Below are 144,179 nucleotides of genomic sequence, written 5' to 3'. Positions count from 1 at the left end.
TGTACTAAAGAACAGTTGACAACAGATACTCAAAACAGACAATACAAAACATTTGTACAATTTGAAAATCCTCAACAAAAACACCATTCTATCAGAACTTTCAGCACTCTGACAGTGTTTCACCAATCTGACTTGATGTTTTAAACAAAGTAGCAAGACAGTTGCTTTTTGACTCTCAAACCTACATAAAATAAACATATTTGAACCTAAATAAATGTTCTGTCTTAATCAATCAAGGATATGGAGTTCACATGTTACATTTTTATTTTTTTATTATAAAAGCTTTTTTTGGAGAGTTTGATGTTTATCTCGTGGTGTTGGTACAGGACCCTGGTCATTGTAGACACTTCATTCCTTTTTGCATTTGAAATCCTCTTCCACTATATCTTGTACTATGATATTTCCGGGCATCAAGCAGACATGGAAATAAATAATATAGAAAGAAATGGAAAATTCCAAAAACATTTTTTTCCCTGATAAGATGTCAACAAAAAACAGTCTGTGAGCCACAAAATTACCTTAAAAGGTAAGATTTTTATACAATATTGGGAGCAGTACACTTAAGGTATTCTAAGTATTCCATCATGACAGGTAAACTAAATACACAATCTCAATAAAATCACTTTGAGGACATGCATTTATAGCACACTGCAATGTCTACTCACTCTTATCCCTTCTGGACATTGTTTTTTACAGTATTCCAATTCAGGTTGAGGTGTTAAGTATGCTTATGCTTAATGGCACCCTATTCACTATATAGTGCACTACTTCTGACCAGAAGCCCTGGTCAAAAGTTGCACACTTTAAAGGAAATAGTGTGCTATTTGGAAAGCATACAGACCCCTTCCTTTTTCCACATCTTGTTACTTTACAGCCGTATTCTAAAATGGATGAAAAAAATGTTTTCCTCATCAATCTACACACAATACTCCAAAATGGCAAAGCGAAAACAGGTTTTTAGAAATGTTTGCAAGTAAAAAAATTAAATAAAACAGATATACCTTATTTACATAAGTATCTAAGGAATTGTCCGTATAGCTCCGAGACAGGATTGTGTGGAATATCTGTGGAAAGATACCAAAACATTTTGGCAGTTTAGAACCACAAAGACAATCCTTATGTAAATTTCATATTTTATTTTTTACTTTTTAAAATTCCTTTTCTAGATGTTCTAAAAACCTGTTTTTGCTTTGTCATTATAGGGTATTGTATTTTGTAATTATAATTTTTTGTATTGTATTGTGTGTAGATTGATGAGGGGGAAAGACAATTTAATCCATTTTAGAATTAAGCTGTAACGTAACAAAATGTGGAAAAAGTCAAAGGGTCTGAATATTTTCAGAATGCACTGTACAGTGTAACTGCAGAGAGATAGGGCCTGATGGGAGTATGTGGAGCTGGCCTGGCAACGTGCCCAACTGTTACCAGGACATGGGGCTGGCCTGGCAACGTGCCCAACTGTTACCAGGACATGGGGCTGGCCTGGCAACGTGCCCAACTGTTACCAGGACATGGGGCTGGCCTGGCAACGTGCCCAACTGTTACCAGGACATGGGGCTGGCCTGGCAACGTGCCCAACTGTTACCAGGACATGGGGCTGGCCTGGCAACGTGCCCAACTGTTACCAGGACATGGGGCTGGCCTGGCAACGTGCCCAACTGTTACCAGGACATGGGGCAACGTGCCCAACTGTTACCAGGACATGGGGCTGGCCTGGCAACGTGCCCAACTGTTACCAGGACATGGGGCTGCCCAACTGTTACCAGGACATGGGGCTGGCCTGGCAACGTGCCCAACTGTTACCAGGACAGGACACTGTTACCAGGACATGGGACTGGCCTGGCAACATGCCCAACTGTTACCAGGACATGGGGCTGGCCTGGCAACGTGCCCAACTGTTACCAGGACATGGGGCTGGCCTGGCAACGTGCCCAACTGTTACCAGGACATGGGGCTGGCCTGGCAACTTGCCCAACTGTTACCAGGACATGGGGCTGGCGTGCCCAACTGTTACCAGGACATGGGGCTGGCCCAACTGTTACTGTTACCAGGACATGGGCTGGTTCACAACTGTTCTGGGGCTGGCCTGGCAAGCCCAACTGTTTGTTTCACAAGTACCAGGACATGGGGCTAATAAATTGGAATGTGGACCTCGGAAAATAACTTGGCACTGAGATCTACCCTCCCATTGTGGCTCCTACTCAATGCTCAGAGAATACTACAGGTCATTTACCCTCCCATTGTGGCTCCTACTCAATGCTCAGAGAATACTACAGGTCATTTATGTTGCTTTCATATTTTCCTCAACTATAAGCAGGAAGGAAATTAAACAAAGTGTATATTATTGTACTGCACTGTGACGGCCCACTAGTGAAAGTAGTGCTCCTTTTTTTGTGGTGGGGAGGGGTCTACAGTGCAGAGTGTGTGTGCATATGGTCGTTTGCTTGAGTGCTTTGCCTGGTGTGTGCCCTATTGTGTTTAGCTGACAAGCAGTGTTAATGAAATCACAGGCGACAGGCCGGTGAATAAAGGGGACCTGTGAGATCCTGTGAAAACACTCCCCATGTGGATGAGCTCTGGAAACTGCACTTATTTCGAATTCACTTCAGACAGCGTTGAGTGGGATCCCGGCGAAAGCCACACAATCATTAGTCCTCTTGGAACACTATCGGCTGGAGGATGCAAATTGCTGATTCTTCTCACAATGGCAGACAGCAACAAACATGAGATAAAGGACCCGGCTGGAACAAGAAGACTGATAGGCCATCACCTCGACAACAAGCGAGTGCATCAGCCTCTGTCTGCATGTTGGCATGTAGTCCCAGACAAATTAAGGGCAGCTTGCCTCTCACCGTTTCTGTCTTAGCCTGCCAAAAGCTTCATCACAGCCTGGGTTAAACAGGAATAAAAACACATTAGTGTCATGTTAGGCTGATAAAGAAAGCTGCCTCAATTGCCCGTCCACAATGGTCAACGTTTGTCCGGGGTATTGATTTGTGTTACATAAATCTTGTTCCCTGTCTGCAGTAGTGAATCAGGGATAACCCTGAGGGCTAACAAACATTGTAGAGCCTTGCCTTTCAGCTGGCGTGTGAGCCAACAGCCTCCTTGCATTGCAATAGCCATGTCCCATCTTGTCATTTCTCTGCCTCCATAGCTTTACTAATTGCAGGCAATCCACACACAATGCGACTGGGGCAAAAAGAGAGGAGTTGGTGCCATCAGTTTTGGCACTAGCAAGGACTTTGAGCTCCCGGGGCCAAAAACAATCAACAATGGATGTGAATGAATCAGCAGGAGTCTCTCCTAGTTACAACCTGGATTAATTGGCATCAACGTTTCCAGCATGGCAAGCTCCAGATCCCATTAAAGCTGATGTGAATTTGACTCGGTAAACTTCTGCAATAGCAAGCCACACCTTTACTCATGAAAAAGACACTGTAGCACATTAACGTGGCTACTTCTTTTTTGGCCATTACTCTGACATGCAAAGTACATTTCACTGTAATTGAATTGTGTCCCGACATCTTAACAAAACACAACTCTGGGGCGTAGTACCAGCAGCAAAGAGCTTACAGCAGTCCATTAGTAGAGGAGGAGGTGGAACTGTGGCAGTGCTGAGCTGGATCCGAGGTGTGTGGATACTTAGGGACCTCCCTTATGGTCACGTAATGTTTATAATCATTCAGAAAGGACATTAAATGTTAAATTAAATTGTTTAATCTTTTTGCAGTATATGAAATCCATTTGTTTGTGGCTTGGGAGATTACAACGGTCGAAAGTAATGACAATATCTGCAGGTGTCATCATCGTTATTTATCTTTATGACATTCTGTCTGTACTAAATACCACAGGATTCCTTTGAGGACAATGCTTGATTACATGCAGTGTTTAGATGCTTAAACTGCTGGTTTTGAAATAGCTAACTATAGTTAACGTCCATGTACAGGCTTACCATAAGATATGACTGAGTGACTTGATAACATTCTAAAACAAGCAGATGACGTTCAGTTAATGCTACTGAAAGTTATGCATGGCATATAACGACGCTACCATCCTATCATTGAGAATATTGTTCGGACATATTGAGAAAAACAGCATTGTAAAACTGTCCCAAGTGTCTTGAGGTAGATAAGTACTGTTGACATGGAAATGATGGACATTTGAATGCAATGCAGATATTAAAAGGTATTTTCCTGTGTCGTATTGGATAAATCTGTCCGTACGGCCATAAATATATGAACAAATCAATTCCATAGCTGCGTGTGTTGTTACAGAGCACACTTGGGCATCTATTATTAGTGCTTTGGAAGCCGTAAAAGATCTTGAATAAAAGTGGTTAACATTAATCAGCTAGCTTGCTGAGGTGTGTGTGTGTATTTATACACTATCGTGCAAAAGTTTGCGGTCACTTAGAATGTGTCCTTGTTTGTGAAAGAAAAGCACATTTTTTTGTACCTTAAAATAACATCAAACTGATATAGAAATACAGTGTAGACATTGTTAATGTTGTATATGACTATTGTAGCTGGAAATGGCAGATTTGTTTTATGGAGTATCTACATAGGTGTACAGAGACCCATTATCAGGAACCATCACTCCTGTGTTCCAATGGCACGTTGTGTTAGCTAATCCAAGTTTATAATTTTAAAAGGCTAATTGATCATTAGAAAACCCTTTTTGCAGTTATGTTAGCACAGCTGAAAACTGTTGTCCTGATTAAAAAAAGCAATATAATTGGCCTTCTTTAGACTAGTTGAGTATCTGGAGCATCAGCATTAGTGGGTTCGATTACAGGCTCCAAGAGGGCAGAAACAAAGACCTTTCTTCTGAAACTCGTCAGTCTTTTCTTGTTTTGAGAAATTAAGGCTATTTCATGCGAGAAATTTCCAAGAAACTGAAGATCTCGTGTGCTGCAGATACTCAGCTAGTCTAAAGAAGGCAAGTTGTCTTGCTTCTTTAATCAGGACAACAGTTTTCAGCTATGCTAATATAATTGCAAAAGGGTTTTCTAATGATCAATTAGCCTTTTAAATGATCAACTTGGATTAGCTAACACAACGTGCCATTGGAACACAGAAGTGATGGTTAACAATGTCTACACTGTATTTCTGATCAATTTGATGTTATTGTAATGGGCAAAAAATGTGTTTCTCTTTCAAAAATAAGGACATTTCTAAGTGACCCCACACTTTTGAATGGTAGTATATATATATATATATGCGTGTGTATGCGGTTATGTATGTCTGCATGTGCATGTGTGTGTGTGTGTGTGTGTGTGTGTGTGTGTGTGTGTGTGTGTGTGTGTGTGTGTGTGTGTGTGTGTGTGTGTGTGTGTGTGTGTGTGTGTGTGTGTGTGTGTGTGTGTGTGTGTGTGTGTGTGTGTGTGTGTGTGTGACCCCCCCTAGTGGGGTATGGGAGCACAAGGTTTAAATAAATGATGGTTATTGTAGTTTTTTACACGTCATTCAGTTCTGGGATTATCCCTCAGATTTTCCTACAAATGTTTATACATGAAAGACATAGATAGGTGATACGGTCAACATGAAAAATAAAATATGATGTATTATTACTACATACGAGACTCTACATCACATTAACAAACAGTTCTGTGAGAGAATACAGTACTGAAGGCAATGCTGATATCTCCTCATGAAGAGCAGACTATCATTGGAGTGTGTACAGTATGAGTATATTGCTCTTTTGTTTCCATGAGTGAGAGAGTAAGAGAGAGAAAGAGAGAGAGAGGGAGAATTAAAGAGCTAGATAGAAAAATAGGGGGTGGAGGGCCTCTGGAGGCCCCTGGACCAGCATTCACCCTGCTGCCAGGCACGCTACGCACACCAGAGACCTTGTTTACTCAGCAGCCCTGGAGAGGACTGGGCCTGAGATCTTATTTACTCAGAGCCTGGCCAGCCATCAGGTGCTGAGGGGATCTGGCCAGCAGCAAAAGCAAATACCACAGATCAAAACCAACCATGGAGGAAGAGTGGAGCGCACAGCCAAAGTCATGGTCAAGCGCTAATGTTTACTCTTTGGTTTGGAGGGCTTTTGGATGGACTCCATTTTGAAGAGCTCACATCAAATTGACTCAAGCCCTTCCGCTGCTAAGCTAGCTACCACCGCTAGCCACTCTTTATTGTTCATCTACCTGCAGTAATGTGGCCCTCTCCTGTCTCTTAAACCTGCCACTGCCACTGGTCTCCGGGATCAGACGTGGTGTCGGGGGAGAGAGATGAAGACGGGAAAAAAAGGCTCAGCTAATGACTAGCTCTTATGCATCAGTGCACTTACTAATGAGCTTCCAGGGAGAGGCTGAAGGAGCTGGAGCGAAGGCTGAGTCGGGATGTGAGAGGCCTGGACCATCACTTCCCCGCTGTGATCCCTGCCTTTCCACTCACAGGGAGCCCGGGCTCCCAGCCACTAATGAGTGTTAGAGGGAAAGTCCAAGCCCGCGTCCACCTGCCAGCCTTCAGAGCCCAGCCCGGTGCAAGACAGTGGGGGTCAGACGCATTCCTGAGCTCTTAATAATTTACATCATATTGATTTCCTTACTGTCAGACACTCTCACCTGGATGGGCTCGCTCTTTCACAAAGAAGCACATTCCAACCAGAGAGAGGAATTATAACGATACAAAAGAAACCATGTCTCTCTGCCCAGGTTCCAAGTGAGTTAAATGTAACATTCAATTCAACCGTCTGTGATGTAGTCAGACTACTGTACTCTGTACATGTCAACTACGGGTCATATACAGGTACACAGTTGATGTCATTTTGCTTCTCTAAAGCCCTTACAGCTAAATATTAAATGTACTAATAACAGCGGTTCAATTGGTATGTTTAAAATGTGTGCACGGTAAAGATGTGAGTATGCCTTCTATGTAATGTCAAAACACAGACATCACCTATGTACTCTCATTTGCATGCACCGTCTTCCCACACATTCATTTTTTTTTTCACTGAAAATATTTCTCTTTTTTTTGACAGGAAATAAAAAACAGAGAAGTTATTCAACCACCCCCAAAAAATCTATCAAAGGTAAGAAAATGCAAAAACGAAACTGAATTATGCAGTTAGCATTCTGTTTAACCTCTCATCAGAAACAGAGATGAGAAAATTAGTATTCTCCCATTGTCAATATGCTGATATGTATGCTCAATCCTTTAAATATTAATCCACTCAGAACATAGACTTTTCCTCGTTCTGATTTATAATTCAAATGATATGAATGTTACATAGGTATGGTGGCATTTTGCCCCTCAATGGTGCCACTTCCTTTACAATATTATCAGAGTCAGGCTTCTGAATAACTCTCTCCATCTTCCTGCTAACTACATGGGGGAGAGAGAGAACTTAAACGTTGAGTCTGTCGGCCTCTTGGTTAAAATACCCAGACAGTGAGCGTCACACAGCCATTATTGATGTAGTTATTTCCACTAATAACATGTCTATTTGGCTGTACCCTTCAGTGCCACCCTGTGGTCAGCTGCAACAGCCATAAAGCCATTGGGGCCACAATGTGTTCAGGAGGGATGCTATGCTATGCTAACGTGTTCAGGGGAAATTCTATGATATGCTATGCTCTCCTCTCCTCTCGTCTCCTCTCCTCTCCCTGGCTCAATTACAAGAGCCCATATGGCAGGCTTTTACCCCAGCTCCGCTTGTCTGACTGCAGTGTGGTAATCTGACACTGTCACGCATGGCCAGAGCACCACTGTTTCATATCGCCAGTCACACAGGTATGTCTGCCTGTCCCAGAGAGGTCACCATAGGAACATTGGTCTGAAAATATCAAGTTGTTTTCCTCTGCTTGAGAACGGATAATTAACACAGGTTGGGACAAGTACAGTACGACAGTATACCGGTGATCAGTAACGTCTCAAGTTTAGTTCATACACTGAGTGTACAAAACATTAGGAACGCCTTCCTAATATTGAGTTGCACCACCCTTTTGCCCTCCGAACAGCCTCAATTCGTCAGGAGCATGGACTCTACAAGGTGTCGAAAGCATTCCACAGGGATGCTGGCCATATTGACTCCAATGTTTTAAATTTAAAAAAAACAGCAGCGTTGTAGTTCTTGACACAAAACGGTGCGCCTGTCACCTACTACCATATTCCGTTCAAAGGCACTTAAATGACCCTCTGAATGGCATATATTCAGATGTAGGATCTTAATTTGGGCCGGTTTGCTACAACCAGAAAAGAATCCAGCAGCAACAGGAAATAGGAATTATTATTTTTTGTAGGGGTTGATACATTTTGCATCAGAGCAAATCAAGTCTGACATTTTAAAGTGGAAATGGCAAACTTCAGAAGCATTTTTAAACCTTGACTATACTATACATTTGCATTTCCTGCTGTAGAGGAGAAATGATCAGCAACAAAAGAGTGATCAAACTTAGATCCTATATCTGTACACAATCCATGTCTCAAGGCTTAAAAATCCTTCTTTAACCTGTCTCCTCGCCTTCATCTGCACTGATTGAAGTGGATTTAACAAGTGACATCAATAAGGGATCAATGTTTTACCTGGATTCACCTGGTCAGTCTATGTCACGGAAAGAGAAGGTGTCCCCACTGTTTTGTACAATCAGTGTGCAATTTAGTGTTCGAGTTGGGAAGCGACCACACATTTAATGCACAGAACAAGGCCCTCCCACAGGTGTTGAGTTTTGACAACTACCTGTAAGTACCTTTTTGCCGACCATTGATGCTATGAGAAAACGGTCATGTAATTTGCTTTATAAATGACCATTTCAAAACGACTCTAATAATAACATTGTCAATGTTCAATATTTTGGATCACCATTAATTATACGTCTTCTTTGGAGGGTAATATAAACGGTTCTGCGCTTGAGACACATGTAATGGTCAACCCTGCCCTCTACTGGCAAGACAACTGTTATGTGTCCTACTGGCACAGGTCAAAGAGCAAGTTTATAATGACATTGTGAATATAGGGGTGCAGTTCTAAAACATTGTGTACAAGGAAATAAACATATAGGATGCTGTACTACTGCATTATCCCAAACAGACAAAAGTCTGATGTTTGGTGTAAGAAAGTGAAATCGTTCTCCAGCTGTGGCTGCATCATAAATGCAGAGTAAAGCTGACCAAAACACCCTTAACTGATGTGGACGGCGGATGATTGAGTAGAACATGAGACACGTCACCATCAGGAAAAGTGACAGTGTGATACTTCTGTAGCTCAGTTGGTAGAGCATGGCGCTTGTAACGCCAGGGTAGTGGGTTCGATTCCCGGGACCACCCATACATAGAATGTATGCACACATGACTGTAAGTCGCTTTGGATAAAAGCGTCTGCTAAATGGCATATATTATTTATTATTATTACTTACTCTAAGTGCATAGCGCTTCAACTCATTCCACTATAAGGTTTCAAAATGTCTTTGACTTTGACGTACCTCGATATTTGATGTCGGTCAACGTTTCCGTTGCTGTTAACCAATCTATTCTAATGTAAAAGTACGTGGAAGTTCACAATAACGCCGCTATCTACTGTGCCGCTTTATTAAGCATTTACCGTATAACAAAACAATCCTTCTCTCAGAAACATAAGCCTGATAAAGTGTGTCTCGAGTGATGTGAAGCATTTAGTAAGGAGTGCAAACATGAACCCATTGTTAAACAATGGGGTTTCCAGACAGCTTTTACCCCCAAGAGCCCAAACCTCCTTCTGCTGAAGTAATGACCTTGCATCTGCTTTCTGCCTCATTGGGTCTCCATTTTAATTCTGGATGCACAATGTCCTTAGAACAACCTGGTAATTTGCCCAGGCATGACTGTAATTGTTTATGAGGCTGTAAATGGCTTTGCAGCGCCTGACACTAATAGCCAGTGCAAATGGAAATTCATCATGTGGGCTATTTTTCTTACAACTACAATGTGTCCTATTTAAAGTGAACTAGTTCTATTTCCCGTGTAACTACTTTCTACTCACACAGTGGTGATATCGCCTGCCTCCTTCCATTGCAGTTCCTCAGAGCATTTACAGAAAGTCTGCCTGTAAGACATTAGACCCGGTGGCCTTTAGCGGTGGGGGAAAGACAGTGTGGTTACAGTGTGAGACCCAGATGGGTTGTGTTCACTTCGCAAGTCAGTGAGTAATCGATAATGTGAAGGGCGTTGCCTACGCTTCTGCAAAGTCACATTTCCCCAAATAACATTGTTTACAAACCACTTTTCCAGATACCCCATGGCATTGCACATCATGAAATCAGATGACGTACTTCTTATTCATGATTCTGACAACAGAGGATAAGAGCACCTACACGGTCCGCCACTAGTTAGAAATGTTGTCATTCGAATACTGCACCAAAGCACCTGCAGAAACACATGAGCAACTACGACATGGTCTTGACAGCTTGACGAGGACCTGTGAGAAGAGATTCTGGTATTTTGTTACATACGGACAAGCCACTTTAGAAGAGTTAGTTAAGGACCTAAGGCAGTGGAGAAGGTGTCCACTTGCTGGTGAGTGTGATTGATTGAAGTGTTCCTTGCCGCTGACTTAATTTACCCCAGCTCAATTACTTACTTTTCCATTGCCTTATTGCTTTCTCCAATCAACAATTAGAAGCAAGTTAGTAAACCCATGGCTAAAGTATAAATCTAGGTCCCATATGGACTTTAACCTTTCTACAACTGAACTCTGAACTAATCAAGCTTATGTATCTTTTTTTTTTAATGATCAGCTGGTCAATGTCCTAATTTCCAACAACTAATATGTCAATCACAATAATCTTTGTATTTGGATATACAAGTTATAAAAGTTAAAAGTAAAAGTTAAAAGTAAAAGATATACAAGTTATAAAAGTTAAAAGTAAAAGTTAAAAGTAAAAGATATACAAGTTATATTCTACTTGAAACATACATATTGTTATCAATCCACCACACAACAAAAAATAAACAGATTTATCAGATTCAATGTAAAGCATTGTTTTGTTGTTGCTAGTGTCTAGAGTTCATTGTCACAGGTCAGGAGGTGTGTCTGAGGCTAGATTTGTCCTTTACGAATAGTTTACCTGATTGATTCTTACATTTTGAGAAGTGTAGTCTGTGTAATTAATTACAATTAAGTTTGAATGACTCCTTTAAGATTAACGGACAATAGACAGGTTTCATGCCCCTTAGAGCCGATGCCCACGCCCCTACCGACTTCGAATTAGAGGGGGGGTTGCATCCGGGGGGGTTGCATGGGCTGCGTCTTTCAATCCACCACATCTGCCTACAGAATGTCGGCCTCCTGCGGTGAAAAAAACGTCTGAAAAAACGCCCGAAAAACGTCTGTCGCCGAACGGTTTGGCCTACAAATGAATACCGTCTACATACCACTCTATGGAAAGAGGAGGCTCTCATGGACACCATGGTGTTCTCTCCATTTGCTCTAGGATGCCCATCAGCCTCACCAGACTCGTCTGAAGGTTGATTTAAAAAATGCATGTAAGTATATGGAAGTAGTTCACCCCCCCAAAAATAAGTTAAACATAGGTCAAATAAATCCTGTTCTTTCTTATATCTCTCAGATATAGGACCGACACTTTAAACACTTTAAAACAAACTTCATTTTGATTTATTTTCGTTATCTGTTTTTCCATGTAAGAATCTGTTATTCAATGTAAGAATCTGTTATTCAATGTAAGAATCTGCTACTCAATGTAATAATATGCTATTCAATGTAAGAATATGCTATTCAATGTGTTTCTTTGGGCTAATAGCAGCAAAGCCAAATTCATCAAATACGTGTCTTTATTTTTATACCAAAAGGGGTCCTAAAATTCCAAATCAAATAGCTAAATAATCCTTGCTTTGACCATCTTCAAACAATTCCATATGTTGGCTTGGACTCTTAATGGGGATTACGCTCGTTTTAGAAAGATATCCGGTGGTGAACCAGTCAGGATTCAGTGCCGGTTCAAGGAATATACTCTGAACAACATCAAATGTCTTATAGAGCTCACATCTCAAAGTTATTTCTGTTCTGTGTCAATTTAGTCTGGATTTTAAATAGTCGCTGTCCTGATGTGAATAAGGTTAATGAACCTGATCTACAGTGAATAATTCTAAGTGTACATGATCATAATTTCCACAAGAGGGCGGCATAAAGCTTTTCATAAATTCAATACATTCAACAGTGATAGCCTACAGTCCGTTCTCCAAGAGTATGACTTGTTAGGTGAAAGAATAGAACATTTTAACATTTTAGCTTCCTAATCCATTCTAACCTCAGTGTTCAGAAATGCAGAAGACATTGTTATAGATGAAGGTTATTGAACAAAGCAACCCAAATAATTACGTTAAGATTAGGCATTATCGAGCAACTAGATATAAATAAACTGAATTGCAAAAAAAAAGAAAAAAAAAAGGAATTGCAACACACACTTCCTATCCAGGGAATAAACGTGTACCGTACATAATGCTGCCTCATGCTACAGAAACAGGAGATATGTTCATGCCCTTTTGGGCCATTCTGGCTCGGATACGGCTTACTTAATAACTTGCGTTTATCAAGTCACTAGATCTAAATAAACTAAATGAAACAAAAACAAGCATGTATTTACATATTATAGGAACATGTGACTTGCACAAATGATGCATTTGGGCTATTCAAAGGGATGAGGAGCACATTGAAGGAGCATGAGGCAACATTCTGTTGAAGATCATTCTAATCGGTTCTCTAAGGCAAGAGCTATTATTTTTTTTACAACATGAAGGAAAGTTTCATTACAATTTCATCACTGTGCTGGGAGTGATAGGATATGAGGTAGCTCAAATTAAAACAATAACTGAGTTTCAGATGAGCTGTTCCAAACAAATTACGTCTGGGAAGGGGCTGTATAGATTTAATAAACTGATCTTTTGTCTGGTTTTGGAATATTTGTCATTCATTAATTCCGCAGCTCATTTTCACGTAATAAAAGGTAACTAGTGAATTAGATCGCATCAAATGAGAGGTCCTCGTTATTTCTGGAAAACCTTGAATGACGCATCTTGAATTTCCAATCTGTTTGGATGACCTTTCCGTAACTGATGCCATGCTGAGGTCTGATATGTCAAGGGACAATTTACAGTAGTGGAAAACTGAAAGTGAATCCAGGTTTCAAGGGAACTCTTGATTAAAGACGCTTACTGTAGGAAAGCCATACTACTGTATAATATTTTTTACCCCTTGTAATGGAATGTCCTTCACTGGGATATATTTTCACACAAATTCTCAATTACTGTTATTTGGGGTATTTTATCGCAGGTTATCTCACTCGGGTATAGCGGTACCTTCAGGCATTTAGAAATTGCTCCCAAGGATGAACCAGACTTGTGGAGGTCTACCATTTTTTTCTGAGGTCCTGGCTGATTTCTTTTGATTTTCCCATGATATCAAGCAAAGAGGCACTGCGTTTGAAGGTAGGCCTTTAAATACATCCACAGGTACACCTCCAATTGACTCAAATGATGTCAATTAGCCTATCAGAAGCTTCTAAAGCCATGACATAATTTTCTGGAATTTTACAAGCTGTTTACAAACGCCTGAAGGTACCACGTTCCACTGTGCAAACAATAGTACGCAAGTATAAACACCATTTGACCACACAGCCGTCATTCCGTTCAGGAAAGAGACGCGTTCTGTCTCCTAGAGATGAACGTACTTTGCTGTGAAAACTGCAAATCAATCACAGAAAAACAGCAAAGGACCTTGTGAAGATGCTGGAGGAAACAGGTACAAAAGTATCTATATCCACAGTAAAAACGAGTTCTACATCGACATAACCTGAAAGGTCGTTCAGCAAGGAAGAAGCCACTGCTCCAAAACCGCCATCAAAAAGCCAGACTACGGTTTGCAACTGCACATGAGGACAAATATCGTACTTTTTGGAGAAATGTCCTCTGCTCTGATGAAACAAAAATAGAGCTGGTTGACCATAATGACCATCGTTATGTTTGGAGGAAAAAGGGGGAGGCCTGCAAACCGAAGAACACCATCCCAACTGTGAAGCAAGGGGGTGGCAACATCATGTTGTGGGGTGCTTTGCTGCAGGAGGGACTGGTGCACTTCACAAAATAGATGGCATCATGAGAAAGAAAAGTTAAAATTTGGTCGTAATGGGTCTTCCAAATGAACAATGGCCCCAAGCATACTTCCAAAGTTGTGGCAAAATGGCTTAAGGACAACAAAGTCAAGGTATTGGAGTGGCCATCACAAAGCCCTGACCTCAATCCTATAGAAAATTTGTGAAAAAGCGTGTGCGAGCAAGGAGGCCTAGAAACCTGACTCAGTTACACCAGCTCTGTCAGGAGGAATGGGCCAAAATTCCCCCACGTTATTGTGGGAAGCTTGTTGGAAGGCTACCCAAAATGTTTGACTCAAGTTAAATCATTTAAAGGCAATGCTACCAAATACTAATTGAGTGTATGTGAACTTCTGACCCACTGGGAATGTGATTAAAGAAATTAAAGCTGAAATAAATCATTCTCTCTACTATTATTGTGACATTTCACATTCTTAAACAAAGTGGTGATCCTAACTGACCTAAGACAGGGAATTTTTACTCGGATTAAATGTCAGGAATTGTGAAAAACTGAGTTTAAATGTATTTGGCTAAGGTGTATGTAAACGTCTGACTTCAACTGTAAGTCGTTTCTCCTTAACATATTCTACTCAAGTGCAAGATAATGTCAGTATAACGACAGGTTTCACATAATATATTTTGGGCTGAATGTGAATGTGGAAATATAGCCGTAGGAAAGAGTCTGAAGGAAATGTGGCTGCTTATTTGAAGCGTAGCATCATTTGAGAGTGTAGATTTAGGTGTGGAGAAGGGGTTTTCTGTTGGCAGTCCTCCAGAGGACCTTTGCTGTGCAGACAGACTACCCACAAAGAGAGTCCCTGGTGTGGGATGTGCCAAGCAGGCAGAGCTGAAAGAGAGGTGCTTGTCTGTGCCTGCAGAATTCAATGTAATGCACTTCCATGTGGTAAAGACACAAAGAGAGAGCTCTACGATGTAAGGGGATACGCTTTTGCCAGGTTGTTTCTTTTTATTGTAAGAAACTGCATTAGCAAGCTACATTTGAATGCTGCCAGCAGCTGAGTTTACAAACAGTCCATATGACTAGAAAATGTTTCACATTACAGTGGTTTAGTACTGATTCTAAGCCATCAAGATAAAAATGTGAAGCTTGCCGATGGGAAGCTGGCCGATGGGTTATGAAGAGATCACAGCCTTAGAACTATGGGAAGTCAATTTACATTAAGAAAAAGCAGGCGGGATCCATTGGGGCACAGCAGTTTCCATGGAAACGTCTAATCAAGCAGACCAATGGATCTGGCAGCAATGAGGAAATCACTCCATTGAGACCTGCCAGCAGTTTGACAACAGTAGTAATGAACTGGCTCCTTTCTAAACTACCCAAGAGGACACTAATAGTTTTGAGCTATTCTATTTCCTGTAACAGCCCTATCAAGAAATCTCCCTAAGAGAAAAAGACAGAAAACTCTATCATCCTCAATGAATATTTCCAGCTGGTTTGATAACGGCTGTTAGGTTTTGTGAATGGCATAATTAAATAATAATCAGAAAGTGTCTGTGTATCAATACATTACATTATATTCCCCATGGATATGCAAATAATCAATCCGTTTTATCTGCTGTGTTCTAATGCTCCTGCAGATACAGTAAATGCATGTCCCTTGACTGTATAGAGCAGATGTGGGCAACATGTGTGCCAGATCCGGCCCAAGAGCCTTTTCAATCTGGGGGGGATTCTTTTTTCTTTTTTTTAACACTACAGACCACACTTGAACACCTAAAACTAGATAGAAAGTATGTAGAAAATATAAAGGACCTATATGTTTTCAAATAACTTCCTGTTTTCTAGACCACAAATTGCTTTTCACCAAAAAATAGTTCTTGATTTTAATTTTTAAATCCAAAGTGGCCCTAGAGACAGTTATTGCCCACCCCTGGGGCCTCAGTAATAGAGAGTGGACGATGTCATGCAAATGTACTGTAATTAGTGATGAAATTAGCTGACTCATCAGCTTCCTATATAGAGCCCCACAGTGGAGGTGTCATAAGACTTATAAAACCTAGGGGTCAAACAAGGAAATGATTCCAATCATTTTTCCACCATTCATTTTTCCCATTGGGGATTTTTAAAATCCTTCAAATACGGGCTGTTTTTCATGTAGGCTTACCCTGGCGTGACGTTTTGATAACCAAAAATCTATTTCGGACACAGTGACTTTTATCAATATATTCAGCTCTATTTACTTCAGCATATTTTCCATATGAAACACTTCCTGCTCCGCCTCTCTTTCTCTCTGATCATGTGCCCTTTTATCTTTTCTTTGTCTGCTGCGTAATGGTTTTGAGGCAATATTTTATTGTGTAAAACAAATCAATTATTTATGATGGAAAATTGGTACTTTGGAAAAGAGCTCAAGGATGCTACCTTTAGCATGCCGTTGACAATGGCAGGGCTATGTCCCTGGGTAAACGATCAACACTCAGGTGTTGTTGGAGACTTGGAAAGCCATTTCCATTGGAGAAATAAGGGCACTTATAGCTCAGCTCAGTGGGAAATGATTACGAGACCATTTGGAAATTATGAAAGGTTTTAAAGTGAATTCTCAAACTATATGGTTTTATATCTGTGCCCTGATTATTTGATAGACGCCCAGTAAGCCAGTAATGCTGACTCCAATGTGATATCCTACTTAGGTACAGTGGGGTCCATAATTATTGGCACGCTTGATAAAGATGAGCAAGAAATACTGTATAGAATAAATAATACAAATATGCTATGTTGTATGCTAAATTTGGAAATTATATTATTTTCAACTAATACAATTGCTCAGAGAAATAAATATTGTTTAATGAGTAATATATAAAAAAAATTAAAAGACATGGGTCAAAATGATTGGCAACCCTATTTTCAATACTCAAGCACCCTCGCCTTGCAAGGATAACGACACTGAGCCTTTTAAGTCCAGAGACTGAAACGGCCATTGCAAAATGTTGATTTTGTGGTCAATTAAGCATTTTTTTTGTCGATTTTGATTAGTGCTGGGGCTTATTGTCTTTCTGGAAGATTCACTTGCAGTGTTATCCTCCTAGCAGAGACAACCAGGGTTTTGGCTAAAATGTCCTGGCCCTTGGTAAAGTTCATGATGCTGTTGACCCTAACAGGTGCCCCGGGATCAGTGGAAATAAAATCGCCCAATCACACCAAAGATCCACCACCATATTTTGCCATAGGTATGTGGTACTTTTCTGCATATGGTTGTGTTTTTCAACACCAAACCCACTGTTGGTGTGAGTGGCTAAAGAGCTCTATTTTCATCTTATCTGACCATATCACCAGTTCTAATCCAAGTGCCAATGCCTTTTTATCAAACTCCAGGCGGTGCTATGGTCAGGCGGTGCTATGGTCAAATATTACAAAGATGAATAGTGGGCACCACCAGCCCACTAGTACTGTTACCCAGCATTACACTGAAGATAATAGGAGGAGCTGAGGACGACACATAGATTAGAGATGAGCCTACAGTCTCATCTCAGACAGTAACTGTAACAGTAGACAATGCAAGCGGTTCACCGTGGGGCACTGCCCGATTTGTGGGTGACATCAGGGTGAACGATCCGTCCTTGGCTACAATGTGCTGTGCCTGCCTGTCTACTGCTGTATTTTCACAGGACTAGTGCTGAGTGATTAACCAAATTTGACATTGTTTTATTATTATTTAGCAACTAATTGACCAATGTCGGTTCAATTGCATTAATTCTATTCAGTTTGTTTTTCTTATGAGCTCAACGCACCGTTTCTAGAGAGAAATCATATCACACATGAGAGGCATCAAATCAATAATGAACTGAGGGACGCTGTAAGGAGTTGTAGTTTTCAATAGGCAAATATTAAACCTAGATTCAGCACAGAAAACGTGACAATTGAAAACAATGTCCAGAACCCAGTGCGCCTATTCTATTTCATTGCACCCACACATAGACCTCAGGAGAGAGGAATGTGCATGACACAGCAACGAGAGTGAGAGAGACTACTAAAATAGTGATTGTGTCAGACAGCTGTACAGCATAGCCAGCTGTAGCAACCCAATGATCACTGGCGCTACCCTTTCGCTAGCCAAGAGGAGCACAGAAATAACTCTAGATGGCTGGCTGGCTGCTACAGCCTAAGCAGAGATGAGATGATGACCGTAAGAAATTAAATTGTCAAGTCATCAAAATAATAATAATCTATACACAACTGAAATATTTCATTTAGGTAAAGTAATGTGAATAAATGATAGTCAGTGATGAGCAGTAATGGGCAGTCATTCTGTGTTGTTGAGACAATGTAATATTTTGTATGTTTTACAATTGAATGTTCTCAATTTGCGGCTTTAGAGTTTAAGTTAAAAGGCTCTAAAATCATTTCAAGGTGATATTTCATCATGCATTTCATGTAAACAAAAGAAGGGAAAAAAATTTAAACCGACCAAAACCGAACCGACACCCAAGTGCACTAATTGCTCAGCCCTACATGGGACTCAGCAGCACCTCCCTATAGATAGAGACACTGGAGACACATGGTTCCGCACTGCAAATGAACGGAAAAATATGAGGTAAGGAGAGGTATCGAAGGAAGCTGTGGACTGAGCAGGATAATTGGGAGTTTTTCAACACAGCATGCATTATCATTATGCCTTAGTGATGATCAACTCAACAGAACCTCCTCTAACTCTATTAGGCTGTGACAATCAATGAGCTCATTGTTTTCTTTTTGCAACCAGACAACAGCCTGTCCTTAAAACTCAGTTCACACAGTGTGCAGGCTTTCAAATCTCAACTGATAAGTCTACAACTTTGAAAAGATTGCCGACAACCCTAAACCTCAACCTCTAGTAGATTAGACTTGCAGGGGTTCTCAAACATCTCCTTGGGGAACCCCAGCCGTTTCCTGTATTTGATATGTTCTAGAGCTAGCACACCTGATTCATCTAATCATCAAAGCCCAGGTGAGCTACTTCAGAGCACCAACATTGTGAAAGGTCTGGGGCTCTCCGAGGAGAGGATTGACAACCACTGGATTAGTTAAAGCCACATGAAGTGGCCAGAGGTTCAAGTCAGCATTTGTTGTTCATTCAGTTGTTCCTTTTGTCTCATTCATGGCAGATGGTTTTGACTGCGTGTGGGATGTGGGGTATAAGCGCAGCACTCTATTTTATGTGGTGGATTATTCTCTGAGATGGGACAGTAATAGTTTATATGGACAATGAGTAAGCCCTCTGTTGTGCTGTGTTACCAGGGTGGACCTAATCAATGGCAATGTGTGTGGGAGAGAGGGAGGGAGGGAGAGAAAAGAGAGAGGTGCGAGAGATAGGCGAGGGGAGCGAGGCAGAGAGAGAGGCAGAGAGAGTGCAGGGGTGGGCACTGTAGAGGACAGAGAGATGGAGTTCCTGCCTGCCTCCATGTATGCCTGGCCTACTGTGAGACCTGGATTAGGCACTGTACTGCTGTTTTCAAATTGCTCTAAATTCCCAGAGATTAAGGGGGAAATGAATGAACAGTGACAATCTGTCATGAGGGGAATGCTTAATGTCCAAACAGCCATGCAATATCGAAAAAACATCCTTAAAAAGCAATATGCAGTGTGCAGAGAGTCATGTTTGAAGATCTATTACTGCTCATTATACCTGGCTAAAAAGTCGGAAATATATTTTCTACAACAAGCATGAACAGTACTGGGTATGTTAACTGTTTTATAAGGAGGTTAACATTGCTTTGCTCATTTTCAAGGTTTAAAGAGCACCCTTTGGGCTAACGATCAATGTCCTTAGCTGAATAATGCTGGCAATCTGAATTATATGAAGCTCTCCACTGTTAGTGGGGCTTTTAACGCCAGTCCTTAAGAGATACACCAGTACTTTTGTATACTTTTTAGCCGGTAGTTCTGAAAGTAGCCCTCGCAATTGAGAACCATATGAGCAGATATGTGCGTTATTGCTCTCTCTCTATATCTCTCCGCTGTGTATCCATGTGCATGGGGTTTTCCACTGAGCCGGTGGGTCCGCCCTACATGCTATGTGACCCACACTGTGCAGGCCTGAGCCAGCCTTATTTTTTTCCCCACACACAAACTCATTTGACTTGAACACAAGATTGCGCCCCCCCCATTCTTAAAACAAACAAAAGAAAAGTTCATGCTTGTGGCCCTCTCACTCAAATCAGCCATAGAGAAAAGTTGCTCCGGCAATAACTATGCTACAAATGTGGAAATGATGCAATTGATACTTGGTGTCAGGCCAAGAAGATAAAACTAGATTGAGATATCAATGGAGGAGCCGTTCATGAAAGACAAAAGGCAGACAAATAATAGATATCGGATGCTTTTCCGAGATGGCCTCAAGGAAGAGAAACACTAGTGCCTCAACCAGTGTTGGACATCCATAAAAGTCATATTTGGTAAAAAGGTAAGAGACTAAACTTATTCTGTTCAGTGAGAAGCTTATTTTGAGTGTTTGTGTAAAGTGGATTGAGTCGGTGTCGCCATTAGCTAGGCTAGCCAACATTCTGTCTGTCATCATAGCTAGCTAGCAATCATTGTATTTTTTATTTGCATTTAGGATCCCTATTCCAAGGCAGCAGCTACTCTTCCTGGGGTCCAAACAAGATTAAGGCAATTACATCACCCACCCATCACCCACCTACATCATACAACATGTTATTACATCACTACTGTACCACTACTGTCAGGACCCGGTTACGAACCCGGGTCTCCGGAGTGAGAAACAGTCACTTAACCAACTGAGCCACGAATAGTCGGCAGAACCCAGAAGATGAGGCAGACACAGCAGTACTTGAGACGGTGTATTTAATGAAGTAAAAAAATGAAGTTCTTCAGGAAAACATGTAACTCCACAACCTCAAAAGGAATCCTACAAGAACAAAGGTAATCCTCCAAGACAAAAAAGGTAAATCCACAAGGTGGAAGGTAAAGCACAAAAAGCCTCAAAAGATACTCAAAAACAAAAAACAAACAAGAACAAAAAAACAGAATTCCACAAGAGAGTCCACCGGGATCAACAAGAGTTCTCAGAGTACTAGGGCTGGGTGCTAACATACAAACACAAAGCAAAGAACAGAGGAAAACAAAGGGTTTAAATACAATCAGGGGAAACGAGGCACAGGTGCAAATAATAATGGGGATCAAGGGAAAACAAAAGGTCAAAAGGCACAATGGGGGCATCTAGTGACCAAAAACCGGAACAACCCTGGCCAAATTCTGACAGAATCCCCCCCCTAGGAACGGCTCCTGACGTTCCTACCAGCTCTCTCAGGGTGGAGGGCCCTGAACTGACGAATGAGGTCAGGGTCCAGTATGTCTTTGGCAGGAACCCAGGAGCGCTCCTCGGGACCGTAGCCTTCCCAGTCCACCAGATACTGCCAGGACCGCTGCACCCGGCGGGAATCCAGTATCCGATGGACGGTATAAGCCGGCTGGCCTCCAATGACACGAGGCGGAGGGGGAGGTCTGTCTGCCAGGACAAGGGGAGAAAAAACAACAGGTTTTAATAAGGAAATGTGAAATGTGGGATTAATCTTGAGGGATCTGGGTAAGTGTAGGCAATAAGAAACTGGGTTAACTCTCCTGGCAACCTTAAAGGGACCGATGTATTTTTGGGACAGCTTGCGAGACTCCACCCGTAGTGGTAATTCTCTTGTGGAGAGCCAGACTCTCTGGCCGGGCGCAGGGTAGGCCCGGGACGGCGACGTCTGTTGGCTTGTTGTTGGTACCTCTGTGAGGAACACATAAGATTAAGACGGGTCTTCCTCCACATAAGCCGACAGCGTCTGACGAACTTCAAGGCTGAAGGCACTCTGACTTCTGCCTCCTGGTCCGGGAACAATGGAGGGGCATAGCCAAACTGACACTCGTGCGGGGACATACCAGTGGAGGAGGAGCGCAAGGTGTTGTGCGCGTATTCGGCCCAAACAATGAAGGACGACCACGTAGACGGGTTGTTACGAGTCATACATCGGAGGGTGGTTTCCAGCTCTTGATTCATCCTCTCAGTTTGGCCGTTGGACTCCGGATGGTACCCTGAAGATAGACTGGCAGAAGCCCCCATGAGTTGGCAGAAGGCCTTCCAAAACCTAGAGGCGAACTGGGGACCTCTGTCAGAAACCATATCTTGAGGAATGCCGAAGACTCGGAACACATGATTAATTACCAACTCAGCCGTTTCCTTGGCAGAAGGTAACTTAGTCAGAGGGACGAACCTGGCCGCCTTTGAAAACCTGTCGATAATGACTAGGATAGTAGTATTGCCATGGGATGGAGGAAGGCCAGTAATGAAGTCCAACGAGATATGGGACCAGGGTCTGTGGGGAACAGGTAAAGGGTGAAGGAGTCCTTGCGGGCGGAGGTGAGAAGAGTTGCCCTGGCAGCACACGGGGCAGGCATTGACGAAAGTGGCAACGTCTTCTCTTATGGTAGGCCACCAGAACTTACGCTGGATGAACTCCAAGGTGCGACCTACGCCCGGGTGACAGATGAGGCGAGAGGAGTGCCCCCACAGAAGGACCTGAGTCCTCACTGCCTTGGGGACAAACAACCGATTGGCAGGACCTCCTTTCGGGTCCGGTTCAATAGCTTGAGCTCGTCTCACGGTATCCTCAACTTGCCACGAGATCGGAGCCACGATCTTAGCAGCAGGAAGGACAGGCATGTCCGTGTCATCTCGAATGGCAGGAGCGTAGACTCGGGACAGGGCATCCGGTTTGAGATTCTTCGACCCGGGCCGATAGGTGAGGATAAACTGGAATTGATTGAAGAAAAGAGACCATCTAGCTTGTCTAGAGTTCAACCGCTTCATCCTGCTGGATATACTCCAGATTTTTGTGGTCCGTAAGCACTTGAAACGGGTGAGAAGCCCCCTCGAGCCAGTGTCTCCATTCCTTCAATGCCATCTTAACCGCTAGGAGTTCACGATCCCCCACATCGTAGTTCCTCTCAGCCGGGGTTAAGCAGGTGTGAGAAGAAAGCGCACGGATGAAGCTTCTTGTCTTCACCCCTCTGAGACAGGACAGCTCCAACACCAACCTCTGAGGCGTCTACCTCCACCACAAACGGTTCATCCGTAGTCGGTAGTATCAGGATGGGAGCAGAGAGGACGCGCTGCTTGAGTCCTTGGAAGGCCGTCTCAGCTTCTCTTCCCCACAAAAACCTTGCATTGCCACCCTTGGTTAAAGCTGAGAGAGGGGCTGCCACCAAGCTGAAGTTCTTGATGAACTTGCGGTAAAAGTTAGTGAAGCCCAGGAAACGCTGAACTTCCTTAACGGATTTGGGGGTGGGCCAATCCGCTACCGCCCCTACCTTCCTGGGGTCCATTTGGACTCGACCGGGTTCCACTACAAATCCCAGGAATTGTACTCGGGATGAATGGAATTCACATTTTTCCGACTTAACGTACAGATGGCTGTCTAGGAGGCGTTTGAGTACTTGTCTGACATGCTTAGTGTGTTCTTGAAGAGAGCTCGAAAAGATGTGGATGTCATCCAAGTAAACGAACACAAATATGTTAAGCATATCCCTAAGCACATCGTTTATGAGCGCTTGGAACACCGCTGGGGCGTTGGTCAGGCCGAAGGGCATCACCAAGTATTCATAGTGACCAGTAGGCGTGTTGAAAGCGGTCTTCCACTCGTCACCAGGTCTGATCCGCACAAGATCGTATGCGTTCCGCAGGTCAAGCTTAGTGAAGACAACTGCTTCCTGGAGCAGCTCGAAGGCTGTGGCCATAAGGGGTAGCGGGTAACGGTTACGGACGGTTATGGCATTGAGTCCCCGGTAGTCGATGCAAGGACGTAATCCACCGTCTTTTTTGGCCACAAAGAAAAACCCTGCTCCCGCCGGGGAGGTGGATGGATGCATGAGGCCTGCTTCCAGAGCGTCCTTGATGTAGGTATCCATAGCAGCTCGTTCGGGTGGAGATAGGGAAAAGATCCGACCCCTGGGAGGGCAAGTGCCCGGAAACAGTTTGATGGGGCAATCATAAGGTCTATGGGGTGGTAGCATGGTGGCCCTCTGTTTGCTAAATACCAGTTTGAGGTCATGGTAACACTCGGGAACTCGGGTCACGTCGATGGATTCTAAAGACTCAGGAGTAGAACTCGGGGAATTCGGGAAAATACAATTAGCTTGGCACGTAGGACCGCACTGCTTGATAGTGCCCACAGACCAGTCGATGTGAGGGTTATGGCTGTGAAGCCAGGGGTATCCAAGGACGAGAGGGAACTCGGAACAGGAGATCAAATGAAAGTTCATCAATTCCTGGTGTTGTGAAACTGAAAGTCGCAAGGAGGTAGTGACATGAGTGACAAGTCCAGATCCCAAAGGGCTTCCATCCAATGTAGTAACCCTCATGGGGTCACTTAGAGGTTCAGAGGGAACGCCATTCTCCTTCGCCCAGACACCATCCATGAAGTTACCTGCGGCTCCAGAGTCTACCAAGGCTTGAAGGTGAAGCTTGTGGTTGTCCCAGGAAAGGGTGACTGGAATGACTAGACGGGAGTTGGACGGATGGGAGGAGGTTATGTTTCCCGTTACAGTTCCCCCCGGTCTGTACGGGACAGAGCGTTTCCCTGGAGCCCGGGACACGTGGAACGGAAATGGCCCAGTTTGCAGCAATATAGACAGCGTCGCTCCCTCATCCGGCGGTCTCTCTCAGCCTGGGAGATGCGTCCAATCTGCATGGGTTCCGGTGGAGCCAGCGAGGATAAAGGTGGGGACTCGGAGCTGGGACTGATAGGGGCTAGAGGTCTACGGTTGAGTTCTCTCTCTCTCAGACGCTGGTCAATGCGTGAGGCCAACTTGATCAGGGACTCAAGATTGTCCGGTGGTTCCCCAGTGGCCAGTTCATCTTGGATAGTGTCGGAAAGGCCTTTCAGAAAGCACACCGTGAGCGCCTCGTTGTTCCAGCCACTCGCTGCTGCCACCGTGCGGAACTGGATGGCATAGTCCGTCACGCTGCGCCGACCTTGGTGGAGAGTCAGGAGCTGTTTGGCTGAGTCAGGACCACTGCTTGGGCCTTGAAACACTCGTTTGAATTCCTCAGCAAAGGCAGAGTAGCTGGCACAGCAGGAACTATGGGCATCCCACACAGCAGTAGCCCAGGCCAGGGCTTTTTCCGACAGCAGGGTGATGATATATGCGATCTTAGACCGGTCGGTGGGGAACAACAAGGGTTGCAGCTCGAAGGAGAGAGAACATTGGGTGAGAAACCCTTTACAAGCACTTGGATCACCTGAGAACCGTTGGGGAGGTGGAAGACAAGGTTCAGCCAAAGGGTTAACTGCCATGGGTACGTGAATCTGAGGTACTGGGACGGGAACTGTTGCCGGGGTAAGTTGATCAGATATCTGCTTTATGGAAGTCAGCATCTCCGACAGAAGATGAGAATGTCTAGCCATTAAGGCCTCTTGCTGAACCAGGGCGGCTTCATGGCGTTGGACAGTCTCCTGGTGGTGGGACAGCATGGCAACAAGGTCCTGGGAACTGGCTGCCTCTGGGTTCATTTTTGGCTCTGTGTTTCTGTCAGGACCCGGTTACGAACCCAGGTCTCCGGAGTGAGAAACAGTCACTTAACCAACTGAGCCACGAATAGTCGGCAGAACCCAGAAGATGAGGCAGACACAGCAGTACTTGAGACGGTGTATTTAATGAAGTAAAAAATGAAGTTCTTCAGGAAAACATGTAACTCCACAACCTCAAAAGGAATCCTACAATAACAAAGGTAATCCTCCAAGACAAAAAAGGTAAATCCACAAGGTGGAAGGTAAAGCACAAAAAGCCTCAAAAGATACTCAAAAAAAAAAAAACAAACAAGAACAAAAAAACAGAATTCCACAAGAGTTCTCAGAGAACTAGGGCTGGGTGCTAACATACAAACACAGAGCAAAGAACAGAGGAAAACAAAGGGTTTAAATACAATCAGTGGAAATGAGGCACAGGTGCAAATAATAATGGGGATCAAGGGAAAACAAAAGGTCAAAAGGCACAATGGGGGCATCTAGTGACCAAAAACTGGAACAACCCTGGCCAAATCCTGACAACTACATACTGTATCTACAATACAAACGGTAGAATACTGAAATAAAAACAATTACAACATTACAATGTATAGTGCCTTCAGAAAGTATTCATACCCCTTGAATTGTTCCACATTTTGTGGTGGCAGAGCCTGATACACACAATAACCCATGATAACGAAGTAAAAACATGTTTTTGGAAAAATATATACTTTAAAAAAAATGAAAACGAAATATAGAAATATCTCATTTACATAAGTCTTCACACCCCCGAGTCAATACTTCGTAGAACCACCATTGTTATTGATTATTAGTCTTCATGACTTTTTAGCCAGGCATACAATGAGCAGTAATAGATCTTCAAACATGACCCTCTGTGCGGTCTCCGCTATGCTGACCGTACTCACTGCACTGACACATGGACTGACTTTTGGGGCAACCACAGCTACAACTAATTTCCCACTTTGACACACGTGTTCAGTCAGCGCAGAAGAAGCATGTTACGCCCGAGGACTGCGCAACTCAACCAACTGGCATTTGAAGGGGAACTTACAAGCAGATTTTGGGGGAGAATGGAATGCAACTCCTTTGAAATGATACAACTAAAACAATCTAGCTGGTTGATTTTATACAAATCTTGCTTTAGCGTGTATTGCGCTGTCCAAGGTGCTGACAAAAGCGCAGCAGGATATCATGCCATTGAACCTGTCACTTCTTGGCGAAATGCATTTTTTATTTTATTTCATGTCCATTGTGGTAGTGCATGATTTCATGTCCATTGTGGTAGTGCATGATACCAGATACGTTATAATATGGTTTTCTTGGTAACCTGTTGGTTTTCGTTCCTGTAATGGAAGTGTACGTATTGGAAACATGTTTATAGTAGGCTGGCATTGCTTAATTGATTATGTGGGTCGAATTTGATTCACAGAAGTGTATTGTGCCATATCACAATGTGTTGCTGAACTCATGAGGGAGCGACATGATTCTCCATGTTGGAAGCGGGCCTATAGGCCTATTTATTTTGCAAGACAGCTGTGCACGGCTGCATCTCACTGTAGTAGACTGTAGGCTATGTTTTGGTTACCGTATATAGACAGGTGTGTGCCTTTCCAAATCATGTCCAATCAATTGAATGTACCACAGGTGGACTCCAATCAAGTTGTAGAATTTCGAGTCGCATAGCAAAGGGTCTGAATAATCACGTAAATAAGGTATTACTGTTTTTAAAAAAGCTGTTTCTGCTTTGTCATTATGGGGTATTGTGTGTAGATTGATGAGGGGGAAAAAAACTATTTAATCCATTTTAGAATATGGCAGTAATGTAGCAAAATGTGGAAAAATTCAATGGGTCTGAATAGTTTCCGAATGCACTGTATATGGCTCTGGCTATAGCTAGCCTAGCTCGACTAACAAACACCCATGTTTTTATTTATTTTGTAAATATTTTTTTAGGGGGATAGATCAGCTACCAAATTAGCAGATATATTTGGAGTCTATCAAATAACATTACTTGCATAATTTCTATTCCCCTTTTTAATATATATTTTTGATTATGCCCCTACCCCCCAGTTGTATAAAACACATCAGTTCATAAATCAGTGTTCATACAAACACGATGCATAGCTTATATACCTTACCTCTTTGGATGACATTTTGAAAATAATAGCAATTGTTTACCCAATCCATGCAACGACTCTGTTAGATAGCTGCAGTCTCGTCAGTCTTGTGCGAACTCATGCTTCTAGCTAGCTGGAACTCAAATTGCTAGTGGGCAGGTCCATGTGGGCCAAGCTTGCCGTGCGTCACTAAAATGTGTGTAGATTCCCTATATAGGGAAAATGCCACCGCGCAGCTTCCATAAAACTGTTGCTTTCAAACTAGGGATTTCATGGCGAATTGAGGTAAAACAGTAATTCTGCTCAGAGATGATGCATGTATGAACTACACATGGACACATCCAGCCCAAAGGGAGGTTTAAACAATAACGACGAGGTTTAGCCCAATTCGCCAAAGTCCCGGAGAATGTCTTTAATGTCAGACTACTCCAGACTCTGCATATGGAACAATCGATCAGAGTAACTGCTCCCTTCAATGTAATAGAGGAGGACCTACTGGTACCTTCTGGCACTATCTGTTTGCCAATGTTATAAAGCCTCATAACTTCTACTTCTACAGTTCTGCGAGTCTCTGACATCTCCCAGGAGTACAGATACAGTAGTACAACCAGAATATTCCCAGTATATTGTATTCTACAATGCATCATATGCTTTTAATAGCTTTTAGTTAAAGGGATAGCTCACCCAAATAACAACATGCTACATTGGTTTCTTTACCCTGTAAGAAGTGTATGAACAAGGTCAGACAGCAATCCATGCTTTGGTTTCTGTTTACCTGGCCAGTCTCCAAATTATAACATTTTATTATTTTTGTCTTAACAAACCAATGTCAATATCCCTATATAAGCATTTTGTGGTTAGGATTCGGCGCTCTCACCGCCGCGGCCCGGGTTCGATTCCCGGTCAGGGAACTACTCTTTAAGGTTCCCGAGTGGTACAGTGGTCTAAAGCACTGCATCTCAGCAAGAGTCGTCACTACAGTCCCTGGTTCAAATCCAGGCTGTATCACATCTGGCCGTGATTGGGATTCCCATAGCGCACAATTGCAGCCCACAATTGGCCCAGCATCGTCCGGGTTTGGCTGGGGTAGGCCGTCATTGCAAATAAGAATTTGTTTAACTGACTTGCCTAGTTAAATAAAGGTTCAATGAAAATAGTATATTTCAAAATATTCAATATGCGTGTAATTAGGACACCAGTAACCAGCAGCCATTAGAGAGATCAAACCACTGCTGGTAAGTAGGTGCCCTCACAATGTCATGGTTTGCAATCAAAGTGAGCGCCAGCCATCATAGTTCCAGCTGTGCCAGCTAGTTCTATTTCCAGTCTTTCACACCCAGGATGCTGGCTGCTGAGAGATGAGGGACCAGTGTCATGTTTGTCATTTATTATCATGTCTTGTCCCTGTGCTCCCCATGCTATTCGTTTCCCTCTGCTGGTCTTATTTGGTTCTTTCCCTCCTTCTATCCCTCTCTCTCCCCCTCCCTCTCTCACTCTCTCGCTCTCTCTTCTCTCTATCGTTCCGTTCCTGCTCCCAGCTGTTCCTATTCCCCTAATCATCATTTAGTCTTCCCACACCTGTTCCCGATCCTTTCCCCTGATTAGAGTCCCTATTTATTCCTTTGTGATCCGTTCCTGTCCCGTCGGTTCCTTGTATTGTATTCACCATGCTGTGATGGTGTATCGCCCTGTCCTGTCGTGTTTTTTGCCTTCATCAGATGCTGCGTGTGAGCAGGTGTCTCTGTCGACTACGGCCTGCGCCTACCCGAAGCGACCTGCAGTCTGTGGCCGCTTCTCCAGTTGTTTCCCCTCTACAAGTCTAGAGGATTTCTGTTATTCCGTTTTGGACTTAAATAAACTCTGTTTCTGTTAAGTCGCTTTTGGGTCCTCTTTCACCTGCATGACAGAAGGAACCGACCAAGGAATGGACCCAGCGACTTCAGACGCTCGTTACACTGCCGTCGAGATCCAAGGAGCCATGCTCGGCAGACACGAGCAGGAATTGTCCGCTGCTCGCCATGCCGTGGAGAACCTGGCCGCTCAGGTTTCCGACCTCTCTGGACAGTTCCAGAGTCTACGTCTCGTGCCACCTGTTACTTCCTGGCCTGCCGAGCCTCCAGAACCTAGGGTTAATAACCCACCTTGCTACTCCGGGCAGCCCACTGAGTGCCGCTCCTTTCTCACGCAGTGTGAGATTGTGTTCTCTCTCCAACCCCACACATACTCTAGAGAGAGAGCTCGGGTTGCTTGCGTCATTTCACTCCTTACTGGCCGGGCTCGAGAATGGGGCACAGCTATCTGGGAGGCAAGGGCTGATTGCTCTAACAAATTCCAGAACTTTAAAGAGGAGATGATTCGGGTTTTTGACCGTTCAGTTTTTGGTGGGGAGGCTTCTAGGGCCCTGGCTTCCTTATGCCAAGGTGAACGGTCCATAACGGATTATTCCATTGAGTTTCGCACTCTTGCTGCCTCTAGTGAGTGGAACGAGCCGGCGCTGCTCGCTCGTTTTCTGGAGGGACTCCACGCAGTGGTTAAGGATGAGATTCTCTCCCGGGAGGTTCCTTCAGATGTGGACTCTTTGATTGCTCTCGCCATCCGCATAGAACGACGGGTAGATCTTCGTCACCGGGCTCGTGGAAGAGAGCTCGCATCAACGGTGTTTCCCTGCTCCGCATCGCAACCATCTCCCTCCTCTGGCTTTGAGACTGAGCCCATGCAGCTGGGAGGGATTCGCATCTCGAATAAGGAGAGGGAACGGAGGATCACCAACCGCCTGTGCCTCTATTGCGGAGTTGCTGGACATTTTGTTAATTCATGTCCAGTAAAAGCCAGAGCTCATCTGTAAGCGGAGGGCTACAGGTGAGCGCAACTACTCAAGTCTCTCCATCAAGGTCCTGTACTACTTTGTCGGTCCACCTACGCTGGACCGGTTCGGGTGCTACATGTAGTGCCTTGATAGACTCTGGGGCTGAGGGTTGTTTCATGGACGAAGCATGGGTTCGGAAACATGACATTCCTTTCAGAGAGTTAGATAAGCCTACGCCCATGTTCGCCTTAGATGGTAGTCATCTTCCCAGTATCAGATTTGAGACACTACCTTTAACCCTCACAGTATCTGGTAACCACAGTGAGACTATTTCTTTTTTGATTTTCCGTTCACCGTTTACACCTGTTGTTTTGGGTCATCCCTGGCTAGTATGTCATAATCCTTCTATTAATTGGTCTAGTAATTCTATCCTATCCTGGAACGTTTCTTGTCATGTGAAGTGTTTAATGTCTGCCATCCCTCCCGTTTCTTCTGTCCCTACTTCTCAGGAGGAACCTGGCGATTTGACAGGAGTGCCGGAGGAATATCATGATCTGCGCACGGTCTTCAGTCGGTCCCGAGCCAACTCCCTTCCTCCTCACCGGTCGTATGATTGTAGTATTGATCTCCTTCCGGGGGACCACTCCTCCTCGAGGTAGACTATACTCTCTGTCGGCTCCCGAACGTAGGGCTCTCGAGGATTATTTGTCTGTGTCTCTTGACGCCGGTACCATAGTGCCTTCTTCTTCTCCGGCCGGGGCGGGGTTCTTTTTGTTAAGAAGAAGGACGGTACTCTGCGCCCCTGCGTGGATTATCGAGGGCTGAATGACATAACGGTTAAGAATCGTTATCCGCTTCCCCTTATGTCATCAGCCTTCGAGATTCTGCAGGGAGCCAGGTGCTTTACTAAGTTGGACCTTCGTAACGCTTACCATCTCGTGCGCATCAGAGAGGGGGACGAGTGGAAAACGGCGTTTAACACTCCGTTAGGGCATTTTGAGTACCGGGTTCTGCCGTTCGGTCTCGCCAATGCGCCAGCTGTTTTTCAGGCATTAGTTAATGATGTTCTGAGAGACATGCTGAACATTTTTGTTTTTGTCTATCTTGACGATATCCTGATTTTTCTCCGTCACTCGAGATTCATGTTCAGCACGTTCGACGTGTTCTACAGCGCCTTTTAGAGAATTGTCTCTACGTAAAGGCTGAGAAGTGCTCTTTTCATGTCTCCTCCGTTACTTTTCTCGGTTCCGTTATTTCCGCTGAAGGCATTCAGATGGATTCCGCTAAGGTCCAAGCTGTCAGTGATTGGCCCGTTCCAAGGTCACGTGTCGAGTTGCAGCGCTTTTTAGGTTTCGCTAATTTCTATCGGCGTTTCATTCGTAATTTCGGTCAAGTTGCTGCCCCTCTCACAGCTCTTACTTCTGTCAAGACGTGTTTTAAGTGGTCCGGTTCCGCCCAGGGAGCTTTTGATCTTCTTAAAGAACGTTTTACGTCCGCTCCTATCCTCGTTACTCCTGACGTCACTAGACAATTCATTGTCGAGGTTGACGCTTCAGAGGTAGGCGTGGGAGCCATTCTATCCCAGCGCTTCCAGTCTGACGATAAGGTTCATCCTTGCGCTTATTTTTCTCATCGCCTGTCGCCATCTGAGCGCAACTATGATGTGGGTAACCGTGAACTGCTCGCCATCCGCTTAGCCCTAGGCGAATGGCGACAGTGGTTGGAGGGGGCGACCGTTCCTTTTGTCGTTTGGACAGACCATAAGAACCTTGAGTACATCCGTTCTGCCAAACGACTTAATGCCCGTCAAGCTCGTTGGGCGTTGTTTTTCGCTCGTTTCGAGTTTGTGATTTCTTACCGTCCGGGTAGCAAGAACACCAAGCCTGATGCCTTATCCCGTCTGTTTAGTTCTTCTGTGGCTTCTACTGATCCCGAGGGGATTCTTCCTTATGGGCGTGTTGTCGGGTTAACAGTCTGGGGAATTGAAAGACAGGTTAAGCAAGCACTCACGCACACTGCGTCGCCGCGCGCTTGTCCTAGTAACCTCCTTTTCGTTCCTGTTTCCACTCGTCTGGCTGTTCTTCAGTGGGCTCACTCTGCCAAGTTAGCTGGTCATCCCGGTGTTCGAGGCACTCTTGCGTCTATTCGCCAGCGCTTTTGGTGGCCGACTCAGGAGCGTGACACGCGCCGTTTCGTGGCTGCTTGTTCGGACTGCGCGCAGACTAAGTCGGGTAACTCTCCTCCTGCCGGTCGTCTCAGACCGCTCCCCATTCCTTCTCGACCATGGTCTCACATTGCCTTAGACTTCATTACCGGTCTGCCTTTGTCTGCGGGGAAGACTGTGATTCTGACGGTTGTCGATAGGTTCTCTAAGGCGGCACATTTCATTCCCCTCGCTAAACTTCCTTCCGCTAAGGAGACGGCACAAATCATTATTGAGAATGTATTCAGAATTCATGGCCTCCCGTTAGACGCCGTTTCAGACAGAGGCCCGCAATTCACGTCACAGTTTTGGAGGGAGTTCTGTCGTTTGATTGGTGCGTCCGTCAGTCTCTCTTCCGGGTTTCATCCCCAGTCTAACGGTCAAGCAGAGAGGGCCAATCAGACGATTGGTCGCATACTACGCAGCCTTTCTTTCAGAAACCCTGCGTCTTGGGCAGAACAGCTCCCTGGGCAGAATACGCTCACAATTCGCTTCCTTCGTCTGCTACCGGGTTATCTCCGTTTCAGAGTAGTCTGGGTTACCAGCCTCCTCTGTTCTCATCCCAGCTTGCCGAGTCCAGCGTTCCCTCCGCTCAAGCGTTTGTCCAACGTTGTGAGCGCACCTGGAGGAGGGTGAGGTCTGCACTTTGCCGTTACAGGGCACAGACGGTGAGAGCCGCCAATAAACGCAGGATTAAGAGTCCAAGGTATTGTTGCGGCCAGAGAGTGTGGCTTTCCACTCGCAACCTTCCTCTTACGACAGCTTCTCGTAAGTTGACTCCGCGGTTCATTGGTCCGTTCCGTGTCTCCCAGGTCGTCAATCCTGTCGCTGTGCGACTGCTTCTTCCGCGACATCTTCGTCGCGTCCATCCTGTCTTCCATGTCTCCTGTGTTAAGCCCTTTCTTCGCACCCCGTTCGTCTTCCCCCCTCCCGTCCTTGTCGAGAGCGCACCTATTTACAAGGTACATAAGATCATGGACATGCGTTCTCGGGGACGGGGTCACCAATACCTAGTGGATTGGGAGGGTTACGGTCCTGAGGAGAGGAGTTGGGTTCCGTCTCGGGACGTGCTGGACCGTTCACTCATCGATGATTTCCTCCGTTGCCGCCAGGATTCCTCCTCGAGTGCGCCAGGAGGCGCTCGGTGAGTGGGGGGTACTGTCATGTTTGTCATTTATTATCATGTCTTGTCCCTGTGCTCCCCATGCTATTCGTTTCCCTCTGCTGGTCTTATTTGGTTCTTTCCCTCCTTCTATCCCTCTCTCTCCCCCTCCCTCTCTCACTCTCTCGCTCTCTCTTCTCTCTATCGTTCCGTTCCTGCTCCCAGCTGTTCCTATTCCCCTAATCATCATTTAGTCTTCCCACACCTGTTCCCGATCCTTTCCCCTGATTAGAGTCCCTATTTATTCCTTTGTGATCCGTTCCTGTCCCGTCGGTTCCTTGTATTGTATTCACCATGCTGTGATGGTGTATCGCCCTGTCCTGTCGTGTTTTTTGCCTTCATCAGATGCTGCGTGTGAGCAGGTGTCTCTGTCGACTACGGCCTGCGCCTACCCGAAGCGACCTGCAGTCTGTGGCCGCTTCTCCAGTTGTTTCCCCTCTACAAGTCTAGAGGATTTCTGTTATTCCGTTTTGGACTTAAATAAACTCTGTTTCTGTTAAGTCGCTTTTGGGTCCTCTTTCACCTGCATGACAACCAGATTGGAGCATCTGTAATGTCCATACCCAAGGGCACTAAGGGCTCGGTGGGGGACTATTTGCCTTGTGTGGAACACTCAATCGAGGTCAGTAGATATATCCCCTCACCCACCCGAAGCTTCTCCTCTGCCGTAAACACTCAGCATATTTTATCACATAAATCAAACACACTCATGTGACTATGGTGCATTAGTCAAGTCTTGCACTCTTCCTAGCTCAGATCCATTTCCACATAAGAAATTCAGCTTTAATTGTACTGTATGGATGAAATGAAAAAGCATGCCAAGATTTTACCCATAACCCATAACTTGATTTTGGGTGAATGATGACCGCCCTGGTACATATCTGCAAGGTCCCAGTGTAACTGCTATAACTGTAGAATGAGTAACGAGGGAGGCCTGCTGATTCCCTTAATGCAACTGTGATTGAATAAAAGCCCACAGATAAAGCTCTGAGGCCAGAGGAGGGCTGTGTTTTCCTGTAAGCCACACCAACAGCACGGCTAATACACAGTGGCACCACCACGCCTTGCCGAGATCACGACACACCAGCTGAGGGCTAAAATACACTCACATTCACTCTGGGTCTATAAATACACTACATGACCAAAATTATGCGGACACCTGCTCGTTTGAACATTTCATTCCAAATCATGGGCATTAATATGGAGTGGGCCTCCCCCCTTTTCGATATAACAGCCTTTTGGGAAAGCTTTAGATGTTGGAACATTCCTGCGGGGCCTTGCTTCCATTCAGCTACAAGAGCAGTGATGTCGGACATTGATGTTGAGCGATTAGGCCTGGTTCACTGTCGGCGTTCCAATTCATCCTAAAGGTGTTCGATGGGGTGAGGTTAGGCCTTTGTGCAGGCCAGTCAAGTTCTTCCATACCGATCTCGACAAACCATTTCTGTATGGACCTCACATTGTGCACGTGGGCATTGTCATGCTGAAACAGGAAAGACCCTTTCCCAAACTGTTGCCACAAAGTTGGAAGCACAGAATCGTCTAGAATGTCATTGTATGCTGTAGCGTTAAGATTTCCATTCACTGGAAGTAAGGGTCCTAGCCCGAACAATGAAAAACAATTAATTTAAAAAAAAATCTTCCTCCACCAAACTTTACATTTGGCACTATGCATTGGGGCATGTAGCATTCTCCTGGCATCCACCAAACCCAGATTAATCCATTGGACAGGTGAAGCGTGATTCACCACCGTAGAGAACACACTTCCACTGCTCCAAAGTCCAATGGTGGCAAGCTTTACACCAATCCAGCCAACACTTAGGATTGCGCATAGTGATCTTAGGCTTCTGTGCGTCTGCTTGGCCATGGAAACCCATTTCATGATGCTCCCAATAAACATTTATTGTGCTGTCTTTGTTTGGAAATTGGTATTGAGTGTTGCAACCAAGGACAGAGGATTTTTACGCGCTACGCGCTTCAGTACTAGGCGGTCCCGTTCTGTGAGCTTGTGTGACCTACCACTTCGTGGCTGAGCTGTTGTTGCTCCTATACATTTCCACTTCACAATAACGGCACTTACAGTTGACCGGGGCAGCTCTAGTAGGACAGACATTTTAATTAACTGACTTGTTGGAAAGGTGGCATCTATGACGGTGCCATGTTGAAAGCCACTGAGTTCTGCAGTAAGGCCATTCTACTGCCAATGTTTGTCTATGGAGATTGCATGGCTACAGTTGAAGTCAAAAGTTTACATACACCTAAGTTGAAGTCATTAAAACTCATTTTTCAACCACTCCACATATTTCTTGTTAACAAACTATAATTTTGCAAGTCGGTCTGGACATCTACTTTGTGCATGACACCAGTCATTTTTCCAACAATTGTTTACAGACAGATTATTTCACTTATAATTCATTGTATCACAATTCCAGTGGGTCAGAAGTTTACATACACTAGGTTGACTGTGCCTTCAAACAGCTTGGAAAATTTCAGGAAATGATGTCATGGCTTTAGGAGTTTCTGATATGTTAATTGGTATCATTTGAGTCAATTGGAGGTGTACCTGTGGATGTATTTCAAGGCCTACCTTCAAACTCAGGGCCTCTTTGCTTGACATCATAGGAAAATCAAAAGAAATCAACCAAGACCTCAGAAAAAATTGTAGACCTCCACAAGTCTGGTTCATCCTTATTAGCAATTTCCAAACACCTGAAGGCACCACGTTCATCTGTACAAACAATAGTAAGTATAAACACCATGGTACCACGGAGCCGTCAGACCGCCCAGGAAGGAGATGCATTCTGTCTCCTAGAGATGAATGTACTTTGGTGTAGATGCTGGAGGAAACAGGTACAAAATATCTATAACCACAGTAAAATTAGTCTTATATCGGCATAACCTGAGAGGCCGCTCAGCAAGGAAGAAGCCACTGCTCCAAATCCGCCATAAAAAAGCCAGACTACCGTTTGCAACTGCACATGTGGACAAAGATTGTACTTTTTGGAGAAATGTCCTCTGGTCTGATGAAACAAAAAATATAACTTGTTGGCCATAATGACTATCATTATGTTTGGAGGAAAAAGGGGGAGGCCTGCAAGCTGAAGAACACCATCATGAACTGGTGCACTTCACAAAATAGATGGCATCATGAGTCAGGAAGTTAAAGCTTGGTCACAAATGGGTCTTCCAAGCATACTTCCAACGTTGTGGCGAAATGGCTTAAGGACAACAAAGTCCAGTTATTGGAGTGGCCATCACAAAGCCCTGACCTCAATCCAAAAGAAAATATGTGGGCAGAACTGAAAAAGCGTGTGCGAGCAAGGAGGCCTACAAACCTGACTCCGTTACACCAGCTCTGTCAGGAGGAATGGGCCAAAATTCACCCAACTTATTGTGGGAAGCTTGTGGAAGGCTACCCGAAGTGTTTGACACAAGTTAAACCATTTAAAAGCAATGCTACCAAATACTAATTGAATTTATGTACACTTCTGACCCACTGGGAATGTGATGAAGAAATAAAAGCTGAAATAAATAATTCTCTCTACAATTATTCTGACATTTCACATTCTTGATCCTAACTGACGTAAAACAGGGAATGTTTTACTAGGATTACATGTCAGGAATTGTGGAAACTGAGTTTAAATGTATTTGGCTAAGGTGTATGTAAACTTCCGACTTCAACTGTAGGCCCTTTTCAAAGAGATTCGTTGGTTGTTAGGGGCAGTCGAAACAAGCAGAACTTCAGAAGTCTTCCCTCTTCCGCCTACTTCCCTCAGGCATCTAATATGATTGTAAATGGAGACACCTACAATATAGACACTGAGTCATGTATCACTATGTAAATTGCAGACCTCCTGCCATTAGAGGCTATTTCAGAGGCCTGTCCAGGAGCCCTGTTGAGTATGATGGCTTTATTGTGTGTTAGGGTTGTTGTAACATCAGCACATGTGGCCCTGAAACAGATGGCAAAACGTTGTGTAAGGAGGTTGCTGAATGAAGCAGGTGTGGCTGAAATAGTGAATCCACTCATTTTAAGGGGTGTCCACATACTTTTGCACATATAGTGTATGTATCGCCAGATGCCAAAATATGGCTAAATTGAGATTAGAGTATATATTTATTCTGTTGTATATTTGCTTGCAGTTCAATGGTGCTGATATAAATATCAGACAGATTAAAATAGCAGTGCTGGAAAAAAAAGAATGCTGGAAGACAAAATATTATGTAAGACTTTGTAATAGCTGACAGTGAAATGAGAAGAGAAGCGGACACGTGCAGAACACATGCTAAGGCTCTCTATTATACACATGGCTGTGTTTGTCAGTCATGCCTTCATTCAACCCGTTTTCTTAATGGAGCAGATAGGCGATGAGCTCCTATACTGAAATACATGGACAAATGTTGCAGGACAGTATGAAGGGCTTTTCATTCTGCACACATTTGCATGTCTTTACGGAGATTATCTGAGCTGTGTATTAGACAGGTATGGGTTTCACATAAATTGGAATGCAACACCTACTGAATCAATTTAAACTATGTTTTGCTACACAACAAGGTAGAACTATACAATCAATTAAAAACGGTCAATAGGCTATATAATCAATGCTAAACAATATTTGATAGGAAATCAAGAGGTCTCAATTGCGCCCATGTGTCCTCGCTGAAACTTCAGCACCATGGACAAGTCCTCGTGCGCTATTACTAGGCTACAGCATACAGTAAGTAGGCTACTCACACTTTGTTACAGAACGCTTTCATGTTATCATTTTGAAATGATAACGCTCAAGATGTATATTAATGACATAACAAATGCGATGGATAAAGTACATACTTCATTCATCGTGTACTTTGTACTTTATTTGTACTATGAACTCAAAGCTTTTTTTTTCATGAATATTCTGTCCATGGATGCTATATTGTACGTAAATTATAAAAAAAAAACACGTGGCTCCAACTCAAAGATGCAACTCGTTGAGCACGTATTACATGCGCACTGAAGAGGACCTACTGTACAGGTTTTCGAGATTGCTTGACTGATGTATGCTTTCTCAGCACAAAGAATGAACCTTACCCGAGGTGGCAGCGCTGTGCACTAAGCCCCTAGGGGTAACGTCACTCCCCTGGCATATCAGCCCCTGTCCTCTAGTCGTCCACCACATCACCACAGAGAACATCAAGATCGCATCCATCTTCAACTAGAAATGGTTTACAAACTACATCTGACCCAGGCAATCCTCCCCGATTCCGTGCGTATCGGTAAGGAGTCATTCAAATGCTCCTGTATGCATGCAGGCTAAAGCGTATTCTTGTGAATTTGGGAAAGGTCATTTAAAGTGGAAAGTGCGTCTGCGTCGAGTAGGCTATGATTTGTGACAAAGGATAGATAAAGAAGAGGAAGCTACAACAGTAACTTCAGGTCTCATTGCGAAAGCGCTTTTATACAACACCACGGAATAATCATGCCTGTTCGGAGAGGTCACGTTGCGCCACAAAATACATTTCTTGGAATAATAATACGGAAATTCGAAGGACAGAGTAAGTATACCATCCCAAGTATCATCATTTTAATCTAAAGCGTTATTCTTGGCATTGTGGCAGTCGTGTATATGTCTGTTTGGAAATTAAGTTACGTTTTAAAAACAGTTCTAACTTGTCCAATTGAGAATGGGGTTTGTTAATTGAAATCAATTTGTTAGTGACAAATCAGTGTCAATAATGTACTTTGTTGAGCTTTACTATATCGTCATGATCTATTACTATCTATTTACTATCTATTTAGTATCATTAGTGGTGGATGAGTTGAGCCTCCCCCTTTGGGTGTCTAGAAAATAAATATATTAGTCCAATCAATTATTATTTTATTTTTTATTCTCCTATGCTCCTGTATGCTTCAAGTCAATAGTTTTACTCAGGAATCAAGAGTTGTTTCAAAAAGTCTAAAAAATTATTTAAAAATATATATCACTATTGTAATAATTACAATCAAGGATTGGACTGTCTTCAGTTTACAAATACAGCAATGTTCAAAAACTCTCAAATTGTAATGTATTACCTCGAGACTACTGTACATAAAGATTGGTTTGATAGCATTGTGTATCGTTTTTGTTTTCTTACAGATAGGAAATTTGTTATAGCCAATGCCCGGGTACAGAACTGTGCGATCATCTACTGTAATGACGGCTTCTGTGAGATGACCGGCTATTCCAGACCGGATGTCATGCAGAAGCCGTGCACCTGTGACTTCCTCCACGGCGAGCACACTGACACACATGCCATCAGCCAGGTGGCCCAGGCTCTGATGGGCTCAGAGGAGCGCAAGGTGGAAATCACATATCACCGCAAAGATGGTGAGTCAGTGAACCAGGCCAGCGACAGACAGGAGAGGTGGTGGTATGCACTAGGTGCGACAGGCTGCCTCTGAGAAACCATAAACTACAGTCCCACCACAAGACAGCCCCCTTAATCATTTCAAATGTGTCCCAAATGGCATACTATTCTCTATGTAGTGCACTACTGTTGTACTTTTAACCAGAGACCTGTGGATTCTAGTGCACCATATAGGAAATAGGCTGCCATTTGGGATGCTGCCTTGTTTTGGTTAGCTGAGCTCTTAAATGTGGCGCTATGCTATTAGAGACACAGTCAGTGAACACAGTAGAGATGAGGTGACCCAGTCTTGACAGGGCACTTGACAACAAGAGGTAATGAGAGCCTTTCTTTCCATCAAGTGTTTGTCTCCATTGACCTGTGTTATAAAAAACGTCGCTGTTGGTGTAGATACTACTTTTCTGATCTTCTGTACAGTGGACTACTGTGCAGTAAACTGTGGCTGTTATGTGAGTATTTTGTCTATGACAAGATAATTATAATGATCCACAAGCCAATTCAAGGGTTTTGGGTATTTTCTTTCTTGGAAAACAACATCTACAGGAAAGGACTAAAAAATCTATCCATAACAAATTGTGGAAAAACATTTCCGACCCATGTATGATGTGGATCTTCCCTTGCATTTACTGGAATATGCTATGTCTGGAAAATATTATAGGTAGCTACCATCAATTACAATTCCTGTCTTAATCCATAACTGATATCATCGTTCTGGTTATGAGGCACGATGTCACGAGAGAGTTCCAGGGAATGTTATTATACTCTAAGCGAGGAAGCAAGCTAACCTATGACAATGATCTCTGGCTTGATAAAAAAACAAACATTTGCCATTGCATAATGGAGGTGTAATCAGTGGCTTGGCAGACAATACCAGAAGCCCGAACATGACATTGTATTAAGACCATGGCATATGAGAGGTATTAAAGTGACATTCAGCATCTAGCAGTATGAACCAGCAGATCATATCAATTTCAGATGTGTTTTATGTATGGCAGGGGTAAAATGGTAGTTTACTTTATCTTAGTCCTAGTTGTGACCAAGATACACGCAAGCAGAGAGAGAGTGAATCTTGACACTGACAAGGTTAACAGGGCTTGGTCAGCTGCCATGACACAATAGGGAGTAGTGTGTTATTTCTGACAGAGGAATGGAAAATGCTGTCTCAGTTCCCTCTGGTCTAGCGCACAGTTTGCTTCGACTCACCTTCCAGTCTCCAAGGCTGTTCTAGACTATTTTAATGAGGATACAAATAGCTCATAGCGATTCAATGCACAGTCTTGTTTCACAGTGAAAATAAATCAATGAATGTCTGCAGTATGTGAATGCCATCCCGCAAAATCTCTCAACAGTGGAGAGACAGCCAAGCCCAGCCACAATCCTTAAAAAGAAAGCTATGAGAGTATGAACAAAACAATTAATTTAGTACTCAATGTACCATCATCAGACTGGAACTGTAAACATGTCACAGACCAGTGCTGTTTCCAAATAGTACCCTATTCCCTACACAGTGCACAAAATGTATGCACTATATTTCCAAAAGTGTGGCATTTGGAATGCACACCAGCTTCACAGGTGAATTGGATTTAACTGTCGGTTCAGAGTTTTTCCCACAGAGATCCTATTAAATTACTATTCTATTTCCTAATTCTATGTTTTTTCCTGACCACATGAACTGACCTGAAAAAACTCTGGGCCTTACTCATTACCACACAAATACAAGGACAAGGAGCTGCCGTAACTGTACAGTATGTCTATGAGCCATTGTTATTCCGTCATATGTTCCAGGTCCTTGACTCCTCTGGCAAAACAAAACCAAAATACATCTCATTTTTCACTCCAAAAGCAGATGTTGTTTTCCTCTTCTAGCCCTGTTTGACCGTTCTCGTGAGGACCTTGAGTCCTCTTTGGCTTCCATTTCCTTGGGCCACTGTGTTCCACATGGGTGGAGTGCTTTTTTAGCTAAACCCTAGACATGATATGAACTGTTTTCAGTGCAGGCAGCAGTACTGCCGCCCTCTGTGAAGTCACAGTGAATTAAAATGAAGTTGATGCTCAATGACACATCTACACATGTAATGCCACTAATATCATCTTCAGGCAGAGTGCTTTTTGGCCAGTATAATACCCCCTCCAAGTCATTGTGATGTCGCACCCCTTTTCGGGGTATAGTATATGACGACAGGAAGTCAGGTTGAATTTTGTTTGTGCCTTGGCTCACGGCAGGTAGTCTAGCAGTTGAGTGTTGGGCCAGTAAACAAAAAATTGCTGGTTCCAATCCCCGAGCCGTCTAGGTGAATAAATTATCGATGTGCCCTTGAGCAAGGCACTTAACCCTAATTGCTACTGTAAGTCGCTCTGGATAAGAGCATCTGCTAAATGACTAAAATGTGAATTTCATTTTCTTCTCTTATGTGGTTAACTATACTGTGTACATAATGAAACACTTGCCTTGGCGCTTTGCAGCTCCCTAAACGGACTGGAAATGTACAGGAAGATCCAGATAGTTCCATTTTTTATCTTCCTGAAGCAGCAGTCATCAGCCTAGGCAGATTTCTGCTAATAATGTGAAAATCAGCGCCAGATGCTCCTCTAGTAAGTTGAAAATGTATTTTTTGAATCCTGGAGAAAGATAATTACACAAAATACTCCAGGGGGGCTCTTTGAAAATGTACCACTGCGGAGAGCTGGGTTTTAAAGGCACTTCAGTCGCTGTGCAGTTCTGTATCAACTCAACGTGTCGATCATGGTTAATAAGGAATGGGAGCAGAGTAAAAGGCATAAGACACATTCAAATGGAATCATTACACTTGCTCTCCCGCCCTCCCTCCTGTGCCTCGAGACATGACTCTCAATGCTCCTCTGAGGAGTCGAGAGTGAGCCGCGGAGCTCATGAATAAACATGTCGAGGATGGCACTGCTGTGAACAGGAGTGAGCAGTTTACAGTGTCAATGCATTATTGCGCTATGGAAGGACACAATCCACAGGCTCCTGTAGATGGGAACGCATATTGCAAGCGTCATGACATCCTTGAGAGCAATGGCCCTATCGACACAAGTTCACTTCCTATGAATGAAAGCTGATGGACTGTAAAGTGGCTGTGTTTGGCGTCTCCTTGTTTGACCCCATTCTGAGCTATCTGAACCCCTGCAAACCAATGGTATTTTTTTGAGTGGGTCATTTTGTAAAAGCTTATCCCATTTCACCTCGTGTAAATTACATTAGACACAAGAAGGGGCGAGACAGTGTTGACAGCATACAAAAATAGTTGAGCATAAGGATGAATAGGCGGTAGGTCCCGGCAGAGGAAATAGAGGATGTGTGTGTCTAATCAATATTAAATCACATGACTCACAACTCGGTGGTGTTAGACCTCAGGTGCTCTCTCCCTCGCTCTTACTCACCCTTACTGTCTAACGGGAAGCACTATCAAATGAATCATAGGCATGCAGAATTGTTAAGATAAAACTGTGGATGGGAATAGTCACGTTTGTAAGCATCTCTTTTGGTTGTCCTACTGTCATGGTCCCACTGTGGCGGATCTTGAAATGCACCGTCAAGTGGTTAAGAAAGCCCAGTGACATCGTCATCAGCCACACATCTCCAGCTCTTTGACCTGAAGGAAGCAGAACAGTTCAGCTGCTTATGTTTGTGCTTAGAAATGAAGGCAGAAGGACAATGAAGACCACAGTGAGGTACATGGCCAAAAACTTCGCCATGGGGCAATTGGTTCTATTATCTAGGTGTTGAATAGTAAATGATTGTGAGAGGAGATACATCCACAATCACAATGTCTTCGCTCTCATTGAAGATTCCTAATCAATAAGGTAAATGCCTTCCTTTGCGGCGGCTTTGCAAAAACGATCCTATTCCCGAGGGGTGTAATAATACTTAGTAACTGAATGAGTGTGAACAAAGGGAAGCTGACACTGAGCAGTGTGGTGGAGTTAAATGGATAATGGGAACAGTCCCAGCTTAGCTAGCCGTGCTGCTGAGGTACGTGTGTGGGTGCCTGATTTCAAAGGAGACTCCCCTTTGAGGAGCTAAAGGGACGTCTCCCCCCCCCAGGGACGGACTGGGACAAGAATTCGCCACCGGCATTTTATCCACATCAGCCCACATCCTGACCCTACACACCCTACTTAGACACTGCTGTCACTGTGCTTCTTTTGGTTTCTGTCTGCCTGTCTGCTTAAGCCTTATACGTTATAAAAGCCAAGCTAACGACTTAGCCTATCGTGCAAATGAGTTCTTGGCATATGTGTTCCCCTGAATCAACACCTAACCTAAGTGTTAATGACTATTTCAGGGCTCCAGATTAACATTTCCCCTTGGTATCCTTGCTGCCACTAACTTTTACAGTTGGTGGCACCAGCCCATGATTTGGTCAGACTCCACATCCTCCACAACCACATTCGGCTGCTGCAGGAGACCAGGATGGCTGCTGCAGGAGACCAGGATGGCTGCTGCAGGAGACCAGGATGGCTGCTGCAGGAGACCAGGATGGCTGCTGCAGGAGACCAGGATGGCTGCGGTCAAAAGGAGGCGCATGCATTTTTTATTGATCTTTGCCTCTTTGGTTTCTCCCAGTATGTCTCAAAATGCATTGAGTGTTTTCCCCTCGTCAGAGTCAGGCGTTTAGCAGATGGAAGCCAGTCTATCAGAGTAATGATTAAAACATGAAATGAAAACAGATCAGGTTTTAATTTGAGATCAGGTAACAGTAGTGCAGCTTCCTCCAGTCTGTTGTATTAGCATCTCCAGGCAACTACATAAAGACTTCTCTGTGAGAACAAACTAGAAATGGAGATTGAAAATAGAATGTAAAAAAAAAAACATAGAATTCATTTTGTGGTAGATTTCTTCAATAAATCAACCTTGGTTTATTCTCCAAAGATATAAATCCTGTTCTAGACCGGCTTGATGTAATTGTCATCTGACAAAAAGCTGATCAACACTAAATTTGTGGCAGATGGAGTATTGGACAGCATATCAAGGACAAAATCCTTGCCTAGTCACCCTACATATCCACATATGAATTCCTATCTCTATCTCAAGGGGACATTGTTGAATCCAATCCAATGGTCACCAAATCATCTGTTTTAGCTTCCAATGAGCTTTTGCCAGCTGATTAGCCATTCCAGCCCACTGGATAACAAATATCAGCTATCTAGCTTCCAGAGTATTGGAAGACACTGATGAAAGATTAAAGTAAGCTACGATGACTAGCTTGGAGCAGTCTCACTGAGGCGAGATATGGCCACATGGCCAAGAGACTCTAAACAAAAGTTTAGCACGCCTTAACCTCCCCTCCCCTTACATTTTCCCCTCTTAATTGGCTATGCGTCAGTGCAGTTGTGTATGGCCTCAGCAACACAGCCATGTAACAACCACGTCACAGTGTATTAGCAAGATAACCATGGAGAGTGTCACGCATAGCTTACACCATCTAGAACGGTTGTTTCTATGTCTTAATGTTGTGATTCATAACATTTTTGTTTTTGAAGATCAGTGTTAAAAATATGTAATATGAGAATGCTTCTCCCTCATTGGACAAGCTACCATGTCAATTTAACCTTAAGAAGAGTCTGCTGAACAAAATGACAAAACGTGTACGCCTGCATCCATTTTGTTTTCATTATAACGTAGCATAAACACCCTATCTAGTGGGAGCACTAAAGATAAATTATTTAAGAGATGGACATGAAGTTCTACATATAACACTGTCCTAATGTCACTCTTCTGGACGCTTTCAGACTTTTCTTGCTCATAAAAATGCTTCTTTACAGAGATATACTTCAAGGCTGCCTGGCGTTTTGTTGACCACTTCCATGAGCAACAGCACATAAGAAGAGCTCCTCCTTAAATGTCAACTGTTTGTCAAATGATTTTATTGTACGTGAACAGTTTAGTTTTTTGCTGTTGATTGCTGTGTGCTGCACATCGAGAGGAATTGGAAGACGCTTTTCTTTTGTGGAAATAGTTTTGAGAGATTGATCGGCTTGGTTCTTGCAAAGGTCATCTGCTGAATCGTCAGGCAACGCAAGGAAGGAATGGTAACGGGGTGGACTATAAACCCAACAAAGACAACAAGAAGAGTTAGGACATAGACAAACAAACACAAAACCAACACAGGGCGAAAGAGTAAGGATTTCTGAGGGAATTCTGGAGGACATTTCAGGCCTTGATAAGAAAACAAGCATTCAGACGAGCAAACAAACAAGCAAAAGAACACTTGAAAATGAGGTGGGAAGATCCTAAACATGGAGAGGGTATCTTCATTTATGTGTTACGTGTTTTTCATTGAAAAACACATTTAACATCTTTATTTGTATTATTCATACAAGTGCATTGTTTAAACAGTGCATTTATCTCTATAGGTGCGTTATTTAAATAAGTGCTATCATCAAGAGGCACAAGCACATCATTCTAGACCTTAGTGCATTGTTTAAAGAGGTCACAAGGGGGATGAAGATTGACTCATTCTCCAAGCATTGTTTCAGAGGCCTTGCCATCACGTGTCCTGAAAATGGGTCATGGACATTCTAATCAATAATGAGGAGAGACAAGGTCAATCACCAATCAGGATATTACTTTTGTTCAAAATGTATTAATATGGAAGGGATAGAGTAATAACGATGGCCAGTTGAACCAACATGGTGACTGTTGGGTTGAGAGCCCCGACAGAAAGGATACAAAGATCTTTTATAGAAAAGATACACCCCTTAGTCCACATGACAAACAACAGATGTGTGGAATTGGTCACAAGATTAGGAATCGCATTAAATAAATTAATAATTCACAACAGACACCGTATCTGCTGTAAAGACTGTTCTCATTGTGTGGAAACCACAGTCTGGACCCCAAAACAAGGTTTCCCTCATCATTATCCATACTCAAGTCACCTCCACCCTGGTACCTCCCAGTACACAAACACCAACTCATTCTCTGGAATGCTGGCTCCGAGAGACAACAAGACCATTATCAATCAGTTGCTAGAGTTAAATCTAAGAAGCTCCTCTCAGTTCACACAGACACAATAGAGTTCTAAGAACCCGATTCTGTTTCATAAAACAACCCTTCGATGCATAAAACAACAGTATTATAACATAATCTTGTAATTTCTACACAAAAATGTTACAAGTGGGTCATGAAAGAAAAAAATGAAAAAAATGATTTTCTAAGAGAATCCCCAGAGTCTCAGAGGAACTCAGAGGGAAGAAAATAGAAGGAGACCTTCTGTTCACCAGTACACAGATGATCCTAATGCTTGGCACACAGCTCTCCAAAATACCAATAATGAACTTAAAATGTCAGAAAACAGAACAATAAACAACTCTACATTGATTCCACCGCCAAATATAACATTAATATTTATTATAACGGCACTGTGATGTTCAAGGTTCAGAGGCCAGTCTAGATCAATTTGTCCCCTAATTCGACCAAATAAAACGTCTTGTTGCTGAACTTAAAACCTCTTCACTGTCACTACCTACAACATGCTCCACTCCATCTGTGCCCCAGTATGTAGTCCCTAGGGTCCCTCTCCATCCCTTGCCTGCAGCAGACACAGCCCCGAGTATGCCTCTCACACGTGACACCTGCAGTACCACAGCATCTATTAGAGGAGATCAGCCTGGTGCGTCAGCATAGGGAGGAGATCCGGGAACTGCAGTGTGCAGTGAAGAATGTTGAGGACAACCCGACTCTCAGGATGGAAGTGGGCAGACTTAGAGAGGAACTGTCCAGTACAGTCAACACCAGCTACATGCAGGACCTGCAGAAGGAGCTACATGAGCTAAGGCAGGAATTTCCCAGCCACCACCATACACTCTACAAAGTCCCACAAAAACCTAGAACCAAGCCAAAAGCTGAATCGGAATCCACCAACCAACCCAACCAACCAATGCACCAACCCAGTTGACCTCCTCCATCCCCATCTCATTTGTAATTACTCCCATCACTCCTGCCGTCCTCCACAGACCTGATGAGAAACCAGACATTATATTAATGATGGACTCCAATAGAGTTAATTAGAGAGAGAGCTTTGGAGCTCTTGACTGTGGCCCAGCTTGGCTCCCCCAGCCATATCATCATTGACACAGGGACCAATGACATGCGTGCCCAACAAGAGAGGGTGGCAACACCCAGGGGACTGATAGAGAGGGCCATCTTCCCCCTTGCGGAGATTGTAATATATCCCCGCTCCAGATGAAAGATTTCCATCCTGCCATCCTCCAGAAGGTAAATGCCAGCCTCTGTTAGGAATGTGTGCTATGGCCCAACGTACACCTGGTCCACCATCCCACCCTCAGCCTAGACTGTCTTTATGACAATGCACACCTGTTCCCATCTTTCGCAAGGACGTTAAAGGATTCTGCTCTGGGTGGCCAGTCCACCTCACCCACAGAAGACACAGACCAGCCACCAACTCCCTGAGACAAATCAGACATCCTTTAGACCTGGATCCGGTGATGCCATACAGAATGGAGAACAGCCAGCAACACTGTCCCCCACACCACCCTCCACCTCTTCTCCCCAGGAGACGCAGTCAAAGAGGCCATATGCAGAGTTAGGAACATCACCGGCCACACTACCCTCCACACTGCCCTCCACACCACCCTCTTCAATTCCCCCTACAACCTCCCTCTCATACTACTAGACCAGGCTTGCCTCGGCACAGCTCTACCAGACCAGGCCCGCCTCAACACAGCTCTACCAGACACAGCCCATCACACCAGAGCTCTACCAGACCAGGCTTGCCTCATCACAGATTTACCACACCCGGCCCACCTCAGTACAGCTCTACCAGAACAGGCCCGCCCAGAACAGCTCAACTAGTCCCGGCCTGCCTCAGCACAAATCTACAGGACCAGGCTGCCTCAGCACAGCTCAACCAGAACAGGCCCGCCTCAGCACAGCTCAACAGAACAGGCCCTCCTCAGCACAGCTCAACCAGAACAGACCCGCCTCAGCACAGCTTCACCACACCCGGCCCACCTCAGCACAGCTCAACAGAACAGGCCAGCTTCAGCACAGCTCAACAGAACAGGCCAGCCTCAGCACAGCTCAACAGAACAGGCCAGCCTCAGCACAGCTCAACCAGAACAGGCCCGCCTCAGCACAGCTCAACCATACCAGGCCCGCCTCAGCACAGCTCAACCAGACCCAGCCCATGTATCATTCACATCGTCAGCCTACATATACTGAGAGTTTGCCATACTGCGTTCCACCCCCTTCAATTCACCCCACAGCCTCCCTCCTAGGCTAGTTTTGGTTACTCTCCCTACTCCCATTCTCAGTACAAGGCTGGAACACTCTTATCCCCAATGGCAGCCCCAACTCTGCAATAGGAGCCACACCAAGGTTTCCTGTCCACACCCAGAACAGGGTATTGGCAGCCCCACCGGTCCCCTGCAGAAGCTCCACTCCTTTGGATGGAGCTTCATCCGGGTGGTCTGCTCTGCTCTCCCAGTTCCCACCCCAGCCCCTGCATCCAGCGACTTGAGGGATGTCTGTCAAATGCTCAGTCTGCTCTGCTCTCACGTGGTTGGCCAGGGACCTTGGCAAAGTCTCAGCTCACTGAACAAGTAGCTGCAGATGACCCTATGCCTGTTAGGTCTTATGGGAATGAGCTAAATACCCCCTCTGACTTTAAATATTGTAGGAGGCTTGGCCTAATGCACCTAAATGTGTGAAGTATGATAAAAAGAATGGACACAATTGACATTTGGGTACAGGACTCGTGTACTGACATCATGGCTCTCTCAGAAACGTGGTTAAATGGTTATATCTCTGATAAAGACATTGAAGGAAATTATTATAATGTATTTAGATGTGACAGGTTACAAAAATAGGGAGGAGGGGCCATATACAGTACCAGTCATAGGTTAGGACATACCTACTCATTCAAGGGTTTTTCTTTATTTGTAATATTTTATACATAGTAGAATAATAGTGAAGACATCAAAACTATGAAATAACACATATGGAATCATGTAACCGGAAGGTTGCAAGTTCAAATCCCCGACCTGACAAGGTACAAATCTGTCGTTCTGCCCCTGAACAGGCAGTTAACCCACTGTTCCTAGGCTGTCATTGAAAATAAGAATTTGTTCTTAACTGACTTGCCTAGTTAAATAAAGGTGAAAACATACATATATATATATATATATATATATATATATATATATATATATATATATATATATATTCTTCACTGTAGCCACTTTTTTGCCTTGATGACAGCTTTGCATATGCTTGGCATTCTCTCAATCAGCTTCACCTGTAATTATTTTCCAACAGTCTTGAAGGAGTTCCCACATATGCTGGGCACTTTTTTGACTGCTTTTCCTTCACTCTGCGCTCCAACTCATCCAAAACCATCTCAATTGGGTTGAGGTGGGGTGATTGTGGAGGCCAGGTCATCTGTATTCTTGACTGTTTACATACAAAATATTGACTTGTCTGTAAAGACTTGCAACATGCACTTGTATGCCGATGATGCTGTTTTATATGCTATTGCCCCCACAGTTGACAAGGCTCTATCTGAACTAGTCTGCCTTCATTGTATTGCAGAAAAACTTTATTTACCTGAAATGAGTATTGAACGCAGGTAAAACTAAGCATATGTTGTTCTCTAGAGCGCATAAAAATAATTCTGATGATTTAACCTTATGTACTTTGGATGGTGTCCATATTGACCGTGTCCCTGCTTCGAAGTATCAGGGCATCTGAATAGATGAAAACTGTTTTTTTAAGTATATTGATGAGTTAGCAGAGAAGCTGAGAATAAAAATGGTCTTCTTCTATAGAAATAGGTCCTGCCTCTCGCTAAATAGTAGAAAGCAGATTATTCGGTCGACGTTCCTATCAGTCCTAGACTTTGACGACATCATCTATATGAACGTAGCTGCCACTTCATTAAATCTGTTAAATGCAGTTTATCATAGTGCACCCCGCTTTGTTACGGGCGACCAAGTACTCATCACTGCATTCTCTATCATTCTCTATCATTCTCTATCATTCTCTATCAGAAAGATGGTTGGCCCTCTTGGATGTCACATAGGTTGATACATTGTTATTTTTTTCATTTATAAAGAAAGCTCTTTTGCAAAAAGTCAGACTGTATCTAACATCATTACTAAACTTTAGACATTTGAGTTACCACACCCGGTCTCAGGGATGGCTAACTCTGGAAATTCCTTTTTCTCTAGGTCTCTATCTTTCATTTTCTTGCACCTTCTTTGTGGAACAATCTTCAAAATGTTCTTAAATGTAATGTTTTGGTGCCTCTATGCCAATTTACAAAGCTGATTGAAGATCTTTTTACTGAAGAATGCGTTTTTTAAATGATTTTTATGACCGTGACTTTCTGCTTGCATTTTGTATTTTCTGTCATTTATGTAATTCAGGGCTCATCTGTAAAAGAGACCTTGGTCTCAGTATGACTCCCTGGTAAAATAAAGGTCAAATTAATGAATGAAATAAAAGACGAGGAGCACCACCACACAGCGGCAGAACTTTGGCAATAATGGCTCAATTAGCATATATGTTTTGAATTATTGATGGTGGAAATATCATCTAGTTAAAATACCTATTTAATCTGTTCCATCTGACTGCGCAATCCACTGTCTCATCAGCCGAGCCAGGCACTTTATAAACTTGATCTCCACTATAAAAAGCATCGAGACATTATCTCACATTTCTTTTTGACTAACATTTTGTTTTCAACAGCAGAGATAAAATGGTTATGTAATTCAGATAGTTCTAGCCTCTATCAATTTAAACTTCACTTATTATTGTCAACAAGATGAATATAAAGAAAATGAAGCCGTGATATCCCTTCTCAACTTGTCCCTTTGCTGACTATTGGGGAAATTAGAAATGATAAGACTGTCAAATCTTTCAATTACAAAGTACATCCTCTTAATTACACAATTGCTTTGCCCGCTGAACTTATGCATTCATAGTCAGCTTGATAAAAGCTTTTTCCATGATGGATACATTATCCTGAAAGGTCACGGCATCACTAAGATTTGCATTCCTCTGTGGCCTGGTATCTGACATCCAATAGGACCAAGGTAAAGAGATGGAAATCTCAATTTGACTATCTGTGAGTGTGGGGTCTGAAGACGAGGATCATGTTGGGGTGCTGAGAGAGCACCTTAGGCGGTGAGGGCGATCCTAGATCTCGTAGAGTGACACTTGAAGGGAAACTTGAACCCTCCGACTGGAATTGATAGACATCCAATCACTGGTAGAGACACTAATGTACACTATCAACACTTTGTATTATCCTGGACCTGCCAGTTTCAATGACCCAACCTACCTGTGAATGATCTACAACTCAGAGGTGGTAACTCGGTCATATTCAGTAGTGCACACAATAGCAAAACGTTTCACAATGGAAAAGGAAAACCACAGTTTCTTTATTCGACAAGTTCACTTAGTCCCTCCTTGTTTTTTTTAATTAAATTGTTTTATTTCACCTTTAGGTAGGCCAGTTGAGAACAAGTTCTCATTTACAACTGTGACCTGGCCTCGATAGAGCAAAGAAGTGCGACACAAACAACACAGAGTTACACATGGAATAAACAAACATACAGCCAATAACACAATAGAAAAGTATATATACAGTGTGTGCAAATGTAGTAAGATTAGGGAGGTAAGGCAAATAAATAGGCCATAGTGGCGAAATAATTACAATTTTGCAATTGAACACTGGAGTGATAGATGTGCAGAAGATGAATGTGCAAGTCGAGATACTGGGGTGCAAAGGAGAAAAAAGTAATAACAACATGGGGATGAAGTATTTGGGTGGGCTATTTACAGATGGGTTATGTACAGGTGCAATGATCGGTAAGCTGCTCTGACAGCTGATGCTTAAAGTTAGTGAGGGAGATATAAGACTCCAGCTTAAGTGATTTTTGCAATTCGTTCCAGTCATTGGCAGCAGAGAACCAGAAGGAAAGGTGGCCAAAGGAGGAGTTGGCTTTGGGGGTGACCAGTGAAATATACCTACTGGAGCACGTGCTATGGCTGGGTGCTGCTATGGTGACCAGTGAACTGAGATAAGGCGGGGCTTTACCTAGCAAAGACTTATAGATGACCTGGAGCCAGTTGTTTTGGCGATGAATATGAAGTGAGGGCCAGCCAACGAGAGCATACAGGTCGCAGTGGTGGGTAGTATATGGGGCTTTGGTGACAAAGTGGATGGCACTGTGATAGACTACATCCAATTTGCTGAGTAGAGTGTTGGAGGATATTTTGTAAATGACATCGCCGAAGTCAAGGATCGGTAGGATAGTCAGTTTTACGAGGGTGTGTTTGGCAACATGAGTGAAGGAGGCTTTGTTTGCAAAATAGGAAGCTGATTCTAGATTTAGTTTTGGATTAGAGATGCTTAAAATTAATGTGAGTCTGAAAGGAGAGTTTACAGTCTAACCAGACACCTAGGTATTTGTAGTTGTCCACATATTCTATGTCAGAACCGTCCAGAGTAGTGATGCTAGACGTGCGGGTGGGTGCAGGCAGCGATCAGTTGAAGAGCATGCATTTAGTTTTGTTTGCATTTAAGCACAGTTGGAGGCCACAGAAGGAGTGTTGTATTGCATTGAAGCTCCTCTGGAAGTTTGTTAACACAATGTCGAAAGATGGGACAGACGTATACAGAATGGTGTCGTCTGTGTAGAGGTGGATTAGAGAATCACCAGCAGCAAGAGCGAAATCATTCATGTATACAGAGAAAAGAGTCTGCCCGATAATTAAACCCTGTGGCACCCCCATAGAGACTGCCAGAAGTCCGAACAACAGGCCCTTCGATTTGACACACTGTACTCTATCAGAGAAGTAGTTGGTGAACCAGGCGAGGCAGTCATTTTAGAAACCAATGCTGTTGAGTCTGCCGATAAGAATGCAGTGATTGACAGAGTCAAAAGCCTTTGCCAGGTCGATAAATACGGCTGCACAGTATTGTCTTTTATCGATGGCGGTTATGATATCATTCAGGACTTTAAGCGTGGCTGAGGTGCACTCGTGACCAGCTTCGAAACCAGATTGCATAGAGAGAAGGTAAGGTGGGATTCGAAATGGTCAGTGATCTGTTTGTTAACTTGGCTTTCGAAGACTATAGAAAGGCAGGGTAAGATAGATTTAGGTCTGTAACAGTTTGGGTCTGGAGTGTCACCCCCTTTGAAAAGGGAGGAGTGGGCTCTTATTCTCCATGGACTTTACAGTGTTCCAGAACGTTTTGGAGTTTGCACAACAGGATTCAAATTTCTGTTTGAAAAAGTTAGCTTTATCTTTCCTAACTGCCTGTTTATATTTGTTCCGAACTTCCCTGAAAAGTTGCATATCGTGGGGGCGAATGAGGTCATTGGAATGAGGTCAATATCGTTCCAGGATACCTGGGCCAGGTCGCTTAGAAAGGCCTGCTCGCTGAAGTGCTTTAGGGAGCGTATGACAGTGATGAGTGGTGGTTGTTTGACCACGGACCCATTACAGACGCAGGCAATGAGGTAGTGATCGCTGAGATCCTGGTTGAAGACAGCGGAGGTGCATTTAGAGGGCAGGTTGGTCAGGATTATATCTATGAGGGTGCCCGTGTTTACTGATTGAGGGTTGTACCTGGTGGGTTCCATGATAATTTGTGTGAGATTGAGGGCATCTAGCTTAGATTGTAGGACGGCTGTGGTGTTAAGCATATCCCAGTGTAGGTCACCTAACAGTACAAACTCTGAAGATAAATGGGGGGCAGGATTCAGACACGGCTAAGCCATCAGGGTTGGCAGAGTGTGCTAAAGCAGTGAATAAAACAAACTTAGGGAGAAGGCTTCTGATGTTAAACATGCATGAAACCGAGGCTTTTGTGGTTACAGAAGTCAACAAATGATAGCGCCTAGGGAATAGGAGTGGAGGTTAACCTAGGTGTTGGGTGACGATGAGAGAGGTTTCGTCGCCGGAGGGACAAGTTAAGCCGGGTGAGGTCTCCGCATGTGTGTGGGGTGGGACGAAAGGGGCATGTTGAGCGGGCTCTACAGCGAAGTAAAACAGTGAAAACTAGCCAAGGCAGCAGTAGACAAAGCATATTGACATTAGAGAGGCCTAAAGCAATCACCGGTGTTGATCAGGAGAGCTAAGACAGCAACGGAAAAATGGTGGTGAATGGGCAGGGCGGGTCAGTTAGGTACATGCAGGACCTGAGTTCGAGGCTGGGGCCGACAGGTAAACACAATTAGGTACCGTGTTATTGAAACAGTCCAGGGGGCATCAACTGTGTAGCCGAGTGATCATAGGGTCAGAAGAGCAGCAACAGGTGAGTCAGGGTGCTGTTCGGTAGTCACTACAACGCTAGGCAAGCAGGGGACACAGCGTTCTGAAAAGCTAGCGGGCCGGGGCTAGTAGCTGGTTTTTCGGCGACATCGTAACAGAATAGCCTGTTGAGACCACATCGGGCGATCACATTGGCAGTCCAGTCGTGATGGATCGGCGGGGCACCGTGTCGACAGTAAAGGGTCCAGGCCAATTGGCAAAGCAGGTATTGTAGCCCTAGAATTAGCTGGTACATGGGCCTAGCTCAAGGCTAGCTGGTGATTGCTTCGGGACAGAGGCATTAGCTAACAGTAGCCACTCGTTTGCAGCTAGCTAGCTGCGATGATCTGGAGTAATGATCAGGTGTAATGATCCGGATTCAGCAGGAATCTGGTGATATGGTAGAGAGAAGCAGTCCGATATGCTCTGGGTTTCAGTCCATTCTCTTCCATTTAGTGGCTAGTGAATATAACCGTGTACACACCTAATGACACAATTATTTAGGAATATGTATAGCACTGAATAACACCTCTCAAACCGTAAGCCAAATGTTCCTGTACTTTTTAGAGGGATTTACCACCAACCCGAGAGGCACACATACATACTACTCTATATCCTGGCCACTATCCACAATAATTCATGTAGTCTGATTTGATCGGTGTACTGGCAGCGGGAATTAACTGGAGAATTCGCTATTTAATCAACACACCAGAGTCTGTCTGCCTTCCTAATGACTATGAAAAGGTGTGAATAGTTTCCTGACCGAAAGTAGGAAATGATTGGCCTTATTTACTTTATTTTCCCCCAGTGGAAATCATTATTATCCACCTGACTTTCAGCGGGTGACAGGATGAGGAGGGAACCCCATAGCTCACCCTTTTAGCCAGGTATTTTTTTCCCATCTCGTAAATCAATTCCCAAACATATTTCCGCTGAATTTGCCATTCTGGCCCCCTCTTGGGTCCGCATGGGTCTCCTCTCTCCTGCAGCATATTCTGTACTCACACACAGTAGCTAGTTTCTTTGCGCAGATTTCAAATGTGACGCAATGTGCAACATTAATGTATGCCAACTGACAGACACAAGATCCGTGTATACACTGAATAATGTATTGCTGAGAAAGATGAAGATGAATAGGTGTTGTTGTCGTCATGTAATTGCGGGTAATCATAAATGCTGTTAACTAAAAGCGATGAATGTTTAATACCTGCAAATTTTCCCTTTGGCATCTTCCTTTGTAATGAGAATCTTAAAGCGCTGACAATGAACAGTATGATATCAGAGGAGGGGAGTGAGGCTTATACACTGGATTTTTGCTTTTACTTATTACTAATTCACCACAATTACAATGATTGCCTTACCTACAGTAGCTACCTGAAGCTGAATACCCTGGCCGTCAGATGCTGTGGATAAGTGTCAGCTATCCAATAAAAAGATTCATGTAATTCACAGTTTAGGAAATAAAATGTTGTTCCAGAAGGGTTGTTCCATGGGGGGCTGCTGATGCACGGAGGCATCCTATTGAAGCCTGACATATGAAGGCAGTCCAACAAAAGATTGATATATTTAGTCAGACAGACAGCTACTGCTAATGAATGCGACTGGCAGCGTGGTGTGAGATCCAGCTCCGAGACGCCTCCTGTGAACGCGCAATGTGTGTTCTTTGTGAGCCTGGCTGGTAGACAGAGGGAGACAGAGACATTTGCATATGGAAGGATGGGCATTTTTTTATTGCTTATTATTGCACATCAGGTGTTCTTCCTAGAAGGGCAGTGGATATGTGGCTTGTTTTATGAGGGCAGCGAGACTTTCGGGACAAATGGAGTCCCACTGAGGAAAGGATTTATTTATGTCTACTGTGAATGACATTGAATGAATCTGAACCTGCTTTTTACACTTCAGTGGTAACGCTGATAGCATTATATTTGTAGTGGAGGATATAGGGTTATGGTCCTCGGAGATTAGGGAGGGTAAATTATGAGTTGAACATAATCTAATGAGTGGATAGATTTAGCAGCCAGATAACTCTGCATCATCAGTGACAGTGCATATCTACCTCTACCACTCCAGTATCCCTGCACATTGTAAATATGGTATTGGATCTGACCCTGTATATAACTTACTTATTTATTTATTTTCTTGTTTGTTTTTGTTCCACTTTATGTTGTTTTTAGGACTGAATTGATATGGATTCCTGTATTGTTGGGTTTCGAGCTTGCAAGAAAGGAATTTCAGGTACTTGTGCATGTGAAATACAAGCTTGAAACAGGGCTGGATACATTTTTAAACCATGCATATAGGCACCAGGAGACCACCCTCTCAACGTCCTGGCCTTCCATTCTCTAACAACAATGTGAACTTATGAACAAAAACATGTTTTGATAAGGAATGCCTCCTATTCCAATTATATGGCCGTACAAATGAATATAATAGTGTATACTTGTCTATATGGAAGGATCCTTAACATTTCAGTATGTATTTTTGTTTACGATGCCATTCTGATAAGCGTGTTTGGTGTCCTTTGAAGCAAGTAATAACATTTTCCTAACATTTATGCCCTGCCAAGGCCCCGGGATGCTCCTCCTCACATTGTACTGGCTCTAAATAGATTGGAGGACCCCAAGGAACCAACTCAAAATGTTCCTGTATCATCATTTTTGTTGGTGGTAATTAGGTAACAGTGCAGCTTTAGCATATGCGTTATAACTAAACACAGTAGAATTCAGTTGAGTTTTGAGGTAACTGGAAGAGCACAGTCAATCTCTCGAAAACAGCCTATGTGGATCGAGTCAGAAATGTTTATTCTAGTGATATAAATGTACTATAAAGTGTGCATATGATAATCTTTGTAAAAAAAATATGTATTGTCCAAAGTGTTACGGAATGAATAGTACCGTAACAGTTTTTCTTGGGTTGTGTACTGTTGGCTGGCAGAAGGAATGTACAAACGCTTGCCACGTGCGAACACACACACATTAACCCCCCCCCGAGACAACTCTCGTTTGGTTTCAGTCATGGCTGCTGCATTTCTTTGAGACTAAGTCGAAGAACGAGGCCAAATCATGGAGTTCAGCGCCCCTTTAAAAGGTCTTGATGGTGTTGTCAACCTTTTCCTCCTCTATTATTACAGCATGGCTCAGCTACAGCATGCATGTGAAGCATTCAGACTTGCAAATCATTGTTGTTTTGTTGTAGTGTCTCCAGTAGCGCTGAAATAATTAGCAATCTGTTAACACTCTCTTGACTGATTAAGTTCTGGTAAGGATATTCTGAGCGCTGTTAGCGGTTTGTGTGACATTTCAAAGATTTAAACAATCACAGCCATGCACAAAATATTAGTAACTATCACCTAATGTAATGCTGATTTAGTGCTGAGACTATTAAACTTGAATTAAATGTTGCATTCAATGTTTTGCATATACTACATTGTATTGTAGCCTAACTGATTCAGTTTCCGTAAAACACACATTTACTGGCTTGTGGTCAGTTGTTATTCTTCTCCATTCTGCCTGGAGAAAGTCAACCCCTGTCTGAAATGAAATGACATCACAGGAGGTTGGTGGCACCATCCAGCCTGATGGGCACATGGTAATGGCTGGAGCAGAACAGGTGGAACTCTATCAACATCACACATACAGTATGGTTTCCATGTGTTTGATGCCATTATATTCGCTGCATTCTAGCCATTATTACGAGCTGTCCTCCCATCAGCAGCCTCCACTGAATTGCACAATATTCCACCGGATTGAACACCTCCCTCTGCAACTGGCTACTGAACTTCCTGATGGGCCGACCCCAGGTGGTGATGGTAGGCAACATCACTTCCGTCATGCTGACCCTCAACACGGGGGTCCCAAAGGAGTGTGTGCTTAGTCCCCTCCTGTACTCCCTGTTCAGAGTCCAAATCACTAAGGACTTAAAATTGTCCACATGCGCACAGTCGTGAAGAAGGCGCAACAGCTTCTCTTCCCCCTGAGGAAGTTGAAAAGGTTTGGCATGGGCCCTGAAATCCTCAAAAGGTTCTACAGCTGCACTACTGAGAACTTTTGGCTGCGTCACTGCTTGGTACGGGAACAGTACCACCCTCAATCACATAGCTATACGGAGGGAGGTGCTTGCTTCTTCTTCTTATTTCTTAATTTTATGTTTTTGTTCTACCCTACATTATTTTGAGTAGTACATTGATATAGCTAAATGCATTGTTGGGTTTGGTGCTTGCAAGAAAGGTATTTCACTGTATTTGTGCACGTAACATTAAAACTTTAAACTATTCCCTATATAGTGCAATGCTTTGACCAGGGCCCTGACTCTTGTGAAGGAGGGATTATTATAGGGCTCTGGTCAAAAGTAGCACATTATTTAGGGAATTAGGTGCAATTCAGTACCCAGATGAGATGTCGGTAATGGATTCTTTGTCACGACTTCCAACGAAGTCGGTCCCTCTCCTTGTTCGGGCGGTGTTCAGCCGTCGACGTCACCGGCCTTCTAGCCACCGCCGATCCACTTTTCATTTTCCATTTGTTTTGTCTTAGTCTTACACACCTGGATTCACTCACCTAATTACCTGTTTATTATTTAACCCTCTGTTCCCCATGTTTGTTTGTGAGTGATTGTTCTTTGTAAATCTGTTATTTGTGGGCTCGTATATTTGCCTTGTATTTTTGTATTTTGAGTAAAGTACGTTGATGAATCATTTCTGCTGTCCTGCGCCTGACTCTCTACACCAGCTTCACACAGGACCCCATTACAGAATCACTCACCAACCCATTGGAGCCAGCAGGAGCAGACGCCCTCCCTATGGCAGTAGAGGAGAGCGTCCAGCAGCACGCGACCATGTTGCAAGGTCTGGGCACCACCACGGATCACATGATGCAGACGATGTGATAGTTGGGAGAGAGGAGGAGGATTTCCAGCACCTCCACCAGCCCCACTACCGCCGACCCCACTGTCCACCTCTCCTTCACCCGGTCCCAGGGGGATTCCGCTCGCGCTCCCGAGGGAGTATGATGGGACGGCTGCCGGATGCCAGGGGTTCCTACTACAGCTGGAGCTCTACCTGGCGACCGTCCACCCGGCTCATTCGTGAAGTGAGATTGTGTCCGCCCTAGTCTCCTGCCTCTCAGGCAAAGCCGTATGGAGTGAAGGTGACACGGCGTTGGACCATTACGCAGAGTTCACCCACCGCGGAGTTCACCTGAGTTCACCCACCGGTGAACAACTGTTCCACCTGAGGCAGGGGACAAGGAGCGTGCAGGATTTTGCATTGGACTTCCGGACCCTGGCCGGCCAGCGCAGTATGGAACGACAGGGCCCTGATCGATCACTACCGGTGCAGTCTGCACGAGGACGTCCGTTGGGAGTTGGCCTGCGAGACACCACCCTCACATTGGACCAGCTGGTGAACCTGTCCATTCGGCTGGATAACCTGCTGACTACCCGTGGATGCAGCACTTAGGGCGACCGGAGGAGGGGCCATTCCCTGCACCATCTGTGGCCGCAGAGGGCAACACTGCTGGTCGGTGCTGGGGGGGTTCCTCAGGGAGTCAAGGCAGCAGGCAGGGCACTATCGTGTCACCCCAGGTGAGTCGGCACCAGGCTCACCCAGGGCCCCGTTGCTCACATGTATGTGTTTATTTAATTTCCTGAGTTTTCCCCGCATTCCCAGCATAAGGCGCTCCTAGATTCAGGCGCAGCTGGGAATTTTATTGATCGTTCATTTGCCCGTAGTTTAAGGATCCCCCTTGTTCCTGTGGATATTTTTTTAACCTTTATTTAACTAGGCAAGTCAGTTAAGAACAAATTCTTAGGGCTGATTATGGTTGCCACCGCTCCACTAGACATGGTTACGCAGGAAGGTCACAAAGAGAGAATCAGTCTCTTCCTTTTTGATTCTTCTGCATTTCCCGTGGTGCTGGGCCTACCCTGGTTGGCCTGTCATAACCCCACTATTTCGTGGCAACAGAGGGCTCTCAAGGGGTGGTCACGAGAGTGCGCAGGGAGGTGTGTGGGGGTTTCCATCAGTGCGACTATGGTGGAAAGTCCAGACCAGGTCTCCACCATGCGCATCCCCTCGGAATATACCGATTTGGCTCTCGCGATAAATCTCCTGGTAAACGCAGCACTTCCCAGGAGTCACGTGTATCCTCTGTCACAGAAGGAGACGGCAGCTATGGAAAGATATGTCTCCGAATCACTGGGGCAGGGATACATTCGGCCCTCCACTCCAGCTGCCTCCTTGAGTTTATTTTTTGTGAAGAAGAAGGATGGGGGTCTGTGCCGTGTATTGACTATCAGGGTATCAATCAGATCACAGTGAGGTATAGCTACCCGCTGCCTCTCATCGCCAGTGTGATTGAGTCAATGCACGGGGTGCGCTTCTTCACAAAATTGGATCTCAGGAGTGCTTACAACCTGGTGCTGGCGCTTACAACCTCGTGCGAGGGGGACGAGTGGAAGACGGCATTTAGTACCACCTCAGGGCACTATGAGTACCTCGTCATGCCGTACGGGTTGATGAAAGCTCCATCAGCCATCCAGGCCTTTGTTGATGAGATTTTACAGGACCTGCACGAGCATGTGTCCCTGGTGTGCAGGGTGCTTGGTCGACTGTTGGAGCATGACCTGTACGTCAAGGCTGAGAAATGTCTGTTCTTCCAACAGTCCGTCTCCTTCCTAGGGTACCACATTTATACTTCAGGGGTGGAGATGGAGAGAGACCGCATTTCAGCCGTGCGTAATTGCCCGATTCCCACCACGGTAAAGGAAGTGCAGCGGTTTCTAGGGTTTGCCAACGACCGCCGGAGGTTTATCCTGGGTTTTGGTCAGATAGCAGCTCCCATTACCTCACTGCTGAAGGGAGAACCGGTGCGGCTGCAGTGGCCGGCTGAGGCAGACAGGGCGTTTGGTCACCTGAAGGCTCTGTTTACCTCGGCTCCCGTGCTGGCTCATCCGGATTCCTCTTTGGTGTTCATAGTGGAGGTGGACGAGTCCGAGGCTGGCATAGGAGCCGTGCTCTCTCAGCGCTCAGGCACACCACCAAAGCTCCGCCCATGTGCTTTCGTTTCAAAGAAGCTTAGCCCGGCGGAGAAAAACTATGATGTGGGGGACCGAGAGCTGTTGGCAGTTGTCAAGGCTCTGAAGGCATGGAGACATTGGCTTGAGGGGGCTAAACACCCTTTTCTCATCTGGACTGACCACCGCAATCTGGAGTATATCCGGGAGGCGAGGAGACTGAACCCTCGCCAGGCAAGGTGTGCCATGTTTTTTTACACGTTTTCACTCGGTCCTACAGACCAGGTTCCCAGAACGCTAAGGCAGACGCACTGTCCCGGATTTATGACACAGAGGAGCGGTCCATGGATCACACTCCCATACTTCCAGCCTCTTGCCTGGTGGTGTGGGAGCTGGACGCGGACATTGAGCGGGCGTTATGCACAGAGCCCACTCCCCCCCCCAATGTCCAGCTGGGCCCCTGTACGTTCCGTCTGCTGTCCGCAACCGATTGATCTATTGGGCCCACAAGTAACGGGCAGGTGGAGAGAGTAAACCAGGATGCGGGTAGGTTTCTGCGGTCATATTGTCAGGACCGGCCGGGGGAGTGGTAGGCGTTCATCCCCTGGGCAGAGATGTCCCAAAACTCACTCCGCCACTCCTCCACTAACCTCTCTTCTTTCCAGTGCGTACTGGGGTATCAGCCGGTTCTGGCACATTGGCATCAGAGCCAGATGAAGCTCCTGCAGTGGACGAATGGTTTAAGTGCTGGGAGGAGGCCTGGGACGCCTAAAACGGTCCGTGAGGCGGAAAAAGGCGAGTGCCGACCGTCACCGCAGCGAGGCTCTCGACCCGAAACCTGCCCCTCCGTCTGCCCTGCCGGAAGCTGGGCCCGCGGTTTGTGGGGCCATTCAAAGTCCTGTGGAGACTGAACGAGGTATGCTACAGGTTAAAGCTTCCCCCAGATTACCGTATTAATCCCTCGTTCCATGTGTCTCTCCTCAGGCCGGTGGTGGCTGGTCCACTCCAGGAGTCTGAGGTGCGGGAGGTTCCTCCGCCCCCTCTGGACATCGAGGGGGCCCCGGCATATGCTGTTCGAGCCATCCTGGACTCGAGGCATCGGACCAGGGGCCTTCAGTACCTCGTGGAGTGAGAGGGGTACGGTCCGGATGAGAGATGCTGGGTGCCGGTGGAGGATATTTTGGACCCTTCGTTGCTGCAGGAGTTCCATCGTCTCCATCCGGATCGCCATGCACCTGGTCCTCCGGGTCATCCCCGAGGTCGATGTCGGTGCACTGCTGGAGCCGCGCGTCAAGGGGGGATACTGTCACGACTTCCACCGAAGTCGGTCCCTCTCCTTGTTCGGCGGTGTTTGGCGGTCGACATCACCGGCTTTCTAGCTACTTTTCATTTTTCATTTGCTTTGTCTTAATCTTACACACCTGGTTTCACTCACCCAATTACCTGTTTATTATTTAACCCTCTGTTCCTTATGTTTGTTTGTGAGTGATTGTTCTTTGTAAATCGCTCCGTTATTTGTGGGCTCGTATATTTGCCTTGTATTTTTGTATTTTGAGTAAAGTACGTTGATGAATCATTTCTGCTGTCCTGCGCCTGATTCTCTACACCAGCCACACACAGGACCCGATTACATTCTTCCTTCACTTAAGGAGGCAGCTCAGCAGCACTAGGTCTGGTATGACTCTGTTCTAAGCGTAGTCCTTTCAGTCTTATGTTTGCGTCCCAAATTACACCCTATTCCCTAGTGCACTGCTTTTTATCAGAACCCTATGAGCCCTGGCCAAAAGCAGCACACTGTAAGGGAAATAAGGTTTCATTTGGGCACATTCTATGTGTACACTGTGAAGCCCTGGCCTGACTTGTGTGCTGTAGCCTGCTGCTCCCACGTGCCTCAGATGTCTGCATTCTAGGCCAATGTTTTGCAAATGCAGGATAGTCTGAGGGCAACATGTTTCACCACTGTGCCTTTAATCGCATAAAGCACGCTACTTATCTAGTGCCGTCTTGGCCAATCAGTGACCCTGTCGAATCCGCGAACTGCCTTAGTAGCATATAGCTTGGGGATTCACGATGAACACTTAGCCCTAAGAGGTGATAGCAACATCTTATTACATGATCAATTGCACTAACAGCATGGTTGGAATAATATGGTTGGAATAATAATAATAATAATAATACATTATTATTATTCCAATAATCATGGTTGGAATAATAATAATAATGTCGAAGTAATTGTTTCTCTCCTCGGGGGCTTTAGAAAGTATCCAACCCTCAGCACTATATTATTATTAAAAAGGTGCCTGCTCAGGTTCAGTAGCAGCCGTATGCAAGAACACGGATTACAAGTTATACTGTAGTGGAGCTCAAATATGGAAGGAGAGCATAAGGTACGTCACCTTTTAGACATAGCAGGTTTACTATTTCTCTTCCAGGGTCAGACTTCCAGTGCTACACTCACATAATCCCGGTGAAGAACGAGGAAGGCGTAGTGATGCTGTTCATCCTAAACTTTGATTACGTCCTTGAGGAAGGAAGCAGCGACTCGACAGAGAAACTGAACAACACATCCCCGGAAAGAACTGATTCCGGTGAGTATTTTACCCTATGCACTGCACTGCTCGGTATACTGGTAATGTGGATATGAAATATTACAGTTGTTTTGACTCTTCCCAATACAGAATGGATGTGCATCAAATGGCTCTCAAATTCCCTACGTAGTGCACTACTCAAAGGTAGTGCACTACATAGGGAACGGGTGCCATTTAGGACGCAACCCTATGTAATGATGTAGGACTGCAGCTAGATCAAGGAGCCCATCCCATAGGAAGCCCTAATTGACTTCCTACCAGTTCCCAAAGACACACTCCTCTTCAATAGAAGGGCAATTATACAAGTGGATTCCACTAATTGCGATTATTCATGCTCATCCTCGTCTATCTGCAAGAGGCTAATTAAGCAAGTTGGAACAAAGCTTAAAGTGGAACAAAGCTTTAAGTAACTGTCCAGTGTTTCATTAATTATATTACCTATAATTAATAATAATATGAGTGAAATAGTTTTCCTTCCAGAATTTTTTTGGGGAAATATGTTAAAAAGCTGCTTTTCTGTGTTGGAATGTGTCGGCTTACCCCAACAACAGAACAGTGTGGGCCATGTATGTGTATGCTAGTCATAAAGATATGAATGCGAGTAGACCGCTGATTGGCCAGCTCACCCAATGAGCTAACATGACATCATGTTCTATGAGGAAATAGCAAGCATTTTGTAAACCAAATCAAGTAAATGCTTTGGCCACAAATACCAAGCAATCCCATTCGAATGAAAACAAAGGGAAGGGAATAGAGCTTGGTGTCATTTTCAAACAGATTAAAGAGATGTTTTGGAACTTTGGCGAATTTGAAAGTGACTATTTTCTGCAAGGTGTGAAGTGCCATTTTCCCTATTTAGGGAATATACAACATCATTTGGGTATGAGTTAACAGAATATGAACTTTTAAAAGTGATATTTTCACTGGACAGTTCTTTTAACATCTGAAAGACAGATCGCTAGATTCGTGTTTCTTTTCACAAGGAAACTAGGTAGAAAGCTCAAACGAATAGATAATGGGCTTTATCTATTGACCAGCTGCTTCCATAGGATAAATTAGCACAGATGCACTTTTTAGTGGCAGGAGAGCTTTTGCATGGCCATTTTATTTCACCATTTATTTGGCCTCCACGAATGTGGAATATTTACATTTACATTTAAGTCATTTAGCAGACGCTCTTATCCAGAGCGACTTACAAATTGGTGCATTCACCTTATGATATTGCCATCTCTGCTCTTATTTTTAAATAGAGATAACAGAGCAGTGGTGTTTGAACTGGGAGCTGTGTCTCTTTACCATCTCCTCCACTGCTGTGTGTCAGAGGGTGTAAATGTCAACAAGACATCTCTGCTTGCTCCTGATTGAAGGTTCCTGAGCATCTCCTCTCACTGAGCAAGGCAGAGCCCTCCGCTTGGTTCAGCATGAATCCTGAACACTGCACCCAAGGCGGTGGGGGTTGTGTTTCCTCTGTGTGTGTTGTGTGTCAGGTTGCAAAAATTCTGTGAACTTTCAGTAAATACCCTGGTTTTCTGGAAAAAGAAAGGGAATTTATTGAAAGGCCCTGGAATTTTTGCAACCCTAGTGTGTGTGTATGTGTATGTGTGTGTGCAACCCTAGTGTGTGTGTGTGTGTGTGTGTGTGTGTGTGTGTGTGTGTGTGTGTGTGTGTGTGTGTGTGTGTGTGTGTGTGTGTGTGTGTGTGTGTGTGTGTGTGTGTGTGTGTGTGCGTGCGTGCGTGCGTGCGTGCGTGCGTGCGTGTGTGTGCGTGTGTGTGTGTGTATGTGTGTGTGTGTGTGTGTGTGTGTGTGTGTGTGTGTGTGTGTGCGTGCGTGCGTGCGTGCGTGCGTGCGTGCGTGCGTGCGTGAGTGCATGTGCGTGCGTGTGTGTGTGTGTATGCGTCCGTATGTGCATGTGGGTGTGCGCATGTGTATACGTATGTGTGTGTGTGTTTTTAACATGACTAATCAGAGCTGATCACTTCTTCCATACTAGAGGTCTTCACTGAAGGGAAAAAATGCCACAGAAGGAAGGGACAGATACGCAGGTGGTGTGACAGAACAGCAGACAGACACCACAGGCACACTTATGCTTTATCCATTTTATGGACATAAATGCATAGGCCCGATGTTATTGGCCTCATACAAATATGCTTTCCTTGCAAATTGATTTTAGGGACCATGGGGTGCTAATTATGATCCCATACATACTGTACGATCTCCAGGTATCATAGCAACTAGCACAATAGTACGTGCAAGTGAGAGCATAATCCCTCCTTCACAAAGTCTGCACACAGAACCCACTTCTCAGGATTTTGTCCAAGATGTCACCAAGACCTGAGCAAATAGAACAGCTATACATTACCAGGAAAATAGATGCATTGCACCGTATGAAAATGTATCTTTCCGCTATGCTATTTGTGGGAAAATTACAGTGGTATAGATTCACATAAAATACAATCAATTATTTTAATTCAGGATTCTATTGTCAACTAGATTCACTGGGTGCAACCAAAGAGCTTTCCTCTCATTAATGTCGTCCTCTTTGAACCATTTAATTGTCATTTCATACTGAGTTATTGCGACGGATTAATAGCTGCTGTATGAAATGGAAAATGTATGTATTTTGAGTAAATGACCCGTAGAAGGCTTAATGGTATGAAGCAGAGAGGCCCTTCTTTCCCAAAGGAAATAAATACTGTAGATTAATGGGGCTGAATCTAAAAGCACATTCAAGATTCAATTCCCATTCTTCTTGCTTCTCAAATATTCTGCTCTTTTGACGTTTCCACAAAACACACAGGAACTGTGTTCTCCAAACAGAACTGGGAACATTGTATTTTGACATAAGCACGAGTAATACACTAAAACAGGCACATAAATCCAATAATTCAGAAGGCTCAGCGAGGATCAAGTGGTCTCTGCCCTACCATTCATAAATCAACAGCTTCTATCTGCAAGTGACCATTCATACCAAGCAGTCCCAGTTGAATGAAAACTAAACATGTGCCGGAGCACATGAAGCAGGAGGCCATGACACTCTGCAAGCTTGGTCCACTTGGGCCAGCCCCCTAGCAATCATGTATTTAGAAAAATGAAATACATGGCTCTGGCTATTGTAAGCTAACTTATAAAAATAGATGAATCAAAAAAGAAAATACTTCACATAGTAGCTACAGTATGTACCTAATGCAAATATTAAACTGATAAAGCTACAGGATTAGCGGTACCAGTAATTTCTATTACTTAAAATGTACATATGAAATCTCCAAAAATCACAAGTCTATTAGTAGTTAGCTTCCCGTGTTGAAAATCAACTTATACAATGTGTTGCTCGTCATTAGACTAGCCGAGGGAGAGGACGTGTGGTCCACAGATGATTCGAGCAGCGAGGGCTGGAGTAGAAGCTCTGCGCTTAGGGTCATCAAATGAGAAAAAAGCGAGAGCAGATGATGACACAGCAGGGTGTGCATTTGCAGTCAGCATGGCAAAATGTCAATGGAAATATCACAGGCCTCGTTTACTATAAAATGCATAACTTCTCAACCAAACTCCTACCCACTGTAATGCAGGGATATTCCATAGCATGAATAATGTATGGGTAATGAATAATGTATGAAAAATGCACGTACAACGTATGGAACCTTTGAAAGGGTCTCTATGAATCACATAAGTGTCTTATATGAAGTATACCACATTCATACACAAGCAGTATACATAACTATATATCTGACAGTGTATATTGTCACATATGTGAGAAACACAGGAATTGTATAATAATCACGTGTTGTGTGCTTCCTTATAGGAATTAGGCCATAATCATATAAGATTGGTCTTTACAAATGTGTGTAAATCCTTTTCATTTGGGACATTACAAGGTGAGAGTTTACTGCAGCCGTAGCTTTATAAAAGTCTCTGTGTCTTATGAAAGCCCATGTTGACATACAGTACAGTGCATTCGAAAAGTTTTGAAACGCCTTGACTTCACACCACGGCTGAAGTGGTGTAAAGCCTCGCCTCAGCCTGAGGTTTTCAGAATCTCTCTGTACTTTGCTCAGTTCATCTTTCCCCTCGATCCTGACTAGTCTCCCAGTCCCTGCGGCTGAAAAACATCCCCACAGCATGATGCTGCCACCACCATGCTTCACCGTAGCGATGGTGCCAGATTTCCTCCAGACCTGACGCTTGGCATGCAGGCCAAAGAGTTCAATCTCGGTTTCATCACACCAGAGAATATTGTTTCTCATGGTCTGAGAGTCCTTTATGTGCCTTTTGGCAAACTCCAAATGAGCCTTTTACAGAGGAGTGGCTACTGTCTGGCCACTCTACCATAAAGGCCTGATTGGTGGAGTGCTGCAGAAATTGTCATGTTTTGTCATTAATTATCATGTCTTGTCCCTGTGCTTCCCCTTCTATTCGTTTCCCTCTGCTGGTCTTATTAGGTTCTTTCCCTTCTTTTTATCCCTCTCTCTCCCCCTCCCTCTCTCACTCTCTCGCTCTCTCTTCTCTCTATCGTTCCGTTCCTGCTCCCAGCTGTTCCTATTCCCCTAATCATCATTTAGTCTTCCCACACCTGTTCCCGATCCTTTTCCCTGATTAGAGTCCCTATTTCTCTCCTTGTTTTCCGTACCTGCCCTGTCGGATCCTCATCTATAATTCACCGTGCTGTGTCTATGTTTTGCCCTGTCGTGTCGTGTTTCCCTCAGATGCTGCGTGGTGAGCAGGTGTCTGAGTCTGCTAGGTTCAAGTGCCTTCCCGAGGCAACCTGCAGTTCTCGATCAAGTCTCCAGTCTGTTCTCGTCTTTACGAGTAGTATTATGCTTTTTGTTTTGTAAGGTTTCTTACTGGATTAAAAACTCTGTTTTCGCCAAGTCGCTTTTGGGTCCTCATTCACCTGCATAACAGAAGGATCCGACCAAGAAATGGACCCAGCGACTACAGACGCTCGTAACACTGCCGTCGAGATCCAAGGAGCCATGCTCGGCAGACACGAGCAGGAATTGTCTGCTGCTCGCCATGCCGTGGAGAACCTGGCCGCTCAGGTTTCCGACCTCTCTGGACAGTTCCAGAGTCTTCGTCTCGTGCCACCTGTTACTTCCTGGCCTGCCGAGCCTCCAGAACCTAGGGTTAATAACCCACCTTGCTACTCCGGGCAGCCCACTGAGTGCCGCTCCTTTCTCACCCAGTGTGAGATTGTGTTCTCTCTCCAACCCAACACATACTCTAGAGAGAGAGCTCGGGTTGCTTACGTCATTTCACTCCTTACTGGCCGGGCCCGAGAGTGGGGCACAGCTATCTGGGAGGCAAGGGCTGATTGTTCTAACAATTACCAGAACTTTAAAGAGGCCAGAGCCCATCAGTAAGCGGAGGGCTACTGGTGAGCGCTACTACTCAGGTCTCTTCATCTAGATCCTGTACTACTATGTCGGTCCATCTACGCTGGACCGGTTCGGGTGCTACATGCAGTGCCTTGATTGACTCTGGGGCTGAGGGTTGTTTCATGGACGAAGCATGGGTTCGGAAACATAACATTCCTTTCAGACAGTTAGACAAGCCTACGCCCATGTTTGCCTTAGATGGTAGTCATCTTCCCAGTATCAGATTTGAGACACTACCTTTAACTCTCACAGTATCTGGTAACCACAGTGAGACTATTTCTTTTTTGATTTTTCGTTCACCTTTCACACCTGTTGTTTTGGGTCATCCCTGGCTAGTATGTCATAATCCTTCTATTAATTGGTCTTGTAATTCTATCCTATCCTGGAACGTATCTTGTCATGTGAAGTGCTTAATGTCTGCCATCCCTCCCATTTCTTCTGTCCCCACTTCTCAGGAGGAACCTGGCGATTTGACAGGAGTGCCGGAGGAATATCATGATCTGCGCACGGTCTTCAGTCGGTCCCGAGCCAACTCCCTTCCTCCTCACCGGTCGTATGATTGTAGTATTGATCTCCTTCCGGGGACCACTCCTCCTCGGGGTAGACTATACTCTCTGTCGGCTCCCGAACGTAAGGCTCTCGAGGATTATTTATCTGTGTCTCTTGACGCCGGTACCATAGTGCCTTCTTCCTCTCCGGCCGGGGCGGGGTTCTTTTTGTTAAGAAAAAGGACGGTACTCTGCGCCCCTGCGTGGATTATCGAGGGCTGAATGACATAACGGTTAAGAATCGTTATCCGCTTCCCCTTATGTCATCAGCCTTCGAGATTCTGCAGGGAGCCAGGTGCTTTACTAAGTTGGACCTTCGTAACGCTTACCATCTCGTGCGTATCAGAGAGGGGATGCTTAAAGTGGAAAACGGCGTATAACACTCCGTTAGGGCATTTTGAGTACCGGGTTCTGCCGTTTGGTCTCGCCAATGCGCCAGCTGTTTTTCAGGCATTAGTTAATGATGTTCTGAGAGACATGCTGAACATCTTTGTTTTTGTCTATCTTGACGATATCCTGATTTTTTCACCGTCACTCGAGATTCATGTTCAGCACGTTCGACGTGTTCTACAGCGCCTTTTAGAGAATTGTCTCTACGTAAAGGCTGAGAAGTGCTCTTTTCATGTCTCCTCCGTTACTTTTCTCGGTTCCGTTATTTCCGCTGAAGGCATTCAGATGGATTCCGCTAAGGTCCAAGCTGTCAGTGATTGGCCCGTTCCAAGGTCACGTGTCGAGTTGCAGCGCTTTTTAGGTTTGCTAATTTCTATCGGCGTTTCATTCGTAACCGGTCAAGTTGCTGCCCTCTCACAGCTCTTACTTCTGTCAAGACGTGTTTTAAGTGGTCCGGTTCCGCCCAGGAGCTTTTGATCTTCTAAAAGAACGTTTTACGTCCGCTCCTATCCTCGTTACTCCTGACGTCACTAGACAATTCATTGTCGAGGTTGACGCTTCAGAGGTAGGCGTGGGAGCCATTCTATCCCAGCGCTTCCAGTCTGACGATAAGGTTCATCCTTGCGCTTATTTTTCTCATCGCCTGTCGCCATCTGAGCGCAACTATGATGTGGGTAACCGTGAACTGCTCGCCATCCGCTTAGCCCTAGGCGAATGGCGACAGTGGTTGGAGGGGGCGATCGTTCCTTTTGTCGTTTGGACAGACCATAAGAACCTTGAGTACATCCGTTCTGCCAAACGACTTAATGCCTGTCAAGCTCGTTGGGCGTTGTTTTTCGCTCGTTTCGAGTTTGTGATTTCTTACCGTCCGGGTAGCAAGAACACCAAGCCTGATGCCTTATCCCGTCTGTTTAGTTCTTCTGTGGCTTCTACTGATCCCGAGGGGATTCTTCCTTATGGGCGTGTTGTCGGGTTGACAGTCTGGGGAATTGAAAGACAGGTTAAGCAACACTCACGCACATCAACTTCTTGTCCTAGTAACCTCCTTTTCGTTCCTGTTTCCACTGTCTGGCTGTTCTTCAGTGGGCTCACTCTGCCAAGTTAGCTGGTCATCCCGGTGTTCGAGGCACTCTTGCGTCTATTCGCCAGCGCTTTTGGTGGCCGACTCAGGAGCGTGACACGCGCCGTTTCGTGGCTGCTTGTTCGGACTGCGCGCAGACTAAGTCGGGTAACTCTCCTCCTGCCGGTCGTCTCAGACCGCTCCCCATTCCTTCTCGACCATGGTCTCACATCGCCCTAGACTTCATTACCGGTCTGCCTTTGTCTGCGGGGAAGACTGTGATTCTTACGGTTGTCGATAGGTTCTCTAAGGCGGCACATTTCATTCCCTCGCTAAACTTTCCTTCCGCTAAGGAGACGGCACAAATCATTATCGAGAATGTGTTCAGAATTCATGGCCTCCCGTTAGACGCCGTTTCAGACAGAGGCCCGCAATTCACGTCACAGTTTTGGAGGGAGTTCTGTCGTTTGATTGGTGCGTCCGTCAGTCTCTCTTCCGGGTTTCATCCCCAGTCTAACGGTCAAGCAGAGAGGGCCAATCAGACGATTGGTCGCATACTACGCAGCCTTTCTTTCAGAAACCCTGCGTCTTGGGCAGAACAGCTCTCCCTGGGCAGAATACGTCACAACTCGCTTCCTTCGTCTGCTACCGGGTTATCTCCGTTTCAGAGTAGTCTGGGTTACCAGCCTCCTCTGTTCTCATCCCAGCTTGCCGAGTCCAGCGTTCCCTCCGCTCAAGCGTTTGTCCAACGTTGTGAGCGCACCTGGAGGAGGGTGAGGTCTGCACTTTGCCGCTACAGGGCACAGACTGTGAGAGCCGCCAATAAACGCAGGATTAAGAGTCCAAGGTATTGTTGCGGCCAGAGAGTGTGGCTTTCCACTCGCAACCTTCCTCTTACGACAGCTTCTCGTAAGTTGACTCCGCGGTTCATTGGTCCGTTCCGTGTCTCCCAGGTCGTCAATCCTGTCGCTGTGCGACTGCTTCTTCCGCGACATCTTCGTCGCGTCCATCCTGTCTTCCATGTCTCCTGTGTCAAGCCCTTTCTTCGCACCCCCGTTCGTCTTCCCTCCCCCCTCCCGTCCTTGTCGAGAGCGCACCTATTTACAAGGTACATAAGATCATGGACATGCGTTCTCGGGGACGGGGTCACCAATACTTAGTGGATTGGGAGGGTTACGGTCCTGAGGAGAGGAGTTGGGTTCCGTCTCGGGACGTGCTGGACCGTTCACTCATTGATGATTTCCTCCGTTGCCGCCAGGATTCCTCCTCGAGTGGGGGGGTACTGTCATGTTTTGTCATTAATTATCATGTCTTGTCCCTGTGCTTCCCCTTCTATTCGTTTCCCTCTGCTGGTCTTATTAGGTTCTTTCCCTCTTTTTATCCCTCTCTCCCCCTCCCTCTCTCACTCTCTCGCTCTCTCTTCTCTCTATCGTTCCGTTCCTGCTCCCAGCTGTTCCTATTCCCCTAATCATCATTTAGTCTTCCCACACCTGTTCCCGATCCTTTTCCCTGATTAGAGTCCCTATTTCTCTCCTTGTTTTCCGTACCTGCCCTGTCGGATCCTCATCTATAATTCACCGTGCTGTGTCTATGTTTTGCCCTGTCGTGTCGTGTTTCCCTCAGATGCTGCGTGGTGAGCAGGTGTCTGAGTCTGCTAGGTTCAAGTGCCTTCCCGAGGCAACCTGCAGTTCTCGATCAAGTCTCCAGTCTGTTCTCGTCTTTACGAGTAGTATTATGCTTTTTGTTTTGTAAGGTTTCTTACTGGATTAAAAACTCTGTTTTCGCCAAGTCGCTTTTGGGTCCTCATTCACCTGCATAACAGAAATGGTTGTCCTTCTGGAAGGTACTCCCATCTCCACAGATGAACTTTGGAGCTCTGTCAGAATGACCATCGGGTTCTTGGTCACCTCCCTAACCAAGGCCCTTCTCCCTTAATTGCTCAGTTTGGCCAGGAGGCCAGCTCTAGGAAAAGTCTGGTGGTTCCAAACTTCTTCCATTTAAGAATGATTGAGGCCACTGTGTTATTTGGGACCTACAATGCTGCAATGTTTTATTACCCTTCCCCAGATCTGTGCCTCGACACAATCCTGTCTCTGCACGCGACAGACAATTTCTTCGACCTCGTGGTTTGGTTGTTGCTCTGACATGCACTGTCAACTGTCGGACCCTATATTGACAGGTGTGTGCCTTTCCAAATCATGTCCAATCAATTGAATTTACCACAGGTGGACTCCAATCAAGTTGTAGAAACATCTCAAGGATGATCGATGGAAATAGGATGCACCTGAACTCAATTTCGAGTCTCACAGCAAAGGGTCTGAATACTTATGTAAATAAGGTATTTCCATTTTTTTATTTTCTATAAATGTGCAAAAATTTCTAAAAACCTGCTTTGACATTATGGGGTATTGTGTGTAGATGTGTTTATTTTTATTTATTCCATTTTAGAATAAGGCTGTAACGAAACAAAATGTAGAAAAGGTCAAGAGGTCTGAATACTTTCCGAAAAAACTGTGTATGTGACAGCATTTGTTGTACATAAAGTCCACTGATTGTTTTTTGAAAAAATGTACTTTGTCTCTTTGAATAGTATTTACATTTATACATCTTCACATAATGTCCTTCTAGCTCGATGATTGTCACTCCATAATGGAAAGGGGATTTGACCTTTATTTAACTAGGCAAATCAGTTAAGTACAAATTCTTATTCACAATCAAGGCCTACCAAAAGGCAAAAGGCCTCCTGCAATATAACTACAGGACAAGACACACATCACAACAAGAGGGACAAAGACAACAACATAACAAGGTAGCAACACATGACAACACATCATGGTAGCAACACAACATAACAACAACATGGTCGTAACACAACATGGTAGCAGCACAAAACATGGTACAAACATTATTGGGCACAGACAACAGCACAAAGGGCAAGAAGGTAGAGACAACAATACATCACACAAAGCAGCCACAGCTGTCAGTATGTGTCCATGATTGAGTCTTTGAATGAAGAGATTGAGATAAAACTGTCCAGTTTGAGTGCTCGTTCCAGTCGCTAGCTGCAGCGAACTGAAAAGAGGAGCGACCCAGGGATGTGTGTGCTTTGTGGACCTTTAACAGAATGTGACTGGCAGAACGGGTGTTGTATGTGGAGAATGAGGGCTGCAGTAGATATCTCAGATAAGGGGGAGTGAGGCCTAAGAGGATTTTATAAATAAGCATCAACCAGTGGGTCTTGCGACGGGTATACAGAGATGACCAGTTTACAGAGGAGTATAGAGTGCAGTGATGTGTCCTATAAGGGTCATTGGTGGAATATCTGATGGCTGAATGGTAAAGAACATCTAGCCGCTCGAGAGCACCCTTACCTGCCGATCTATAAATGATGTCTCCATAATCAAGATGGTCATCTGAATCAGGGTTAGTGTGGCAGCTGGGGTGAAAGAGGGGCGATTACGATAGAGGACTGTCAAAAAAAAAAAAAAAATTTGTTTAAACCTTTATTTAACCAGATAGGCCAATTGACAACAAATTCTCATTTACAACTGCGACCTGGCCAAGATAAAGCAAAGCAGTGCGACACAAACAACACAGAGTTACACATGGGATAAACAAACGTACAGTCAATAACACAATAGGAAAATCTATATACAGTGTGTGCAAATGTAGCAAGATCAGGGAGGTAAGGCAATAAATAGGCCATAGTGGCAAAATAATTACAATTTAGCAATTAAACACTGGAGAGATAGATGTGCAGAAGATGAATGTGCAAGTAGAGATACTGGGGTGCAAAGGAGCAAAAAAATAAATAACAATATGGGGATGAGGGAGTTGCGTGGACTATTTACAGATGGGCTGTGTACAGGTGCAATGATCTGTAAGCTGCTCTGACAGCTGATGCTTAAAGTTAGTGAGGGAGATATAAGACTCCAGCTTCAGTGATTTTTGCAATTCGTTCCAGTCATTGGTAGCAGAGAACTGAAAGGAAAGGCGGCCAAATGAGGAGTTGGCTTTGGGGATGACCAGTGAAATATAACTGCTGGAGCGCATGCTACGGGTGTGTGCTGCCATGATGATCAGTGAGCTGAGATAAGGCGGAGCTTTACCTAAGCAAAGACTTATAGATGACCTGGAGCCAGATAAATGCAGAGCCTTTCAAAACTTTATGAAAAATAAGAGTAGGAATTTGCACATAAAGCTGTGCACCTGGTTTACCATCATGTAAACAACTAGATATTCAGGATCAATATTTTGATTCTATTCTCAAACCTAGTACTTTGCTCATGTGAACCCTACAGAAGATTGTGTTAGTGGATTTGTAATTTCTGTGATAAGATCAATCAATTTAAAAACCACTAGCAATCTCAGCATCATCCTCAATTTCACCTCAGAGTTGTCATCAGCCCATGCAATGCTAAAGACATAGATGAATCAAGTAAACTCTATGCTGCTGCCGCTTATATAGAATCACTGATGAGCCATCACATAACCTCAATTGGAGACATCTGTTGTTTAAAACTGACAGGGCATCAGCTGACAAAAGGCTACACTGTATTGTAATGTGTACAACTGCATATTGTCGGTGTGGAAACCCAGGCAGGTAGATGGCCATCTGGGGAGATGGTTCCAGCCAAACAACATGTTTGGCCCAACAGGTACACTCAATGATGGGTTAGACCTATTGTTTGTAAACTGCTGGAACCATCAACCTTGTCACCTACCTACTTGTTCATCCACAGGGCAGAACCCAGAGAGACATCTTCCTTACAGACCATAAGAGTGATGATGCCAATCTATTCCATGACATACAGTACATGTACATTCGGCTATTTCAGCCACACCCATTGCTGACAGGTGTATAAAATCAAACACACAGCCATGTAATCTCCATAGACAAACATTGGCAGTAGAATAGCCCATACTGAAGAGCTCAGTGACTTTTAACAAGGTATCGTCATAGGATGCCACCTTTCTAAAAGTCAGTTCATCAACTTTCTATCCTGCTGGAGCTGCCCAGGTCAACTGTAAGTGCTGTTATTGTGAAATGGAAACATCTAGGAGCAACAACGGCCGCGGAGTGGTAGGCCACACAAGTTCACAGAACAGGACCGCACACAAGCCTAAGATCACCATGCACAATGCCAAGCGTCGACTTGAGTGGTCTAAAGCTCGCCACCATTGGACTCTGTAGCAGTGGAAACGCGTTCTCTGGAGTGATGAATCACGCATCTGGCAGTCCGACGGACAAGTCTGTGTATGGTGGATGCCAAGAGAACGCTACCTGCCCCAATGCATAGTGCCAACTGTACAGTTTGGTGGAGGAGAAAAAGTGGTCTGGGTCTGTTTTTCATGTTTCGGGCTAGGCTGTCACCTTCGTTGTAGAAATGAGCGGACCAAGGCGCAGCGTGAGTAGAGTTCCACATATTTATTGAGGTGAAACTTCAAACAAAGAATAAACAAACGTGCAGTTCGTAGCGCACATAGCACTAAACAAAAACAATATCCCACAATGCAGGTGCAAAAAGGGACACACTAAGTATGATCCCCAATTAGAGGTCACGATATTCAGCTGCCTCCAATTGGGAACCATACTCACACACCAACATAGAACTAAAATAATGAGAAAAAAACCTAGTCACGCTCTGACCTATTACACCATAGAGGTCCCCGAGTGCTCTCTATGGTCAGGGCGTGACAGGGCGTGACTCTGATCGCAAAACCTGAACCTATATGGGGTGGGGTTAGGGTGGGCAGCTAGCGTCGGTGGTGGCTCCATTGCGGGACGTAGCACCCGCTCAGACTGCGGATCCGGCCATGAAGCCGGGCTGAACACCATGCCTGGACTGAGCACCGGCGCAGAGGAAGGCTCCGGCCATGGAGCGGGACTGGACTCCGTACCTGGACTGGGCACCGGCGCAGAGGAAGGCTCCAGCCATGGCCCGTCACTGGAGGATCTGGACTGTGAACCGTCGCTGGAAGCTCCAGGCCGTGGACCATCACTGGACGTTCCGGACTATAGACCATCGCTGGAGACTCAGGGCTGGTGACACACAATTCAGGGCGAGTACGGGGAGCCGGCACAGGACGTACCGGACTGGGGAGGTGCACCGGAGGCCTGGTGCGTGGAGCCGGCACAGGTTTCACCGGACTGATGACACACTCTTCAGTGCGAGTGTGGAGAGCCGGCACAGGTTTCACCGGACTGATGACACACTCTTCAGTGCGAGTGTGGAGATCCGGCACAGTGCGTGGAGCCGGCACAGGTTTCACCGGACTGATGACACGCTCTTCTGGGTGAGTGTGGGGAGCCGGCACAGGATGAGAAGGCTCTCTTCAGGGCAAATGCGCTGTAGAATACACCTAACCAACATCTCTCTCCAATATCCATCCTCACACTGCTCCATCAACTCTCCGACGGTCTCTGGCTCTCTCCTCGGCTCGACCGACCGCCCCTTGTGCCCCCCCCCAAAAACAATCTTGGGGTTTTTGTGGCCGTGCACCCCGGCGTCGTCGCTTTTCCTCCAGGGCACGCTGCTTGGTCCTGTAGTGGTGGGATATTCTGTCACGTTCGTTGTAGAAATCAGCAGATCAAGGCGCAGCGTGAGTAGACTCTGACCTATTACACCATAGAGAACCCCGGGGTCTCTCTATGGTCAGGGCGTGACATAGGCCCCTTAGTTCCAATGAAGATGATTCTGTACTTACAACTTTGTGGCAACAGTTTGGGGAAGGCCCCTTCCTGTATCAACATGACAATGCCCCCGTGCACAAAGCGAGGTCCATACAGAAATGGTTTGTTGAGATCGGTGTGGAAGCAGCAATGAGTCCATTTGATCTCATCATCATGATCTGTATGATCCATGATATTAAAGAGATTCTCTGGTATATTTCTATACTTTTTAGCCAGAAGTTCTGAAAGTTGCACTTACAAGCCAAAAGTGATCCCTGTAAATTGCATACTATATCACGTAATTTTTCCCTCTCTCGCTCTGCTGTGGGCACATCATGCTAGGTGTCACTCATATAGCGAGGGGCTGAAGCTCATTGGCTGAAATATAATTGCTCGGTGGATGGCCCACGTGGGGGAAAATATAGTGACAGCTTCCAGCAAAGAAGTTGCTCCTAAACTAGTTATTTTGTGGCTAATTGAGGTAAGACAGTAATTCTGCTCATAGATACTTAGTAGTCACCAAAGTTCCATAGCATGTCTTTAACCAGTACTATACATCTTACAGGGGCATAGCTGGGCTAGGCTACTACCAAAAAAGCTATATGTAGGGGTATGGTTGCAAAATTACAGTAATTTTCCCAAAATTCCCATGTTTTCTTCAATTCTAGTTGAAGGATTCCTGATTTCCTGCTTATTGTTTTGATAACATTCAGATGTAGTGCCAGGTCCATGTAGAATGAACAACTCTTTACATGATACCATACTGTAAAAGCAGTGTTCTGATAATATAACAACAAGTACATTTCATTGTTATTCCCAGCCGATACAGATACTGTGCCTATTGACATTTTATCTGGTGGTAATGGGGGCTACCTTGTCAAACATGTACGAGTGGTCATATGCCTTCCTGTGTGATGTCCCTTATACAACAGGAGTTCCCTGATCCTGGTGCAGAATACACAGGGTTTCTCCCTCCCCATATTGACTGATACCTGATCCTGGTGCAGAATACACAGGGTTTCTCCCTCCCCATATTGACTGATACCTGATCCTGGTGCAGAATACACAGGGTTTCTCCCTTCCCATATTGACTGATACCTGATCCTGGTGCAGAATACACAGGGTTTCTCCCTCCCCATATTGACTGATACCTGATCCTGGTGCAGAATACACAGGGTTTCTCCCTCCCCATATTGACAGATACCATTCAATTCAATTATTTTTTAAAGACAATACAGCTAAAAGTTGTGTCTAGTAAAATGATTATGCCGAGTGCCAGGTCTCCCGCCATTCAGACAGTATCAAGCCTATGTCTATCAGTCTGGACTTCATCACACCCCCTTGCAAGTCCCCATGTGCTGGCTCCATACATGTTTATATGAACACATACACACATAATCACTGTTCTATTACAGTACCAATGGCAGTTAAGATAGTACATTGTGTGTCAGATATTACATATGATGACATTTGAACAAGTCAGACTAAACCTACCCAATTCTGTTCTCCCCATCTACAACCATTGGTGAGCAGGGAAGAGGTGAGGCTGGAGGTGAGGCTTGTAAATGGTTTGACATTATACGCATCTAAGAATAATATCAGTTTACATCAATTTTGTTTCACAATTGGGTTATCAAATGCATCAAAGTAATGAAGAGGGTTACTTTCTGTATTTGTACAAATGATGAGCCTGTGAAATCTGTTGCAGAGGGAGACTGGCAACAACGGAGGAGGTGTCACAAGGGTACTTGTGTCGCATAACACTTTTATTCTGAGATCTTGCCTGACAAGCTGTGAAAATCGCAAGTGAACGGTGAATGAAATGATTTTAAGGTCACTAAACCATTGCAATGACATTGCTGGACATGTTATGATACCCACTTTTGCTCCTTCTGGTAGGTCCCGGCATCCGTTTATGGGAACCAGGGGATCAGTCTGGCACCCAGCTGTGCACTTTGTCTAACAGAACAACAGGGTCAACGATTGTCATCATCCTTCAATCATTAACATGGCTTGAGAAAGAACGTAATATCCTTTGGAAGCTAATTCTATTCTTTACAGATGTAGACTAACTGGATCCAGATTGGATTCGCTTCAGGCAGTTGCTATGGCCCTGGGTTGGTTTGGTGTTTGTTGCTGCTCTGTAGTACACTGTTGCAGCCAGATATGAGTTAGCTAGTACTACAGTAGCTGCATCCAATATTTATTTGTGACCTAGACATGGTTTGCACCTTGGTTGACACTAACTTAGAGTGGCATGGAAATACGATGGCATTGCCAAAGTAGGCAAGTAATTAGTAGGAAACAAATTTGCCATATTATGACGTCGTCAAATTTACTTTAGAGAGATGGTAATGTTGCCATTACTGTTACAGGCAAAGTTGGTCAAAAATAACCGGCAATGCTAATGTTAGCTAGCTAAAATATTAGTGGTCCCCTCAATCTTAGTTAGCTAGCTAAAGTTATCCCTGCATCTAAAGTCAACCTGGTGACATCACAATCATGACAAATGGTTTTCTTACTAATTATTTGACTTCTTTTGAAATGTTATCGTGTTTCCAAACCAAATCCAAGTTTTATTGAGGCAGGGTAATGTTAGCCAGCTAGCTAGTTGGTAGCTAGCTAGCTAATGTCAGCTATGCTAGCAATGATAGTGATAATGATTCTCAAAATATACAGTGAATTCGGAAAGTATTCAGACCCCTTTTACTTTTTACACATTTTATTACGTTACAGCCTTATTCTAAAATGTATTAAATAGTTTTTTGGGAAGTTAAACCTTCACCCCAGTCTGAGGTCCTGAGAGTTCTGGAGCAGGTTTTCATCGAGGATCTCTCTGTACTTTGCTCCATTCATCTTTCCCTCAAACCTGACTAATCTCACAGTCGCTGCCGCTGAAAAACATCCCCACAGCATGATGCTGCCACCACTATGCTTCACCGTAGGGATGGAACTAGGTTTCTCTCCAGACATGACGTTTGGCATTCAGGCCAAATAGATCAATCTTGGTTTCATCAGACCAAAGCATCTTGTTTCTCATGATCTCAGGGTCTTTGGGTGCCTTTTGGCAAACTTGTGTCATTTACTGAGGAGTGGATTCCGTCTGGCCACTACCATAAAGGCCCCATTGGTGGAGTACTGCCTTCTGTAAGGTTCTCCCATCTCCACAGAGGACCTCTGGAGCTATATTAGAGTGACCATCGGGTTCTTGGTCACCTCCCTAACCAAGTCCTTTCTAGGCCAGCTCTAGGAAGAGTCTGGTGGTTCCAAACTTCTTCCATTTAAGAATGATGGAGGCCACTGTGTTGTTGGGGACCTTCAATGCTGTACCCTTCCCCAGATCTGTGCCTCAACACAATCCTGTCTCAGAGCTCCACAGACAATTCCTTCGACTTCATCACTTGGTTTTTGCTCTGACATACAGTGTCAACTGTGGGACCTTATATTGACAGGTGTGTGCCTTTCCAAATCATGTCCAATCAATTGAATTTACCACAGCTGGATTCCAATTAAGTTGTAGGAAAGTCTCAAGGATGATCAATGGAAACAGGATGCAGGATGCAGCTGAATTGAGTCTGCTCAATTTCGAGTCTCATAGCATAGGGGCTGAATACTGATGAACAAAACCTACTCACCAGTTATTGTGGCAACTTTTTCAGGATCCAATCCTTCTTTTTTCTCCGCATCTTCTCCCCTTTTAACTTTGCCACCTAAAATTGTTCAAATTAGATAAGTTCAATGTGTCATAAATAATTCTCCAAAGTTCAAATGACACAGCCAGAAATGTTTATTTGAGTTAGGACTGAAGATATTGACTCTGGCTTAGCTTACGACACTACAAATAATACATACATAGAATTAGAATGGGTTTCCCAAACTCTGACCTGCCCCCCCCCCCCTCCCTACTCACCAGTTATTGAGGCCACTTTTTCAGGATCCAATCCTTCTTTTTTCTCCGCATCTTCTCCCCTTTTAGCTTTGCGACCTAGAATTTTATTTCCAGATGGCAAAGCCAAAGAACACCATCCCAACCGTGAAGTACAGGGGTGGCAGCATCATGTTGTGGGAGTGCTTTGCTGCAGGAGGGACTGGTGCACTTCACAAAATAGATGGCATTATGAGGATGGAAAATTATGTGAATATATTGAAGCAACATCTCAAGACATCAGTCAGGAAGTTAAAGCTTGGTCGCAAATGGGTCTTCCAAATGGACAATGACCTCAAGCATACTTCCAAAGTTGTGGCAAAATGGCTTAAGGACAACAAAGTCAAGGTATTGGAGTGGCCATCACAAAGCCCTGACCTCAATCCCATAGAATATTTGTGGGCAGAACTGAAAAAGTGTGTGAGAGCAAGGAGGCCTACAAACCTGACTCAGTTACACCAGCTCTGTCAGGAGGAATGGGCCAAAATTCACCCAACGTATTGTGGGAAGTTTGTGGAAGGCTACCCAAAACGTTTGACCCAAGTTAAACAATTTAAAGGCAGTTCTAACACATACTAATTGAGTGTATGTAAACTTCTGACCCACTGGGAATGTGATGAAATAAAGTAAAGCTCAAATAAATCATTCTCTACTATTATTCTGACATTTCACATTCTTAAAATACAGTGGTGATCCTAACTGACCTAAAACAGGGAATTGTTACTAAGATTAAATGTCAGGAATTGTGGAAACTGAGTTTAAATGTATTTGGCTAAGGTGTATGTAAACTTCCGACTTCAACTGTAGGCCCTTTTCAAAGAGATTAGTTGGTTATTAGGGGCAGTCGAAACAAGCAGAACTTCAGAAGTCTTCCCTCTTCCGCCTACTTCCCTCAGGCATCTAATATGATTGTAAACGGAGACAACTACAATATAGACACTGAGGCATGTATCACTATGTAAATTGCATACCTCCTGCCATTAGGGGATATTTCAGAGGCCTGTCCAGGAGCCCTGTTGAGTATGATGGCTTTATTGTGTGTTAGGATTGTTGTAACATCAGCGCATGTGGCCCGGAGAATGGAAACAGATGGCAGTAACATTATGTATTGAGGGTGCTGAACGATGGCTGCCTCATATTCATGAGTGAGCCTGGGGCTCACTTTCATCCCTTCTTCCATTGCTAATGATCCCAAACTACAGTTCCCTCCCAAGGTGGCGTCTATATTGTGCCTGTGTGTCCTCTCTGAAGATGTTACTGGACAGTGGGCACACATGAGATGGGATACTGGACAGGACACACCATCTCTCTCAGTTAAATGAATTATTATGCACTGAGGGGTAATGAGCCAACCAAGGTGATTCAGTCACGTACCACTGAATGCCATTGGATTAAAAGGTTGATTCTCCTGCTTTCCTTCCCCTGTTTGATCATGAACACATATAAGGTCATCTAATTATAGATTTCCACACAGTCAGAGAAATGAAAGTGCACCTTCCAACTCAAAGAACGGTAATGAGATTTGCATTCATTGAAAATGTGACTGAATTGACTGAAGAGTTGTTGCCATTGCTTGTGATTTAGATCCTTGACATTCTGTTTTGAAGTCTAAAATCATACTTTTGTGTCACTTCTTCAATTGATTGTTTACTGCAGGAATAAACACGTCCAACATCTTCTGTTGTTTAGGAAAGGGACGATTCTTCCGATTCCGCCAGGCTGCCTTGAGTCTGGTCTCCAACAAACAGTCTCTTCCACAAGAGGACCCAGATGCCGTTACGGTGGACTCACCCTCCTCCTCGGTGGCTCTGACCAATTTCCAGTCGCCTCCGACCAAGGAAAACTGCAGCCCCACCAATGCCAAAGACACACGGGCCCTCATCAGCTCCAGCCACCACTCCTCCCAGGCCAGTTTGCATGGACCCGGACCCCTGAGCCACTCCTCTCCCAAGCAGTACCCCTGGGAAAGGCTGTACCAGACAGAGGCGCACCAGTCCACCACCTGCCTGGCACACACCATCTCCAGAGGCAGCATCAGCGGGAGCAGCATGAGGCGAGCGTCCTCCGTCCACGACATAGAAGGCTTCAGCAACTCCAAGAGCATGTTCAGGGACCGACACGCAAGTGAAGGTAAAGTAGGATAATGAAATGTCTAATGAATGCCTTGTGGTACCTAGATTTAGAATGGGGGACAGAGGTTTTGTCATCTATGTGAATAGAGAATGCTCCTTGCTCAATAATTGTGTATGATAGTATGCTATCACAGATTTATGTCAGCATTATCTGCATCCACAGTACTATGTATTTCTCTCTTCCTCTCACCTGTATAATGCTGCTTTTAGACAATGGTCGCTATATCCGAGGTAACGATGTGTTCTCTGACCATGCTTGATATGCACTGGACTGTTTGAAGCATGTATCCTAATCAAGACAATTGCCCTCAATTATGATTATTTCGCCCTGAAATTCTACTCTCAATGGAAGTGCTGCACTTGAGAATGTGTTGTGACTTAGACATTTAGGTGTGGTAACGTTTTTGTCATGTCAGCTTATTTGAAATGTCTTTTGATGATTGATCAACACCTCTTGAATGAAAGCCTGCTGCCACAACTGATTGCTAATATTGCCATCCACACCCAACACCTGCATGAAAGACAGCCATTTTGCTTTATTGGGGGGGGGATCAGCTCTGTCAGCTTCCCATGAATACTACTGCATGCTCTTTACTAGCGCTGTGCTATAGTCTATTACCACCTCTCTCTCTATAGTCAATTCCTTTTTGGGTTTTCTTCACGTTCCAGGTCCGTTCAACCATTTCAAGTCCAGTTTGCTGGGCTCCACCTCGGAGTCCAACATCAACAAGTACAGCACCATCAACAAGATCCCGCTGATTGCTCTCAACTTCGCAGAGCGGAATAACGAAAATAAGGCACAATCTCCTCCATCGTCAGAAAACACTATCGTAGCACCCAAGGTCAAGGACAGAACGCACAACGTCACTGAAAAAGTCACACAGGTGAATAATAATAATAATAATAATAATAAATAATATATGCCATTTAGCAGACGCTTTTATCCAAAGCGACTTACAGTCATGTGTGCATACATTCTACGTATGGGTGGTCCCGGAGATCGAACCCACTACCCTGGCGTTACAAGCGCCATGCTCTACCAACTGAGCTACAGAAGGACCACAGGTGAGACAGTTGACGCCATTTGTATGGAAAGCAGATTTGACTGTTGTAACATTTGTTTGTTATAATCACATTAAAATATATTTTTTATTTTTTTCGTACAACTTTCCTGTTACATCATGCAGAAAACAAGACATGTACCTAATGAATGCCTGACACATATGATTATTTTTCGGCGCTAATGGCTGCTTCGACATCCTCAATGAATTGAGGTTTGTGCTCTGTGGAAAAACAAGTCCAGCAGTGTAGCAGAAACTCTTCTGCTTGTGCCTAGGACAACTAACCACTGTACAGTGACTGTCGTATCATTAATGTCAGTGACAAACCTCAGCACAGTCTGTAGGATAGAAAACCAAGTTTTCATTTGACGGGTGAAAACCAAGCACTCCTGACAATGACAATCTATAGAAGGGACAAGCCATTCTGACTCATAAATACAGCCATCATCCTACTGAACTCTCCATTTCTGTGTTGCTGTACCTTGAGTTGGCCATTCAACGGGTTTTTCACATCAGTAGCTGTCGGGACGCAATTAAGAATCCATAATTGTCAGACTTCATTAGGATCCTGAGGAGAGGAAAGCCACATACTCACTGGCTATTAGATTACAACATTGCTTGAATAACCATAATAAGCCATAGAGTTCAACCATGGAGAAAAGCTTACAGAGATGTTCCAGAGTGTCCCTGACACTGTCTGTTGTATCTATGCCATTGTTATGAATCGAGCACTACAAATGTCTAAAAAAAGAGCACAAAGTAGTCTTTTCAAAAGATGTACAGCCAGGATACGTTACCTGATTATCCTCCTTCAATACTATCATATCATATCAAATTAATCAAAGTCAATAGATTAATTTACTGCCACTTACTGCCAGAATGTGAGACGGTAAGGCAGTGATCCTGTGGAACACATCTGTATTGGAAGTCACATGATTCACATCCCAAGACAGAGGCAATTGTCATGTCTGTTAATTGAGAGTAGAGGACTGTGCAGCATTTACTCTCGGGTTAACTGAGTCAAGTGGGTTAAAAGCAGACTCTGGTTAAACTGTCAGATTAATATTTTGCCATTCCGACAAAGGTTTGACACTCATATCTACAGAGTAAAACTTTATTTCTATCAGAAGCCTAGTTAATTAGTGCTCTTAGTGGTTGCTGTCTTCGTGGTTGCTGTCTTAGTGCTCTTAGTGGTTGCTGTCTTCGTGGTTGCTGTCTTAGTGCTCTTAGTGGTTGCCACTTCTCTCTCTGCTACTACAGGTACTGTCACTTGGCGCTGATGTCCTTCCAGAATACAAGCTCCAGACTCCACGCATGGACAGATTCACCATCCTCCACTACAGTCCCTTCAAAGCTATGTGGGACTGGCTCATCCTGCTGCTGGTCATCTACACAGCCATTCTTACTCCCTACTCTGCTGCTTTCCTACTCAATGACCGCGAGGAGCAAATGAGGCGCGAGTGTGGATACTCCTGCAATCCCCTGAACGTGGTGGATTTCATGGTGGACATCATGTTCATCGTTGACATTGTTATCAACTTCCGAACCACCTATGTGAATCTGAACGAGGAAGTGGTCAGCCAGCCAGGGAAGATTGCCATTCAATACTTCAAAGGCTGGTTCCTTATAGACATGGTGGCTGCGATCCCCTTTGACCTGCTTATCTTCGGTTCAGGATCAGATGAAGTAAGTCGTCCCTGATGCATGTCTTTCCCTGTGTTTTTCTCTCTGGGAGGTTTATTGCATATCACTTTAGCAGTGCTCCCATTCTTTTCCCATTTACTAAGCTCAGTTTTATGGGCTACTACTTAAAGCCTGCATTTCTCTGTCTCGTCTCTGAAAGGATTACTGTATTAAATTGCATGTTGCCTTTTTTTTCTTCTGAATGGCCGTCATTTCAAAATCCATTTACGTGGATTAATGGCTTACAAATGGCAATCAATGATGCATTTAAATGAGGGGAGAGTCAGCAGCGCTGTGTGCACAGCTTACATGCAGATGTGAAAGGCCCATTGGGAGGCAGGCTGGCTTGTTTATTTATGAGGGAATATCCCTTCAGGGTCTGGAGCCACTTCAGCGCTTTATCATGCTTTGTTGGCACACCAGAACATGAGAGACAGCTCGTGCTTATAAACCATAATCACCTATTCTACTGCTGCTGAGTCAGACTGAATATTGACAACAAACCAAAATTTAAACCAGTGTAATAAACCAAAACCGTTCAATTTTAAATTTACCCCCATTGTCTTCTATCTATGCCACCAAGGTTTGTGTCCAATTTTTTACATTCAAATCATTTTTAAAATTTATGTTTTGGATGAAATTGAAACAGGATCTTTAGTACTGTAGAGCTACAGCTTATTTAAGGGTAATTGTTGACCATTATTAGTTTTCTTTATTGACCAACAGCAACCAGGTGTAGGGAGCAATTTTGTCACAACCTGCAAGTGTTAATGGATTCACATATTTGCACTTTCAAAGCATAGGTTTTGTCTAAGACAGTAATGATCAGGGAGATTTGTAACCAAGCCAGCAGGCTCCCGTGCTGTGTTTAAGTTCTCCGCCATGCTTCAGTTGCTTATACCCTGCTGGCTGCACAACACACTATACATAACATAGTATTGTTTGTATTCCACTGTAGGTATTCCAGTAATATTTTTTGTAGACTTGAGACTATGCAATGTATTTTTATATGTACTATTGTGTAGGAAAATGTGGTAGTATGCTTGGCAAAAAAATCATAATAATACACTGACCGTTGTTTCCTTTTAACTAAATTAGTAATACATTTTTGAGTAATATTACGTACATATTTTTGTACTTGTACTTAGTAACACGCTTTTGCTCAGTGGGAATAGCTTGAAAGAAAGTTGTGTGTTTTTGCCTGTCTTGCATCCCCTGAATAGTTTAATTGAGGAGGCTATTTTCTATTGGTAATGGACCTGTAATGCTACTATAAGCCCTAGCTATGTGGAGCTAGATCAAACAGCTAAATGGGGCCAGGCAGGGATATGTACATGAGCGCAGTGCTAGAAAGACACGCTGTACATGTACAGTATGTTCCTCGGCTGAGAACTGCTACAGAAAGCATCAAAGAATGTCCAGACTTAACATCTGCTCATTCAATGTTTCAATTTGATCTGTTTCACACAATTACAGCATCGCCGCAGCTTCAACAATGACATTTCTACCCATTCAACAAACAAACATTCCCACGGCCACACACCAAAGTCTCATCCACACATACAGCGGGGTCCATAATAATTGGCACCCTTGATAAAGATTAGGAAAGAATACTATAAAATCCAAATCAAATACTGAGCTATGTTGTATTCTAAAAATATATATATATTGTTTAACAAGTACTGTAAGTATGAGGTACTTTTCTGCACCGCTGGTGTGCTTGGCCAAAGAGCTCTATTTGCATGTCATCTGACCATCGCACCGGTTCCAATCAAAGTGTCAATGCCGCTTATCAAACTGCAGGCGGTGCTACTGTATGGTCAGATAACATGAAAATACATCTCTTTGCCCATGCACACCACTGGTGGGTTTGGTGTTGAAAAACAGAAGCATATGCAGAAAAGTACCTCTTACCTATGGTAAACTATGATGGTAGATTTTTGATGTTATGAGGCTATTTTGCTTCCACTGGTCCTGGGGCTGTTGTTAAAGGAGAATTGAGCTTTTTTACAACCATATCTACATTTTTTATATAAATGGTATATTATAGAAAGGTCCAGACACCTTTTTTCTCAATTTTACTTGTGTCTGAGAAACTTCATCTCAATTGTGCAGCATATACTGTTACGGGGTTCTTCCATTAAAAAAATGTTTGGCCTTTCTGTGACATCGGGTGCTGTAGGTGTCATGTAGGGCAGGTAGTTTGCCCCCGGTCATGCGTTGTGCATACCGCAACACCCTCTGGAGAGCCTTATGGTTGAGTTGCCATACCAGGCTGTGATGCAGCCCCTACAGGATGCTCTCAATTGTGCATCTGTAAAAGTTTGTCAGGGTTTTGGGTGACAAGGCAAATTTCTTCAGCCTCCTGAGGTTGAAGAGGCGCTATTGCACCTTCTTCACCACACTGTCTGTGTGGGTGGACCATTTCAATTTGTCTGTGATGTGTACGCCCAACTTTCGACATTCTCCACTGCTGTCCCTTCGATGTGGATCGGGAAGTTCTCCTTCTGCTGTTTCCTGAAGTCCACGATCATCTCCTTTGTTTTTTTAACGCTGAGTGAGAGGTTGTTTTCCTGACACCACACTCCGAGGGCCCTCACCTCCTCCTTGTCGGCTCATCGTTGGTGATTAGGCCCACTACTGTTGTGTCATCTGCAAACTTGATGATTGAGTTGCAGGCGTGCATGGCCACGCAGTCATGGGTGAACAGGGAGTACAGGAGAGGGCTTAGCACACACCATCATTACATTTGCCGATGACACAACAGTGGTAGGCCTGATCACCGACAACGATGAGACAGCCTATAGGTAGGAGGTCAGAGACCTTGCCGTGTGGTGCCAGGACCACAACCTCTCCCTCAACGTGATCAAGACAAAGGAGATGATTGTGGACTACAGGAAAAGGAGGACTGAGCACACCCCCATTCTCATCAACAGGGCTGTAGTGGAGCAGGTTGAGAGCTTCAAGCTCCTTGGTGTCCACATCACCAACAAACTAACATGGTCCAAGCACACCAAGACAGTCGTGAAGAGGACACGACAAAACCTATTCCCCCTCAGGAGACTGAAAAGATTTGGCATGGGTCTCAGATCCTCAAAACGTTCACAGCTGCACCATCGAGAGCATCCTGGTTGCATCACTGCCTGGTATGGCAACTGCTTGGCCTCCGACCACAAGGCACTACAGAATGTAGTGCGTACGCCCCAGTACATCACTGGGGCCAAGCTTCCTGCCATCCAGGACCTCTATACCAGAAGAAGGCCAATACAATTGTCAAAAGACTCCAGCCACCCTAGTCATAGACTGATCTTTCTACTACCGCATGGCAAGTGGTCCAAGAGGCTTCTAAACAGCTTCTACCCCCAAGCCATAAGACTCCTGAACATCTAATCAAATGACTATTTGCATTGCTACTCTCTGTTATTATCTATGCAAAGTCACTTTAATAACTCTACCTACATGTACTTATTACCTCAATTACCTCAACTTACCAGCACATTGACTCTGCACAGGTACCCCATGTATATTGCCTTGCTATTGTTATTTTACTGCTGCTCTTTCATTATTTGTTACTTTAACTTCTTATTCTTTTTTTATTTTTGTTGTTGTTGCTTTGTTGGTTAAGGGCTTGTAGTAAGCATTTCACTGCAAGGTCTACACCTGCGCATGTGACAAATACAATTTGATTTGTTTTGATTTCAGTAATGTAATTCAGGTCTTTAGATGGTATACACATGAAATTGTGTCATTCCAAACTTTATCTGCAACGTTATATACCATTCTGTTGTGACTTGAGCAATACCTCTCTGTCCATTCTAGTTGCAGGCTATGTAGAGAATGGAACAGCTGGATAGGGGAAAAAGGTTGAGCAGCACAATGAGGATGTGGAAGTGAATTGCTGGTTGCGGTAAACAAGTGAAATATTTTTTTAAAGTCTCTGGACCATTCTATAACATTCCATTTACATAAAACATTTAGATTTGGTTGTAAAAACACAAACTTATCGTTTAGGTCAAGACTGCCCAACCCTCTTCCTGGAGATCTACTGTCCTTTATGTTTTCAATCCAACCCTAATTTAGCGTATCTGATTTAGCTAGTTAAGGTCTTGCTGAGCAGCTAATTAGTAAAATCAGTTGTGTTACATTAGGGTTGGACTGAAAACCCACAGGACGGTAGATCTCCAGGAAAAGGGTTGGGCACCCCTGCTTTACCATGTATAAGGACATTTTTGCCCAAAAGTTCATTGCCTCTGCCAGGAGGCTGACACTTGCCTGCAAGTGGATCTTCCAGCAAGACAATAAGCGCTAATCAAAAGCGCTAATCAAAATCCAAAAATAAATTGTTAATTGACCACAAAGTCAAAAATTTGAAATAGTTATCTCAGTCTCTGGACTTTAACACCAATGAAAACCTGTGGTTTGAATTGAGGAGTGTACTCCATGAGTGCAAACAAAGGACATCCAGGATCTGGAAAGATTATGTATGGAGGAAATAAAATAAAAAATTGTAGCATAAAATATAAACTCAGCAAAATAAGAAATGTCCCTTTTTCAGGGCCCTGTCTTTTGAAGATATTTCGTAAAAAATCCAAATAACTTCACAGATCTTCATTGTTAATAGCGACTAGCAATCCCGTATCCGGGAGCGTAATCATAGCCTCAAGCGCATTACCATAACGCAACTTTTCCTATTCATGAAAATCGCAAATGAAATTAAATAAATATATTCAAACACAAGCTTAGCCTTTTGTTAACAACACTGTCATCTCAGATTTTCAAAATATGCGTTACAGCCAACGCTAGACAAGCATTTGTGTAAGTTTATCATGGCATAATGCTATGCTAGGCTCTGCTGTCAGCAGGCAACATTTTCACGAAAATAAGAAAAGCAACCAAATTAAATAATTTACCTTTGAAGAACTTCAGATGCTTTCACTCAGGAGACTCCCAGTTAGATAGCAAATGTTCCTTTTTTACAAAAATAAAGGTTCCGTTTGTTCATCAGTTTTGGCTGAGAAATCGACCAAAAAATACTTCAACTATAACGCCAAACCTTTTTCAAAATTTGCTCCATAATATCGACAGAAACACGGCAAACGTTGTTTAGGATCCATCCTCAAGGTGTTTTTAACATATGTATTCAATAATATATCCGTCGAGGCAGTTGATGTCTCATAAGAAGCGATTGGAAAAATGGCTACCTCAGTATTTTACACAACGTTTTCTGCGGGAGACAACATGTGACCACATGCCGTATATGGTCCCTTACAGCCATTCTTCAGGGAAATGCCTAAAAAGACTTCACAATGCTGCTCGACACCTTGGGGAAAACGTGGAAAATGTAAGCTCATTCGTAGCTCATTCACAGCCATATAAGGAGTCATTGGCATGAGGCGGTTTTAAAAAATGCGGCACTTCCTGATTGGATTTATTTCTGGGTTCAGTTCTGTGGCACTCACAGACAATATCTTTGCAGTTTTGGAAACGTCAGAGTATTTTCTTTCCAAAGCTGTCAATTATATGCATAGTCAAGCATCTTTTCGTGACAAAATATCTTGTTTAAAACGGGAACGTTTTTCATCTAAACATTAAAATAGCGCCCCCTATATCCAACTGGGTTTAAACACAGTTTCCCATTTAATGAACATGCACCTGTGGAACGATCGTTAAGACACAAACAGCTTACAGACGGTAGGCAATTAAGGTCACAGTTACAGACTCTGAAAAACACCAAAAGAAAGATGACCAGGGTCCCCGCTCATCTGTGTGAACGTGCCTTAGGCATGCTGCAAAGAGGCATGAGGACTGCAGATGTGGCCAAGGCAATAAATTACAATGTCCGTACTGTGAGATGCCTAAGACAGTGCTACAGAGAGACAGGGTGGACAGCTGATCGTCTTCGCAGTGGCAGACCATGTGTAACAACACCTGCACAGGATCGGTACATCCGAACATCACACCTGCGGGACAGGTACAGGATGGTACCAACAACTGCCCGAGTTACACCAGGAATGCACAATCCCTCCAGCAGTGCTCAGAATGTCCGGAATAGGCTATGAGAGGCTGGATTGAAGGCTTGTTGGCCTGCTGTAAGGCAGGTCCTCACCAGACATCACCGGCCACAATGTCGCTTATGGGCACAAACCCACCGTCGCTGGACCAGACAGGACTGGCAAAAAGTGCTCTTCGCTGACAAATCGCGGTTTTGTCTCACCAGGGGTGATGGTCAGATTCGCGTTTATCGTAGAAGGAATGAGCTTTACACCGAGGCCTGTACTCTGGAGCGGGATCGATCATGGTCTGGGGAGGTGTGTCACAGCATCATCGGACTGAGTTTGTTGTCATTGCAGGCAATCTCAACGCTGTGCGTTACAGTGAAGACATCCTCCTCCCTCATGTGGTACCCTTCCTGCAGGCTCATCTTGACACATTATTCCATTTATGTTTGTCACATGTCTGTGGAACTTGTTCAGTTTATGTCTCAGTTGTTGAATCTTGTTATGTTCATACAAACATTTACACATGTTAAGTTTGCTGAAAATAAACGCAGTTGACAGTGAGAGGACGTTTAGCTCAGTATTTGTATTATTTATTTTATACATTCTTTTTTAGCAACATGACATCTTATTAAGATCTATTCATATACACCCCCAGGAAGAATATGACACTTAAAAAAAAAATCTCACAAGTGAGCACTAAGATATGGTCATTTTCACATTTTCATAAATTCTTAGAATGTTTGGGAATTACGTATACCAAAGCATTTGTGAATATTCTATAACAATATAGAGTGGGAATGCGGCCGTGCATTTGGACAATCAATAGACTTGGCAGTAAAGAAAACGTAATAAAAACCTCTGTCTCGTCCAGGACTGGAGTCTACGCAGACCAGTGCGCCATAGCCAATCAGAGCCAGAGTAGGCCTTTATGCAAACAAGCCATTTGCCACACTGGTCTGCCATCATACACTTTAAACTGGACTGTGTGTTTCCAGGCAGTTGCAACAGCCAAAAGCCACAAAATACACCTGAATGGATTTCTGAAAATATGTACAGTAAATACCGTGGGAGTCCTCTTACATCTGGGAACTTTAAAGTCCTTTTTATCAAACAACCATTAATATGTAGGCTCTCTCAGTTATGCACATCAACAACTAATGCTAGCCAGAGCAAGATGAGCTAAAATCTAACGAAGCAACATTAGATAAACCCTCTCAAATATTTTCAGCTAGCTGGCAGTCAAAATCGCACTGATACACAATGGGTAAGTGTATCCAATTTGTCCTTCTGCAGCTGTAGCCTACTCGTCCTTTTGCTTGTCCCAAGCAAGCACCCAAGCTAACTGGCTAAAGTTGACTAGCTTGCTATCTAGCTACTTCCAGACACAAACGAGAGAACACCTCACTCTGACCATTTTATTCACCCTAGCAAAGGTGGTTAGGCTGTTTAAATGTTATCTAGAGCGGTCATGACTAACAATTTATTTGTTTTGCCTACGTTTACTTATACCGGTCATATTCAGCGGGTGTTGCTCATTTTTAAATTCATCAGTTGTTCTGCACTCTGGCACACTCAGACGAGAGTACGCTGAAGTCGGAGTAGATGGCCAGTGAATTTGCAAACGCAAGAGATATGCTAACTGTGATAACAGTCGTTCAAATTATTTCTAGTTAACCAAATGACACCTGCATCTCTAGCTGTGTATAGCCACCAAAAAAATGATATCAGGGGAAACATCAGTCAATCATCTGCTCCTCCAATGACATGGTATCCTCCTAGCAGATAGCTAGCTATCTACTGTAGCTAATGTTAGGCTCTGTGTCTTTAGCTTGCTACATAAATAGATACGCTAACCTATTAGCCACGTTATGACTGACTTGTGATCATTGCCCTTGCTAGTTTGATTGTATTGACATTCCCAGAGTTAGTTACATTCGTCCGTTTTTGTCCTAAATATTGAAACATGTAAACTGAAACAGTGGATCCTGAGTGGAGGCAGCAAACAATGTACCAGGCCAGCTGTGATTTACAACCTAATAACAATATTTTTTGGACTACCAAGAAATGTATTGGTGAATTATATTAATCATGCATTAAACTGCATCCAGCCAACGACGTTGCCAGAGTACTAACCACCGGTCCTGGGATTCATCATTGCGCACATCTGGCACTCATCATTATGCACACCTGGTAACCATTATGATTCACACCTGGACTCCATTACCTTCATCATTCCCTCCCCTTTATATGTCACTTTATATGTCACACTCTATGTTCACTCACCAGTTGGTATTGTTCTTGTGTATTGACGGTCTGCCTTATGTTAGTGTCGTGTTCTTGGTTTTATGAAAACGTTGCACCTGCTTCCGACTCACCGCCCCATCATTACAGAATACCAAACTCAAAATATGGAATGGAAGCAGCAGGACAACCGGACATCTCCCAGACGATCGATGAACAAGGTGACGTTCTTCGTCAACACCATGAACAGCTGGCTCAACTGGGGACGGCCATGGAAGATGTTCTCCGCAGTCTACAACATCTCAACAGCGGAGGATATTCTAGGGCCAGTCTATCCAACGAGTCAGCTGAGGATATTCTAGAGCCAGTCTACCCACCGAGTCAGCACACGAGCCCATCGCTCAGGTCAGCGATGCCCGTCTATCCCTCCCAGAGAAATAAGACGGGAAACAATCCAAGTGCCGTGGCTTCCTCCTTCAGTTTTCCCTCTATTTCGCACATCAGATGGGAGCCCCCTCCACCGAGAGACCGAAGGTTGCCACGGTTATTTCTCTGCTGACTCGGCGGGAATTGGAGTGGGCTACAGCCATCTGGGTGAGAGGAGAGGAGGAGCTTGAGTCTTATGAGGGGTTCATGGTTCTGTTTAAATGTATTTTCGATCATCCCTCAGAGGGCAGAGGGAGGTCAGCGTCTGCTTCAGCTCCAGCAGGGGAATCAGACAGCTGCTGAGTATGCGCTTACCTTCCGGACGGAATCAGTGGATGGTTCCAGTGGATGGAATCAGCTGGCGCTCAGCACGTTATTTAGAGGAGGTCTGCATGAGGAGGTCCAGACGGAACTGGCCTGCCGAGATGACAACCTCACCCTGGATGCACTCATTGCGATGGCCATCCATCTGGATAACCTCCTTCGGGAGCATCGGCATCTTCATCGCTTCTCTCCCTCTTTCGGCGAGTGTTCGGGATCAGAGCCTGAACCCATGGAGGTAGGGGTCACATGCCTTCCAGCGGTGGATGACTCAGACGGATACTGCTGGGGCTCTGTCTGTATTGTGGCCAGGGAGGGCCCAAGCACCAGCGGTGTCCGTTACTTCAGAATCAGGGATCCACTAGAGCAGAGGGACAGTCACGTGATGTTACATCACCTGGACCATGAGTGAGTATTCCATCTACTGCTCTTCCTGTTAGACTCTTTGTAGTACCCTTCACTCTGGCTGACTGTCCCTTATTCCCCATGTCTACAGCTTTAGTGGATTCTGGTGACAGTGAATCAGACCCTTGCCTCCTCTCTCAATATTACTACATACCCGCTCTCCTCTCCTTTTCCGGTTCAAGGTCTCGATTGTCGGCCTCTAGGATCCAGAACAATCACACACATCACCCAACCACTCACCCTCACCATGGAGCCCAATCACCAGGAAAATATCCCCTTCATCACCAGTGCACCAGGTCACAAGAGCATCCTCTGCCTACCTTGGCTTTAGCGCCAAAACCCTACCATCTCATTATCAGGTATGAGAATCACTGACTGGTCACCTGAATGCCAGAAGACCTGCTTCCCTGTCCCCTGTGGTTCCACATCGGTTGAGAGTTCTGTGGTTGCCCTCCAGCCCAACATCCCGGAGGAATATCAGGATCTAAGGGAGGTATTCTCCAAGACCCGCGCTACCTCTCTCCCTCCATATCGCCCCTGGGACTATGCCATTGACCTGTTTTCCAGTGCTACACTGCCACACGGACGCATCTACCCTCTGTCGGGGGCTGAGACTCAGGCCATGGAGGACTACAATTAAGAGGCGCTTCAACATGGTCTCATCCGCAGGTCCACGTGTCGGCTGGTTTCTTCTTCGTGGCCAAGAAGGAGGGGGGATTACACCCTTGTATCGATTAACGTGGACTCAATGACATCACCACAAAATATCGTACCCTCTCCCGTTGGTGCCATTGAGCAGCTCCGTGGGGCCCGGTTCTTCACCAAACTGGACCTGCGGAGTGCCTACAATCTCATTTGCATTCGGAAGGGGATGAGTGGAAGACGGCATTCAGCACAATGTCTGGTCACTACGAGTACTTGGTTATGCCCTTTGGCTTGGCCAATGCTCCGTCAATGTTCCAGGCATTTGTCAACAAGGTGTTTAGGGACGCGGTAGGACGTCAGGTGACTGTTTACACCGATGCCATCCTAATCTTCTCGACCAACCTGGAAGATAACATCACTCACGTTTGAGCAGTCCTGGAATGCCTCTTGGCTAACCACCTGTTTGTCAAGGCGGAGAAGTGCCAATTCCACCAGAGGGCTGTCTCCTCCTTGGGCTACCAAATCAGCCCGCAGGGAGTGAGGATGTAGGACAAGAAGGTAGATGCGGTAAGGTCATGGCCAGTCCCAACCACCAAGGGGTTACAATGGTTTTTGGGGTTTGCCAACTTTTACCGCCGCTTCATCAGGAACTTCAGCGCCGTCACCGCCCCTCTCACCTCACTCCTCAAGGTTGGGTTGGCCTCCAGCACCTGACGAGGCCTTTCGTCTCCTCAAGGGGCGTTTCACCTCCGCCCCTTTGCTGAAACACAGATCCCATGCTACCTTATGTGTTTGAGGTAGACCGTATCTACAATTCGGAGAGGGTCCTGTCCAGAGGGCACCCATAATCCCATCCTCCTGAATCGTGGGTCCAGTGGTTTGGAACATAGATATGGACATTCGCCAGACTATAGAGAGGGAGCCTGCACCCAGATATTGTCCTCCCACGTGCATCTACGTTCCCACAGGGATAAGGGAACGGCTGCTGAACTGGGCACACAGCTGTTGTCGCTGGATATCCAGGTATTTCTCGCACCATCCATTCCCTCACTGAGAAACACTGGTGGCCCACCATGGTGCAGTATGTTACACGGTATGTCAACTCCTGTTCCGTGTGTGTTCAAACCAAGTCCCCCCGGAATGCTCTAGCAGGGAAGCTCCTGCCGCTTCTCGTGCCTCAGGGACCTTGGCTTCCCGTCCATTGTCAGAAGGAACAGGCAGACCGTCACCGCAGTGAGACCCCTGTGTTCCATCCTGGGGATCGTGTCTGATTCTCTACCAGGAACCTCCCACTCTGCCTGCCCTGCAAGAAACTGATCCCCCAGTTTGTGGGGCCATTCAAGGTTCTCCGGAGGGTGACATACAGGATACAATTACCCAGTCACTACCGTATCTCACCCTCTTAACATGTCTCCCTTCTCAGGCCAGTTGTTCCAGGGCCCCTAGCTGATGTTGTCCCTCAAACTCCTAGACATCAAAGAGGGCCCGGGATACGCTGTCAGATCCCTACTGGACTCCTGACATTGTGGGGTTCTGCTCCAGTTTCTGGTGGACTGGGCAAAGTATGGCCAAGAGGAGCGGTGTTTGGTTCCGGTGGAGGACATTCTGAACCCCAACATCATACGTGATTTACCCCTTCTCCAACCGGACCAACCCGCTCCTCGTCCTCATCCTCGGGGTTGTCCTCGTCCTCGGGGTTGTCCCCCTGGTCGGCGTCGTCCTGCGGCTGGGGCCGCACTAGGCTACCCTGGGGCGGCAGAGTAGCCTAGTGGTTAGAGCGTTGGACTAGTAACCGAAAGGTTGCAAGTTTGAATCCCCGAGCTGACAAGGTACAAATCTGTCGTTCTGCCCCTGAACAGGCAGGTAACCCACTGTTCCTAGGCCATCATTGAAAATAAGAATTTGTTCTTAACTGACTTGCCTATTAAAATAAAGGTAAAATAAAAAAATTAAAATAAAAAAGCGGGGAGGGGGTACTGTCACGTCTGCACCTCCCCTCTGGCGCACGACGTTGCCAGAGTACTAACCACCGGTCCTGGGATTCATCATTACGCACACACTCATTATAATTCACACCTGATTCACATTAACTTCATAATTTCCTCCCCTTTATATGTCACTCTCCCATGTTCACTCACCATTTGGTATTATTCTTGTGTATTGGAGTTCTACCTTATGTTAGTGTCCCGTTCTTGGTTTTATTAAATCGTTGCACCTGCACCTACACCTGCATCTGACCCACCGCCCCATCATTCAATACGTCATGGAATGCTGAGTCAAATGGAACCAATTTTTAAAACCTCTTATTAAGTCGGTTTTGTAGCAAAAACTGTGAATTTGATATTTTTGACCGATATGATTGTCTGTTAAATATCTGCAATGTAGTGAAAATGCTGTCATTTCCACTTTAAGGGTGCCAATAATTATGGACCCCACTGTACATTAGAACCACTGTCAGTGTTATCAATTACGGACCCTTTAAAAATAATGAATGGCAGCCAGGGTCAAATTAATTGTCAAGTAAATAAATGATCTCCCTAAAGAGGATGATGGTATAAGTGTAGCCATTGCTGATGAGAGAGCAAGCAGCAACCTCCCTCGGTATCATTCATTGTGTTACCTTCCTCCCACCCAGACTTCAATAAAGCAGGATTTATCTGCCGGCTGCTTGTATCACAGCTCCGTGTTAATTCGTCCTTGACCAGAGAGTCATTACATTGAAAGTCGCCAAGATTAAGTCTTTGAATTATACTGTTGAGAGGAGTGCTGAGAAAGCTCATTACTGTTGAAATAGTGAATTTGACTCTTTTTCCAGCCTTTTTTAAAGCAGAGGTGTAAGCTAACTTTGGTAAAACATCTGTCGGACTGAAGTATATTTTAATGCAGCTGTGTGATATTAATATACTTTAAGTTAGTGCACACTTTGCATATAAATCAAATGCAGTAAATACATTGAGTATACCAAACACTAGGAACACCTTTCTAATATTGAGTGGCACCCCACCTGGCCCATGTTAACTCCAATGCTTCCCACAGTTGTATAAAGTTGGTTGGATGTCATTGGGTGGTTGACCATTCTTTATACACATGGGAAACGGTTGAGCATGAAAACCCAGCAGCATTGCATTTCTTGACACAAACCGTTGTGCCTGGCACCTGCTACCATACCCTGTTCAAAGGCACATATTTAGTCTTCCCCATCCATGTGTCAATTGTCTCAAGACTTTAAAAATCATTCTTTAACCTGTCTCCTCCCCTTCATCTACACGGATTGAAGTGGATTTAATAAGTGACATCAATAAGGGACCATAGCTTTCACCTGGATTTACCTGGTCAGTCTATGTCATGGAAAGACAAGGTGTTCTTAATGTTTTTTACACTCAGTATTTCTTTGGTAAAAGGTGGAACATATTTCAGTGTCTGGTCATGTCTCTTGGAGTGCTTGTTAAATATGCACCGTATGTTTTGTCTCTTTAGACTACCACTCTGATTGGCCTGTTAAAGACAGCCCGACTGCTGCGATTGGTGCGTGTGGCCAGGAAACTGGATCGTTACTCTGAGTATGGAGCTGCTGTGCTAATGCTACTCATGTGCATCTTTGCACTTATTGCTCACTGGCTAGCCTGCATATGGTACGCCATTGGCAATGTGGAGAAGCCTTACCTGGAGCACAAGATTGGTTGGCTCGACAATCTGGGGGTCTCCATTGGCAAGAGGTATAACTACAGTGACCCTAATTCTGGGCCCTCCATCAAGGACAAATATGTCACCGCACTTTACTTCACGTTCAGCAGTCTAACCAGCGTGGGCTTTGGGAATGTCTCCCCAAATACCAACTCAGAAAAGATCTTCTCTATCTGTGTCATGCTGATCGGCTGTGAGTCTGAACTATCCATTGTGTAACTTTTGTCCTTTAAATTGACGAGATTGATTGTACAAATCAATGCATATTATGAAAACACTAAATAATTATACCCCTGCTTTTACATATGTCTGTGTTGTTCAGCCCTCATGTATGCCAGCATCTTCGGTAACGTCTCAGCCATCATCCAGCGGCTGTACTCTGGCACAGCAAGATACCACACCCAGATGCTCCGGGTTCGAGAGTTCATCCGCTTCCATCAGATCCCCAACCCACTAAAGCAGAGACTGGAGGAGTACTTCCAACACTCCTGGACCTACACCAATGGCATCGACATGAACACGGTAAACAGAACAGAACCTCAAATCAGCATACCAACGTAGTTAAATCCTCTTTCTTGCCAATGTGATCCTTGTGCAAAATGCTTTTAAAAAAAAAAAAAGTTTTTATTTTTTATTTCTGCTTTTCGATTGGAATAACATCTACGCTGGTAAGAGCAGGAGGTATATATTATATATTATTATATTATATACATATTATGTGAAAGTATGCACTAACTATTTCCATTTTCGCTTAATTGCTTGACATTTTTCTTTGGCTTTCAAAACACATTATAATATTTGGCTCTCAAAACATCTCATAATAGCCCATCATGTGTCGACAGACAAATTAGCAACACCATAAACCACGACCATTGTCAATGTCATCATCAACACTTTTCTTTTCAGTTTTTGAGTGAAGTGTTTCAGTTTCCATACCATCTCCTGTGTTCTGTGTGCCAACACTGAGCTTCCACATGCATGCCGGATTCTCATTACAAGAGTGCCTTGCGCTGAGGCTAAGGGCATATGTCACAGGTTGGCTTGCATGTGGCTGCATGAGCTTGCTGAAAGGATATAGTAGTGTTTTCTTCTTTTGAAATCAAATACAATTTTATTCGTCACATGCTTCGTAAACAACAGCTGTAGAGGAAGAGTGAAATGCTTACTTATGGCCCCTTCCCAACAAAGCAGAGTAAGAAAATAGAGAAATAACAGAAAAGTAAACCACACAATAATAAATACATAATGACTTATGATATCTTGGCGATATACACGGGGTACCAGTACCGAGTCGATGTGCAGGGGTACGAGGTAATTGAGGTAGATATGTACATATACTGTAATTAAGTGACAGTAGCAGCAGCATTATGTGATGAGTCAAAAAATGGTGTGCAATAAGGGTCAATGCAGATAGTCCGGGGTAAATATTTGGTAAGCTATTTAACTAACTACACTGCAAGACCAAAAGTATGTGGACACCTGCTCGTCGAACATCTTATTCCAAAATCAAATCAAATCAAATTCTATTTGTCACATGTGCCGAGAACAACAGATGTAGACCTTACATTGAAATGCTTACTTACAACCCTTAACCAACAATGTCGTTAAAAAAAAATATATAGAAATATAAGGAGCAACAATAAAATTACAGTAGCCAGGCTATATGAAGGGGGTTCCGGTAGAGAGTCAATGTGTTAATATGGAGTTGGTCCCCCCTTTGCTGCTATAACAGTGTTAGAACATTGCTGCAGGGATTAAGGATCCCTACAGGCTGTCTTATCGTTTTGGGTGATCAAGCCTGCCACTGTTGTGTCATCGGCAAACTTGATGATGGTGTAGGAGTCATGCCCGGCCACCAAGCACGTACCCTTGAGGGGCCCTGTGTTGAGGCTCGGCGTGGAAGATGTGTTGTTGCCCACTCTCAGTCCTAGGGTCCTTAGCGTAGGGATGAGCTTGGAGGGATGTACAGGTATTCAGTGAACACCGTTCTCACATAGGTGTCCCTCTTGTCCGCGTGGATAAGGGCAGTGTGGAGGGAAATAGAGTTTTGTGACATTATTAATGTAATGACTGCTATTAATCAATTAATTACCTACTACATTTAATTATTACTACATTAAGTTAATCATGTAACAATTAACTCATTAGGAATTTGGGGCACCACGGGAGCAGTTGTTTACAGAGGTACTATCTCCCAACTTAAACTCTAAAGATTATATAAATATCTCTTACATCAATAAGAGTCAATTATGAATTATTACCTCATCAGTCTCATTTTTGGATATCTGCACAAACCCTAACCTAAAGTATTGGATCAGCGATACACAAATTGGCTTAATTATTTATTTACTGACTAACTAAATCATCACACAGAATATGTAAACACACACAGCATAGGTTATTGATTGCATACATAAAAGAATGAAAACAGGTCCCTAGTGGACTAGCAAAAGCATGACCGTTTGGTTACACAATGGAAAGAGAGGGGTATGTACATATATGTACATACATTTGGAAACAACACTCACCGTAACCAGAATATTAGCACCCTAACAACTGCTCATTCGGATTAGAAATGCAATATATGTTTACGAGTAGATTATATTTCCCTGTCGAAACCACTCGATCCGTCTATGGGAAGTGGTTCGATGTAAGTCTCTGGTTGTCCACTAGAGGTCACAATGTCCTTCTTAGTTGTAGGCTTTTTCTGTCTTGGGAGTGTTCATTAGAATAGATACCTCAGGTGGTGAGAGGGATCTGTTCTTCTTCCAAATATCCTAGACTACTTTACACACACAGATGTAGACTGTGAATGTTTGGTCTAGTCTTTAATTTCTTCACTCGTCTTACCATTTTCAGCCGTGTAGCCACCGCTCCACGCTGTCTGGTCTTGTAGTTTTAACCATTTCAACGTGTGGGCCATGACCTCACGTTCTCTGGTCTAATATAAATTTCATTTTGTACAGCACTTTGAGATATCAGCTGATGTACGAAGGGCTATATAAATACATTTGATTTGATTTGATTAGTGAGTCCTTTTAAGCACTCTGGTCTTGGAGGGTGTTCCCTCATGTTGACACGAACTCTGAGCTCACTTGGGCCCAGTCAGTAGCCATGCCCAAGTTTGCATGTAACACAATTCTCATTTAAGAAGGCTAAAATCACATTGCTATTTTCACAACAGTATTCTCATGTTTTTTTAATCATAGCATTTAGATGTAAACCTGATTTGTACAGTGTGAAAGCTCTTAAAGTTACAATGTTTATTTTCTAATGTCTTTCTAATCCTTTTTATGACATCACAAAATAGACATTTATTTTCCATCTCTCATCATTCCCAACATTCGAATGTTGAAATATATTGTCCCAGTGTCCTTTGTTTTTTGTTGTAGTTTTGGGCAGCAAACTATTCATAAGACACAAAGACATTTCAATCACCCAAACTAGAAACCAAGAGGAGTCGGCATGCTGCATTACAATTTACGATTGACGTGAGGTGTCATAAAACCCCCACATCAACCCCCCCCCCCTCTCTCTGAGGGAGACAGAGCTCTGTAGAGCTGATCCAGCTGTAACCGGATCTTTGGATCCTCACAGGAGAGTCATGACAAGAGATTGTGTCATCTGTGGATCTGTTGGGGCGGTATGCAAATTGGAGTGGGTCCAGGGTGTCTGGTATAATGGTGTTGATGTGAAACATGACCAGCCTTTCAAAGCATTTCATGGCTACAGATGTGAGTTATATGGGGCGATAGTCATTTAGACATGTTACCTTGGCGTTCTTGGGCACAGGGACTTTGGGGGTCTGCTTGAAACATGTAGGTATTACAGACTGGATCAGTGAGAGGTTGAAAATGTCTGTGAAGACACTTGGCAGCAGGTCAGCGCATGCTCCAAGTACATATCCTGGTAATCTGTTTAAAATGTCTTACTTACATTGGCTATGGAGAGTGTGATCATCCAGAATAGCTGGATCTCTCATACATGGTTCAGTGTTGCTAGCCTCAAAGCGAGCATAGTAAGCATAGGCATTTAGCTCGTCTAGTAGGCTTGCATCACTGGGCAGCTCGCGGCTGGGTTTTCCTTTGTACTCTGTGATAGTTTACAAGCCTTGCCACATCCAATGAGCGTCAGAGCTCGTGTAGTAGGATTCAATCTTACTCCTGTATTGACGTGTTGCCTGTTTGATGGTTTGTCGGAGGGCGTAGCATGATTTCTTATAAGAGTCTGGATTAGTGTCCCGCTCCTTGAAAGCGGCGGCTCTAGCCTTTAGCTAAGTGCAGACTGTAATCCATGGCTTCTGGTTGGGATATGTACGTACAGTCACTGTAGAGACGACTTCGTCAATGCACTTATTAATTATGCCAGTGACTGATCTTGTAAACTCCTCAATGCCATCGGATGAATCCTGGAACATATTCCAGTCTGTGCTAGCGAAACAGTCTGGTAGCTTAGCATCCGCTTCATCGGACCACTTCCGTATTGAGCGCGTCATCGGTACTTCCTGTTTCTAAAAACGTACAGTATCTTTCATTGTGAAAAAAGGTCTGAACAGTCTGTGTGAGTGTATACAGTAGTTAAATTTGTATCACTTTACATCACTGAAACAATTCATTATCATAGTAATTTACATGTGGGCCAACAGAGGAATAGTTAAACCTAGGTTCATTCCTATGTATTGTAAAGGTAAGTATATCCTTTTATTGTTTTTGTCACTACAAGTATCCTACTTTAAATTCCAGGAGATGAAAACACTTTTGAGATACCGTAACCATTTGAGAAGGGTGATCATAACTATGAAAACAAATATATAAAACCCAATTGGTTGACTCAAGATGTGATCCACGTTGGCTGCATCCTATAATTGTTCAATTTCTCCACACATACTGTAGGTGTTAAAAGGATTCCCTGAGTGTCTTCAGGCAGATATCTGCCTCCACCTCAACCAGGATCTGTTGGAGAGCTGCAAGGCCTTCCATGGAGCTACCAAGGGCTGCCTGAGAGCCCTGGCCATGCGCTTCCAGACCACCCACGCCCCCCCAGGGGACACCCTGGTCCACTATGGAGATGTCCTCACCGCACTTTACTTCCTGTCTCGGGGCTCCATAGAGATCTTGAAGGATGACATTGTGGTGGCCATTCTGGGTAAATGCAGTTGAACTATAAATAGAAATGGGTGTTTTTTTCCTGGTCAGATCATATTTGTTTTTATTTTTAAATTTAACCAGGTAAGTCAGTTAAGAAAAGTATATTAATTACAATGACAGCCTTGGGTGGGTTAAGTCTTCTTCAGGGGTAGAACAACGTATTTTCACCTTGTCACTTCAGGGATTCAATCCAGCAACCTTTCGGTTACTGGCCCTATGCTCTAACCACTAGGCTACCTGTCACTATATGGTCAAGTGAAACTCCTGGCAGAAATTATATACTAGTTGTTAATTTAAAACTCCTCCCAAAAACAATCTTTTTGTATTTGTTTTGCATGTGAGCAATCAACATTCAAAATGCATAAATACAAACGGTAAGATACATTTAGCATCACATCGGGTATATTGCATTTAGCATCATATGATGCAAAACTCAGCATCATATGATACAAAATGCATCATACCGGCTGTATTTCTATATTTTGAACATTTTTGAAACATAATTGCTCACATGCTAAACATTTTGGGACTATATCAACAACAGGACAATAGTTTTTGGGTGGAGTTTTCCTTTAAGGCTAAGAGTTTGTCATGACCATGTGATCTGAGCATTAAAAACTCCAGGCTCTTATACATGCTGATTGGAAAACATGCAAATGCTTATTGGTAGCTTTTTGAGGCATGACAAGACACATTGCTACTTACTGTACTGCCAGGGCAGTATTGAAAGGACCCAACCAGGTGGAGAACTGTGGTTGGTGAGACATTTTTCTAACAAAGGTTTCAGGAGCACTTAGTCTGGCATGAGCATTAATATTAAAATTAATTTCTTCTGTGTTTATACAATTGAAGCGGACTTTTTTTTTTTTGCATGTTTGCTGGACGGGTTGATTTGAATTATTGATTCGAATGATTCCGTCCTCGACCATGGTAGGGTCTTCGTGCTCGTATGATATTTGCAGATATGTTGCGCTAGTTGTCAGCTCAGGCAGGGATACACAGTGCCACCTCCCAAAGGAAAGATGGGTGGTTTTTCAAACACTGATCCACTGCAGCAGACCTCTTGTTCAAATCCAACAACTGACTGGAACAATGTGTTCTGTCTAGGCTACCCGGAATCGTAACATTCTCCTCGTAAGCTTAAACACCTGAATGTATTTTATACTAGTTGTCTTACCTGGTTATGATTTTACTTCTCACATTTAGACAAGAACCGTGACTAGAGAAGTTAGAAAGGCTTCCATTCCTAAGGTCCTGTCTGCTAAGGCATTAGGACTGTTCATCAGACATGATGGAGGCTCTGACATTTCTAAGTGCCACTGTGTGAGACTGTTTGGCAACTTCGAAGAGCAGTGTAATGCTTGTTTAATAGCTACAAAAGTGAAGGAACACAGAACAGAGGCATATAGCTAGGCTTAAAGGGGTAGTTCACACAAATGACAAAATTACATAATGGTTCTCCTTAGTGGCCAGAAAATTCTTACCATGCTTTCAGCAGAGCATTTTAAGATTTGCAGCCATTAAAAGAGCAGCGACAGCCATTTCCCTTTGCTCTTTGATATCGCAAAACAGTCTCACACGGAACCGCTTCACGGAAATGTCAGAGCCTCCACCCTGTCTGATGAACAGTCCTAACGCCTTAACAGACAGGACCTTGGAAATAGAAGCCTATGTAACAGTATAATTTTAAACCGTCCCCTCGCCCATACCCGGGCGCGAACCAGGGACCTTCTGCACACAACGACAACAGTCACCCTCGAAGCATCGTTACCCATCGCTCCACAAAAGCCGCGGCCCCTGCAGAGCAAGGGGAACTACTACTTCAAGGTCTCAGAGCAAGTGACGTAACCGATTGAAACGCTATTTAGCGCACACCGCTAACTAAGCTAGCCGTTTCACATCCGTTACACCTACCCGACTTCAGAAAGAAAACTCTGCATACAGATATGTTTAACCGTTTGTTCAACAGTGCAAGCTCTACCAATCCCCCTTGCAATAAACACATAACCTAACCGGTGGAGGCTGGGTTGCTGATGGGAGCAGGAAGCCAGGCCAGAGTAGCGGTAAGTAGCATGCAGCAGCAGGTTGAGAGAGCAGACCCGTAAAGATTAAATACCCACCCAATAAGGTAGGAGTGATTAATTACTAGCCTCTAATTGGTACCATCTCAGCTGATGGGTCAGCTGAGGCGGGGCACTCGGGTTTCCTTTCTGAACCGGCTCCGCTTAATTTCAGAAAGAAAACGCCACGTTGAAAAATGTTTAACCATTTGTTCAGCAATGAATAACGCAAGATTTCGCAATATAGTCTCTACTCCTTCAGGGTAACTCACTGCCGGAGCAAAGCATCCATTATAAGATATAGCCTACGGGCAGTGGGTGCGGTAAACTATCCCAATCCCCCCCAATCTGCAGAACTTTACGCCAGACGCTTATGTGTAGCTATGGCAGAAGCGCCGTTGAAAATATTATCATCGAATGACCCCCCTAAAGGAATCCTATCACGCAAATGAATCTTAAGTAGATTGTTAATCATACGTGCATACTGAGCCACGTATAACTCTCATGTATCTCTTGTGACGTATCGCCAGGTACCCTCGCTTGAGGCAAGATGAGCGTCAATCTTGGCACATGTGACCATCTGCCTACCCTGCCACTCAGCCGTTTGAACCCAGCCGCCCTAAAGAAGCACCGACAGGTGCCAACACTGAACTATATGAGTAGCCTAGTCTATGGCCGACGTGAAATATCTACTACAATACATCCTAAGTATTAAGCGCCCAGCCAACCACCTGTGCTAATATCCACGGAACTTTATTACGATAACCAGCAAAGTAATGCTATTGACTGTGGGCCGAACACCGACACGGCAAACTATGTCAAACGTGGAAATCGCAGATTAATTTTTGGCATCCCAAATCTCCCTGGCGTTGTAATCTAATATAGCATTCATAGGACGCACTGGACCACGTCCCGTGGTCGTCAGTGTGGACGCGGGACAGAGAGAAATCATGGAAGCAGCACTGATGCTAAATTACATTTTTCTGCATATCAGGAGATTAGCCCGCAGCGTTTGCAGAGGAGACAGAGCCGTGATGTAAACCAGTATCTCGCATCGGTGATGAATAATTGATCGCCCAGCGTGGCCAGTGGGCGCTACTGCGGGTAGCGTAACATGGAATAAAGGTCAGAAACCAGTGTTAGTTTGAGCAGTGACAAATGGCATGCATTACATTACATTTACATTTAAGTCATTTAGCAGACGCTCTTATCCAGAGCGACTTACAAATTGGTGCATTCACCTTATGACATCCAGTGGGACAGTCACTTAACAATAGTGCATCTAAAACTTAGGGGGGGTGGGGTGAGAGGGATTACTTAACCTATCCTAGGTATTCCTTAAAGAGGTGGGGTTTCAGGTGTCTCCGGAAGGTGGTGATTGACTCCGCTGTCCTGGCGTCGTGAGGGAGTTTGTTCCACCATTGGGGGCCAGGGCAGCGAACAGTTTTGACTGGGCTGAGCGGGAGCTGTACTTCCTCAGTGGTAGGGAGGCGAGCAGGCCAGAGGTGGATGAAAGTGCCCTTGTTTGGGTGTAGGGCCTGATCAGAGCCTGGAGGTACTGAGGTGCCGTTCCCCTCACAGCTCCGTAGGCAAGCACCATGGTCTTGTAGCGGATAGCTTCAACTTGAGAACTTGGGAAGGTTGAACACCAGACGGGCTGCGGCGTTCTGGATGAGTTGAAGGGGCATGCCTTTACCCTTCCTATTCGTTTGGGAATGTGAGTGTCCATAATTAAATTGGAAAATCGTGGGTTAATGCAATGATTAAAGAAAAATTTGTGCAAAGTGTATTCCCCAACCGTGAAACAATCCTGTAGAAAGCCATAAAACGACTTCCTCTAATAATATCATTGTATGAACCAGAACACCCTTCCCTGAATGTGAGTCCATTGAGGGTAACCTTTCACATTGCCTGAAGATTGCTCTTTTGAAGCCCAGGAGGCAGAGAGAGCTCTCATCTTGGTGTTTGAGGATATTCTACTTATGCACGGGCTGACAATCATGATCATATAGCAATACTGCAACAACTCAGGTAGGTTTCGCAATCTCAGAATACATCCATTTTAAAGTCGTAGTAGCAGAGGATCAGAGTGAAGCCAGGATCAATTGAGAAACAGTAGCAGCGCCGATTCAGTTTTGGGCGCCAATAGCTCAGACCGAGCCCTCAGCTCTGACGAAGGAACCAGAGCCGTGATGAGTTCCAGTATCTAGTCACTGATTACCAGCATCAATGTTGAACAGAGGTTTGCCAGGTGCTGCCCAAGCTCAGCATGCAGGCAGCATAACATGAAAGAGAGGACAAAGTGGTCTTAGTTCTGGTGATGATGACAATGTTCCAAATTTGACAGTCCATAATGCAAACAGATCTTACGAAATCAATTAAAGGGAAGGAACACTTTGTTCATTCAGACCTCTGGGAAAGTGTCATGTAAACCCAACACGGTTGCCTTAACGTGAACTCAAACTTGTGCTACTGAGAGAGATGAGAGATACTGTATTCTGATATACGTTTGTTGCTTTTCCTTAGGCCATGGAGAGTAGGCAGACAGATGGATTCTTGAGCAGCCGGCGCGCTGAAGGGTCCTGACACCCAAATTGAACAGAATCCCTGCTATTGGAGCATGATAAGGCACATTTGCCGTACTGAAATTGGAATAGAAAAGGCATACGTGTTTAGATAACAGAAGACATTGTACATAGAGAAGATCATACAGTAGACTACTGCAGAGCCACAGCTCTGCCATGGCATACCATCACATGGCATAAAACATACAGCATAATTAACAAACCCCGAAAACCGCAACTAATGTTAGCTAAGTATCCACTTTGTCTAAATAGCCTAAGGTCCTACTGAAATTGCTCAGCAGTAGCTTATGCATCTGCAGCATGCACAGTGTGCACAGTGAGAGTGACCTGATAATGAAAACCTAGACCTAAAAATAGTCTACTTGAACTAAAGGCTAATGTCTAATGTCTAACCTGATAATGAAAGAAATAGACCCAATATAGTTCATTTGGAAAGTATTCAGACCCCTTCACTTTTTCAAAATTTTGTTACATTAGAGCCTTATTCTAAAAATGATTAAATTGTTTTTTTTCCCCTAATCAATATTCACACAATACTCCATAATGACAAAGCAAAAATAGTTTTTAAAATAAAAATTAACAATAAATCACATTTACATAAATATTTAGACCCTTTACACTGTACTTTGTTAAAGCACCTTTGGCAGTGATTACAATCTCAAGTCTTCTTGAGTATGATGATACAAGCGTGGCACACCTGTATTTGGGGGGGGGGGGGTCTCCCTTTCTTCTCTGCAGATCCACTCAAGCTCTGTCAGGTAGGATGGGGAGCGTTGCTACACAGCTATTGTCAGGTCTCTCCAGAGATGTTAGATCAGGTTCAAGTACGGGCTCTGACTGGGCCACTCAAGGACATTCAGAGACTTGGCCTGAAGGCACTCATGCATTGCCTTTACTGTGTGCTTAGGGTCGTTGTCCTGTTGGAAGGTGAACCTTCGCCCTATTCTGAGGTCCTGAGCGCTCTGGAGCAGGTTTTCATCAAGGATCTCTCTGAACTTTGTTCCGTTCATCTTTGCCTCGATCCTGGCTAGTCTCCCAGTCCCTGCCACTGAAAAACATCCCCACAGTGTGATGCTGCCACCACCATGCTTCACCGTAGAGATGGTATTGGCCAGGTGATGATCGGTTCTTGGTTTCCTCCAGACTTGACGCTTGGCATTCAGGCCAAAGAGTTCAATCTTGGTTTCATCAGACCAAAGAATCTTGTTTCTCATGGTATGCCTTTTGGCAAACTCCAAACGGGCTGTCATTTGCCTTTTACTGAGGAGTGGCTTCCATCTGGCCACTCTACCATAAAGGACTGATTGGTGGAGTGCTGCAGAGATAGTTGTTCTACTGGAAAGTTCTCCCATCTCCACAAAGGAACTCTGGAGCTCTGTCATGGGTGACCATCGGGTTCTTGGTAACGTCCCTAACCAAGTCCCTTCTCTCCCAAATGCTCAGTTTGGCCAGGCGGCCAGCTCCCGGAAGAGTCTTGGTGGTTCCAAACTTCTTGCATTTAAGAATGATTGAGACCATTGTGTTTTGGGGGACCTTCAATGCTGTACCCTTCCCAAGAACTTTGCCTCGTCACAATCCTGTCTCAGAACTCTACAGACAATTCTTTCAGACATGGCTTGGTTTTTGCTCTGACATGAACTGTCAACTGATAAAAAGGTGTTTGTCTTTCCAAATCATGTCCAATCAATTTAATTTATCACAGGTGGACTTCCAATCAAGTTGTAGGAACATCTCAAGGATGATCAATGGAAACAGGATGCACCTGAGCTCAATTTCGAGTCTCATAGCAAAGGGTCTGTAAATAAGGTATTTGTATTTTTAATTTGTAGTATATTTTCAAAAGAAATTTAGCGGTTTTCGCTTCGTCATTATGGAGTATTGTGTGTAGATTGATGAGGAACATATTTTATTTAATACATTTTAGAATAAGGCTGTAACGTAACAAAACGGGTCAAGGGGTCTGAATACTTTCCAAATGCACTGTAAATTACTAGATATGCCTGTATATAAGAGTGTCTGAATAAGCTTTAACAGAGCTTCTCATACGGGACCATGAATGCTTGATCGTCAACACTGATCGCCATATGGGTGTTTAGCAAGCCCACCACATGCTAGGTAATGCTAGTATCAACAGCCCATCCAACATGCTGAAACTATAGCAAGCTTTGATTAGTCACCGCACAGCTATACACGTCAGCTTACATACTAAGGACCAAGGTGATCATTTCAAATCTGAGGAAGAAAGGTTAGGTTTAGGCAGAAGTATCAATAAGCTGGTACTTCTGTGAATATTTACTAGTGAGGGAAATACCCAGTAAGCTTCGCTGACGACGGACTAACGTCATTCGAGTAGCACAAGATATCACAATAACTGACTGCTAAACAGTTCATGTAGCACCCACACATTTGGACCAGCACAATTCGGTAGATATGAGTCACGCTTAGTGAGCGGCATCCGGGTATAAGATGGCTGTACAAGCGTTACGTACAAGCATGTATGATAACGCACATGAACTTGCTTACTACTGTTAGGGTTTGTTCATTACGTCCTTGTAAATCATTGGTAAAATTAGCATTATGACCATATCTTTAGTTAAATCATTCAAGAACCTTTATTAATGCAATTGCAGACAGAAGTTGACAATCAGGAACATAGCACGCATGTTTCTGAGTAAGTTCTGCATCAAACAAAAGGTCTCAAGTTGTTTTATTAAACCAGAAGTCCCGCCTTAGTGATGTCACTGACTCCGTCATTACCTTTCTACCAAAAACCTGCATATATAGCTATACAAGCATAGAGTTTCAGTGTTATCTATAAGCTAGGCAATAAATGTCCACTCCCCAAAGTTGATTTATTGTGGAATGTCTCTTATCTCCCACACTCCCCTGCAGAGTTCTGTCTCAGTCACACATTTCTAAGAGGGGTCTTCTTTAAAAGAGTGAGAGAGAGAGAATTAGCAAACAACTGTGGAACAATTCTAAAACTATATAATAAATATATATATTGTTAATCTGTAGTCTAGGACCCTACACATGTAAGGAGGGAGGGGTCTTATAACCCCTCCCCTTCTATTAATAAAACATAAGCATAATCAATTATTCTAATACATCAAACATTTTGGTACAACCCTTTTCCCGACCCCTAGGTGAACCCGACACTACTATCCTAAAATGATGTGCCATCGTACTGCAATGCTTCAGCAGATGCTGTGGAAGGAATAGCTAGTGTTGCCTTCTAAGTAACAACAACCTCACTGTGTGCTCTTGCAACAATAGCCACCATGCCAAAACACTATGTGCAGATGATACAGAACATACAGCCATGCATGAATAACACAACATCCACCTAGGTGATGTATACAGAGCCTAACCAGCACATGCTCCCACGATGCAATATTGGCAGCCATGCCATACTGTGTGTGGAAAATGAAGCAAAGAAAGCCAGCTAACACCTGAATGTGCAAGCATTCACCACAGCATTACAAGTTACAGCCTCAATACATAATATAACTAGTATGTAAGACATGAAAATAACAAAATGCACAAAAAATGAATAAATACAACTACTAACACATGATGCCTAGAATGAAGTGATCTTTAAAATAGCATTCAATACAATAACATATAATAGAATAAGAATAATACTACTAGAATGCAAGATGGATTGACAGGGAGGACCAGCTATTTAAAATCCATAACACATAAGACATGCTAATAAAAAGCTTCAATCTACTGCTGCAAATAAGAATCAAATATAACTACGTTGACTGAAATTATACCGTAAATGTATGCTAATAGTGTGACTCATGCAACAAATATGCTACTATGAACATAGATACTCAGATTGCTAAGAGCAGAAACCAGCAGGAGTGTAGCTATATAAATGCAATAATCCAGAATATTCTGCAAATTAATAAAAGTTGAATGCGTTCTATCTTAAACTGTGTAGGGGATTAGGGTTCCATAGTCATAACGACTTGTACAACATTTAAGGTGTGACTGCTGGCGCAGGTCACTACTAATGTGACTGGCATGACCCGTAAATATAGCCATCAGTGACAGTATGCATAATTCCAGTGTTCTCATGCGCTGCGCGATGTGCAGTGAAATGAAAATCGATATTGATGCTGCACTAAACGATAAACGTATGCATATAGACTGAAATACTATCGAATCACCATGATAGATGACGCCGAGAGACGTGGCAGCTCATCTTCTAGTTCCTAATCAACTGTATTTTTCTGCATTTATTTTTTTCGTCTGTTATTTCTTACATTATTAGCCCAGAATGTTTTTTGTGTTATTAAATACAGCCGGAAATAACTTTTGGATAACAGAGCGACAGTAACTCACCAGCATTACGACCAGAAATACGACTTTCCCGAATTGGATCCTTTGTTCGTACCCCCCATGGGCAATTGAACTTATCCCAGAGGCTTCTCCAAGACGCCGCCGGTGGAGAAGAGGTATTCGGAGTGGACTTCTAGGCCGACTCAGGAGGTGCACACCATCCACCCCAGTATACTACTGGCTAATGTTCAGTCCCTGGACAATAAAGTAGATGGGCTCATGGAAAGGATCTCCTTCCAGAGAGAAATCAGGAACTGTAACATACTCTGTTTCACGGAATCATGGCTCTCTCCGGATATACTGTCCCTGTCCATATAGCCAGCTGGGTTCTCAGTACGTTGTGCAGGCAGGAATAAAGAACTCTTGGAGGAAGAAAGGTGGTGGTGTATGTTTCATGATCAACTACTCATGGTGTGATTGTGATAATGTACAGGAACTGAAGTCCTTTTGTTCAACCAACCTATAATGCCTTCAAATCAAATGCCGTCCGTATTACCCCCCCAAGAGAATTCTCTTCGGTTATAGTCAGAGCCGTACATATTCCCCCTCAAGCCGATACCACGATTGTGCAAACTGGAAACCACATATCCTGTGGCCGCATTTATTGTACCTGGGGATTTTAACAAAACACATTTTATGAAAATGCTACGGAAGTTCTATCAACACATTGCCTGTAGTACTCGCGCTTCAAAAACTCTCAAACATTGTTACTCTCCCTTCCAGGATGGCTACAATGGCCTCCCCCGCTCTCCCTCTGGCAAATCAGATCACAACTCCATTCTGCTCCCCCCTTCATATAGGCAGAAACTAAAACAGGAAGTACCCATGCTAAGGTCTATTCAACGCTGGTCTGAACAATCGAAATCCATGCTTCAACATGTCCCAGTCCGCGTGTTTTGATCACGCGAACTGGGATATGTTCAGGGTTGCCTATGAGAATAACATTGACGTGTACACGGACATGGTGACTGAGTTCATCAGGAAGTGTATAGGGGATGTGGTTCCCACTGTGACTACCCAATATACCCAAACCAAAAACCATGGATAGATGGCAGCATTTGCGCAAAACTGAACGTTTTTAACCACATTTAACCACAGCTAGGTCACTGTAAGACAATCAAATAGGCAAAACGTCAGTACAGAGACAAAGTGGAGTCACAATTCAATGGCTCAGACACGAGACGTATGTGGTTAGGTTTACAGACAATCATGGATTACAAAGGGGAAACCAGCCACATCGCGGACCCCAACGTCTTGCTCCCGGACAAGCTAAACACCTTCTTCGCCCACTTTGAGGATAGCACAGTGCCACCGATGTGACCCACTACCAAGGACTGTGGGCTCCTTCTCTGTGACCGACGTGAGTAAGACGTTTAAGTGCGTTAACCCCGCTCTGTGCAACTGGGACCTGGACTTCATGACGGGTCGTCACCAGATGGTGAAGGTAGGAAACAACACCTCCACTACGCTGATCCTCAACATAGGGGCCCCACAAGGGTGTGTGCTCAGCTCCCTCCCTGTTCACCCATAACTGCATGGCCACGCAAACCTCCAACTCATCAAGTTTACAGAAGACACAATAGTCATAGGCCTGATTACCAACAATGACGACACAGCCTATAGGGAGGAGGTAAGGGCTCTGGTGGAGTGGTGCCAGGAATATAACCTCTCCCTCAATGTCAACAAAACGAAGGAGCTGATTGTGGACTTCAGGACAGCACACCCACATCCGCATCAACGGGACACCAGTGGAGAAGGTGAAAAGCTTCAAGTTCCTCGGCATACACATCATTGACAATCTGAAATGGTCTACCCACCCACACAGACAACAGCGCCTCTTCAACCTCAGGAAGCTGAAGAAATTCGGCTTAGCCCCTAAGACCCTCACAAAGTTTTATAGATGCACAAATGAGAGTATCCTGTACTAACTCCTGTATTTTTCGACGCATTGCCTGTATGCTAGCCTAGCATAGGCTTCTTCCTTCTTTTTTTTCTGACAGGGGATGATTTCCCATGATGGGGTGTGTGTTCATGGAGCGTGCTGTATCTGCCTGAAAGCAGGTATTGGGAACAAACGAGTAGTTTGATATATATGATAGGCTACTCCCGGGGCTAATTCTACTTAGCTAGCTAGTTTGTAGCCGCTATTGACTGACAACAATAGAGCAGCAACATGGTTGATTCTCGCAATCAGTGACATCCTCACAGCAGCCAAACATTGCAACATGACCATGTTGAACGACGTGGACGAGGTTCAAACTCTGCTAGTGAGCATTCGCAAAGAAAATATTATATCAGAACACAGCACCATAGCGAGAAACATCTAGTTACACAGCAGCGTTGATGCAAAGCAAGAAGCCATCACATAGTAGCAGTAGCTGCAAATGGCAGCAGAACTGTAAAGTTGAAATACCCACCCAATAAGATAGACGTTATTGATACTAGCCTCTAGTTGGTACCAGGGCATTCGGGTTTCCTTTATGAACTGGCACCGCTTAATTTCTCTAGTCACTGTTCTTGTCTAAATGTGAGAAGGAAACTCAGCTAGCAATGAGGAATCGGTCCAGAAGCGGCCCTCTTCCCGGGGTGGCGGAACTGATTGAATCAGCCTGGAATCGGGTGTAGGTCTCGGCCCGGATTCAAAATAAATGACTGCCCAGAATCGCCCCAAGTACATTGGGCAGTTTCCGTCTACCAGAATTTAGCCTACTTTGCCGGCATCTTACCAGAACACCCCCAGAAGCGGCCCAATGCACATTTAGTCATTTAGTTATTTTAAATATTACTATTACACATTTTATGCATACAAATTATACCCATCTACCCCCCGAAAAAAAAACAACACTTCAGTGTGCATGCACCCGGCCCGCCACAGGAGTCGCTACAGCATGATGAGACAAGGACACCCAGGCTGGCCAAACCCTCCCCTAACTCAGACGACGCTGGGCCAATTGTGTTTCGCCTCATGTGTCTCCCGGTCACTGCCGGCATGGGTATCGAACTAGCATTTGCACCAATGCAGTTTGTACGGCAATGCAGTGTCTTAGACCGCTGTGCCACTCGGGAGGCTCCATGCACAAGGTTTTTCATGCTTGTCAATTTCCTTGCACAATGTGTCCAAATACTAAAATACTACTTAAACAGGACTCTTAAAGAATTTATTTGAAATGTTAATTCTATTTATTTTAATCACAAAAACAATGAGAGAATATGGGGAAATAAATAAATAATGAAATGTTATATAAAGCAGCCCATGTAATCATCTGCCAGAGAGTAGAGAGTATCCCCAATCGGCTCGAGCCCCATTTGGGCCAGATAACTCACACCGGAATCGGCCCAAGCACAATCCCCGCATCCTAGCCATAAGTAATAGTGCCTGAGGCGGCCCAGACTCGGGCCACATGATGTCGGCCGAGTCTGACTCTCAGCCCAAGTGCCCCGACTCTCGCCCAGAATCGGCCCCGATCCATTGTGCTAGCGGGGAAATCCTAACCAGATAAGACTAGTAGTAACTAGTATAAAATACATTCAGGTGTCGAATATGCAAGTCTCGTACTGTAGATCAGCGTATTTGATAACAAAACATACAGTATTAATATATCACAGAGAAATCCATTTGTATGTATAGGCTTAATGGATGCTTTTGAGACCCAAAACATGTGAATTGTTTGTAGTAGGCTAGTGTTCTATTGTAAGCAAGTGTTCTATTGTAATCATGATACAAAGCCTTGGTGTGAGAGCTGAGTGTGGGCCTCTACTCTGAGCCACTCTGCTGTGCTGCAGCCGTGTGTTAGGTCCCTGCTGAGGTGGAACACTGAGGCTGGAGGCCACTCCTCATAGGTCACTTAAAGCCACACAGCAGTCCAACATATTGCATCTCATTCACACACAATGCTGCACATGGGTTGACATTTACTAAGACCTGGCACCACTGAAAGGCCGCCTTAAGCCCGATGACGAGTGGCTTAAGATGCCCTTTAAACTATACACTGTATACACGCCACCCGCTGAGAGCTGACAAACTGGTCTCTCACGTTTGTGAAGAGCATAATATAATTCATTATACAAGAGTAATTCCAAATTTAACAAATGCATTGCATCTCATTATCACAACAATCAATTCCTTTTTGTAGTTGAACAAGCAAAGTATGTTGATCCCTAACTCAAACGGTGCTCATCACATCAAATTTGTTTCTATCGGATATACTGTATACTGTATTACTTTGTTTAAATCATGGATCAAGTCCACTGATGTACAGACCTTGAGTTGACAATGCATATAGTGACAGAAAGAAAATAGGCACTCTACTTTTCATATCCTCAAAGGCAAACCCAGACAGGCCGTCCTTCTCCACACCAGTCTAGTGCATTAGTCTACACTACGCAGGAGGTGGGTGGCACCTTAAGTGGAATGGTATCAAACACATGGTTTCCATGGTTTCCATGTGTTTGATGCCATTCCCTATGCTCCATTAGAGTCTTCATTATGAGCCGCCCTTTCCTCAGCAGTCTCCTGTGTTACACGCAGACAGACAGAGCCGTTCTCCTAATCTTCTGAGAATATAAACGTGGCAAAAAAAGAAACGTACTCTCACTGTCAACTGCGTTTATTTTCAGCAAACTTAACATGTGGAAATATTTGTATGAACATAACAAGATTCAACAACTGAGACATGAACTGAACATGAGACTAACAGAAATTGAATAATGTCTCCCTGAACAAAGAGGGGGTCAAAAACAAAAGTCTGTATCTGTATCACCAGCTGCATTAAGTACTGCAGTGCATCTCCTCCTCATGGACTGCACCAGATTTGCCAGGTCTTGCTGTGAGATGTTACCCCACTCTTCCACTAAGTTCCCAGACATTTCTGGGGGGAATGGCCCTAGCCCTCACCCTCCTATCCAACAGGTCCCAGACGTGCTCAATGGGATTGAAATCCGGGCTCTTCGCTGGCCATGGCAGAATGCTGACATTCCTGTCTTGCAGGAAATCATGTGCAGAATGAGCAGTATAGCTGGTGGCATTGTCATGCTGGAGGGTCATGTCAGGATGAGCCTGCAGGAAGGGTACCACATGAGGGAGGAGAATGTCTTCCCTGTAACGCACAGCATTGAGATTGCCTGCAATGACAACAAGCTCTGTCCGATGATGCTGTGACACACCCACACAGACCATGACGGACCCTCCACCTCCAAATCGATCCTGCTCCAGAGTACAGGCCATTCCTTCTACGATAAACGCAAATCCGACCATCACTCCTGGTGAGACAAAACCACGACTCGTCAGTGAAGAGCACTTTTTGCCAGCCCTGTCTCGTCCAGCGACGGTGGGTTTGTGCCCATTGATGACATTGTTGCCGGTGATGTCTGAGGACCTGCCTTTCTTCAACAGGCCTTCAAGACCTCAGTCCAGCCTCTCTGAGCCTATTGCGGACAGTCTAAGCACTGATGGAGAGATTGTCCATTCCTGGTGTAACTCAGGCAGTTGTTGTTGCCATCCTGCACCTGTCCCGCAGGTGTGATGTTCGGATATACTGATCCCGTCGCAGGTGTTGTTACACGTGGTCTGCCACTGCGAGGGCGATCAGCTGTCCATCCTGTCTCCCTGTAGCACTGTCTTAGGCGTCTCACAGTGCGGACATTACAATTTATTGCCCTTGCCACATCTGCAGTCCTCATGCCTCCTTGAAGCATGCCTAAGGCACGTTCACGCAGATGAGCAGGGGCCCTGGGCATCTTTCTTTTGGTGTTTTTCAGAGTCGGTAGAAAGGTCTCTTTAGTGTCCTAAGTTTTCATAACTAACCTCAATTGCCTACTGTCTGTACGCTGTTAGTGTCTTAATGATCGTTCCACAGGTGCAAGTTCATTAATTGTTTATGGTTCATTGAACAAGCATGGGAAACAGTGTTTACACCCTTTACAATGAAGATCTGTGGAGTTATTTGGATTTTGACTAATTATCTTTGAAAGACAGGGTCCTGAAAAAGAGACGAGTTTATGATCATCTTATATTTACTGAGAGACTCAAACCAGATACCTGATGGCTAGAGTATTCTGATAATTCTCTCTAAGAACTTAACCCAATCTACTCTCTCGCTCTCTACTCACCAGGGAAGAATGACATCTTTGGGGAAATGATACATCTGTACTCCAAGCCTGGGAAGTCCAATGCGGACGTCAGAGCCCTGAGTTACTGTGACCTGCACACAATCCAGAGGGAAGATCTCCTGGAGGTGCTTGACATGTACCCTGAGTTCGCTGATTTTTTCCGGAAAAATCTGGAGCTGACATTCGACCTCAGAGACGAGAATGGCAAGGTACATTTACATCAGATGGCCCTAACACAAGCCTATTGGGTTCTCTGTCAAAACTGTATGGTCAGTAAACATGGGTAGTGTCCCAAATGGTACAATATTCCCTTTATAGTGAACTCCTTTTAGTGAGCAAGGCTCGTAGGGCTCTGGTCAAAAGTAGTGTACTATAGAGTATATGGAACAGGGTGCCATTTGGGATGCATCTTATGCTGTATCATATTCTAACAATGAAGTCCTGACAATAACAGAAAAAAATAAGACTTGCCATATGAGATTGTCTAAGATAAAATATTTCATACAACTGGTGGGTCTAATCCTGAATGCTGATTGGTTAAAACCACATTCCAGCCAGTGTCTATTCCACAAGTTACCACCGGCTAAATCTATGATGTTAAAATGCCTATTTACTCTGTTCCATCTGACTGCGCAAACTTAATCTCCACTATAAAAACCATCTAGACATTCTCACATTTTCTTTAGAATAACATTTAGTTTTCAACAGCGGAGATTTGGATAAACTTTGCTGTCTGTCTGTCCAACATTTGCAACATTGTTTCAATATTCAAATTCGATCTCCAGCTGTCCCATAGTAATGAAGGTGTCGGGAGTCGGAACGAGACAGACAGGCAGGCAACGTTTCTCAGCCAGTCGTTATCATGAATCAGCTGACATCATTTTTATGACCTTAACTTTTTCCATGTTTTGTTACGTTACAGCCTTATTCTAAAATTTATTATATAGTTTTTTCCCCCTCATCAATCGTCACACAATACCCCATAATGAATAGTTTTAAAGAAATGTTTTCAAATTTTGAAAAAACAGATATCACATTTACATTACTATTCAGACCCTTTACTCAGTACTTTGTTGAAGCACCTTAGGCAGCGATTACAGCCTAGAGTTTTCTTGGGTATGACGCTACAAGCTAGGCACACCTGTATTTGGGGAGTTCGTCCCATTCATCTCTGCAGATTCCATCAAGCTCTGTCAGATTGGATGGGGACTGTCGCTTCACAGCTATTTTTTAGGTCTCTCCTGAGATGACCAATCGCTCTGACTGAGCCACTCAAGGACATTCTGACTGAGCGTCTCAAGGACATGCATTGCCTTGGCTGTGTGCTTAGGGTTGTTGTCCTGTTGGAAGGTGAACCATTGCCCCAGTCTGAGGTCCTGAGCACTCTGGAGCAGGTTTTCATCAAGGATCTCTCTGTACTTTGCTCCGTTCATCTTTCCCTAGATCCTGACTAGTCTCCCAGTCCCTGCCACTGAAAAACATCCCCGCAGCATGATGCTGCCACCACTATGCTTCACCGTAGGGATGGAGCTAGGTTTCTCTCCAGACATGACGTTTGGCATTCAGGCCAAAGAGTTCAATACTGGTTTCATCAGACCAGAGCATCTTGTTTCTCATGGTCTGAGAGTCCATAAGTGCCTTTTGGCAAACTCCAAACAGGCTGTCTTGTGCCATTTACTGAGGAGTGGCTTCTGTCATGCCACTCTACCATATAGGCCTGATTAGTGGAGTGCTGCAGAGATTGTTGTCCTTCTGGCCGGTTCTCCTATCTCCACAGAGAAACTCTGGACCTCTGTCAGAGTGACCATCGGGTTCTTGGTCACCTCCCTGACCAAGGTTATTCTCCCCCAATTGAGCAGTTTGGCCGGGCAGCCAGCTCTAGGAAGAGTCTTCATGGTTCAAAACTTATTCCATTTAAGAATGATGGAGGCCAATGTGTTCTTGGGGGCCTTCAATGCTTCAGAAATGTTTTGGTACCCTTCCCCAGATCTGTGCTTCGACACAATCTTGTCTAGGAGCTCTACAGACAATTCCTTCTATCTCATGGCTTGTTTTTTGCTCTGTCAACTATGGGACTTTATATAGACAGGTGTGTGCATTTCCAAATCATGTCCAATTAATTGATCTTAACTACAGGTGGACTCCAATCAAGTTGTAGAAACATCTCGAGGATGATCAATGGAAACAGGATGCACCTGAGCTCAATTCTGAGTCTCATAGAAAAGCGTTAACTGAAATACCTTATTTACATAAGTATTTCAGTTTTTTAAAATCTTTAATACATTTGCTAAAATTTCGAACAACCTGCCTTTGTTTTGTCATTATGGCGTATTGTGTGTAGATTGATGAGGATTTTTTTTTAAATCAATTTTGGAATAAGCCTGTTACGTAACAAAATGTGGGAAAAGTCCAGGGGTCTGAATATTTTCCGAATGCACTGTATACAAAGACATTTTAATTTTAACAAGGTAAAATGAAACAAAGTGCAGCTAGTTTGCAGTCTTTCCAGCTTCATTTTGAAGTGATTGTGTTAACTTAGTTGTTGACTAGCTGTTCTGAACAACAGTGTCCTGATGCCGTCTTTCTTTTTCACAACGCAGTTATGCCAAAACCACGCCCCGTTATTCAGAGGGGCGTTCTACAACACTTTAAGTGCTCCCCAAGTCTCCAAGTTCAGAAGTGAATATCACGTAGTGTGAAATTTCAGTCACTGATTAATAACATTCACCCTTGTATTTCAAGATTGAAAAATATAATAACAATTTCGTGGACCGAGTTCCCTTAACGCTCAAAGACAACTTCAATGTCTGTAGCATAGCGTATTCGACTGAATGATTAGCTAATAAATATTTGAGAAATTATTAATAATAAGTATATGCTTTTACCTGATAATAGACTTCTAATGATAATATAACAACTTAAAATACAGAACGAGTAACGTTAAGTAGCCTAGGTTAATTTCGCTGACCTTCAACTGGGGGAATTCAGCAGAGTTCTCTGAGACATTTTTACAACTCATTGAAACTCTGAAAATATATACTTGGTTAGAGCCAGTTTACACGGTTCTGTGAAGGGAGTAGTACACAGGGTTGTGCGAGATCTTCAGTTTCTTGGCAATTTCTCGCATGGAATAGCCTTCATTTCTCAGAACAAAAGTAGACTAACGAGTTTCAGAAGAAAGTTCTTTGTTTCTGGCCATTTTGAGCCTGTAATCGAATCTACAAATGCTGATGCTCCAGATACTCAACTAGTCTAAAGAAGGCCAGTTTTATTGCTTATTTAAATTGGTACAAAAGTTTTCAGCTGTGCTAACATAATTGCAAAAGGGCTTTCTAATGATCAATTAGCCTTTTAAAATGATAAACTTGGATTAACTAACAGAATGTGCCATTGGAACACAGGAGTGATGCTTGCTGATAATGGGCCTCTGTACGCCTATGTAGATATTCCATAAAAAAATCTGCTTCCAGCTACAATGGTTGTTTACAACATTAACAATGTCTATACTATATTTCTGATCAATTTGATGTTATTTTAATAGACAAATAAATGAGCTTTTCTTTCATAAAAAACAAGGACATTTCTAAGTGACCCCAAACTTTTGAACGGTAGTGTATGTAAATCATTATTTGAATATGTGTATAAATGTGATAACGCCCTTGAAGCCGGTGTTTGGAGGATATATTGGCACAGTTTGCCGGCCAAACTCCGGCTTCGAGGGCATTATCACTTAAATATAATCCTGGTAAATCAGTAATACTATTTCAAAAACCACTCCCTGTATTCGAAAAGGTAATCTACACTGACTTTACTTAGCATTCCTTAAAGGTCCAATGCAGCTGTTCTTTATCTCAATTTTGAATAACTTCTGGGTAACAATTAACTAGCTCACAGTGTTTGTTTTCAATTAAAATGGACAAAAGAAATGAAAAAATAGCTTCTTAGCAAAGATATAACATTTTTGCTAGGACTGTTTGTGAATGGTCTGAGTAGGGAGGGGAAAACGAAAAATTATTTGTTATTGGCAGAGAGGTTTGGAACTCTTTCTTATTGGTCTATTAACTAATTTACCACCTGGTGATGTCACTAGGCAGGCATGTAAATACTCCATCCCACCAAAACAGTTTGAGATATCAGACAGTCTTTTCAACAGCACTTGGCATTATCATCATTTTCACAATTTCACAGTATTATTCAAACCTCAGTGTGGAAATACTGACCAGTTTATTAGGTACACCACCCCCATTCACATAAATTGATCGCTCCTACAGACAGTCAATCAGGTGGCCTTGGCTTGCTATATAAAACAGGCAGACAGGCCTCAAGTCATTCAGTTACTGTTCAATTGAAAATTAGAATGGACAAAACTAGTGACCTAAGCAACTGAGTGTGGTATGATCGCCGGTGTCAGGCGGGCTAACCTGGGTTTTTTCACACACAGCAGTGTCTAGGGTTTACAGATAGTGGTGCGATAAACAAAAAACGTCCAGTCAGTGGCAGTCCCTGTGGGGGGGGGACAGCTCGTTGATGAGGGACGTCAAAGGAGAATGACAAGAATCGTGCAAGCGAACAGGTGGGTCACAAACAGACAAATAATGGCACAGTACAACGGTGGTGTGCAGAACAGCATCTCAGAACGCACAACTCGTTGATCCTTGTCACAGATGGGCTATTGCACCAGACGACCACACCGGGTTCCACTACTATCAGCTAATAACAAGAAGAAACGCCTCCAGTGGGCACAAGATTAAACAAACACTGGACAATTGAGGAGTGGAAAACATCGCTTGGAACATGATAGCGAGTTCTGTTTGCTTGAGTGGCCTGCGCAGACCTCAACCCAATAGAGCATCTTTGGGATGAGATGGAACAGGCTGTTCGCAGCATGATGTACCGCCATCCAATCTGCAGCAACTGCATGATGCCATCGTGTCAGCATGCACCAACATCCTTGTGGAATGTTTCCTTCACCTTGTAGACTTCCTCGAAGAATTCAGGCTGTTCTGGTGGCAAAGGGGGGTCCGACCCTAAATGGGTGCACGTAATAAAATAGCCGGTGAGTGTATATAAAACACAGGACAATCAAGTGTCTGACAGCACTGGGCCTTTAGCTATGCTCATGGCCACTGCTATAATATGTTGCTGTAGCAGATTATACAATATTCATTATGTAATAGTACATTACATTTAGGAGATGGGCCTAAGGTGCATCTCAAATGGCACCCTATTTCTTATAAAGGGAATAAGGTGCCATTTAGAATGCCATTTCAGTGATTGTACGTGTTGATGTTTCCATCTACACAGGCTGCGTATTCTCACGCTAGTGATTCCGATCCAGAAGATGTTAAGAGCACAAAGAGCGCAAGAAGAATCTCCTTCACACCACATCCAACTAAAGGTGGGTTCCATATACATTCTCCGAAACGAGCGCTTCCTTTTGTGCATGCATTTGTTTTATTGTTATTTTTCACAGAGCACCTTTCTAAGTCCCAGAAGAGTTCAGTGCATTCTCTCCGTGGCACTAGAAGCACGGGTGTGTTCCACTGACTCGTGTTGATTACAATTCCACAGGAGGAAGCAACAAGGAAACGGAAAACAACTCGGAGAGGGAGTCCTACTCAGGACTAAAGAGAGCTTCAGTTGACCTGAAACACTCAGGGAAGGAGGAGCAGAGGTCCCTGGGGCCAGCCATCCAGGGGTGTCCTTCGGTCGAAGACCCTGCACTGGGGCACGACTCCAGGAACACCAGAGACATCCAGGCACGAGACAGCATGGAGAGAACTCCCTCTTGTGACAATAACATTGGTGAGCAGAAATACAATCATAACCCTTACTGTGCTCAAACATTGAACAACATTGGTTTCATTATACATTGTTGATATAGTCCCAACATATTTAGCTTGTCAGCAATCAAGTTTTCAAGATGTATAACTTTCTAAGTACAGAAATATAGCCAATATGGTGCATTTTGCAGACATGGTGTATACCAAAATTCAAAAGGCACTAGCACATCTGAGCTATCATTTTTACAGGTGCGCTGTAACTGTTGAATAAAATGAGAAAAAAGAAGAAACCCGCACACTGCTCTTGATAGTATCACTTAATAAGCTTTAAGTATCGGCCTCACGGCCTTAGTCAGAGCTTTTGTGAGTGTTTTTAATTAGCAATCTTATGTACACATAGCCCCACCCACATCCATTCCACGCATCGAATGGGGTTGGAGTCGAGGGAAAACAAATAAGTGCTACCAAATATAACAATATGCATTTCATAAATATTCAAATAAAGTGTGTACATAAAACGTATTAAACACGTCTGTAAAACCACAATGAGGACATCGGCCTACCAAGCATAAAGGTGCTAATTAAACAAAACTCACAAAAGCTCTGACTACGGTCGTGAGACCGATACGTAAAGCTTATTAAAGAGCAGTGATATTATCAAGAGCGGTGTGTGGGTTTCTTCTTTTTTCTATTTTTTTTTTGCATGTATAGTGTATTCAAATGTATGTGGACACTCCTTCATATTATCTGATTCAGGTAATTCAGTAACGGCCATTTTGACAGGTGTATAAAATCGAGCACACATCCATGCAGTCTCTATAGACACACATTGGCAGTATGATGGCCTTACTGAAGAGCTCAGTGACTTTCATCGTGGCGCCGTCATAGAACGCCACCTTTCCAAATAGTCAGTTCGTCAAATGTTTACCCCTCTAGAGCTGCAACGGTCAATTTTAAGTCCTGTTATTGTGAAGTGGAAACATCTAGGAGCAACAACGGCTAATACGCAAAGTGGTAGGCCACACAACTCACAGAATGGGTCCGCAGAGTGTTGAAACACAGAGCATAAAAATTGTCTGTCCTCGGTTGCAACACTCTCTACCGAGTTCCAAACTGCCTGTGGAAGCTTAAGATCAACATGTGCAATGATGATGTCACCATAATCTAAGACCAATAGGGATATCGACTGAATAATCTGATTTCTACCATTTAGCTAGAGGCAGGACCTACAGTTGAAGTCGGAAGATTACATACACCTTAGCCAAATACATTTAAACTCAGTTTTCACAATTCCTGACATTTAATCCTAGTAAAAATTCCCTGTTTTAGGTCAGTTAGGATCACCACTTTGTTTTGTGAATGTGAAATGTCAGAATAATAGTAGAGAGAATTATTTTTTTCAGTTTATATTTCTTCATCACATTCCCAGTGGGTCAAAAGTTTACATACACTCAATTAGTATTTGGTAGCATTGCCTTTAAATTGTTTAACTTGGGTCAAACGTTTCGGGTACCCTTCCACATGCTTCCCACAATAAATTGGGTGAATTTTGGCACATTCCTCTTGACAAAGCTGGTGTAGCTGAGTCGGGTTTGTAGGCCTCCTTGCTCGCACAAGCTTTTTCAGTTCTGCCAACACATTTTCTATAGGGTTGAGGTCAGGGCTTTGTGATGGCTGTAGCTCCCTTCAGTAACCACGAGCACAACCGTTCCTTGATTTTAACTGGCGGCTTTATTCTGTAGTTTTAGTCAGAATTATCACCTTCCGTGAGAACTATAAAGTAAATGAAGAATACAGTTAAGCACACTCTTACAACCTTATCTTACGAGTGACTTATTAGCTTGGTATAACTCTGAAGTGCTTACATACATAACAGTTTAACCGGCGATATAACGGGTTCAGATTAAACACATGAATAAAGGAAAAAAATACCTCATTGGCTGCTTATTACAGAAGGGAGGAAATCAAACTTCACACTTATTATTCCTGGCATGAATTCACACTTCATCCTAACATACACTCTTCAACCTTTATGAACTACACCCGATGACATGAAAACTTAGCTAACACAGCGCAGGATTGCCTTCCCTCCAAAAGTGTGTTGCTACAATAAGGATCCCCGTTACAACAGTATTAGCTACGTAGTTCCGCTTGTATTATCATTTCCCCCGCACAGCGGACACATAAACAATTCAAACAAAAGACAACGACAACCTGTAAGTCTAACTGTCAGTTACAATGGCCACTCCAATACCTTGACTTTGTTGTCCTTAAGCCATTTTGCCACAACTTTGGAAGTATGTTTAGGGTCAAGCTTTAACTTCCATGCTTTAACTTCCTGACTGATGTCTTGAGATGTTGCTTCAATATATCCACATCATTTTCCTCCTCATGATGCCATCCATTTTGTGAAGTGCTCCAGTCCTGTCTGTAGCAAAGCACCCCAACAACATGATGCTGCCACCCCCGTGCTTCATGGTTGGGATGGTGTTCTTCGAGTTGCAAGCCTCCCCCTTTTGCCTCCAATCATACCAATGGTCATTATGGCCAAAAAGTTCAATTTTTGTTTCATCAGACCAGAGGACATTTCTTCAAAAAGTGTGATCTTTGTCCCCATGTGCAGTTGCAAACCGTAGTCTGGTTTTTAAATGGCAGTTTTGGAGCAGTGGCTTCTTCCTTGCTGAGTGGCCTTTCAGGTTATGTGGATATAGATACTTTTGTACCTGTATCCTCCAGCATCTTGACATGGTCCTTTGCTGTTGTTCTGGGAATTATTTGCACTTTTCGCACCAAAGTACGTTTATCTCTAGGAGATAGAATACATCTCCTTCCTGAGCGGTATGACGGCTGCGTGATCCTATGGTGTTTATACTTGTGTACTATTGTTTGTACAGATGAACATGGTACCTTCAGCCGTTTGGAAATTGCTCCCAAGGATGAACCAGACTTGTGGAGGTCTACAATTATTTTTCTGAGGTCTTGGCTGATTTCTTTTGATTTTCCCATGATGTCAATCAAAGAGGCACTGGGTTTGAAGGTAGGATTTGAAATACATCCACAGGTACACCTCCATTGACTCAAATAATGTAAATTGGCCTATCAGAAGCTTCTAAAGCCATGACATCATTTTCTGGAATTTTCCAAGCTGTTTAAAGGCACAGTCAACTTATATAAATTCTGACCCACTGGAATTGTGATACAGTGAATTATAAGTGAAATACTCTTTCTGTGAAAAATTGTTTGGAAAAATTACTTGTGTCATGCACAAAGTAGATGTCCTAACCAACTTGCCAAAACTATAGTTTGTTAACAAGTGTGGAGTGGTTGAAAAATTTTTTTAATGACTCCAACCTAAGTGTATGTAAACTTCCGACTTCAACTGTATGCTTAAATCAGAGTTATTTTTGTGCGCATAATATTTTTTTACGTCCATTCAATACCAATTTCAGGTCAATAAAGTTTTTCTGTACTACAATGAAGGTAGACTGTAGTTCAGATCGAGCCTGGTCAACCATGAGGCAATAGCATACACAACAGCATCATCAGCATACAGTATAAGTTACATTTTTTTACAGAGAACTCGATATTGTTAATGTAAACAGTAAGAAGAGCAGAGTCCAGGAATCGACCCCTGCAGGACACCTTTCATAATACCCAGGAAACCTGATTTAACACCATCAGAAGTGTTAGGTTCTTATTTTTCAGAGTAAATAACTCACGGACTCTAGAGAAGCTTTAACCAAGTTTAATTCTGCCCAAAGGTTCTGTACAGCTGTAATTCAGACAACCCAACATTTCTCCCATCACAGATATATATATATCCCACTTAAGACACTCCTCCTTCTATCCAATCCTTACATGGTTCTACAGGAAAAGAGTAACAGGATACTAAACCCTTATTACTCCCTTCAGGGGATCTGACCTCACCTCACCTCCTGACCTCAACCCCTCCTTCACCTAATCCACAGAGGTCCATCTGTCTCCCCTATATCAACACGTTGCTCTCCTCCCGTCCACCCAACACATTCCAAAGCCACCTGTCTTTCTACAGGGAACCATTCTTCTTCTCTATCATTGATTTAATATCTTAATAATGTTCCAAATGTCGAATCCAACAGTAGATACTATCTGTCATGTACTTTTTAAACCAGTTACATACAGCCTGGTCTAGGCCAATTGAGGAAAGCCTCTGAATTAGCAGTGTGTAATCAACAGTATCAAAAGCCTTTGACAGGTCAATGAAGAGGGCAGCACAATGTTGCCTTTTATCCACCGAGTTATCATTTATAACTAGAGATGCAGCAGAGGTAGCGCTATGACCTGGTCTAAAACCCGAATGATGTACATTTACAATAAGATCTTAGCTGAGACTTAATCAAGGATTCTAATATTTTAGCTAGGCAGGAAAGTTTAGAAATACCATAGGGAAATATTATTCCGGTCACAAGGGTCACCACCTTTGTGAAGGGGTGAGTACATGGGCCACCTTCCAAACCTTGGGGATAGTAACAGATATAATTGTCAGGTAAAACACATGGGTTAATGATTCAGCAATCAGGGGGGCAGAGATCTGCAGCCAAAATGGATAAAGTATATCAGCCCCAGTGGATTTGTTTTTGACATCGATCTTAAACAAGGCTTCTAGTACGTCACAGATCGTATATGGTTGAAATGAAACAAAGATTTTACTGGAAGTTGACGGGTTTAACGTCGAGTCAGCTAGATGCTGGCAGAGGGAAGAGCAGTCAAATAAACACTCAGATAAAGCACCAATAGCATCCACCATGGCAGCATGAGGGGGTAAATCCCAGCAACAAATAAATGTGTATTCTAGTTTATGGACACATCTACAACCAGGAGCTCAAATTTCTTGGGAACAGAAATATTTCAAGATTGGGACGCCATAAAATTAAATTCTACATAAATAGCCACTCCTCCCCCTTTTTGTAATCTGTCACATCTAAATAGATTATAATAATAAGAGACAACCATTTCATATTTAATGTATAGCCTAATGTTTCGAGAGGAAGAAAGAGACAACAGAAAGAGGAGTGTGAATTTCAGTCTGGGCGTTCCAAAGGCTCCTGCTACATCAGACAAACGTGATTAAAGTTCATTATCAGCCTGTCATTTGTTTCAAATCCCAAAAGAGCCGCTCTTACCCACACCAGCATTAATCAATGTACACAGCACGCATTAGCAGTGTGTCTAGCAGAGATAACACCACAGTTAGCCTGACTACGACCCACTACTTCATTATTTGTTTATTTATTTGTATCCCCATTAGCTTTTGCAGAAGCAGCAGCTACTCTTCCTGGAGTACACAAAAAAAACAGTACAGGACAAGTAACAAAACACTGATACACTGATAGACAAGGGCAGTCACGCAAATGTTCAATTACAACTATATACAAACAATGCAACAACAAAAATAATACAAACAACACAACAACAAAATAGTTGTGTGTTAAAGCGTCTTTCTATTTTCTATTTCCTCTCCATTTGATATGAGTATGACTTGACCTATTGTCACGTTCGTTGACGAAATAATTAGACCAAGATGCAGCGTGGTAAGCGTACATCTTACTTAATTTTTTTGAACACCAAAAAACACCAACATATAAACGACCGTAACGTTCTGCAGGCTACACAGTAACAATACAAAATCAAGATCCCACAATCTAAGGTGGGGAAAAAGGCTGCCTAAGTATGATCCCCAATCAGAGACAACGATAGACAGCTGCCTCTGATTGGGAACCATACCCGGCCAACAAAGAAATAGAAAAACTAGAATGCCCTCCCCAAATCACACCCCGAAATCACACCCCGACCTAACCAAATAGAGAAATAAAAAGTATCTCTAAGGTCAGGGCATGACACCTATTAAGCCACTCTTAAATGCATGCTAGATTTCTCCTGCCGCAGTTCTAGGCGATATCAAAAAGTTTTAAGTTGTTTTGGAATAATCCAGAAACATGAGAGGCTTAAAGTAATAATGAAAGAGATAGAAGAAACAATAGCAATATATAAAGATCAAATGAGAAATTTGAACAAACCTTACAGCATTATAATACAGAAATGATGATTGCATGTGAGGCAAAAAAAAAAAAACTTCCTTGCCATTGTGAACCAAACGACCAAAAGTCTAATCCTACTAACTGAAATATTATAAAAGCACGAAGACACATTTTAAAGGTATGAAGACTATTTTTCAAACTATTCTAATAGTGTTTAATTTCCCAAATTTGCATATTTTACATTTGAATAAGTATTGAGCAAACAATACCAAGACATAGAAAAGAAATAGGCTACAGCTGAGGATAACATTTTAAAAGAAATGCGTAGTGTGCCTAGGCTTATTTACATATTATTCTAGCAACGTGAAACCTACAGTACATACAACGCATATACAGTGCCTTGTGAAAGTATTCGGCCCCCTTGAACTTTGCGACCTTTTGCCACATTTCAGGCTTCAGACATAAAGATATAAAACTGTACTTTTTTGTGAAGAATCAACAACAAGTGGGACACAATCATGAAGTGGAACGACATTTATTGGATATTTCAAACTTTTTTAACAAAATGGTTTGGGCCTGCTTTTCTTCAGCAGGGACAGGGAAGATGGTTAAAATTGATGGGAAGATGGATGGAGCCAAATACAGGACCATTCTGGAAGAAAACCTGATGGAGTCTGCAAAAGACCTGAGACTGGGACAGAGATTTGTCTTCCAACAAGACAATGATCCAAAACATAAAGCAAAATCTACAATGGAATGGTTCAAAAATAAACATATCCAGGTGTTAGAATGGCCAAGTCAAAGTCCAGACCTGAATCCAATCGAGAATCTGTGGAAAGAACTGAAAACTGCTGTTCACAAATGCTCTCCATCCAACCTCACTGAGCTCGAGCTGTTTTGCAAGGAGGAATGGGAAAAAAATTCAGTCTCTTGATGTGCAAAATTACAGCTGTAATCGCAGCAAAAGGTGGCGCTACAAAGTATTAACTTAAGGGGGCTGAATAATTTTGCACGACCAATTTTTCAGTTTTTGATTTGTTAAAAAGGTTTGAAATATCCAATAAATGTCGTTCCACTTCATGATTGTGTCCCACTTGTTGTTGATTCCTCACAAAAAAAATACAGTTTTATATCTTTATGTTTGAAGCCTGAAATGTGGCAAAAGGTCGCAAAGTTCAAGGGGGCCGAATACTTTCGCAAGGCACTGTAGAAACCTAGGCCTAATATGAGAGGAGGATGAGGGAAGAATGTGAATCAGCTTATGATTATCCAGTTCTGAAGACAGCATGGTTGCTCTGGAGCCCATGATGATTTATAACCCTTCACAAGACACACAGCCAGCGAGACTCGTTGACTGTGTCACTTGTCTACATCTACTCGCTTTGGCATACACAGATCGCCAGATAGGTCTTGCTAAATATTTGGCTCCACTAAATATATTTTGTCAATGTCATGATTCCTCTTCTCCCTCACATAGAATGCCAGCCAGTCTTCTTGTATTTACTTATTAACTTTTTTTTGGTACATTATTTTGGATGGTCGCTAGGGGGCGATAACATCGTCTATGGCAGGGGTGTCAAACTCATTCCATAGAGGGACTAGTGGTTTTTACATTCAAGACCTAGACAACCGGGTGAGATGATTCCTTACTAATCAAAGACCTTAATTCATTAATCAAGTACAAGGGAGGAGCGAAAACACTCGGCCCTCCATGGAACGAGTTTGACACGTGATACATGGCAAGAGCAGAAAATGATTTCAGATCCCTCCTATTTACTTCAGTCATATTCAGTCACCCTTTTACTGATGGTGTTACGGACAAGTGACATCAGCTTTCGGACAGGTAAAACATCTATCCTAAGTGGCTAAAAAAGTTCATGTCAAGCCCTGCCTGGCGGCGTGTCTTGTGGGGTGTTGTGTATGGTTGTCTGAGCTGAATGCTATTTGATAATGCTGACAATCTGGGATTTTCGTCACAGTAATATTTCTCATAAAAACTACATGAGAAGCAGTTAATCTCTCATCAACTCTCAACCAGGAAAAACTGGCATGCATGTTGTTGTTAGTTCTGTATATGCAGTTAAGGGCATGGTGTGCAGCTCTGTTTTTAGCCAGCTGCACCTTTGCTAGGTCTTTCTTTGCTGAGCTTAATCATATTACCAGAGTCTAATCAAGATGGGGCAAAACCAACAACTAGTACACTTGATTTGTGTAAAAAAAATATGATTTATTTTATTTTATAACAGACATACCCCTCCCCAACGTCACAACACCTTTGTTAACATGACTTGACCATGATAATTGACAATCCAATGTTATACCTAGGACTTTAACTTCAACATCAATGGTCTTAGAGAATGTTTTGAACCAACTACACTGAATTTCAGTGAGCTCACTGGCTTTGGGTGCTGACATGTTGAGTGTGGAATCATCCACATTCATAGTCATTCTAGCTTTGTGTAAAACCAGTGGCAAATCATTTGTAAAAATAGAGAAGCGTAACGGCCCAAGGCAACAGCCCTGAGGAACACCGCATTGTACATATCTGAAGCTTCCATTGAAGAACACTCTGGGTTCTGTTGTATGAATAACTCTCCAACCATGTTATGGCAGTTGATGTAAAGCCACAGCAAGTGAATTTCTTCAATAACAATTTATGATCAATAACATCAAAGGCTGCAATGAAATCTAACATGATTATTATTCATTTATTTTAACCTGTCATCTGAGTTAGTGTGGTACGCATTGAGTGCCCTTCTCTACAGTATATGCATGCTGAAAGTCAGTAGTTAACTTGTTCTCTGAAAAATAGCATTATATTTGGTCAAGCACGATTCTCTCCGCCAGTTGACTAAAAACAGACAGCAAACTGATTGGGTGGCTGTTAGAGCCAGACAAGGGTACTTTACTATTTTTAGGTAGTGGAGTTACTTTAGCTTCCTTCCACGTCTGTGGACAAACATACTCCTTTAGGCTTAGGTTAAAGATATAGCAAATTGGTTGCAGACTGTATTGCCTTTCTCAATAGTTTCACACCAAGGTTGTCTATACCTGGTGGCTTATTATTATTGATGGATAACAATGGTTTTTCCACCTCTCCCACACTATCTTGACTAAATTCAAACAGCAATCCTTATCTTTCATTATTAGATCTTTTACACAAAACAATATGATGGTTCACTGTTGAATTTTGTCATTTCACTTCTGGATTAGTCAACTTCACTAGTGAAGTAATCATTGAAATAATTGGCAATATCAAATGCTTTTATTATAAATGACCCATCAACTTCAATGGATAATGGAGATGATTTTGATTTTCTGCCCGTGATATCATTTAAGATACTCCAAAATATTTTTCCCATTGTGTTTTATGTAATGTATCTTGGTTTGGTAATATTGTTTCTTCTTCCTTTTGTTAAGTTTAGTCAGAAAAGTTCTCCATTTAGAGTATGTCAACCAAACAGCTGAGCAGCCTGACTTGTTTACCACCTTTTGCACAAAATCTTTCAACCATACAATTTTTTCAATTCATCATCAATCCAGGGGGCTCTAGCAGTTCTCAAAGTTAATTTCTTTACAGGTGCATGCTGGTCAACAAAAGAGTCCGGAGAGAACTACATCTAGCATGATCTCTTATAAATGACATACCTTAGGGCCAACCTTTGGCACTTTGGCTTTTGTTGTTATTGCCACATTGTTATGGTCATTGCAGCCAATGGGAACTGATATTACTTTGGAGCAAAGCTCTACAGCATTAGCGACTATATGATCCATACGAGTGGAAGTCACAAATCCAACACTATTGGTTGAGTGATAACCTGGGTCATAATACAGAGAGGAAGTTAATGTTCAGGTCACCCGGAGCTCTCTGTTAAACATCACACACACTATCAAGCATAGCACACATATTATCCAAATACTGACTGTTAGCACTTGGTGGCCTATAGCAGCACCCCAAAAGAAGAGGATTTAAATGAGGCAGGTGAACTTGCAACCACAACACTTCAACAACATTTGACATGAGATCCTCTCCAAGCTTTACAGGAACATGGCTCTGAACCTATACAGAAACACCTCTCCCATAGTCATTCCTGCCTTTTCTGTAGATGTTATATCCTTGTATTGCTGTATCATCAAAGGAATGATCTAAGTGAGTTTCAGAGATGGCCAGTATATGAATGCCATCTGATGTTAGCAAGTTATTGATTTCATGAACCTTTCATTCTAAAGCTACATATATTAATATGGGCTATTCTTAGCCCTTTCCTGGGTAGCTTATCAGAAATATAAATAATTTATTTTAAAAAGTTAAATAAAAATTTAAACATTGTTTGGCTAATAGAGTCAGTTAATCAGGCACTTGTGAGTGTGTGCTGTTGAGCTGAAGCTACTGACCCGGATGCTTGGTTCTCTCACTCCTCCCTGGCTTTTGGGAGGGAACATGGTGAATGAGCTTGTCGTAGCAGATGTAAGCAATGTCCCAACACTCTCTGGTAGCTTTCATAGTTAGGATAAGTTATTTCCGCCTCTTGCACAAATCTTCAGAGAAGTCCTCGTTGAGGAAGATGTTGGTTCCTCTCAAGTTCTTGGCTCTCTCCAAAAATGCAATTTTGTCCTTGAAGCTTAGGAACTTGACCTACTTGACCCACTATGACATAGAAAACAATGTTGTCTCCTGAAACACTAGCTAGGCAAATAAATTACAAACACAAGGAACGATACACAGCAGCTTTTCACCAAAAGATTAATAGTGTTCTATTGTACTGGTTGGTTGGTTTAGTGATTAACAGGCTCCTATGCTCTGACCCACATGTGAACTTGTAAAGAATGTGTGTTTCCCTCCCTCGCCAGATGTGTGCAATGACAAATGGGACTGCGAGAAGCCCCAAGACTACCTGCATGAGTCAGCACAATTGCAGGACCTGAGGGGCGAGGATGACGACACCAGTGAAATCACATACGGAGAGGTGGAGCAACGCTTAGATCAGCTCCAAGAGCACTTAAACAGGTAGGCCTGTACTGCACTTAAACAGGTAGGCCTGTACTGCACATAAACAGGTAGGCCTGTACTGCACTTAAACAGGTAGGCCTGTACTGCACTTAAACAGGTAGGCCTGTACTGCACTTAAACAGGTAGGCCTGTACTGCACTTAAACAGGTAGGCCTGTACTGCACTTAAACAGGTAGGCCTGTACTGCACTTAAACAGGTAGGCCTGTACTGCACTTAAACAGGTAGGCCTGTACTGCACTTAAACAGGTAGGCCTGTACTGCACTTAAACAGGTAGGCCTGTACTGCACATAAACAGGTAGGCCTGTACTGCACATAAACAGGTAGGCCTGTACTGCACTTAAACAGTTAGGCCTGTACTGCACTTAAACAGGTAGGCCTGTACTGCACTTAAACAGGTAGGCCTGTACTGCACTTAAACAGGTAGGCCTGTACTGCACTTAAACAGGTAGTGATTTCATAAAGCTCTCATTTTTCTATTCTGTTTCATGGAGACAATGGAAATTCAGAATTAACATTAAAAAGTCAATTGTTGTTACTGTTGCATTTTGTGAATCCGTCTGGCCCTGCGGCACCTCATGACTGAAATCTATGAATCCCAAATAGACAAGTCACCCAGATTGTGTCTGAAAGTTATTAAAACATATACGAAAAATAACAGCACACACTCTCCAACAAATACAAATTCAAACAACATCACAACAAAACTTGTTCCGAGTGCAGTGTTACATTTGAATCCCCATTATTTCCTGACGCAGTCAAACAGGTTGAGAGGAGAGATAACAACACCTGCACCAGCAGGCTGACGAGAGCAGACAGACAAACAGCAGGTGGTAGTTTTAGCAGGAATAATCACAAAGAATAGGAGACCTCAAATTAAATCTTATTTGTCACATCAAATCGAATCAAACTTAATTGAATTTGTCACATGTGCCAAATAGAACAGGTGTAGACCTTACCGTGAAATGTTTACTTACAAGCCCTTAACCAAAAATTGAGTTAAGAAAAACAAGAGTTTTGAAAAATATTGACAAAATAAGCTAAAGTAAAAAATAAAAGAGAACCAATAAAATAACAATAACGAGGATATATACAGCGGGGACTGGTACCGAGTCAATGTGCGGGGGTACAGGTTAGTCGAGGTCATTGAGGTAATATGTACATGTACTGTAGGTAGGAGTAAAGTTACTATGCATAGATAATAGGTAATAAACAGTGAGTAGCAGTAGCATAAAAAGGGGGGGTCAATGCAAATTGTCCAGGTAGCCATTTGATTACCTGTTCAGCAGTCTTATGGCTTGGGGGTAGAAGCTGTTAAGAAGGCTTTTGGACCTAGACTTGGCGCTCCGGTACCACTTGCCATGCGGTAGCAGAGAGAACAGTTTGTGATTAGGGTGACTGGAGTCTTGGACAATTTTTAGGTCCTTCCTCTAACACCCCAGTGATGTACTTGGCCATACGCACTACCCTCTGTAGCGCCTTGCGGTCGGAGGCCGAGCAGTTGCCGTACCAGGCGGTGATGGATAGCAGGAGGATATCCATCCATTATTATTATTACAGACAATGTGTGAGTGTGAGGTAGCTAGAAATCCCCTCCACAGACACTGTTACCCCACCCATACTGAATATTCATTATGACTCCTACTAGAGAGAGAGAGCTGATAAAACATGTTCCCATGACTTTTGATTTCATTGACAACCATGATGATACTGTAAACATAGATCACAAGCTCCCCCTAGTGCTAGAATTTGACATATTCCACTACTGTACAATAAAAACAAAACAGTGATAGCCTAGATGACTGTACAATAAAAACAAAACAGCGATAGCCTAGAGGCAGTATAGTTGTTGATTTGTGTTAAACTTATCCCTCCTTAGCCTCCAGTCCCTTATCCCTATAACCAAGAGTAGAAGTTAATTTCTGCCTTCCATCTGTGTTTGCAGGTTGGAGTCCCAGATGACATCAGATATTCAGACCATCCTGCAGCTCCTGCAGAGGCAGTCTACCCTGGGACCTCCTGCCTATAGCACTGTGACTGCCAGTCCAGACTATCAAAGGCCTGCAGTTAGGGGTCAGCCAATCGCTGCTTTGACCAGCAGCCATTGCTTCAGCCATTCATCACCACAAGTACGTACTGAACTGTTGATTCCCACAGAACAAACAGACAATGGCAATCAAGGACCAAGACTTTTTTTATAAATGGGATTGATATCATATTTGAAAAGTGATGACCGACTCCAAGAGTTCTGAGATACTTTCTAATGGTGGAAGCACACTTATGTTGAAATGTGTGTGTTTGCTCTTATTTATTTTACATTATCAGAGTCCTGAACTTAACTTGGAGAGGAGCCATCAGGAATTCAAAGACTCGGTGTCAGGCTTGGCTTATATGGATGATTCACCCAGAGAGGACAGCCTTACAGTACTACTTGTACAAAGACACACATACAACAAACCCAACACGGGGCATCAGCATTCCAAATCTAGGCCAGTCTCTGACCCAGGGCCTCCAAGGCCATAGAGCTACACTACCGGTCAAAAGTTTTAGAACACCTACCCATTCAAGGGTTTTTCTTTGTTTTTACTATTTTCTACATTGTAGAATAGTAATGAAGACATCAAAACTATGAAATAACACATGGAATCATTTAGGAACCAAAAAAAGTGTTAAACAAATCAAAATATATTTGAAAATGAAGATTCTTCAAATAGCCACCCTTTGCATTGATGACATATTTGCCCGCTCTTGGCCTTCTCTCGACCAGATTCATGAGTTAGTCACCTGGAATGCATTTCAATTAACAAGTGTGCCTTAAAAGTTATTTGTGGAATTTCTTTCCTTCTTAATGCAATTGAGCCAATCAGTTGTGGTGTGACAAGATAGGGGTGGTATACAGAAGATAGCCCTATTTGGTAAAAGACCAAGTCCATATTATGGCAAGAACAGCTGAAATAAGCAAAGAGAAATGACAGTCCATCATTACTTTAAGACGTGAAGGTCAGTCAGTACGGAACATTTCAAGAACTTTGAATGATTCTTTATGTGCAGTCGCAAAAACCATCAAGCGCTTTGATGAACCTGGCTCTCATGAGGACCGTCACAGGATGGAAGACCCAGAGTCATCTATGCTGCAGAGGATAAGTTCATTAGAGTTACCAGCCTCAGAAATTGCAGCCCAAATAAAATGCTTCACAGAGTTCAAGAAACAGACACATGTCAACATCAACTGTTCAGAGGAGACTGTGTGAATCAGGCCTTCATGGTCAAATTGCTGCAAAGAAACCACTACTAAAGGACACCAATAAGACGAAGAGACTTGCTTGTGTCAAGAAACACAAGCAATGGACATTAGACCGGTGGAAATTTGTCCTTTGGTCTGGAGTCCAAATTTGATATTTTTGGTTCCAACCATGGTGTCTTTGTGAGACGCTGTGTGCGAGAACGGATGAACTCTCCATATGTATTTCCCACTTTAGAGCATGGAGGAGAAGGTGTTATGGTGTGGGGGTGCTTTGCTGGTGACACTGGGATTTATTTAGAATTCAAGGCACACTTAACCAGCGTGGCTACCACAGAATTCTGCAGTGATATGCCATCCCATCTGGTTTGGACTTAATGGGACTATCATTTGTTTTTCAACAGGACAATGACCCAACACACCTCCAGGCTGTGTAAGGACTATTTTAACCAAGAAGGAGAATGATGGAGTGCTGCATCCCGGCCTCCACAATCCCCTGACCTCAACCAAATTGAGATGGTTTGGGATGAGTCGGACTGCAGATTGAAGGAAAAGCAGCCAACAAGTGCACAGCATATGTGGGAACTCCTTCAAGACTGTTGGAAAAGCATTCCAGGTGAAGCTGGCTGAGAGAATGCCGAAGTGTGCAAAGCTGTCATCAAGGCAAAGGGTGGCTGTTTGAAGAATCTGAAATATAAAATATATTTTGATTTGTTTAACACTTATTTGGTAACTACAAGATTCTATATGTGTTATTTCATAGTTTTGATGTGTTCACTATTATTCTACAATGTAGAAAATAGTAAAAATAAAGAAAAACCCTTGAATGAGTGTGTTCTAAAACATTTGACTGGTAGTGTAGATCTCTCCTTTCTGTTTGCGTGTCTTCTCTCTCTGAAGTGTGACTCAGGGTTTTATTGACTATTTATTGCATTTCAATATGTGAAGTATCTTGTAGTTTTCCTCCTGAAATTATCTGCATCGTTAAATATATACATGGACACCCTTGATGTTACACTGCCAGCAACACAGACACCGTACGTGCTTGTTTAGGTAGATAGGCTAATGTGCCTAACTGGGAGTGTTATTGTTGCATGGTAGCTTTGAGTCATACTCCTGACAAGCAAGTGCGATGTTGGAATGTTCACAAGGCAGTACATTGGTTTTCACCTTAGTATGTTAAACAATTTTGCACTTCTTATTTGAACCAAAAGTAGCATACAATATAATCTATGATAATGGCATTGTCTGTATACTTCTGACTTTTTTGTTTGAGATTATAGTTGTACTAAATTATTATGCATACATAGTATTACAGTGCCTTGCATAAGAATTCACATTTATTCTGTCACAACCCGTAATTAAAATTGATTTAATTAGGAGTGGGGAAAAAATGGAACCACAACTCTACCAAAACTTAGTGACCGGGTAAGGAGGGCATTAGTCAGAGATGCAACCAAGAGGCCACTGGTAACTCTGAAGGCGCTGGAGAGAGCCACAGCTGAGATGGGAGAAACCATCCATGTGACAACTATCACCCGGATGCTTCACAAAGCTGGGCTTTATGGGAGAGTGACGAGAAGAAAGCCATTGCTGAAAAAAACTATATCAAATCCCATTTGGTAGACACCGCAAACATGTTGAAAGGGGCTCTTAAACTTTTTGGCCTTAGAGCAAAGCGCTATGTGTGGCGCAAAGCCAACACTTCTCATTACGTTGAAGCATAGTGGTGGCAGCATCATGTTATGCTTTTCATCAGTAGGGACTGGGAAACTTGCCAGGAATGAGGGCAAGTTGGATGGAGCCAAATTAATGGAAATTCTAGAGAAAAACCTGTTTCAGTCTGCTAGAGACCTGGGACTGGGGCAGAGGTTCACCTTCCAGCAGGACAATGACCCTAAACACACAGCCAAAGCTACACTGGAGTGTTTTTAAAAAATCCTGAATGTCTTAGAATGGCCCAGTCAAAGCCCAGACCTCAATCCGATTAAGAATCTATGGCAAGACTTGAAAATTGCTGTTCAACAATAGTCCCCATCCAACTTGACAGAGCTTGAGCAATTTTGCCAAGAAGAATGGGCAAAAATCGCAAGATCCAGATGTGCAAAGCTGGTAAAGA

At 43.8% G+C, this 144,179-nt stretch overlaps 1 protein-coding gene across 1 annotated transcript; it reads left to right on the top strand.

Moving 5' to 3' along the window:
- Positions 1-39,069: 39,069 nt before the first annotated feature.
- LOC124042881 (potassium voltage-gated channel subfamily H member 7-like) lies at positions 39,070-141,362 on the top strand. The gene is made up of 15 exons (XM_046361015.1): positions 39,070-39,432; positions 40,014-40,244; positions 65,038-65,193; positions 84,852-85,292; positions 85,505-85,525; positions 85,964-86,178; positions 87,616-88,041; positions 101,553-101,952; positions 102,082-102,281; positions 106,652-106,904; positions 122,013-122,218; positions 127,314-127,407; positions 127,581-127,814; positions 138,661-138,817; positions 140,765-141,362. Exons 1-15 carry the CDS (start codon positions 39,357-39,359, stop codon positions 141,018-141,020), a joined length of 3,366 nt encoding a protein of 1,121 aa, XP_046216971.1. The 5' UTR covers positions 39,070-39,356; the 3' UTR covers positions 141,021-141,362.
- The last annotated feature ends 2,817 nt before the right edge of the window (positions 141,363-144,179 follow it).

This window comes from Oncorhynchus gorbuscha, linkage group LG09 (genome assembly GCF_021184085.1).
Source record: "Oncorhynchus gorbuscha isolate QuinsamMale2020 ecotype Even-year linkage group LG09, OgorEven_v1.0, whole genome shotgun sequence".
Lineage (NCBI taxonomy): Eukaryota > Metazoa > Chordata > Actinopteri > Salmoniformes > Salmonidae > Oncorhynchus > Oncorhynchus gorbuscha.
The sequence above is the reverse complement of the archived record's forward strand: the minus strand, read 5'-3'. Positions and strand labels throughout refer to the sequence as shown.

Coding starts and splice junctions, on each gene's coding strand:
- LOC124042881 (XM_046361015.1), top strand. CDS start 39,357: ATGCCTGTTCGGAGAGGTCACGTTGCGCCACAAAATACATTTCTTGGA. Junction 106,905..122,012: donor CATTGTGGTGGCCATTCTGG/GTAAATGCAGTT, acceptor TCTACTCACCAG/GGAAGAATGACATCTTTGGG. Junction 127,815..138,660: donor CTCTTGTGACAATAACATTG/GTGAGCAGAAAT, acceptor CTCCCTCGCCAG/ATGTGTGCAATGACAAATGG.